We start from the raw sequence: 133,453 nt of genomic DNA, 5'->3' as shown, positions 1-133,453 counted from the left end.
AAATCCATTTTTTTGGGTCACTTCTGTAAAAGGTTTTGGCAGCTTTGTGGCTTTCAAAAGGGGGCTTTCTTTAGAAGCTGCCTCTCTGTGACTTTCTTTATAAACTACCATACTTTGTATACGGTGCCTCTCTCACAGAAGTTCATGATGTTGAGGTAAGTCGCAATGTGGGGATTATTGTGAGAATTTGTCAAAAACTTCTTGTGAAAATGTGGGAGGGTGAAATTTCTAAGCTAAGCACAAAATGATGATGAATTTTTTTATTTGAGATGATGTCTTAGCTCAAGGTAATGATCCTTTTGATATGAGTTTGTGTGTTTCACTAGGTTCTCTGAAAAGAAGCACGATATGCTATCTTTTGTGATTCTACTCTTGGTTCAAATGTATGATTAGGTGACCCGGAGTTATACCTAATGTGCAATGACCTCTGCCTTGATTCTCTTAATAAGCAGTATGTAATCACTTCCAATGATCGTAACGAGATGGTGGTCACATTCTTAGCATATATTGTCACTACCTCCTTTGCAATCTTGTTCTCGACTTGCTCTCTGCAGTTCATACAAAACAATATTGACTTCAATACTCACGATATAAAAGTAAATATGGAAAAAAATGTTTACCTATCATTGTTTTTTCGCCTATTTAGGAACAAGGGATGAGTAGCACCCTAGAGCACAAAAATGTCAAGGATATCATTGTATGTGAGAGTGCTTGGAAATGCATATCCAAAGGGCATTGATATGTTGTCATTCCATGCCACGTTCTTGGTGTGGCGTGATCCAAAAGGATGGCGATGGATAGTACTTACAGCCCTTAACCATGCAATACATTGTTCCAAGAAATTCATGCCCAATAGGGTGATGCAAGCTATACTTCCAATACATAAGTGCCTTATCAAATACATTTATGTGCGTCAAGGAGACTCTGTTCTTCAAGTCATCTGCATCGTGCAATGTATAAAGCTTGATGCCCTTATGAATGTCATCGGGAGAAATATTGTGGCCAACATTTTGGAAATGGTCCTTGCTATGTCTTTTGGGCCTTACTCAATCATACCCTCGAATGTATACATATACCTTTGCTTTAATGCTCTACAAAGTATGGTAGCACCTACAAGAGATTCTCTATGCCATTCTAGGTATATCTTTATCTTTTTGTTAACCGCTATTATGGACTTCGACATGATTCGCATTATTATTTGGAAGTGCAAGTGGAACATTGTTTCTCAACGCTCAAGGGAACACATTCCAACAATAGTTTGTTTCTCTAGGAAGTCCTTCAGAATGGGGAGGAGGCTAGCATCTACATTCGCGTTCTAGCAATAGTCTCTTTCTCCTCTAGGAAGTCCTTCAATATGGGGAGAAGGCTAGTGTCTACATTCGCACTACCATTTGGAAGTGCAAGTGGAACATTGTTTCTCAATGCTCACGAGAATAGATTCCAGCAATAGTCTCTTTCTCTAGGAAGTCCTTTAGAATGGGGAGGAGGCTAGCTCTACATTTTCTCCACCAAGAGAGATGGTGATGCTTAACTCAAACAACCTCTTCCAGAAACTATTTATAGCCTTCAAAATCTCCTCATTACTCTTCCTAAAAATGCACTACATCTTAAGATTCCCTACTCCCTCCTTTTGGATATCTTCTCTCTCTCTCTCTCTCTCTCTCTCTCTCTCTCTCTCTCTCTCTCTCTCTCTCTCTGTGTGTGTGTGTGTGTGTGTGTGTGTGTGTGTGTGTGTGTGCGCGAATGTGCAAAATTTTGCATATATGTACCAGGGCGTGGTGACTCAAGCTAGCAATTTGTGGTCTTCTACGAGCTCTGATACTATTAAGGAAAAAATTCTTATTGCAGTTGCCACTATCAGACCCCACACCAAGGATAGCACATCTTGTGTTGCCTAGCCTGCCTTCAAGGGAAGAGAACAAATGTTCTGCCAAGTAGGACATATTTCTTAAGCAACCCGACTAGAGATCTAGTAGGGAATTCTCGCACATATGTCAATGTCTACGCCCCACCCAACTATTACACACATAGGCGATTTCATCCAAATTTGGCCTTCACTTGCATCTGGTGAGAACAGTGCTTGGGGTGCCCAATATTTGAGAGAGAGAGAGAGAGAGAGAGAGAGAGAGAGAGAGAGAGAGAGAGAGAGAGAGGCTTGCATGCATAAGTGAGCACGTGGCTACGTTCCTCTACTGCCTACTCTTCAATTAACGAGAGGACCCCTAGGTCATCTAATTTTTGTACGTGATTAAGGACATCTTTCTTGATTCACTCTAATTTTGCATTAAAAGTGATTGGTACCTCCTAGTATGTTTATTTAAATATTACTTTTCTTTCATTTGTTCATGAGTCTCCTTTTCTTTGTTGTGGGGTGTCAGGCCAAGGGCAAGGACTCACATGCGGTTAAGGGGTCTATATATAGCAGACGAATGATCTATACATAGGAAGGTTGGGTGGAGAAGTGCATGTTGTAGGCCCCATTCTCTCACACTATTATCAAAGCTTAGGGTTCTCTCTCTCTCTCTCTCTCTCTCTCTCTCTCTCTCTCTCTCTCTCTCTCTCTCTCTCTCTCTCTCTCTCTCTCTCTCTCTCTCTCTCTCTCTCTCGTCCCCCTCCCTCCCGTGTCTGCAGGAAGGAGGAAGGATGAAGGAGATGAGGGGAAGCGGCTACAACTTAGGGTATGCATAAAACATGCAAGCCGGTCTTGCAACTGTGGAGGAAGATGGTTTTTGGACAGCTTCAAGGCACAGTTGCGTGAAGCTTCCCTTGCAAAAGTGATAGTCAAGAAGTGGAGTGCGCAGGAAAGTCCTCTTGGATGGAGGAAGGTGCCATGGTTGGCAACTTTGATTGTCGCAAATCTGGTTCCAAAGGGAAGCGTCCCCTTGCTCTCTACCTTTTTTGTTTCTGTAGCTATGACTGACGGGACCTGAGTAAGCGAGTGTGAGTTCTTTTCTCTCTCTAGGTGTTGCTAAAACGCCATCGCCGGCCCACAGTGCTTGGCAAGAGGAGGTTCCCACCAAAGGGTTCCCAAGAGTAGCCTACCAAGTAGCATCCCACCACGCGACTACCGAGCTCATGGTAGAAGTACTAGACCTTGCATTCATTGGTGGGATTCTCTCCCCTTGCATGCAAGGTATCTATTGAGGATTCTTTGACATATTGGGAGGTATATTGGTGCATTTGACAAGATTCTAGGTACTCCTTTCTAGTTTCAGTTTTAATTTGAATTGGTTATACAATCATCTGCATTTCATGAATATGAATTCAAACTTGTGCAATGATTACTGCCCAAGGGATATGTGTGAGCTTATCAAGCATGGCTTGATTGTCATTACAACAGACTCTGCATGGATTTGCAAGCATGAATGATCGTTCATTTCAAAAAAAGGGCACACGCATATGAATTATCCATCTATAGTATGCTTGAAATTTGCAAAACATCTACGGCAAGCATGGCTTGCATTCAGTCAGCAAAGTTGTGAGTACATTGAGATGTTCCTAATTTGTTTTTCTTTGCATGAAAATTGCTACACAACTGTTGAAGTATCTCTAAATAAGGTGATAAATTTGATACGTTTCATATGTATTTTCTCACCTATTTGAAGCACGACTTGCATTTGTAATAGCAAGGCTATGAAATTGCTTAAGAAGCATATTCTCCACATGGAGGAGGAGCCAGACATAGTGTTTGACTTTGAGGGTTCTAGCAAGTAATACGACATATTTTCAGTGGTTCAGGATATGATAAGCCGAATTGAGTTGGACAAGCTGTAGGATCATTTCAGGCAATTAGCAATCAGGTACCATATTCTTGAGCAAAGAAGTAGATGGCCAAAAGTTGGTCGTCCACTCGTGGGTCATGAGGGAGTAGGGTTACCAAGGGGCAATTCCTAGTGACACGCCAATTGTAGAGGGCGACAATGTTCAATTTTCACCATAGTGGTGGGGAAGTGTGAGCAAGATAAATTTCAAGATGGAATTCAAACAAATTTTTTGAAACAAACTTTTCAGAGGCAAAGTGCCAAAAATTTTGCTTCAATTGCTTGGGAAAGCAACTAATTTATAGGATGACATGAATCTCCTAAGGGAGCCTCAAAGTAGGTAATCTCTTGTTTAAAAAAACCAAAGAAAGTATAGTATGAATTTTTTCATAGGAAATATGATTGTTTTTAGATCCAATTGTGAATATGATTCTGCCTTGAAAGGATCTGTTGCTTAGTTTGATCCAGTTGTGAATAAGATTCCAAATTGAGAGGATCTCATGTTTAGTCTATAGCATTGTTTGTGGCTATAGGAGTGGTATTACCAGGGGTATGACCCATCCAATGCCAGCTCACTCCATGAGTGTTGATGGTCATTTATTGACCTCTTCACACTTGTACTTTCACAAAAAGAAGTTGTCAATTGCCAAGGGGTATGGATAAGTCCACTTTCCCAACTGCTTACATTCATTATTGGTAGCATGGTAGACTATTCTGGTCTTCATTATCTGATAGTTTAAGTAGTTTCTTTGTAAAATCTAACGATGGGGTTTAAGTTTGCAGTATCTAACCAAGGGGTTTGGATTGTCAAGAAAACACCCGGGGTTATCAGTTAAATATTGGTTTCTTTTCACTAATCTCTCATTTAGTGTTTAATAGGTCAAACGAATATTGGGCCTTTTGAGAATGAATTTTTGGAATGAGTCTTTCAGGTTTTGGAAAGTGCTCTTGACCTCCAGGTAAGTGTAAGATATTGTCCACTTCCTAGTAAGCATATGATTTGGGTAAGTTTCATTTCTGAATATGCTTTGATTCAAGTGGGATGAATATGCTTGATTGCTTTCATCCATTTAACTGTTCAGACACATGATAAGATCATGTAGGAGCAATGCATTTTGGGAAAGTAATATCCAAGTTCATTTATGCACCTTGCAAATATAGATCTATATGGTAGGGTTTTGTTTGGCACATGTTGTTAGTCACAAGGTGTGCAACATGGTCTAGGAACTCATGGAGTTTGGTTAGCTAGTCTGGAGCAAGGTTTATGAGGGTCCACCACACACAAGTACATCACGTAGACACACAAGTACATCTTGTACTTGATGGATGTCATTCTTTCTGACATCATTATATGAGACATATCCCACATGTGGAGAATATGAGTCCCTGTGACTGACGTCGGTGCCTGTTTTCCTATCATGTGTCGCGACAAAGTCCCTTGGCGCTCGTTAAATCCATTAATTGGAACAATTTTAGCACGTTGTATCAATAACAATTTGTATCAGGAACAATTTCACTAGCTAGAAATTGTCGAATATTGAGTACAACTTGTTACGGTTATAAGTATTGTTAAACAATATTAACGGATAGTTGTTTACACATATAGCAGGCTATGTTCTGTTAATAAAAATGTTTCATTGTTGGTACCTGGATGTGATTAATTTTCACATTCTATTATGGTCCAATAGTTTTAGCAATGCTTTCAAGTGATTGCAGTGGAAAGTATTTAGTTTCTTTTTATAGAGCTCTTTACTCTCCTCTTCCATGGGTGCTATGAGCATACAACCGCCATAAGGATTGGCAACTTTAGTCATGAAAATGCAGGTCTGAATCAACTTTTTCTAAATGCATGCACACTAGATGTTGTGGGCCCTAGTGTTTAGCAAACGCGGGTTTGGAGCCACATGCAAATTCATGAAATTGATCACTTATTGTGGGTCTGCCAACCACAATACGAGGTGATGGCTCACTATGGGTGCTTGTAGAGAAGGTGCCTAGACTTTGTACAATTTATTCAATTCACTCTTCAATCTCTAAAGTTAACCAAGATGGTTGTTTATATTACTCAGAACTATTGGGACTAATTGTGACCCACATTTACTAGCCATTTTTTGAGAATTGTCTGTAAATGGTTAGGGAGAAACAACCCAATATCAGTATTGTCAGCCATCCAAAGACGTATAGACAAATTACAAGTGTTAATCTTGTTCTTGTGCTTGTGCTAGAGGATATGCTAAGAGTGTACGCTAGCAAGAAGCAATCCAATTGGAAAGGTAGTATCTCTAGTTTGGAGTTTGCTTACCATGATGCAAAGCATGTTGCGACTAGATTTAGTCAAGCGGTGGGGTTGCCTACTGATAAGGATGCTAGCAAGTCAAGAACTTAATTTTTTGCTAATAAGTTATGTTAGCATGTCACTTTCATGGAAAGTTGAGAAGAGTTTTTTTTTGTTGAAGGAGGTAGAACTTTGAATTAATTATAGAAAAAAGAAGAGGTATTCTTGTAGATTATAGTGCCTTTCAGTAAGTCTAAAACTTGGTTATTCATTTAGACACCTCTTAGTTGTGGTAACTCTCATAATAAATACTCAAGTGAGTTATAAATAGAGTACACACTATTTTGCATACAACCTGGTTACACAAACGGTTGCAAATGGACAACAATGTGGAAAATCTAGATATGTTTCTTGGTTTCATTGAACCTCCTACTGAACTATATATTGGTCAAATGGATAGTCGAACCTATGAGAAGTGCCACTGTAGAAAACATTAGTATTCTTACAAAGATATCATCCCTTTTGTTTTCAAGGATGAAAACTTTTTTCCAAAGGAGGAGTAATGTCGAGCCAAGTGCTAGGCCAAGGGCCAGGACTCGCATGAGGTGAAGGGGTCTATATATAGCATGCCAAGGGTCTATATATAGGAAAGTTGGGTGGAGAAGTGCATGTGCTAGTCCCCAGTCTCTCACACGGGGGGGGGGGGGGGGGGGGGGAGAGAGAGAGAGAGAGAGAGAGAGAGAGAGAGGAGTGGGGGGAATTAATGTGGCCCACCTTTTACTTAAGAAAGAAAAAAGAAATAAATTATAATATAAAAAAATATATAAACATGATATCAAAGCAATTAAATAAGAGGCATTGACTTAACAGTATCTAAGTGCTTCAATGTGAGGTGTTCTTAAAAGGGAGAAGTAAAAAAAGTGACCTTCAAAAAAAGGGACTAAGGAAGTTATCACACAAAGCACATTTATCAGCCACTTTAAAGGAAAATTGCACCTCGTGCATGGTCACACGTGTATTAGTTATTTTATTTAACTATGCAGGTCTTTTGCAACAATAGCGATATTGCATAGTTGCACTAGTTACATGTAAAAAATAAGTATGCTTTAGGTGACCATATCTGAAGTCATAAATAATGTGTCCCATTGCACATCTTATAACCAAGATTCACATAACTTTTCTTTTGTCAAATAGACTTTAGCACTGCCTTTTATACCATTGGAAAGTTCTTATTCCTTGAAATAAATTTGAACGCACATCTCATTGCTAGAGGGATTGGCACAAACACTTGTTCTGCATGCAGCGTAGCTTCGACAATCCTCTAAATCTGTTTAAAGATTTCTCTTTTGCAATTTTTAAAGATTCTAAAAGGTTCTAGAAGTATCTAAAAGATTTTTAAAAATTCTAGAAAGATCTGAAAGCTTGACAAAGAACCTAGAAGGTTTTAGAAGAACTAGAAGGTAGAACCTAAAAGGTTCTTAATCTCCTTAGGCTTTACTTTAAATAGAGGTCTTGGACTACAAAGCCCTTCGCTTTTTCCAACACCATTGGTGAATCTTTTGTGAGACCAATCCTCTTCTAGCTCTCATCTTGCACTCAATCCTTATCCTTGCTATTCTACTTCTCATCTTATACTGAAGCCTTATCGTTTCATATCAAGTTTTTAACCAAGATCAAGTGATGTAATCAAACACCACGCTCTTGTATTGTGAGTGCCATCTCTCCTGTAGCTCAAGACACGCTCATAACAATTAGAGCATCAAAACCTCACCCCAACAACAAGGGTTAAAATACGAGGTGCGAGGGAGTGGAGCGTCCCAAGATTAGGCATCCTCGTGACATATAAAGTTGAGGACAAAAAGTGCTTCTTGTTTGTGCTCTATGAGACAAGGCTCTAGAGTCTAATCTTTTCAAAAGACCGAGTTCTTAGACAAGGGTCATACGAAGCATAGTTATCAGTTGTTTTGTGGTTGTCACACAGTGAGGTGAGGTAGGCATAGATGTACTATGATTGACCATTTGTAACTATCCCATTTTTGGCATAGTAAGGAAAGCAGTCGATTGTGAGACAATTAATAAAGGTGGTGACGATCCTTTTGTTGTTGCTCGTTCTACCAACGGATGCCTCCCAAGCAATCTTGATATGCTATGTTCTCACCTCCATGTGCTTGTCGTGGATCACACAATCACGAGCTGATAACTAAGCTGCGGGTGACCATGGTCTCAAATGCAGCGTGTAGATCATAGATGTGACAGTGTGACTCGTGAGTGAAATTGGAATCAGGAGTGACGTTTGAAAATTGAGACACGTCACACGACCAAAAAGGTTTCTTTTGGAGGTATATGTATATGCAGCCAGACGCCATCGGCTCATGAGCGCCTGCAAACGAAATGCTGGAAAGTGCACGAATCCATAAAGATTCGAGAAATTGAAAGCACGAGTCAAAATACTGGATAGAGGGAGTTCAGCGGACACAGCTGGACTCTGGAGGCCATACGCGCAATGCCACGCGTAGCGATTCGGAGCCTTATAGTTGCCCATTGCAGGCCACGTAATCATCGCTTTTCCACCAAACATGAAGTCCAAGTTCCGCCTCCAAATGCAAAAGCAAACTCAAAAGCCAAAAAGCCCCAAATCCAATCTGAAGCACACTCCATCCAAACCCCCCTCCCCTGCTCACCTTCTTCTTCATCATCCTTCTCAGCTCTCCCTCCCCCTCTCCCTCTCCCCGGACCGCAATCCTTGCGAAGCCGCCGCTACCGCCGCCTCCTCGCCTGACTCAGATTCCCAGAATTCCTCCCCATTGCTTTCCCCCTCTGACTCTCACCTGCACTCCCCCTCCCTCCCCTCCCCTTCCTCCCCCTCCCCTGCTCGGAGATGCCGTCCCTCTGCCCGCAATCACACCCACTACCACGGCATTCGGCAGCGCAGCTGGGGAAAATGGGTCTCTGAGATTAGAGAACCCCGCAGCAAATCACGAATCTGGCTGGGCTCCTTCTCCACGGCAGAAATGGCAGCTCGAGCCTATGATGTCGCTGCAGCGAGCTTGAAAGGTGCATCTGCACATCTCAATTTTCCGGAATATGCCGCATCATTGCCCAGGCCAGTGACCCTGTCAGCACGGGACATTCAAACAGCCGCGGCTGCGGCGGCAGCAGCGTGGCAGAACAAAGTGCCTGACTCAGTTGCAGCAAGCTCTAATTCGGCAGGGTGTAATCCAGAGGAGGAGGAGGCGGTAGCCCCAATGGAAGAGACTTCACCAAGTCATAGGGTGAAAAAAGAGTTGTATTGTGAGGAGAGGGGGGCCCAATGCGAGGTGCAGGAGGGGCAATGGTGTAGCACGGACAGCAAGGATGAATTTTTTGATGGAGAGATGATGATGATGATGGAGGGGTGCAGTGCGTATACATTTGCTGACATGGCAGAGGCCATGCTCATTCCACCGCCTCCATCGGCGATGCCATCGCCTTCACCATTGCCACACCCGGGAATGCGGGGGCATGGGGATGATGATGATGATGATGATGGCAGCAAGTGGAATTTCTGGCTGTGGGATCATGATTTTGGCGGATTATGAGTTCAGCAGGCTACTATTGGATTGATGAGTACTCTGCTCCACGCTACAAAGAGTTTTTACAACCCTGGGTTCTTTCAGTAATCCCGAGTGGCTGTCCCGCTTGCGGGCCGGCCGGCCGGCCGGTGCAGTCTTTCACCTCACCGATCCGGTGGGGTCAAGGTTGACCATTGACCGGGCGACTGGGCCCCACCACGTCAACTATTCTCAAAGGGGGCACCCTTTCTGATAAATGCACTAATCTCTGTGTAACACTAGCCTAAAAATATGGCTGTATACTCTAAATACACATGTGAAAATCGTTTAACAGCAAAAGCTCTCCTTCTGTTGAATTTGAAATATGGGTAATTGGCTGTGGTGGTTGTTGTGAAAATCATAAGGTCTCATCTTAAACATACTAAATCTGAAATAAAACTAATCATGGAAGGGATGGATCCACCCTTTAAAAAACCCTAAATGACACCAAGGAATTAGTACTGTTTCTACACTAAAACTTGGACACAACATCACAAAGTTAGTCTCTTTGTTAGGTATGATAACATAGAAATCTACCCAACAACTTACAAATCTGTGCGCACACTTGCACGTTGTATCCTCCCTACGTGTAGCATAAGACCACACAAGTAGAGCAAGTAAGAATTGGTCGTGTCATGGGTTACTATGGTGAGTCTTTGCTAAAATACAAGCACGTCTATGTTTTCCTCCACAAATATGAAGACTTAAAGTAACCCTGCTAGCACTTTCAAATAGAAGGAGAATAAGTTATCTTTTATTCAGGTCAAGGCTCTAGATGCTTGTCATCTCCAATCAAATATCTCCCATAATGTCCTTGAAAATAGAGATTCCAATCTTTTCCATTTAGTGTTATGGGTGTGATCGTGTGCAATGCTATAGCCCTCTTGCCTCCACTAGCACATGGTGCAACCGAGCCCTTTAAGCTACCAGTTGAGTGCATATCCTACTCCCCACCGTGGATTACCAAAAGTAAGATGTATAAACACTAGCATGTCTTGGATATAAATCAATGTTTGGTTGGAATATGAAAGGGTACACATAGGTGCTTGAACAATTGTTAAAGTAGTGTTTGTGCAAGAACGAAGAAGCTATCAACAATCCTAAAAATGAAGTGTTTGTGTTATGAGCACATATAGAGCTAGAAGAGAGCAAGAGGGGACGCTCACAATGTACAAGAACTTGGGACTTGATGATAAGCTTAATCTTGATTACAAAACTTAATACTTTATTAAGAGAGCTAGATACAAGACTTGGATTACATGACTTGAGTACAAGACAAGGCTTGATGCAAGGACAAGACTTGAACATAAGACAAGAACTAGAAGAGGGCTTTTCTCATAGGAGCCTCACAACTGGTGTTGGCAAGACTGAGGGGCTTGTGGCCCAAGACCCCTATTTATACTAGTTCTTGAGGAGGTTAGAACTTTCTAGGTTCTTCTTGAGGAGGTTAGAATCTTCTAGAACCTTCTGATCTTTCTAGTTCTTCTAGAACCTTTTAGATCCTTCGTCGACTTTCTAGAGCTTTCCAAAAACTTCTAGATTCTTCTAGAATCCTCTCCAAGCTTCTAGAAACTTCTAGAATCTCCTTGATACTTTAAGAACCTTCAAAATCTTTTAAATCCTTCTAGAGTCTTCTAGTGACGATGCAGGCGATGATGTAGGCGAGGACACAAGCGATGACGTCAAGGATGATGCAAGTGATATCATAAGCGACTGACTCTCAAGTATCCAAACCTTGTCTTGTACTCAAGTCATGTACCAAGTCTTGTATCTAGCTCTCTTAATAAAAAATTAAGTCTTACAACAATCAAGATTAAGCTTATCATCAAGTCCCAAGTTCTTATACATTGTGAACGTCTCCTCTTACTCTCTTCTAGCTCTATAGCGCTCATAACAGTTTGGGAAGACTGAGGGGCTTGTGGGCCAAGACCCCTATTTATACTAGCTTGAGGAGATTACTTGAGGAGATTAGAACTTTCTAGGTTTTTCTTGAAGAAGCTAGAATCTTCTAGAACCTTCTAGATCCTTCTTTAACTTTCTAGAGCTTTTCAGAAACTTCTAGATTCTTCCAAAATCTTCTCCAAACTTATAAAACTTCTAGAATCTCATTGATACTTTTAGAACCTTCTAGAATCTCTAGATCCTTCTAAATTCTTCTAGAGTCTTTTGTGACGATGCAGACGATGACATCAACGATGATGCAAGTGATGTCATAAGCAATTGACTCTCAAGCATCCATAAGTTGTGTGCATAAACAATCCTTAGACGACCTTGGAGGTGCTAAGGTGCAATTATCTCAAGAGGGAGAAAAACAATCTAAGAGCCTTAAGCTAATAGGGTGTACAAGTGGCAAGGGCTAGTTATCACAACCTTGGATGATTTAGCTCATGTCATTGATTGCTCATTGTTGTGGCAATCGGCCAACATCGATCGGGCATACTCTAGTATAGAGTATACACACGATATAGCATCCAGAATAATATTCCAAGGCACATGAATTAGCTCATTACTATCATGCTCACAACAACAACCACTTTGTATGTAAGCTACAATCCCACCAAAGGTATGCGCACTAAATGGTTTCTCTTCACGATGGGGGCCTCACAAATGTGCAACATACAACAAAGTGAGATGCATGCTGAGAGAAGGGCATTGAGTATATATTAACATTTGATGCATAAGAGGCATGTTGAGACCTAAGTGAACAAGTACTAGAAAATCCTTACTTATGGCAACACTTTGCTCTTAACATAGATTAGAGTTAAATACGCCATCCAATTAATGGGTTAATAATCCTATATCTCATGCATAACCATTTGGTAGGCTCCCAGATAGTTTAGAGTTTAGTATGGCACTAATTCATGCCTAAGACTTGGGTCTTACCATACACCTCGCCATGCTTATCGAAAATAATTTACACCTCAAATGTATTATTACGCCCCTCCATCAAAAAGGAGATGACCACTTCAACTCAAGGATTCGAAAAAAATACCAGCAAACAATATGATTATGCATCAAAATAGTATAACAACAAGTCCACATGTAGGAATGGTGGGTCTATTTAACCACAAACATTACTGTGTGAAAGCTATAGTCTAAGTAAATCTCTAAATAAACCATCACTTAGAAAGAGTGTTGCTTCATGAAGAGTAGGCCTCAACAATTCATTGAATAGATATGTCTCCATCTACGTCCACTGCCTATTTTACACTACCCAATAAAGCAAGCTAATGGCTTTTCATATCATCTTCTACCCATTAGACAGTATCTGATCTTTCTCCCACACCTGCCACAAATCAAGGCAAGCAAATAGATCTCATATTGCCCAACCCTACTCAAAAGAACTTAAACATCCATTTTATTTGTCTGATAATGCAATGCCGCAGCTACCTACGGTATTCTCTAAGTCACAAAAATCAGCAAAGGAAGATCTCATATTGCCCAACCCTACCCAAAAGAACTTAAAAATCCATTTTATTTGTCTGATAATGCAATGCCGTAGCTACCTACGGTATTCTCGAAGTCGCAAAAATCAGCAAAGGCAACAGGTGAAAATCCAAGTTAAGTTCTTTGAGATAAAGAAACAACAAAATTCATACACCCTAAGCATGCCCTACAAAAAATTTACTATGAACAATTTATTTAGCCACGCAGCACAAAACCCAAAGCAAGGACACATGTCGCCATTCACCCTCGCACAATCCACACATATACACAAAATTGGATACATCAATACCACCTTCCTTGAAAGAAATAAGAATATATTACAAGAGCTTTCTCCTGCAACTCAGAACTGTTCACAAATGGTACAAGGCTCTCACAATAAGCACCAAGCAGCTCATCCCCACGCCGTATGCCAGACCAAGATCACCTCTTGCTCAAGATGAAAAGAGAGAGCATCATGCTATGGCAAGAAAGTTCTCCATAGCCTTGACTACATTCGGTGGCCATAGCAGCTCCAAACTCACCCACCTGTATGATGAACAACTTCATACATGACCATGTATTTGAAGAACAATAATTGCCTTCTATGTAGTGGAAAGTTTACCTTAAATCACCATAAAGAGGCTCCCTTTTAGTGGCCTCAGAGAACTGCTCCTCGGCCCTCGACCGGTCTCCTTCACTCCACAAAACTGCCGCCAGGGCTGCGTGCGCTTCTGCATAATTTGGATACTTTCGAACAAGTCCTTGCAAAAGCTTTCTTGCCTCTTGAGACCTCTGAAGCTGCAGCAGCATATGCAAACAAAAAGCTTAAACCCTATTCTTCTCCAGATTACAATTTGCTATGCCCAAGTTTCGAAATGACATGTCCTCATGGCATTTCATTAGCTGGAAGAGCTCACGGTTCAGACCTTAGGTGTGTGTGTGTCGAGCATCACTTTCCAAATCAAATTGTGCAATTGAAAGCTGGCCCCATCTTTACAGAATTTCAAAAATGCTCAAGACTTCATACCTGGAAAAGAATCAATGCCTCCTTGAGTCGATAGCCAGCAATGCCCGGTGCCAGCAAGGACGCCCTCTCGTATGCAGTCAAGGCTTCTTCATATTTCTTCACACGTGCGTCCACATTCCCAAGATTGAACCACGCTGCGTACTCCTGAGCCAAATAGTTAATGAGACTGCAAAAAGGAGCTCCTATAAATAAAGCGATCAACCAAAGAATGATCAGCGAGAGTTTAAGCGACGTCATACCTCTGGATCCCTCTCAATAGCAGATTTGCAATCATTAATGGCTTCCTCAAAGCGCCCAAGAGCCTGTGAAGTTCACTGTATAGTTTGATAGGAGTCATCAAAGCCTTATTAAAAGGTGCAAGAAGACCAATATGCCTCGTTGATTACGAGGCAAGTTCAAGTTAGCATAGAAGGTGAACAAGGAGGGGGTATAAGGGCTTGTTTTTCAAATTGAGAAGGTTAAACCGGCTCCCCAGATCCTAGGAGGTCTGGTTGTGAGATCAGATACCAAGCCAGCAGAAGACATTGTTTTAAGCACTGTGTCGCATGTACCCAAGAGCATTGAATATAAGAGCTCATGAACTGGCAGGACATGCCTTTCAAAAGAATGTGCATTCTTTGATAGTTCAAGAGCCAAAATATTTTGGAACAGACTTAAAAGGAAAAACTATACTTACTGCAAACTGAATTTGCAAAAACCCAGATGAATTCTCAACGAAGGCATGTAATCACAAAGAATATAAAAAAGGGGATGATGATATTATGAGAAGAATCCTCTATCATGATAAAATTTCTTATCATGAAAAAAGTCCTCAATCATGATGATTTTTACCCTGGTCATGAACAGGGATGTGGCGATCATCACTTTGAACCTCACATCTTGGTCTTACATTTCACATTAGACTCGTCAAGATGTGTCAACTAGTTATCACATCCTGGTCCGATATTTTATGTTGGACTCATTTACATGCTCAAATGCAATAGTTAGTTTCACACTAGTCTAATCATTCACCATCAAACTCGATGTACAAAGTTAAAATGTTGCAGTCATTCATCTCTCATGGAAGCCCCAGCCCCCCTTGTATTGTCAACCTGGTACCTCGAAACTGCCCCCTAGAAAGGACACTTCTGATATGTCTTTACAGATGGGTGACTACAGCATCAAGGAGTATCCAACGATCCAAAACGAGCATTTTTTATTCGTCACGTAATGGGTGACATAGAGCATTGCTAAGAATTTATTACATAAGCTGGGTGAGTTACAGTCAAGGGTGGGTGATGGAAACACTGAGATGGGATTTTCCCATGGACTAAGTAAATTCCGGATTAAGTGGGTGAAGATGGATGAAGATGGTTTCTAAGAAAGATATTGCTTTCCAAATTCCTAAAAAACAAGTTGCTTTTCGGAAAGCAGGTGCTTTTCCGCTATGGACTATGTGTTAACATTGAAACTGTGCATGAGATTGCATCTGGATAAGCCTGAGAAGTGTGTGTGGTAGCATAAATGTATCTGACACTCATTTGGTGATGTGTAAACACGTTAATATTGATTGTTTGGCGGTGGGCAGCCACTTTTGAAAGGCGAGGCAGCCCCAAATCTAGGCATCCCTACAAAAACCAATGGCCCCGAAATTTAGCCCATCGAGTCTCTCTCTCTCTCTCTCTCTCTCTCTCTCTCTCTCTCTCTCTCTCTCTCTCTCTGCCCTGCACCCCGCTCTGCTCGCTGCTGCCCTGCCCTGCTCGCGAGCTCTGCTCTGCACCCCCCTTGCTCACGTCCTGCCCTGCTCGCTCACTCCTTGCGCGTCCTTTCGCGCGTAACCTGCAACCCACCCCCCGCATAACCTGCAGCGCACACCCCCCCCCCCCAACCCCCACCCGCATTTCCCCCCGTTTTCGCGTGCGTCCCATCATCGCCCAGCATTTCCCCCCGTTTTCACATGCGTCCCACCACCACCCAGCATTTCCCCCCATTTTCGAGTGCGTCCCCCCCCCACACACCAGGTGTAGGTTCCCACACGAGCTTATTTCCAAACGATTTTCAAACGGCTTTCTCAGCCCTGCAGGAAAACAGTAATTGCAAGCAAAATTCAGAAATTTACAGAATTTTCAGAATTTGCAAAACTTACAGAAATTGCAGAATTGGCAGTTGCAGAAAGCAGGAATTTGTTTGATTTGCAGAAATTGCAGGAAAGGCAAAAATGTATGCCATGTATGCTTAAAGTGGGGAGAACATGTATGCACTGTGGTGCATGTAGGGCCGTCTCCTACTACCATCGCAAATTCCCCTCTCGTTTTTTGCGGCGACCAAGCATGCAGAAACAGAATGACAAGCTTGACCCTTTAGAGGATGCAGTTCAAAAGGCCAAAGAAGAATGACTGAAACAATTAACAAGATCAACCGCAACTTATTGGGCACAATAAAAATGCTCGACGAACGCGTGTTGGCCCAAGAAAGCAAGATAGCTACACTGGGAGATCGTGTGACGGCTCAAGAGGGAGCTCACAGAGGCACGATCACGAAATACACTTGAAGAGGGAGAATTGCAACCTTCAGCAATAGAAGAGCTAAACACGATCAAAGAGGAAGTGCGAGCCATCAAAGAGGGAGAAGAGCAGCACAAAGAAATGACGACCTCTTGGGTGGACGTTATTACAAAGACTCGACAGAAGGCACGAGGCCGAGAAATGGGTTGAGGTTGCCAAGAAAGGGAAAAGCAAGGAAACAACTACGTCCACACCCATCATCATTAACCTGACACTTGAGGAGGAGCAAAGAAGGCGTGTGCGCTCTCTACATGTGAGGATTTGCGGTCTTAAAGACAAAGATAATGTGGACGAAGAGGTAAAAGAACTCATATCTTTGATGGAGGTTCATGCAGCGTAACCGCGAAACGTTTCAAGGCCGAAACGTTTCACCATGAAACATGGTGTTTCATCACGAAACGTTTCAGTCCAAAATCAGAGCACAGTGAAACGTGAGACCGAAACGTGCGTTTAGCAACTTTGAAACTAAAACTATGGCAACTTCTTGTTAGTGAAACGGCTTGTGTTTCATTTGTTGAGCGAAACGTTTCAAGGCCCGAAATGTTTCACCTATCCTGACTTGTCGAAACGCGTTTCATGGTGACGCTAGGTTCATGAGCCGATGCACTCAATAGCTTGGAGAGTGGGCAACAAGAAAAATGGGAGCAAGAGGGAAACCTCGAAAGAAAGGGCACTCATCCTTTGTTTTCCTTCCATGAAGGCGAAGGACTTTTTGAAGAGACCAACTCTTAAGAAAACGGGCATCTTCCTTGGGGATGACCTTACGCTCTCATAGATAGCTCATGTGCAGGAGGTAATGCCAGAGATTAGAGCGGCAAGGGAAAAAGGTAAGATTGCTTTTTATCGAGATGGAAGAGTGGTGATATTGGAGCCACGCTCCACATGATGGTGTGAGACCTATGGGACCATACTCAAAGTTGCTACCTAGAATTGTAATGGATCTATACGTCTAGATGTGGGTGCTTTTGAGGAAAGTTTTAGTGGGAGAGATATCATCTTCTACTTTGAGACACATCAGGCCCCTGGGCAGTCTATGCCTCACATTAGTGGATACAGATGGGAGACCGCATGTAGACAGGAGACACGATCAGAGCACAGAGGGCGGGGCTCAGGTGGAGTGGCAGTGTTATCACTGTAACAGGGAACGGGGTAAACACAGCCCAAACATTCCGAAACGGCGTTCCGTACGAGTCCCGTTCCCGAAACGGAGATGGGAACGGAACGCCGTTCCGGAACGGGGTGTAACCGGAACGGTGTTTCGGAATGGGCGGAACATGAGGCGGAACCGTGAAACACGGGGCGGAACGGACAAAAGTAGGCATTTGGGGGAAAAAAAGTGGGCTTTTGGGAGCAGATTTAGGACTGTTCGTGGAACATATTTGGTGCAGTTTAAGAGCAGGTTAGGGGGCAGAATTGGGGGCAGTTTTGGGGTTTGTTTAGGAGTTTATTTGAGACTAAGTTGAATGGAGGTAATTCAATCCTTACTTACGGTGGACCGTTCCAGCCTTGTTTCCGTTCCCGTTCCGCCCCCCCCTCCCCGTTCCGGGTAACTATGAGTGTTATTCAGGGAGGAGTTGCAACCATTGATACATATAGCTCGCAGGGATGAGCAAGCTAGGTATATGTGGGTGAGATTGAGAGTAGAGACAGCAGATATCTTTACATTGCTATTTGCTACTTTCCCCCAAGTACGTCAGTGTATGCACCACCCAGAGGACAATCTCCCTTTTCTATTTTGGATGATGACATCTAGGAGTTCTCTAGAGATGGTGACATCATCATTCTAGGGGATTTCAATGCTAGGACTGCTCATCATCAGACAGTTTTTTATGATACTTCAGAAGAGATGCTGAGAGAGCTGGATGTTGCAGAGACGGGCCTATCCAAACTATCACAGGATGGGAGCATACTGAGTATGGACGACACTTGATAGACATGGGGACTGCACATGGATTGGTCATCTTGAATGGCCTATAGAGATTTCCCGCTACGGGGGGTTTTACATGCTTTCAACACAGACATGGAGCTAGCACAGTGGATTATGTCATGGCACAACCGAGTCTCATCTCTAATATCCAGGACCTCACGGTTGGACCCAGACATGTTGGTGTGGCAGTGGACCATGCTCTTGTGTCGCTTACCATCTCTTTCGAGTATAGTGTAGCACACAGGCCACTGGCAGCAGCTCCTACTCGCCACACCTTCACGTGGGAGACGGACTCTGTATACATAGACGCTTGTGTACAGAAGAGCCAGGGCGACCTTTGGAGGAGCTTACTACTATACTGACACAGACGTTACATGATGCAACAGCAGAGGCATACCCACACACACAGTCTGAGGCAGAGACGCCGTTCTGGGAGCATGCCCCAGAACAGCTGGTATGATGAGGAATGCCGCAAGACCAGAGCTAGACTTCAGAGGGAGGTGCTTTTGGGGGACATCACTCACAGACAGTCACAAATTGACTTCCGACGCCTAGTGCAGCGGAAGAAGAGGGCATTTTTGGCTCGCCTAGAGCAGGATCTATACCAACTATTCTTGAGTCAGGACTCGCGTGAGGCATGGCCGCTCTTTCATGAGCACTCCCCCCCCCCACCCCCACCCCCCCTGCCATTACCTCTACAGAGGCCTGGGGCCGGTACGCGTCATCTCTGTACACAGTTCCTGGACAACCGCCCCTTCCCGACCCCCCTGATCCATGCCCCCACACATGTGCTTTTTTCACTGCTGAGACGGTGAGGAAGGCCATTGACAGGATGAGGACTGGGAGAGCATATGATCATGATGGCTTAGTGGCTGAGCACTTCATGCATGCCAGAGATCTACTAGCAGAGCTCCTAGCAGTTATGTTTAACCGTGCCATGTGTGAGGGCTTGCCTGATACTTGGAGCCTATCTACTATTGTGCCTATCTTCAAATCAGGAGACCCTATGGAGCCTGGGAATTATCGCACTATCATGATCGGACACACATTGGCACGGTTGTACGCATCCATTCTTGAGCAGCAGCTGAGCAGATGGGCAGAGAGGGAAGGGATACGCGCAGCCGGGCAGGCAAGATTCAAGAAAGGTTTTTCTACTCTTGACCATATCTTGACACTCAGAGCCATCATTGAGGAGGGCAGATCACATGGGAGACAGATCTATTGCAGCTTTGTGGACTTCCGCATAGCATTTGACACAGTACCCAGAGCTAGATTGATGCGCAGATCACAGGAGATGGGAGTACCCACAGAGCTCATTTGGGGGGTTGTGGCACTGTACAGGTCAGTAGTGGGGCATGTACGCACCTCAGAGGGCCTATCTACAGCGGTTCATTCCACTATTGGGGTGAAGCAGGGTTGCCCGCTCTCTCCTACTCTGTTTGGTATGTATGTGGATGAGGTTTCTGACTACATTGAGAGAGACGGTGATAGAGGTGCACAACTGGCAAGAACTTGGATCCCACTATTGTTATATGCTGATGATATGATGTTGATCTCCGACTCTCCAGAGGGGATGCAACGTCACTTGGATGCTTTGCATAGCTTTGCCCATGAAAGTGGTTTGTCTGTCAACCTTGGTAAAACCAAGGTCATGGTATTTAATACCACCCCACAGTGGATCAAGAGGTCAGCGCCCGCATTCACATACGGCCAGGAGGCAGTGGAGTATACAGATGCTTACACCTACCTTGGAGTGGTTTTTAGTGGACCAGCATTTTCATTGAGAAGAGCAGCAGAGACTAGATTGACCAGAGCCCATGCAGCATTGGGTAGATTGGAGAGGATGTGTTCACATGTTCAGTTTCAAGAGCCTCGAACGAAGCTCTGGCTCTTTGACACCCTGGTGGCTTCTACGTTGCTCTATGGAGCTAAGATTTGGGGACCTTCATTGGCCCATCATGGGAGGACAGGTCGCACTCATGGATGGGGGGACATGGAGAAGCCACTAGTCTCTATGATCTCACGGCTCATTAGAGCCAAGGCTTCAGTACCACGTGCCATTATCCGAGAAGAGCTAGCTGCCCCCCCACTAGTGGTTGAGGCGCTCACCACATCTGTCTCCATACACCGCATGTGGGAACTTCCCAGAAACAGATATGCCCGCCTGCACTTGAGTCCTCTCGACAGTTAGCCATGTAAGGAGATACAGCATGCTGGTATGGGGAGATGACATCATGGTTTCAGGCGCATGGGTTCAGCATAGACAGACTGTCCCCCTTCCAGTACTCACTGGATACACCCTCTCTAACTCTCACACAGTCCGAGATCACCAGGCTCATCCGCCATGACTTGACTCAGCTAGACACCACGAGGACATGGATACAGCCAACACAGAAGCTAGGCACGAAGATGGCTTTCTACAGAGAGCATCTTCTCCAGCTTACGGAGGACGGTTTTGTGACGAGACCCAGATACATGGACACCCGCTTGTCTCATGGGATACGATGTGCTATTGGCCAGATACGCACATCTTCACACTAGCTGCGGATCAAGACTAGGAGATACAACAGAGTACTGACAGAGGCCGGGACATGCCTCCTATGTGACCTGGAGCCTGAGACAGAGTTGCACTACACATGTCATTGCCCCGTCTACTACGAGATACACGGCCGCTTCCACTGCTTGTTAAAAGAGGGCTTCGGACCACTCTCCAGAGTCATGCGGTACGAGGATCAGAGATGCTTGGGTCTGTTTTTGCTCGAGCTACGCAGACACAGAGAGAGCCTGATGAGGGGAGAGGCTAGCCAGTCTCAAAGACGGATCACAGACTTCTTTAGAGCAGACACTCGACACCCGGAGGAGCTATTACCACATGAGAGCTCGCCGCCTCACACCAGAGGCACACTGATCGACCGAGCAACCCAGCGGCCGAGCTAGGGAGATCCAGACGCCCACGACTGCGGAGGACTACACAGCATCGTTGGAGGCTGCATCAGAGGATTCAGATCACTTTGGCCCGGCATGCACGACGCCCGGTCAGGCTATTGACCATGGAGGAGATTGATGAGATCCGCCAGTGACCGATGTTGGATCTTTTGTGATCTGTGATTTAGCTATCCCACCTAGCTGCTTCGATCACACCTAGCTGTTTCGGATTCCATAGCATTTTATTCTGTCATTTTTGTTACTCTAACTTTGTATCAGATCCACCACATTGTAACTTTCTGGTCTCATAGGCCATTCTAGCCTTCTGAAGACGTTGGTATAACATTTCATTTCATCTCTCTCTCTCTCTCTCTCTCTCTCTCTCTCTCTCTCTCTCTCTCTCTCTCTCTCTCTCTCTCTCTCTCTCTCTCTCTCTCTCTCACATCCACCGGGACTTAATTCAGATGGACACCTGGAGGACTTGGATAGAGCCTACTCAGAAGCTGGGCACGAAGACGGCTTTTTACAGAGAACATTTTCTCCAACTCGCGGCATAGGGCTATGTAGTCAGGCCCAGCTATATGGATACACATTTATCATATGGGGTGCGTGTGCTATTGGCCAGATACACGCATCCTCACACCAGCTTGAGATTGAGACTGGCAGATATAGAGGAGTTCCGACTGAGGCCACGGTATGTCATGTATGCCATAGGGAGCCAAAGACATAGCCGCATTACATATGTCATTGCTCCACATACTATGAGATAGGCGGGCGATTCCATAGCTTATTTAGGGAGGGTTTTGGACCACTTTCCAGAGTTATGGGATACTAGGATCAGAGATGCTTGGATCTGTTCTTGCTTGAGTTGAGGAGACATAGAGATTGCTTGTTGAGGCGACCAAAGAGACGGACTCAGCGGCAGGTTACGGACTATTTCAGGCCAACCATTACCACTAGACAGCTAGACAGACAAGTTTTGCAGTAGAGTTCGCATCCCACCTCCATTAGAGGCACAGTAATTGACCGTGCGATGGACCTAGGGAGATCCCACAATTATAGAGGAGGGTCGTCCACGATTACAGAGGAGGGCATCCCGACATAGACGGAGATTACAGAGGAGGATTCGAATTGTTTTGGCGTGCCTCGCACGATGCCCAGTCAGGTTTTTGACCATGGGGGACATCGAGGAGATCTGACACCGACCGAATGCTGGATTTACTATGAGCTGGAGGATTATCCCCTTCTTAGTAGCTTAAGTTTCTTGCATTATTTTGCACCTTTGTATTGACTAGAGAGTCTCTAGTCTTTCCCCCACTTTCACTTTCACTACAACATTTTGTTTAGGATGTTAGTCTTTCTTCACAGACTTTGTATTAGATTCACAAATTTGATACTTGTTGGTCTCATAGGTCATTTTGGCCTTTTGTAGACGTTATTATATCATTTCATCTCTCTCTCTCTCTCTCTCTCTCTCTCTCTCTCTCTCTCTCTCTCTCTCTCTCTCTCTCTCTCTCTCTCTCTCTCTCTCTCTCTCTCTCTCTCTCCTTGCAGCTCGCGTCACCACCCCCTACTCGCGCCATGGCCTTTTGCTGCTCGCGCGTCACTTGCTGAGCTGCTCTCTCGCCATGCCTGCCCGTCACCGTCCTCGCCAGCCCTGCCACACTACACAGCCCCTATACCCCCTGTAGTTGCGTGGACTCCCGCCACTGCTATGGTTCACCCGAGTGCGCACAATTGTAGCAATTGTCCACACCCATATGAATGAGTGAACCGGTTAACTTGCGGGTATCGAGAAGTGGGCTGTCCGTGCGATCGTCACCGACAAGAAACATGATGAATGCAAAGGATAAACAAACACCCCCATCCAAGATGGATATAGGTACAGGTACAAATACAGGGACATGTAAAGACACAGGTGCAGGAACCGAGAAATCTATGGTATGCTCTATGCAAGACATTTGGGGCTTTATCTCATCCTTACAGGAAATAGTGATGAGGCAGGGTGAGGACATTAAAAACCTTGCACTAAAGAATCAGGAGTTGGAGCATACAATCCAAATACAGAATATGAAAATGCAACATCAAGATGAGAAAATTCAGGCACTGCAAGATGCACTAAGCAAACAAGTCTCCAATGTGCAAGACACTCTAGCTACACACGATGAGAAGCTTGCACACATGAGTGATAATGCAACAGGAAATATGACCTCTTGGGCACATGTAGTAAGAAGTACTCCAAATGCTATGTCGCAGACACATGAGACGTATGCAAATGTAGATGACACAGAGTATAATGAGCGAGAGAAACGTAGTATGAATATTGTGATTCGAGGCATACCCAAATCTGACAATGAGAAAGTACTCATGTTGAATACGGAGGTCACGGACCTCCTTGCAAACAGATTTGGCATGCATGATGTAGTGGTGTATGGGGCACACCGTGTGGGTAAGCACAGGCCTGAGAACAATCGCGCAATTGTATGCACAATGTTGGATGCACGTAAAAGAGCCATCATACTCGAAAATGCTCGCATTTATCTAAGGGACAGCCCAATTTACATCAGTGAAGACAGGACACCCGCGAAACAAAAAGAAAGAAGACAGGCATATGAAGAACGAACGAAAAAGAACACCACCCCCACAGGGGCAACATCATCAGAAGCATGACAGGGGGAAACCCATGGGACCACGAACATACACGTCACAAGTTGGAATTGCCGAGGTTTCCCTTGACACAAAGGGGAAGGATTGACAGAGGTTCTACCACAAGCAGACATACTTTTTCTACTTGAAACGTGGGAACAGGACACATGTAGACTGCCAAGTATTCAAGGATATATTACACACTCGGTTTGGTGGCCTGGTACCAAGATGCGCGGGCAAGGGGGTGTTGCTATAATGTACAAGGAGGAAATGCAAAATCGGATTAAGATATGCAAGATAGATGAACACAAACGATACATATGGACTGAGATATGTACATCAGGGAGGTCGATGTTCATTGCGGGATGCTATATCCCACATCGGGAATCCCCGTTCTATGGTCTGCATAATCTCTCCAAGAATGACCCTTTTACCGACTTATATGCAAATATTGCAACCTACACACGAAAGGGGACAGTGATGATACTCCGGGATCTTAATGCTCGCATAGCCAACGTACAGGTTCAATTGGTTGACTACTCAATCCATCCCGCAGACAAAGATGGCGATCTTGTATTAGATGCAATGTGGGATAGATGCTCATGCGATCACCTCATGTATGAACAAGGTTCGGCTTTGATATCTTTGATAAATTCTATGCAACTTGTAGTCATGAATGGCACCAAGAAATTTGCAAGCTCCGGAGCATACACATGCTATACATCAAACCATGGAAGAAGCACTAATGATTATGCGTTAGTTAGCCACAATGCATTGGATTTAATTGGACACTTTAAAATTGGTGCTCGGTCACCGAACTCGGACCATACTCCAATATACTCCAATTCATGTATGTCTAGACCTCCCACACATGCCTACACAACGCCTCCAAGAGGTGACAAGTTGGGCATATCGAATGCAAGTTACAAAGAAATTTGATTATGCCACTTTTCTGGACAGCCTATTGAGTAGACAATGCATATCCCATAACATTTCAGAAAATTGGGCTACCTTTCGTCAAGCAATAGAAGAGGCAGCAGAGGTCACTATGGGGCGATCTAAAAGAGACCAACAACAAGTGAAGGGTCTCCCTCATAACCCATGGTTTGATGAAGAGTGTAAAGCAGCCAAACGCAAGCTAAAGTGCTTCAATAAGTCCACGAAGGAGTGGGAAAATGCAGCCAAGGAATATAGAATGCTGAAAAGGAAAAAGAGAAGGATGCATGAACTTTTGAAGGAAGAGCAAGAGGTGATTCGATTTAAGAAAGAACCCAAGAAAGCATGGCGCAACATGAAAGGTAAAAAGGAGGATATACTGGGAAATTTCAGCATGGACGAAATGTATGTATATGCACAAACACTCTATGCTCCCACCGATGCTCAAATAATGATGAATGCTGAAATTCAAGTTGACACCAAGGAACCTATAACTTTTGCAGCGGCTATGAGAGGTTTGAAAAAACTAGCCACTCGGAAAGCCTCAGACATTTTGCACTTCAACTCCGAAATGTTGAAATGGTCGGATAATGAAGCTAAGAAATGGATACACTGCATGATGAATCAAGCTATTCACCAAGGTATGCCTGAAGATTGGCAAGAGAATTGGGTCAAAGCTTTGTTTGAAGGAGGAGACCGTAACCTACTCACAAACTACCGCACCATCATGGTGGGTTCTTGCATGGCAAAACTTTTTGGGAGTCTGATAGAAAAAGATATTAGCACATGGGCTGAAAACAGTGGAAAGAGGGCTATCGGTCAAGCAAATTTTAGAGCAAAACATAGTACTTGATTACAATCCGGATTATGATGGAAGAGGCGCGACTCAAAGGGGAAACAATGTACTACTGTTTTGTGGACTTTAAGAAAGCGTTTGATACGGTATCTCATCATGGGTTATGGTCCCGCATCGAGACCATTGGGGTTCCCATGCATTTGAGGGTTGCGGTGGCACGCCTATACCATGCGGTTCGATGTAAACTGAAAACACAAACAAGCTTCTCCAAAGAGTTTTTTAGCACAATGGGCGTCAAACAAGGGTGTCCTTTGTCTCCAACATTATTTGGGCTATGCATAGATGAGCTTGAGGACTTTATATGCCAAACAACGCAAGATAATGAAGATGCACCAAACATAGGCCTCATTACTTTGCTACTCCTCATTTATGCTGATGATGTGGTTCTTTTAGCGCATAGCACATCTCTTTTGCAAAAACTTTTGGATGCGGTACATGCTTTTTGCGAAGCTACAGGACTCTCAGTGAATGTCACAAAAACAAAATGTATGGCGACTTGTACACACAAATCAAAGGATCAGCCCGCCCTTATGTATAATGGGCAAGAGATTCAAGTGGTTGACAACTTTAAATACCTGGGCATCATTATACCTTCAAATCATAGATGGGGGCAACGTGCAAAAACAAGAATTGAGGCAGGACAAGCAAGGTATTACGAGTTTGAAAACATGCGCAAACAAAGCGTCACTAGAAGGTGGGAAATAAAGTCCATGGCTTTCAATGCGTGTGGTCCAAACGCTATCGTATGGGGTAGAGGTATGGGGACCAAGTATTCCAGCCAGCACATGGAATGACATTGAGAAAATTCAGAAAAAGTTCTTATGTAGACATATGGGGATAAAAACCACAACACCATACTCAATGATGCTATTGGAGACTAGACAAAGACCATTGGAAATGCTTGCTTTGCAAAGAATGCATAGATATCTCTTGAAGGTGAAGTTGATGCCTAATAACCGTTTGCCTCACATAGAATGGGAGGTAGGATGTAAGCCGCAAAAGAACCACAAAAGCAAGTTTCTCACCTCTAGCCTTGTTGAGGACATCAGGAAATGGTTCTCTAACTGAAATGTGGGAGCATATGTGGACATGCATGTAGAGGAAGGTACCGAGCATGAGCACGAGCAGAATTTTGAACTACAATTACTTGAGGCCCTTCATAGCAAATGGAAGAATGCAATGCACAGGTCCAAGTTTGAATACTATTGCAAGCACATAAACATACGATACTGGGAAGAATACAAAACCGGGGAAACCCAAATACATATCAGGACACCCATGTCCTACCGTGCGAGACAGGCCAACATCTTGATGCAGACAAGATCACACATGCTCAAAAGTGAAACGGGAGGATGGCTGAATATTGATGCAAACATGAGGAGATGCACTCAATGCAACTTGAATTCATTGGAAAATGAGGCTCATGTAACCCTTGAATGTCCAGCATATGCGCACATTCGGGTCGACTTTCCTCAACTTATTCAAGGATGTACTACATTTGAGGAGCGTCTCTCAAGAACACATCCCTCTCCAATAGCACTAGGCATCTATCTCGCCAAAGTGCTAGAACATCACACCACACTCACAAACAAGATCACCACAGAATCATGACACGCTCCCTCCTTCACATGGGAAGGGGGGAGTCTCATATATGAGATTTTGGGTCCCGTGAGTCATTCTGGCCCCCCGAGGACATAAATACATCATCATCATCATCATCTCTCTCTCTCTCTCTCTCTCTCTCTCTCTCTCTCTCTCTCTCTCTCTCTCTCTCTCTCTCTCTCTCTCTCTCTCTCTCTCTCTGTGGTTATGCCATTTTTCTCTTGAATAATAGGTCTTGTGTTCAACTCTCATCGGATAGATCTTTGAGGTCTCTTGGGATAGTTTCCTACGACGTTAAAATAATAATAATAATCTTCTTCTTCTTCTTCTTCTTCTTCTCCTTCTCCTTCTCCTTCTCCTTCTTCTGCTTCTTCTTCTTCTTCTCCTTCTCCTTCTTCTGCTTCTTCTTCTTCTTCTCCTTCTCCTTCTCCTTCTCCTTCTTCTTCTTCTGCTTCTTCTTCTTCTTCTTCTCCTTCTTCTCCTTCTTCTGCTTCTTCTCCTTCTTCTTCTGCTTCTTCTCCTTCTTCTTCTTCTTCTGCTTCTTCTTCTTCTCCTTCTCCTTCTCCTTCTCCTTCTCCTTCTCCTTCTTCTTCTTCTGCTTCTTCTTCTCCTTCTTCTTCTTCTTCTTCTTCTCCTTCTCCTTCTCCTCCTCTCTCTCAGGCCTGCGTTTCGAAACCCTAAGGAAGCCTCAGGCGAGTCTCCCCCTGGGCGAGGGCGGCCCTGTGGGGGGGCGTCACTGCTCCTGCGCCGCCCAAGAACCGAGGTAATAGCCCACTGTTGCTCCCGCCGACTTGCCCTAGGCCCGAGCTCCACTGAAGCTATCGCTGCTACTGGCGCTACTGCCGACATCGACACCAACCCCTACCACACCTGCTCGAGCTCCACTGAAGCTATCGCTGCTACTGGCGCTCCTGCCGACATCGACACAACCCCTGTCGCACCTGCCCGAGCTCCACTGAAGCTATCGACACACACCTGCTCTGCCAACCCGACCACTCCTACCGCCGACCCGACTACACAGAGCCCCTGCCGCCAACCCACTACACAGAGAGCCTTTCACTGCCATCCACTTAATTGAAACCAAACCTAAGCCTTACTTTAAAATAAAATAACCCTTGTTCTCTTGGCCGAGTACCCACCATGGACACTCGGGCCACATCTCGAGGGAAGCCCACGTTTGCCAACATCGTGGCAACACCCCCAAAGGTGGACAGTATGGCCCAGCTGCAAAACGAAGTCGACAGACTTTGCAAGGAAAATAGAGCTTTGAAGGAAAGACTCGCAGCCATCGAGTCCCGACTCACCACAATGGAGAACTCTAATGAGGGAGAGATGGAAGAGAAGGAAATCAAGCCCAATACGGAGGTAGACATCACCTTCATAGAGAAGGTCAAGACTCAAGTGCAGGATGCCATCTTCCGCAAAGTTGAAGTTCGTGTGGCGTCCACGCTACGCGAACGACAGCGACAAGATGCTCTTGCTCTCAATGTTCGCATCGGCGGGCTCCCGAGTGATTGGCAAGGAAAGGAGGACCCCAAGTTCCATGAGTCCTTCGATCGCATCCGAACAACAACCCCCATGATACAATGGGATCCAGCAACAATCACCACCCTTGCTCACGAGCATCACACCAACCATGCAATTCTTACCTTCAAGACCAAAGCAGATCAAGTCAAGCTCCTTGAGCAATCAAAGCTTCTCAAGGACACAAAAATTTGGTTTGCTGAAGATCTTACACCCACCCAACTCAAACAGAAGAAGGTTGAACTCCAAAAGATGCGAGAAGCGCGCATAGCAGGGAAATGGGCAGTGTATCCAGGAGGTAAAGCCATCATCCAAGAGTTCCGAACTCCCAAATCTGCTCCCTCCTCCTCACCTACCTCATCTTAGGTTTTGTTTTGTTCATCCCACCTTATCTTTTTCACTCTCCACCCTTCAATGGACCCTCAGTCCTTAACTGATATGTATCAGATGGAATCCTTTGTACCGTTTTGCTTCTGGTCCCATAGGTCATATATGACCTCCGTGGACGATAATTCAATCTCTCTCTCTCTCTCTCTCTCTCTCTCTCTCTCTCTCTCTCTCTCTCTCTCTCTCTCTCTCACACACACACACACACACACACACACACACTGCTGATGTGTCAAGCCACTGAAGACCTAATGGGTTAGGACTCCCCAAGCCTACCCCTAGCCAACCTGCAGATCCCGGCCGAGGGGCCTAAACCCTAGTAGAAGCAGAAGAAGAAGAAGAAGTCTTACCAACTTACAGATCCTCGCGGACTGGCCCAATTATTAAATGGGTTAGGATTTAAAATCCTAACCCCCAACAACTTGAAGAACCTTTGCCGATGGGGCCTAAAAATAAAGCACCCACACACACACACACACAGGACATAGCGTAGCCAGTTTGATGGCGAGGCTGCTATACGGATGCTCCAAAAATTGCACTGACTCATGACGTGGTAAGACTGTACAGATGCACGCATAATGCATTGACATGCTGATGGGGCAGGTGTACGGAATTTCCGCGAAACACGCCGGTTGCCTAAATCGCTAGCTTTTGAACCAGATGCTTTTGGGACTTGAAGCTCTTCATGTAAACTACTTTTCATGGCCAAGGGGCCTTTAAATATGTGCCAAGGGCTCACTCTCTGACATCCTACCGTGTGGAGGTGCAGAGGAGTGTTGTCGGCATTGTAACGTGTTGAAGCAATATAAAGAAATATCGAAAGAGGTTCAAGGCCAATGCTCTCTTGAGGTGGAACTTCGCCACTATGTGCCTCGTGTGTCATGCATCTCTTTCAGTTCAATTATTTTGAAGCGTCTAAAGTCTATTAAGCCTGTTCTTTTCCGTTGGCAAATGTTGCCTTCCCATTATAGTGGTGTCAGACCTCCAATCATGTCCTTTTTAGAAAGTATACCGGTCCGTCCAAAGAACACAGAGCAAGATGGTACTTTCAGATTTCACAAGAAATTTTGTTCCCTTTTCAGATAGAAAGATCCAAGGAAAGTTTTACAGTTTCTGTTGCAGTTTGACAACATCTATGCCATGGGGACCTACTCTGAAGAATCAAAGATCTTTTGAGCCATGTAGTGGTGGATATCTATAGCTACCAAGCCGCACACTCCAAGGACTTGGCAAGCTTTCAAGAAAATTTTTGCCCAAAGTTACCTGCCATTTGACATCTTCCTTCCAAGTGCAGCTTCTGGCAGAGTGGGGTATCCTAAAATGCTTGCCACGAAAACCCTAGCAAATTACAACTTGAAATTTCTTGACATCTATCATCACGTGTCTCTCCTCGAGTTGATAACCTTGGAAGCCCAATGTGATTGCTATATCATTGGACTGCCATCACCGCTACGGAAACACTGTCTATCCAAACCAATTTTGACCATTTGAGAGCTTATGGACCATGCTGTGGTCAGCTACAACCTTATTGAAGGAACCTAACCCTAACTTTGGTGCAGCTCTCAGGATGGAAAGCCAGTCGTCTTTTTAGGCTAGACTGACCAAGATACACTGAAAATGCTTTTTAAGTTTGATTTAGACACTTTTTGAACTTTGTTTGAGAATCTGTATGAGAATTGATTGAAAATATTGGTTGAAATTTGTATGAAATGGATATTATCTGTTTTGAACCTGTCTTGGTGCCGATTGGAGATTGTTTGACTCTGGTTTTGATATTGATTTCAATGATTTGTGATTTACTTCCGGGAGGAGTACTAAAGAATGAATTAGTGCTTGATAATGTCTGAATATCTTCATCTCGGGCTTTCCTAAGAGGAGTGTTCATGTTTGTTGTGAGCCTCTGAATGCCGCAAAACTAAGCGTCTGGGGAGCGTTTGGTTGTATGCTTGGAAGCTCTGAACATTTGAGTCAGTAGAGTCTACACTTGAGGTATTGCACGTGTGTACATTCCATTTACACAATCAAAAGCAAAAACCACATCCACAATGGTGTGGGGCGTTGTCACAAACTGTTGACATGTCAAGCCATTGAAGAACGGAGCCAACCTGCATATCCCGGTCGAGGGGCCTAAACCCTAGAGCCTATAGAAGAGGCAAAAGCAGCAGAAAAATTTTTACCAACTTGAAGAGTCTTGCCAAGTGGCCTATTTCTAAAGAAGAGTTCCAACCAACTTATAGGGCCCAAGTGACCTATAGAGATTAGATAAAGCAGGACCAGCACACACATACTCCAACTCACTTGCGTAGAAGATGATGACGTTGCAACTGTACGGACCCTTGTGATTTGCGCTGACAGTGCCACGTGGTAGCTTGTACGGAAGTCCGCATTTCAAGCCGACTGTCCTGACGTGGCAGCTTGTACAGATTTTCGTGATTTACGTTGGGCAGCTTTTAGCGCCAGTTTTTGAGGCCAGATGCTTTTGAGTTTGAAGCTTTTCATGTAACTGCTTTTCATAGGCCAAGGGGCTCTAAATATGTGCAGAGGGCTCAGTCTCTGGCACGCTTCAGGGTGAAGGTGCAGAGCGCGAGTACCGACATTGTACTGAGTTCAAGCAATATAAAGAAACACTGAAAGGGGCACCAAGGTTTGCGACTAGTGCTCTCTCGGGGTAGAACTCCACCACTCCCTGTCTCGTGTGTCGTCTATCTAATTCAGTTCAGTTGTTATTTGTGTCACAAACTGCTGACGTGTCAAGCCACTGAAGAATGGACTTGCAGATCCCGGCGTAGGGGTATAAACCCTAAGTGAAGATGCAGAAGCAACAGATGTACAGAATCCCGCAATTCATGCCACCTGATGACGTGGCATCCTGTACGGAATTTGCGGGTTTTGCGTTGTCATGCTGATGTGGCAGACTGTACGGATCTTCGCAATTTGCGCTGACATGAGGTGGCAGACAGTACGGATTTCCACGTTTTGCACTAATTACTGACGTGGCACTTGTACTGATTTTCGTGATTTACGCTGGCAGCTTTTGAGCTCCTGGTTTTGGACCCGTTGCTTTTGAGTTTGAAGTTTTTCATGTAAATTGCTTTTGGGCCTAGGGCCTTTAAATATGAGGCCATGGGCTCATTCTTTGGCATGCTTTTGGAAGAAGGTGCAAAGGATGGAGTACTGGCCTGTACTCAATTGTTGAAATATAAAGAAATATTGAAAGGGGCGCCAAGGTTTGGGGCCAATACTCTCTAGGGTGGAATTCTCCCACTCCGTGTTGCGTGTGCTCTCTCTCTTTCAGTTCAGTTGTTATTGAAGTGCTAAAAAGTCTGTTCAGTCTGTTCTTTTCTATCGGCACGTGGTGCCCGTCTTGTGACAATTTGAAGTGCTTAAAGTTGTTCAATCTCTTCTTTTCTGTTGGCAAATGGTGCCCGTCCCCGTGACAGTGGTATCAGAGCTTTAGGCATGTGGTAAAAGCATACCGGTCCCACCAAAGAGCACATAGAGCAAGTTGGCGCTTACACGAAATTTGATTAAAGAATCGTCGTGCCCCGAACCCTAACTTATTAGTAACTCCCACCCTTCCTTCATCGCGCATCGGGCGCCCTCCCATCATAATTGCTTTGTCCTACAGGGCATGCCACTAGGAACCCAAGACATGGCGTTCATGGATTCGGCAAAATACTTACAGTTTCTCCTCGACGAGCTTCGTGGCATTCTTTCGCGGCATCCTCACATAATCTCCCGATGCTGCAAAGTTTTCAATAGTTTCTGAAATACATGTTACCCCCTCTGATGCCCCAAGTGATACCTCCTCCTCTGGCACTAGAAAGTACACGAGCTTCCTATCGGAAACCGTCCTAGCTATATGTTCCGATCAGGGGAGTCTTCAAGAATATGGTACAACCATCTTACCCTGATCCAATGCAACCACCTTTTCCACCGCCGTTGCCCCCACCACCACGGCCACCAAGTTACAATGGTTGGAGCCCGTATGGATACCCTTATTATCCATACTCGGGACGTGCGCCTAACCAACCGAAAGATTTCAAGGATGGCGGCTCGACAATCAAATTTTTCACCTTTTCCAGGATGAAAGATCGAAAGAAAGCATTGCAGTTCCTACAGCAATTCAACAATACAGTAGAATACAAGATTTCTCGATCAATACAAAAGAATCCAAGATTTCTCGATCAACTGGATTTCTTAAAACATAATGTCATGCAGTTCAATCACAAATCAACCAATGCTCCAAGGACCTGGCAAGCTTTTAAGACAATATTTGCACGCAGTTATATGACTTCTCTCTTTGAAGTCCGAACCTTGGCAGAATGGGGCAACTTGAAAATGCTTGCCACAGAGACCATGGACGATTATAACCAAAGTTTCTCGATGTCTACCTTCCGGTGTCCTTCTTTAAGTTCATTTCCTTGGAGGACCAATGCGAGCGATACACCATTGTGTTAGGGTCAGCCCAACTTGGGTGGGCACACCCTCATGTGAACATTATGTAATTGCCTATAAAGGCTGAGAAAACTTAAATGATAATCCTCTTCTACTTTCATTTCAGTTCGTGCAACTCTCTTCTCTGCAACTCTATCACTCCCTCTTCTCACCATGAGCATACGAGACGCTGTTGGCTTCCGCTCCGTACTCATCAAGTGGTATCAGAGCAGAGGACGCTTCTTTGGGAGATTTTACAGAAGATGGTCGAGAAGGAGATTGGTGAGAAGCCTGCAACAAATCCGAGCCTAGCAAGAAGAAGAGCTCAGCTGAGAGCTCAACCGGCCAAGAAACGCCAAGAAGGGCGAGTACTAGCCAGCCAAAGGCGGCCTACATCAACCAACGGCCAGCCAGCAAAGCCAGTAGCGCAGAGCACCGAACAAAGAAATGATCTCGTAGCCAAGCAATTGCAAGCAAAAGTCGGCAACAGCAGCAAATCGGGCAAGCTCAGAAAATCAAGCAATCGTAAACAGTTGAGCATTTGGGAAACTTGCAACAGCAAGTAACGCTGGACACAATTGGAGGTAGCGAGTGCAAGCAGAATAGAGCCAACCAGAGCTAGAGAACCGGGCAGTACCGGGCTATGCAGTACATTGGCAAGCTCACCCACACACACGCTGTCGTCATCGCCACAGGCGGCACAGTTCGTAAGCAATGACGTCCAAAGGTTTTATACAAATATATATATATATATATATATATATATATATATATATATATATATATATATATATATATATATATATATATATATATATATATATACACACACATATATATATATATACATATACATACATATATATATATATATGTATACATACACATATATATATATATATATATATATATATATATATATATATATATATATATATATATATATATATATATATATATATATATATATATATATATATATATATATATATATATATATATGTATACATATACATATATATACATACATATACGTGTATATATATATATATATATATATATATATATCAAAGCTTCATTTTTTGATATTTTCTTTAAATGGCTTTTTCAACCAAGTAGTTGTTCACACTAGTAGCGATAGACAAAACTTATTCGACGAAAAATGTTTGCATGACATATATATTTGCCCGCACCCCACAAATGCCCCACATCTTTTCATCTTGATAATAATAATATGTACGTTTGAATGACACTTGGGCGACATGTTTGTATCCGCCTCCATGTGTATCGATCAATACATCATTCTTTTATGTCAAGTCCATGTTGTACTGGGATTAGACACTGCCTCGACGATTATGATGATGCCCGCTCACTGATTCTAAAAAGCCCCAATTCGTTTTGTAAATCCCAATCTCATGAAGTTAACGGGTAAACCTAACCCAAGGTTAACTAGAGTATACCAAAAACTCTAGGGTTTGGGCGTAAACCAAAAACCCTGAATGATGGTAGCTCGGTAGTAGCACCAGGTTGTGAGAAAACCTAAAACTCACGGTTTATGAGTATACCAAAAAACTCGTGGTTGGGAGTAAACCTAAAACTCTGTGTCATGGGAGTGTGAGTTTAGTTCTAGGGGAGTGTCATGACAAAGATTATGCCAAGTTTGGCTGAAGGGGGCGATTGTTGGGGTCAACCCAACTTGGGCGGACACTGAACATTATGTAATTGCCTATAAAGGCTGAGAAAACCTAAATGATAAATGATAATCCTCTTCTACTTTCATTTCAATTCGTGCAACTCTCTTCTCTGCAACTCTATGACTCCCTTTCCTCACCATGAGCATACGAGACGTCGTTGGCTTACGCTCCGTACTCATCACATTGGACTACCATCACCGTTGCACGGATATTGTCTATCCAAGCAAGTCTCAACCATGCAAGAACTTATGGACCATGCCACGGTCGGCTACAAACTCATGAAGGAAAAGTTGGAGTTTACCACACAACCAACTCCGGCCACCAACCAAAACTCTCGGCAACAACGAACAAATTCTCAAGAGTCTCCTGAAACCCAACCTCAAAGGCCTCGTCTGACACGGCGTCAACGAGAAACCCCTTTACAAGAAGGCCGATGCTTCGAATGTTTTCAAATAGGGTATACATTCACTACATGTCCTGAGCGAGCCTCGACGTTGATAGACTGCTTTTGGCATGTACAAAGTAGCGTTTATATGCATGGTCATATGTACAAAAAGATGTAAATACATGCATTTGGGAGCTTTGCAAAGTGGTTTCAAGTTCAAAAAAAGATGCAACGTGTACACATTGTGAATAGTCAGGTTCGTGCGCTAGCAGTCGAACACATGTACATGCTCATATAGGGTATCAGGGCCTTGGATATGGTTTTAGGTGGCTTATTTTGGTTCTAGATAATGTGTTTGAGCTTTCTAGAATGTAAAATAATGCAAGTGACAAGTGTGGGTACTCTCATCCCGCTCGAGAAGTTTGACACATGCGGTAACTGTCTATTTGCGGCGCCTGATCTGCGGTGATACGTGCATCGCCCTAGAAGTGGTCAAAAATGGAATGTGGGGATGTGGAAATGTGCTTTGGGTATCGAGGATCAAGCGTGCGAAATTTGGTGAATTTTGGAGTCCGTTTGGGGGTTTTCCTGCGAAAAATGCCCGCCAAGGGTCAAAACTGGCCAAAACTGGGCCAAAAAAGGTCAAAAAATGGTCAAAAAAGGTGTGAGATGGCTTAAATTGCCACATCACTCACGGTGCCGTGATGGTTCAAGTTGAGGGAGTACTTTTGAAGAGCAATATCAACACTTTCACCCCTCGGTGTGTGGGAGGAAGCAGGGTTCCTACAGGTGGTCTAGTGCGCAGTCCCGTTGCGTTTCCGTCCTGTTTTCGAGTGTGTGGAGGAGTGAATGAGAGCTTTCTCTCTTCAATTTTGCACTTGGGAGAGTCTATGGAAGTTCTGAGGTTTCCATGGATGTGTGTTTGCAAGGAATTGAGGGAAGAAGGTGCGGCTTTCTGCAAGACTATGTGACCCTGTATCGGTGCCATTAGGGTTGGCGCTACTCCAAAGAGTCCAACAGAGTGGAGTTTGGTGAAACTTTTGCAATGGTTTGAGAGTGGCCTTTTGTGGCTGGAGTTTTTGGTTTTTTAATGGTTTTTCTTGTATATTTTGGTAACCATCAAGCGTGATTTCAAGTGTTGATCACCTCGACTCACCTTGTAGTGTCTGCGGGCAGGCAAGGGCTTGTAGGTCGAAGCGTTTGGAGTTTGAATTGAGCTTGTGGGTAGAGTTTTTAGGGAGCTTTTTGAGTGGTAGTGAGTGAGGTGAGGAATTCAAGTAAATTCCTTGTGTTGTGTTGAGTTGTCTGGGCGTGTGAGTGTGCGCACAACATCTTTTGCTCCATCATCCTTTGGCGACCCTGCTGGGGAGCGGAAATTTGCCGGTTGTGCACCCAGGTGAAGCGGTTTTGTTGTGAAGTTAGAGCTTCATTGAAGAAAAGTGGTGGTTTGGTTGAGGTGAAAGACTTCAAATCTTGTGGAATTACTCACGCAAGGGAAAAGCAACTTCAAAGGGATGGCGTATAGTCGGCCAGTGTTTACAGGGAAGGAGGATGTGAAGGACTGGATTGCGGACTTCGAATGGTATACGCTTGGTATGCACATTGTGAATGATGAAGCAAAGCTTCATGTATTTCCTCTTGCGCTCAAAGGAGAAGCTCGCGAGTGGTTTGAAGGTTTAGAGGAAGACAAAAAGCAAACATGGGAGCAGGTGAAGCTGGCAATTTTTGACAGGTTTGGGAAGAAACTAACCGCAACAGAAGCGACGACAAAATTGAGAGGTTTGCAGCAAGATGTTCATGCTAACTTTAAAGAGTTTTTGCAACACTTCAAAGGAATTTGGGTTCAATTAGAGGCGGCATCCCAAGTACCTCCAGGGGATTTCTTTAAAGTGCGTCAGTTTATGGATTGTCTCCATCCAAGTGTAAGGGAGAAGGTCGATCAAGAGGAGCCTACTACATTTGAAAGAGCTGTGGAAATTGCCGAGGCCAAGAGCAAGAAGATCAAGAGAAGGTGGGAGCAAGGCCTGACACATATTGAGCCAGTTATGGTGCAACCAATGGTCCCTGTGACAACAGATGATAGAGTGGAGCGAGTGGTTCAAGGTCCATATCCTGATACGGCCCGGGCTTTCCATGATCTTGCTGGTCAGTTGCAAGAATTAAGAATTAACATAATGAATGGGAACCAAAGAGAGGAGCGGCCAGCTGGGAGAGGCAGGGGACGAAGGCTACAAGGAAGATGCTACAATTGTGATGAAGAGGGTCATTACGCCCCTGATTTTCCTGAACCACCAAGAGAGAGAGGAGGGATATACCCCCTATATGGACGTGGTCGAGGAAGAATAGAAGAGAATCATCAAGAGCGGGCACTAGAAGCACCGCCGCCACAACAACCACCGCAATTGTTGCCTGCAAATGGAGAAGGTAGAGCTATTCAAATCATTACCCTTGAGCATCAAGATGTGGATGTTTTGGCCAATAAGAGAGCTAGGCATGATAGGGAGAAAGAGACAGAAGAAGAGAGGGAAACAAGAGCAAGGAAAGGAAAGGCTAAGGTAGAAGACAAACCAGAAAGTAGTAAGAGGCGGCGAAGAAGGAAAATTGGTCCAAAGGACTACCTCCTTGGCCAAGGTGTTGAAGACTATGATATTGTCGACGACATACGAAATCAAAAGGCAAATATATCTTTTGGTCAGTTGGTGGCTTTGAATGCTAAATTGAGGAGGCACTGGACCAAGTGTGCGAGTACGCGGCTCCCTTCCAAGAAGGAAAAGCGTCAAAGCATGGTGTCATCTTTGAGGGTTGTCACCCAGTGGATATGGTGCCAATAGTTGAAGCTATGTTGGGAAAGAAGACGGAAGTGCAAGCATATGTGGATGGTGGTGCCCAGGTGTGTGTCATGACCGAGGCTATCATGAAAGAAGCAGGCGTTAAGATGTCAGTGAATGCTTCGATCCGTATGAGAATGGCCAACCACAAAAAGGCAAAGTGTCTTGGAATAGCTGAAGATGTGAAGATAAAAGTCTTGGGGATTGAGTGCTTAGTTGATTGCTACGTGATGCAAGCAAGTGAGAATGCGTATCCAATCATTTTAGGGAGGCCATGGCTTATAACCCTTGGTGCTAAGCAGGATTGGGGCACGAGCTTGATCACCATCCCCGACAAAGAGAAAGGAAGGACCATTGTCTACAACATGAAGACACATGAGAGACATACACAACCCCTAGTGGAGATGCAAGATACGGATTCGACGGAAACCACATCATACGATAGTGATGCTTCGTCTACATCATCAGAAGAAAGTGTAGAGGAAGGCTTGATGCAATTATGTCATGATCTTTTTGGGATAAGTGTTGAAAAGGAAGCATCGATGCACGATGTGAAGGTCAAGGAGGAGAAGGATAGTCCAAAAGAAATTGTAGAGCCTGCCAAAGTGAATGTAAGGAGCATGCTAGGAGAGGACTTGACAGAAAAAGAAAAAAAGGAGTATGAAGACATGTTTATAGAGTTTCCAAAGCTATTCGCCACTGAATATACAGAGTTGCAAGGAGCTAAAGGAGTCGAGCATAGAATCAATCTAAAAGAAGGTGCCAAGCCAAAGGTTCAAAAGCTTAGGAGGTTGGGGGTCATTCATGAGAAGGCACTTCATGAAGAGGTGACGAAGCTTTTGGAAGCAGATTTCATCTTTCGAGTGGAGGAGTCTGAATGGGTCTCTCCAGTTGTTGTTGTGCCCAAGAAGAACGGAAGATTTAGGATATGTGTTGATTTCAAACCTTTGAATGCTGCCACAAAAAGGAATCATTATCCACTACCCTTTTTAGATGAAATCCTCAATCAGGTTGCAGGTCATGAACGTTACTCAATCATGGATGGATTTTCTAGCTACTTTCAGATCTTGATAGCGATTGAAGATCGATTGAAGACGACCTTCATTACTCCTTGGGATTGTTTTGCATACAAAAGAATGCCTTTTGGGCTGGTTAATGCATATGCTACCTTCCAAGGATGGATGAATAGAGTGTTTTGTCCCTACTTGGTTAAGTTCATTCCTGTTTTCATGGATGACATTGGGTGTTATAACTCAAGGGTCACACATTTGGAGAAGCTGAGGTTGAGTTTTGAAAGGCTTCAACAAGAGGGTGGGCAACTCAACCCAAAGAAGTGTAAGTTTGCTCATGCCAGAGTCCCTTTGCTAGGACATGTGGTTTCCCAAAATGGAATAGAAGCTGACCCAGAGAAAGTTAAGGCTTTATTGCTTATGGATCCGCCCAGCAACACAAAGGATTTGGCATCATTTGTGCATAAGCTCAGGTACTTGCCACGTTTTTTTCTGGATGCTATGTCAGTATGTGTATCCTCTCCAGAAATTGAGTCAAAAAGTTCAAGGGTTTGAATGGAATGAAGACATGCAACGGGCTTTTGATGGCATCAAGGAGGTATTGTGTGCTTTACCAACAGTGAGTCCTCCCGACTTGCAGTCGATTTTCTATGTATCTATTAGTGTGGGGTCAGTAGCTTTTGGGTCGGTTCTCTTACAAAAGCAAGGAAGGAACTTCAAGCCAGTTTATTTTGACAGCAAGATGAAGAATGTAAGCGAGTTCTCCTATACGGAAATGGAACAGTGGGTATTTGCCTTGGTTCTTGCATGTCGAAGGTTTAAAACCTATTTGTTGCCCCAAAAGTTCTATGTGCTCACCACATCGAATCTTTTGCCGGATGCAGTACAACATTTGAAGCCTAGCAAGCGCATCTTAAAGTGGACTTTGGAGCTTCAAGAGTATAAGTTTGAGTTTAAAGTGGATCATTCTGTTAAAGCTCACTTGGCAGACATAGTGGTACATAAGGGGGGCGAGCTTCCATCTTACCCAAGGGTTGACAAGGATGATCATGAAGAGGAAGTAGATATTACAGATACGTATACATTGATGTTTGATGGTGCATACAGGAAAGTTCTTCAAAAGGCAAGTGGTGGGGTAGTCATTAAGAACCCAAAAGGCGATGTAATCTTTTCTAGAGCTTACGATCTTGATGAAGCTGAAAGTAACAATGAGGCCGAGTACCTCACGCTTTTCCTTGGGTTGAAGCAGTGTGTTGAGTTTGGACTGAAGAGGGTCATTGCAAAAGGGGATGCATTACTAGTCATGAATCAGTTGCTTGGTTTGTGGAATGTTAAGAAAGACAATTTAAAGAAGTGGTTTTATAGCATCAAGAAGCTTTTGCATGAGTTTGAGAAGATACAGTTTAAGCATGTTCCTCGTGAGCAGAATAAAGAAGCTGATGAGTTGGCTAGGGACAAGTTGGATGCCTTGGTAGCTCCTTTAAAGGTCAAGGAAGCCTTGTATGCAGGAAGGGAATCATTGCAAGATGTAGAAGTATTTCTTGGTAAAGGGCAATGTCCAGAGGGCATGTCAAAGGTTCGGCGTAAGAGAATAGTTGCAAAAGCAAGAAACTACACATTGGTAGGTGAGGATCTCATGCTTTATGGCAAGGATAGCATTTTGAGAAAAGTGCCGTACAAAGAAGAGATAGGCTTGCTTTTGGAGCACTGCCATGAAGAAACAGGCCATCAAGGCAAGGATCACGTTGTCTTTCGTGTTTTGAGAGCAGGTTACTGTTGGCCCTCTATGATGAGAGATGCTTATTTTTGGTGCAAGTCATGCCATGAATGCCAAGTGTTTGCAAATCGGAAGCTTTTGGCTGAGCCTCAGAAAGCTATAATGTCTTTTGATGCATTTGCAAAATGGGGAGTAGATGCTGTAGGTCCAATGCCAAGGACCAACAATGGTAAAAGGTATATCCTTGTGGCTGTGGACTATTTGACAAAATGGGTGGAGGCAAGAGCAGTAAAAGATGTAACAGCAGGAAGAGTGGCCCCTTTTTTATATGAACAGGTGTGTTGCAGGTTTGGAGCTCCTATGGTTATTATTTCTGATCGTGGACCAGGGTTTAGGGGAAAACTTGTTGCTGCTCTCATGGATAAATTGAAAATTCAGCATAGGCATTCTTCTCCTTACTACCCACAATGCAATGGGTTGGTTGAGAACTGCAATGGTCAAATTGTAAGGATGCTATCAAAGTATGCTAGAGAGCATCCTAAAGAGTGGGACTTGGACTTGGAAAAGTGTTTGTGGGCTTATAGAACTGCGTATAGAGTGTCCACACAGTTTACTCCATATGAGCTTGTTTATGGAAAAGAAGCTCTTATGCCCATACAAGTGCAGTTGGATGCCTTAAAGTTGTTGTGCAGAATGCAAGGGGAGCATAATGACAAGCTGCAAGAAAGAATTATTTCTCTAGAGTTGCTGCGAATGAATAGAGAGAAAGCCAGTGATTATTATCTTCAACAAGCAGAGACAAGGATGGAGAAAATGAATAAGAGGCTACTGTAACCGGCCTGTTCAATCCAAAAAGGGCGGTAGACTTTACTTTAAACCTTGATTTAGCTTTCACCCATTATTAGTCGTCTATTTTACCTATACTTTCAAGACACAACAAAGGGGAGAGGGATACAGGCTGCTAGATTGCACCTGTATGAGTAGACGGACACCAGATTGGCCCCTAACTTAGGCGCCCCTTTCGGTATTTCTTTATTGTTCAAAAGAGGGAATAAACGCTGTGGTTCCCTACAAGCTGCCCCGCACAAACTCGGCTGAATTTCCACTGTTCCAGCCTGATTTCGGCAGCATAACTGTACTAGAACCCTTCACAGTTAGTATTCCCACGCATTGGATGACTTTCCCGACGCATACGGGCACTTTGCCAAACCTGGCGAGAATCTGCAGCACGCTGAATTCTCTGTTTTCAGCCCTGAAAATGCGCCAGATCGCCTGTACAGCGGTCCCCTTGCGTCCCCGAACCTCCTGGGGGTATTAGGGTCCGTTTAGGGCCAAAACCCTAAACCTGCAAAAATACACAGCAGGCTGTAATTCGCTGTTTTGGGCTCCGTTTCGCGTGCCGGTCGCATCCGTAGCAAGTCCTCGAGCTCCCGCACCTGTAGGGCTACTTGCCCTTTGAATCGGACGAGATTTCTGGCGTGAAACCTCTCCGAATTCACCTGTACCTGCGGGGGGGATTAGCCGCTAGCTAATCCAGTACCTGTGCAAGAGGCTCTTGCCTCGGCAATCGCGCATGAACCCACACAACTGTACATTGGTCAAATGAAAAGCCCACTAGAGGGGCATAACATACTGCAAAAGGGGAGAGAGAGGGCAGTGCGTAGCGTGCAGGGCATCACTCCTGGCACCGCACTGTGCATAAGAGGGAAAGCAAGCACTCCATAGCTCTTAACCTGTGACAAAACTGAAAATGAGGCTCTCCCCCTCCTAAATTCAGCGCCACTTCTTGTTGCATGAGGCAAGTGCACCAGAAGGTGCCAGGAGAGAGAGAGAGAGAGAGAGAGAGAGAGAGAGAGAGAGAGAGAGAGAGAGCATGGTGCAAAAGTGCAATAGAGAAACATGGGTAGGCTTTCTTGAAAGATAATTGTCCAAAAATCACTAAAAAGACCACTTGGCTAACCATAGTCCTTGTCCAACCTTAGTGCTCTCTTGCCCTCAGGCCTGGACTCCCTCTGGACAGTTCCACACTAGCTATGCAATGCAGGGCAGTTAGATTTCCCGAGGGGTGTTTCCAAAAAGTGAAAGTAAATAGATAATAAGAAAGAAATCAACAAAAAGGATAGATAGTAGTCACACGCTGGTGACAGCTGCCAGAGAAAGAGATCAAAGAAGGAGATTTGGTGATGAAGTATGATTCTCGCTTGGATTTTACTTTTCAGAAGAAATTGAGGGACAAATGGTTGGGTCCATACAGAGTGAAGCATATATTTCCTAATGGCACCTATGAGTTGAAAAAATTGTATGGTGAACGTTTGCGCTACAGAATAAATGGGTATTGATTGAAGAAAAATTTTGCAAGGGATGTGGTTCCAGATGCAAATAGTCTCTTGGTTGAGCATAAATGCTCTACCTAGAGGGTGGGCAATGATGATAGACCGCTTTTGGCGTGTACAAAGTAGCGTTTATATGCATGGTCATATGTACAAAAAGATGTAAATACATGCATTTGGGAGCTTTGCAAAGTGGTTTCAAGTTCAAAAAAAGATGCAACGTGTACACATTGTGAATAGTCAGGTTCGTGCGCTAACAGTCGAACACATGTACATGCTCATATAGGGTATCAGGGCCTTGGATATGGTTTTAGGTGGCTTATTTTGGTTCTAGATAATGTGTTTGAGCTTTCTAGAATGTAAAATAATGCAAGTGACAAGTGTGGGTACTCTCATCCCGCTCGAGAAGTTTGACACATGGGGTAACTGTCTATTTGCGGCGCCTGATCTGCGGTGATACGTGCATCGCCCTAGAAGTGGTCAAAAATGGAATGTGGGGATGTGGAAATGTGCTTTGGGTATCGAGGATCAAGCGTGCGAAATTTGGTGAATTTTGGAGTCTGTTTGGGGGTTTTCCTGCGAAAAATGCCCGCCGGGGGTCAAAACTGGGTCAAAAAAGGTCAAAAAATCGTCAAAAAAGGTGTGAAATGGCTTCAAATTGCCACATCACTCACGGTGCCGTGATGGTTCCAGCTAAGGGAGTACTTTTGAAGAGCAATATCAACACTTTCACCCCTCGGTGTGTGGGAGGAAGCAGGGTTCCTACAGGTGGTCTAGTGCAGTCCCGTTGCGTTTCCGTCCTGTTTTCGAGTGTGTGGAGGAGTGAATGAGAGCTTTTTCTCTTCAATTTTGCACTTGGGAGAGTCTATGGAAGTTCTGAGGTTTCCATGGATGTGTGTTTGCAAGGAATTGAGGGAAGAAGGTGCGGCTTTCTGCAAGACTATGTGACCCTGTATCGGTGCCATTAGGGTTGGCGCTACTCCAAAGAGTCCGACAGAGTGGAGTTTGGTGAAACTTTTGCAATGGTTTGAGAGTGGCCTTTTGTGGCTGGAGTTTTTGGTTTTTTAATGGTTTTTCTTGTATATTTTGGTCACCATCAAGCGTGATTTCAAGTGTTGATCACCTCGACTCACCTTGTAGTGTCTGCGGGCAGGCAAGGGCTTGTAGGTCGAGGCGTTTGGAGTTTGAATTGAGCTTGTGGGTAGAGTTTTTAGGGAGCTTTTTGAGTGGTAGTGAGTGAGGTGAGGAATTCAAGTAAATTCCTTGTGTTGTGTTGAGTTGTCTGGGTGTGTGAGTGTGCGCACGACATCTTTTGCTCCATCAACGTCTTTAAAGCAACCTTCTGCTCCCACGACAGAAAGATCCCCAAGGCCACCTCTAGCTAAGAGAGCTAGAACCTCTATTGGACTAGTCCCTGATATCTATGGCATAGCCTTGAAAGTACAAATGAATTGTGTCGAGCATATGGCAAAGTCAACGGCTTGACATCCTTTTTTTCTTTGACGCCGGAGCTACAGAGAACTTCATCCATCCAGAATTCTAAAGCAAATGCACTTTGATTATGATGCAGAGGGTGGAGAAATTGAAGTCGAGCTAGCCACGCGGCAAACTCAAAAAGTGGTACCGCTCATTGGTACTCTTCCGGTGACTATCCAAGATTATCATGGAAAAGCCGATTTCCACATTATGAAGTTGGGCAACTGCGAAGTTCTCTTGGGCATGCCTTGGAAGTTCGCACGACAAGGATGATGCGGCTCTCCACATCCGAAACCGAACAATTACCCTCATGCAGAAGGACAAGCCAGTCCTCCTCAAAGTTCGACTGTCCGAACAAAAACCTGAATGAATTTTCTAGTTGTTTTGTAGTTAAATACTTTTGAACTCTGTTTGAGGAAGTACTGTTTGAAATGGATGGTATCTGTTTTAAACCTATCTTGGTGCCGATTTGAATTGTTTGACTTTGGTTTTAATACTAGTTTCATTGATTGGTGATCCACTCCCAAGTGGAGTAATGAGAAATACTATTTTGGTATTGTCTGAACCTCGGAACGACGCAGACAGCGGGATGTCTGGGGAGCGTTTCGTTGTATGCTTGAAAATCTCGGAACGACGCAGACGGGATGTCTGAGGAGCGTTTCGTTATATGCTGGAATGGAAAACCTCCGAACAACGCAGACGGGATGTCTGGGGAACATTTAGTTGTATACAACCTCCAAGCGACGCAGGCTGGGTCTACGGAGAGTTTAGTTGTACCAGTCTTCTGAGCTCATGGCACGGCCCTTTTTAGGTTATTTGCAGGGGGAGTGACGAGGTAGTCGTTGAGTAGCTTCATACCGCAGACAATCTGTCTTGGGGGAGTGCTCAGCGGCGCTGTTCGTTCTGTCTTGTAACATGCATATGTGAGCATTTGTGTTGCATCGTGATGTGCCAACCACTGAAAATATTCCTTATTGGATGAGATTTTTATGGAAAACCAACGACCCAGGATATCAAGAGCTCCAATCTAGAATGAGATTCCTTATTGGATGAGATTTTTTTGGGAAGCCAACGACCCAGGATATCAAGAGCTCCAATCTGGAATGAGAAAACTGATTGTTCCTCGGAATTTTTTTAGCTAACTTGAGTTTTTTTGCAAATATATTGTACAAAATTCTACATTTCACATTGACTGTGTTGACATGGCAACCTGTACGGATTTCCGTGATTTACGTTGGGCAACATTTAGCGCCAGTGTTTGAGGCCAGATGCTTTTGAGTTTGAAGCTTTTCATGTAACTGCTTTTCATAGGCCAAGGGCCTTTAATATGTGCCCCTCTTGAGAGGGTTGGTTGGGACCCCATCGGCTGTCATTCTCCTCTCTCCCTCTACACATCTCGACCTCTCTCTCTCTCATTCCCTCTCTTCATGGAAGTAAAAGGAATTGTCATTCAAGCAAAAAAACAATCATTAGTGCAATGAAAGAAGTAAGGATTTGTGAAAGTGTAAAACCTAGATCTTCACCATTTCAATTCTGTTGCACGTGACACTGACGTGGCAGGTGTACGGAATTTCCGCAAAGCGCATTGGTTGCCTAAATTGTTAGCTTTTGGACCTGATGCTTTTTGGACTCGAAGCTTTTCATGTAAACTACTTTTCATGGCCAAGGAGCCTTTAAATATGTGTCAAGGGCTCACTCTCCGACATCCTACCGTGTAGAGGTGCAAAGGAGTGCTGCCGGCATTGTAACGTATTGAAGCAATATAAAGAAATACCGAAAGGGGCGCTAGGGTTTGGGGCCAATGCTCTCTTGGGCCACTCCGTGCCTCATGCGTTGTGCATCTCTTTCAATTCAGTTGTTTTGAAGCGTCTATATAACTCTATTCAATCTGTTCTATCATGTTGGCACGTGGTGCCCTCCCGTTACACTCTCAATGTCATTTGGAGCGATAAGAGGATTAGAAACCTTCTTGTTAGTAGCAGATGCCGGTTTGTGCCACCTCTTGTAAAACTTCAGCCATTGACCGAGTCCATATATGCTTGGCATAAAGAGGATCCTATTAGACTTGCACTTCCAACAGTCGCATGTAGTTTGCATCAACAGGGTTCAATTCTAGAGCAGGGTCCACTATAGAAACACCCTCCCCTGCAGGTTTCTTAGGCTGAGCTTTAGGCTCAACCTCCTCGGCCAAAGAGTCAAATACCTTGCTCCTACCAAGTTAAAGAATTTCAAAGAAGAGGGGAGACGTTTTCTATGTAGCAAAGGGAGCATATGAAGGCCGATTGTCACGAAGACAAAAGGACCAAAGTTTGCAACATACGGGAATCATATGCATACAGGTATAAAAGTATGTTTTAGGTATGGTTCAACGGGGTTGCCTGAAACATGTGACCCTAAATTTTAGTCAATTTTGTAAGTAATATGATATCTAGTTTTAGAATCCAAACACTGCATGGTCAATTGGTTGATTACAACAAAATGAGACAAAGGCTGGCTGCCAAAGCTGAATATTAAATTCTAATGCTTCAAGGCTAAAGCCGGAGTCCTAACATCAAAAACTACAAAAAAAGAGCACATGCGAGTGAGCATTCAATGCTAGCTTTCATTGCTAATGGTAAAGCTCCAAATACTGCATGGTAAACTTGTTGATTACAACAAAATAAGTCCCTTAAGGTTTTTAGACTTTTTTAAAAAGCCAAGAATGGTTGACCCAAACATTCTCTTGAAATAACACATGTTTGCAAACGTCTATTTGGCCAAACATATGCGAATGTTTCAAACTATAAAAAGGACTCCGCTCCACCGAGTTCTAAACCTATACCAAATGTTGGAGAAAACACAATTCGAGAGAAAGGAATAGATAACTCCTCCAAGGATTAGGGAGTTTGAACGATGAGAGAGTGTATGATCTTGGATCGACGAACAATTTGATCTTGGAGCGCCAAACAAGCTGAATCACATTTGGATTTGCTTTTGAGGGTTTGACAACCAATTATCTCCAATTCAAGGGCATCTCAATCTATGGATTGGTGATTACAAGGACAAGGCAGTTAAGAGTTTTGACGGTCATCTCCTAAGTTTTCTCATCTAGATCTTGTGAGTGAGGCTTCTTTGTGGCTACACCCAGCCTTGTGAGGCCTTTCTAGGGTCTAAGCATCATGGGGTATTTTTTACAAATTTTGTTCAGTGTGCCAATTGTGGCCTTTTTGTTGGGCGTCCTATTTTTAGGTGTTGACCCTTCATATTATCTTTTATGGGTCGGGCATTATTTATTATTGTTACTTCCCTTTATTTTGGAGGGGGGGGCGGGGAGGGGGGGCAGCCTCACAGATTGTAGAGTTCTGAGCCTTTTAGTCTCTCTTGTGATAGCAAAGGTTGCCCCACGAGGCTTGAGCACACATTCTCTCTCTCTCTCTCTCTCTCTCTCTCTCTCTCTCTCTCTCTCTCTCTCTCTCTCTCTCTCTCTCTCTCTCGCGCGCGCGCGCGCGTTCCCTTGTCACCACGCCTTACGCTGCACTTTGACATGGTATCAAAGCCTAGGCTTGACAATGCCTAGTGGATCCAAACTCCAGAGCACGAGGAGGGGCTGATCTAGGCTGCGTTTTCACCCCGCATGAGGGCGAGTTCTGGCTGCGTTTTCATCGCAATGAGCACTCTTGGACCAGCGTTTTTGCATCAACAGGGGGCGGAAATGTGCTTAAATGGAGTAGTTGGATTGATGATACTGGATGGGAGGTATTGTGACTACCTCGTGTCCGGTGTTTTATAGCCAAAGAGGGTTGGTACCTCTTGCACAAAAAACATGTCTGGGTACAAAAGCAGAAGCAAAAGGCATAGAAGGATAATACTTCTGATTTACTTCTGGTACTGATGAGAGATCCAAAAAGAAGGTCATGTCTTAAGTGTGGAGAACAGGGGCATATTCGGAGGAATTGCCCGAAGAAGTCAAATTCGGATTGGCAATCTCGCGACGCAAAGCGGTTTCTGCTACACCTGTTCCAGCTTTTACACACTTCGTTCACCTACCTTCATCCATCATCAAGGGCCGGTGTACCAGGGAACCGGCAGAACGCAGCCGGAACGTTCCGAAATGGCGTTCCAGACAGGTCTAGCTCTCAAAACGGGCTGTAACCCAAACGGTGGCCCGGAATGGCGGAATGGGGGTGGAATGGGCAAATGGGGCTGTTTGGGGCAAGTTTGGAGGCAGAGTTGAAGGCAGTTTTGGGGTTGTTTGGGAGCAAATTTGGGGCTAAGCTATTCGAGCATTTCTTTAGTCGACCATTTCGGTCCCCCCTTTGTTAGAAATAGGACGTAGCTAAGTAGATAATTGAGTAATTACTTAATGGAGAGATAATTTTCACACACGAGAGATTATAGTGTAGAGAGAGAGAGAGAGAGAGAGAGAGAGAGAGAGAGAGAGATCACACACGATATACGTGGTTCACCCAATGTGGGCTACGTCCACGCCACTCAATGGCTTTAGTACTTCAAACAAGAAGTAAGTTACAAAGGGATTATTACCTTTTGGAGCTCCCACCTTGCTTCACTCTCACTACCTCACATCAACTTCACAATGCACCACAATGCTTCACAATACATTTTTGTGTGTAGAGGAGCCCTCATTTTATAGGCCAAAAGGGCTGCCCTCTCTCATGAGAGGCAGCCGTGTGTAGCCGCCCTTGAGTTGACAAGTCCAAATTGGACCCTCCAATCCGCCCATGTGTGGCCGCCCTTGAGAAGACAAGTCCACCTTTGAAATCGGCCAACTGGCCAAACGACCAACCGTTTTTCGACCACTTTTCGGCGACGTCCGGCCATACTCTTCCGGCAAAAAAAGGAATATTCCTGCTGGCCGTGAAAATTTTGGTTTCCAACGAGTGATTTTTCTTCACGTACACAGGCTTCTCCTCATAACGGGGGCCTTACAAATGTGCATTTTTAATACAAAAAATTACAAGGGGTAAATCATGCTCCATACTTAACACCCTCCTCCCCCTGTTCCCGTTCTGGGTAAAATTGTTGAGGACTCACAAAGACTTGCAGATGGATAGCATGTAACAGACTTGGACACTCCAAGTCAAGAATCTACCGCCACACGACAGGAATTCACTTCAAAACAGCTCACAATTTGATTCGCCAGCGGAGTTCCGTGCCAAGAGGTATTGGCCCCAAAGACTGGCGCCCCTTTTGGTATTTCTTTTTATATTAATCTTTAAACAAAGTACAACTCCTGTGGGTGCTCTCTCTCAGACTCTGCGTCCAGATGCTCTGCGAGGAAGCCCCCTTGTTTTCTTTATAAAGATTACAAGGGATGCTAAAAGCAGAGCCCCAAAAGCTTCAAAAATCAAAAGCTTCATAAAGCAATGCCTCTAAACTAGGCTTAAAATAAAGCAAGTTTCCCCCAAAAGCTCCTCAACAATTGTGTAGGCTTTTTAGATGCTTTTCCCCAGTGTGAAACGCGGAATTCCGTACAGCATGCCACGTCAGTCAGCTTCCGCAAATTACGCCGCAATTTTCGAAAATAGCCGTATTGCCACGTCAGCATTTTCAGCGTGAAATCCAAGACTGTTGCCATGTCAGCCGATGTGTGTGAGTGTGGTTTCTCTTGCCCAAATGACTATGCCACGTCACCGGTTTGTGACATACCCCCCTCTTGAAAGTATTGTAATCGCCCTCGATTACGCCTGCAAAACAGACAGAAGCCATAAACTGTCTTAGCAGACATTGACTGTTAGTACCGACGCACTAGGAACACACATCTAACACATGTACCAATCGACAGTCACATCACACGACATCACAGGACATCACTTGACATCACAGGACATCACATGACAAATCACACTCAAAATTCATTCGGATCTCAGACCATGATTTATCGGCAACGTATTTAGCAATCGCATCTAGATCCACTCGGGACCTCATAGATGCCCAATTGACTAATCCTTATTGCAACCATGTCTATTGAGATCGCTCAGACCGAAATACTGCAGTCGTTTCGTCTATCAGTTCCTGCACTTAAACAAGTCAAGAACAAGTCAGTATCATGTTCGGGAATTCCAGTTCATAAAGTCATACAACAAAAAGCTGTCATCTCACAGTATCACTGAAACTCAAAGAGACATCAATGACTTTAGTATCAAAATCGAGGCAATCTATTGACAAAGGAGCGGAGCGACTCTCCTCTTGTACATACCCGCTGCACCAAATTCCACCCAAGCTCAGTTCGGGATTCCATTTAGAATAGATTATGCTAAACCAAATGCTTCGAGGTAAAGATTCACAATCCGAGGAGTATCTGTCAGGTCCTCCTCCTCCATTCACTTCGCATCCAATGTGGAGTAGGTCTTGAATTGAACCAAGAACCGTCTTATCGCTTTACCTTTTATCTTTCTATCATTCTGTGCCAATATCTGTTCTGGAACGAGTATCTGCTTGTTTTTCTCCAATTCGGGTTGCTCATCTAACTCCCCATCATCGGGCACATCGCCTTCAAAAGGCTTCAAGAGACACATTAAAAACATTGTGAACTCTCCAAGTATCGGGCAGCTTCAGTCTAAAGGAGACATCATTTACCTTTTTGGAAAATCTGGAAAGGTCCATAGTATCTCATGCTAAGCTTTCGAGAAAGCTGCTCCTTCCCTTTTTTTCCTTTCTCAAGCGTGCCTTCCCAAAATGTAAGAGCACTCAATCGTTCTCCTTCAATTTCAAATCGCGACGATATCGATCTACTGCCTATTTCTGAGATTACTATAAAACCTTCCGGACCAAGTCCAAGCCCCTCGTGAACTGGTCGGCTTCAAAGAGAGATCTTACCTTTCGTGCTAAGGAAGGGTGGAACCTTCGTAGCAAATTCAATAATTCAAATGGCACCTTCCCCCATCAAAGAGTTAATCGTGTTTCTGTAGGCATATTCCACCAAAGGTAAAAACCCTTTTTCCATGAAGTCTTCAGATTCAAAGAAGAAGACGTCAACAAATCCAGTACCACCAAATTAGCAATCTCTAATTGCCCGTCAGTCTGCGGGTGGAACGATGACGAGAACTACAACCGTGTGCCAATGTTCTCCCACATAGCCTTCCAAAACAAACTTGTGAATCTGGGGTCTCTGTCGAGACAATGTCTCAAGCATGCCATGTAATCTGAAGATCTGGGCCACAAACAGTCTCGCTAAGTGATGTGGCTTGACTGTTTTCTTCACTGGAATGAAATGAGCTTGCTTGCTAAATCTGTCAATAACAGTCCAGATACCATCGTGCCCACTCTGTGTTTCGGGAGATCAAAAATGAAATCCATTGCAATACTTTCCTAGGGGCGGGTGGGTATGGGTAAAGGCTGTAACAATCCCTGTGCTTTATGCCTATCAAACTTGACCTTCTGGCATATCAAGCAACTCCGTACAAAATCGTCCACGACCTTCTTGAGTCTCGGCCAAACAAAAGTATCTCTCCACACCTTTCAAGGTGGTAACAATGCCGCGGTGACCCGTAAAAGGTGGACAGTGACATTCGGTTAGAACCTTTTCCTTCAACGGCTGTGTAACACACAACATTGTTTTCTTCATCAAGTAGCCATCCCGAATGGAATAATCCGCTACTACCTCCCCATTATGTATTCAACTGAATACATCTGCGAAAATCTGCATCTGTAGCGTACTGACCGACCATATCCTCGAAGCTTCTATGATGAATCGCGAAAATAGCCAAAACCAACGGCTTCCGAGACAAAGCATCTGCCACCAAGTTCTTTTGTCCCTACACATGGACAATCTGGAAGTGAAACTGTGACAAGATGTTTGCCCACCGCATCTGCTTTTCCGATAGTTGTTTCTATGACAAGTAGTAGCATAAACTCTGACGGTCTATGAAGACAGTAAAGTCCGCTCTGAGTAGGTAATGTCGCCACTGAGTAAGAGCATGGATAACCGCCAAAAGCTCTTTCTCATAAACCTGTGCTGTCAATTCCAGCCCTGAAAACAATCGGCTTTCGTAGGCAATGACATGGCCTTCTTGCATTAAGACTGCACCCAGACTACGACCACAAGCATCACAATATACTTCAAATGACTTCTGCAAATCCGGCAAAGTCAAAACAGATCCTATAGTCAATTTCTCTTTCAATGTCTGAAAGGCAGTCACCTTTGTGGGTCCCCATGAGAAAGGGACTCCTTTCTGCGTCAACATATGCAAAGGGGGAAGCAACCTCTGCAAACTTTCTAATTGAACCGCCTGTAGTATGAACACAAGCCCAAGAAGCTTCTAACTTCATGGACATTCTTCAAGTCAGTCCAATCACGAATAGTCTCTATCTTAGCCGGGTCCATCTGCACACCTGCTGCTAAGACAATGTGTCCCAAAAAGTGTATCTCGAGTAGGAAAAATTCACTTTTCTTCGCATTAATCACCAACTTGTGATCTCGTAATGCCTGAAAGACTTGTAGCAGATGTTCTCTATGTTCTGCCTCATCCTTGGAGAAAACAATGATGTTGTCAAAGAAAGTGCCAACAAATAATCTGTACTCTCATGTCCATCATCCGGTTAAATGTCGTTAGAGCATTGGTTAGGCCAAAAGGCATCACCAAAAACTCAAATAACCCAAAAGTCGTCCGAAACGCTGTCTTATAGACATCTCCAGACGCGATTCGGATCTGATGATATCCGCTCTTCAAATCGATCCTGCTAAAACATGAGGATCCCTGTAGTCGGTCAAGAATATCATCGATCCTAGGAATCAAAAATTTGTTCTTGATGGTGATTTTCTAGAGAGCTCTATAATCGATGCACATTCTCCAAGATCCGTCTTTCTTCAAAACCAACAACACTGGAGAGCAGTACGGTGAAGTACTGGGTTGGACAAGACCCTTTTCCAAGAGGTCTTTCACTTGGTTCATAAGTGCCCTACATTTGTCAAAGTCCCTTTCTCGGCCCGGTAGTCAACCACGGCATTGTTCTTGTGGTACCAAGGGATTTCGAGTAGGACGTCACAACCTCCCAAGGGAATTACGTAGAAATCCTCATGCCCTAAACACCCCTATCATTGCAAACGAAGTTTGCCAATGATCGGTGTAATGGCAAAATCCCGTCCGGGTGCCGCTAGAACTACTTCCGCCTGTGGCCTTAGCTTGTGTCAGGCGTAATTCAAAATCGAGCCGCCAATTCAAATGAAAAGAAGTTGACCTTGCCTCCTTCATTTAAGAAAAAGAGGGCTTCCTGATCTTTCACTTTGCCTTAAAAGCGGCAAAGTTTTGTACTTTCATTCATTTGATTCAGTTCAGGCCCCACGCAATGTGGTACCAGTTCTTCTTTCATCTGCCTTTTCTGCCACGTTCCTCAACTGCTTTCGAACTCTCTTGCCTTTCTTCATCCTGTTCTTTCGATGCCTTTTTAGGGCACTTCGCGGAGATATGCCCAGTTTCCCCGCAGTAAAAACACTTCCCTTCTTTGATGTAGCTGATCCTCTCTCGAAAAGTGAGCTGGGGTCGTGCATCCTTTTCTTTCTTTTGTGGGTTGCTCTTCTTCTTTCTACTTTCATTGTTCGAAGTCTGTTCGGTCCTTTGCGTCATTATTTCATCTGTGGCGTAGGTCAAACTGTCTGAATGAATGGCAAAACCCCATTTCGCATGACTCATCCGTTCCTGAATGAAATCTGACTTTTGCTCTAAGCTGTGATCTCGGATCTTTGTAGGAAGTCCCAAGGTAAACCGCTCAATCTATTCTTTGAACGAGATCTTCTTAAATGAAGAGGCTGGTAGAAGAGGCTGGTAGAAAAGAGCTCCAGAATCTCTCGCAATATGCGTCCAATGAATCTTTCTTGGTCATCCGAAGATGGTTCCAAGTAATTGGTATGTCACGTTCATACTCCCGAGTCAAACAGGAAGAAATAAAAAGCCTTTTGAATTTCAACCATTTAACTGGCGCTTTCTTGTTCAATAGAAGTGTGGACCACCAAGTTCGAGCATTTCCCTTTAAGTAAGAGGTAGCCCTCCGAATCTTGGAGTGCTCTGAGTAGTGAAAGCTATGTCAAACTGTTGTATGAAGGCCAAAGCCTTCGATGCATCTCGAAATCTAGAAAACGTGTCAAATTTAATTGATTGTCCACCTTCTTTAAACTCTCTGACTTTCTTACTTTTATCCTCCAGAAAGTCATACTGGTTGGCTTTATAGAAATTCTTCTTCTTTGCATAGAATCTGTGATCATTGGAGTCCGAGCTGTTTGAAGACGAGTCCTCTGTAGAACTGTCAGAAACTGGGCGAAATCTAGGCTTCTTGCCCTTTCCAAAGCTTTGCTTTTTGTTTCGCTTTTTCCCTTTTCTGTCTTCTTCGCTCGAGTCAGAAGAGCTAGAAGAAATGTCAGAAGAAGAAGAAGAAGAACTGGATACTCCTTCAAATCTGACATGCTTTTTCTGCTTTCTTGCCAAGGCAAAAGCAGATTGACGACCCAAATAACCCGGGAAGTCGGTTCCTTTCTTCTACTTTTTGTCGTGCTTTTCAGTTTTGTTCTGCGCGTCAAGAAGCTGAGAAATCCGTGTATCAACCACCTCTTCTAATTCTTGCTCTGTAAACATCTTTGGAGTAGGAGGTTTCTTGAGTGCAGATTTGAGGGGTGGTTCTGTGGTTTGCCGCCATTGTGGGTGCACCTCGTCGAAGGATGTCCGGGACATAAATTTTGTAAATTTCGGGTCCTTCGCAAAATTTATCATCATCTTTGTTGCATCGTCAATCAATTGTCGACGCTCCATCTCTTCAATCTTCGCCTGAGTAGGCCGAGGTGGGCCATACTCCTCGTGAGAATCTTCTTCGTGATCTCTTCCCGCATCTCCAGCTGCACTAGAAGTCGACTGATCTCTGTTTGAATCCATAAGTGTCACTAGAAAAAGGATTGGATTTCCCGGTAGAAGAGAAATCGGCCGCGCTCTGATACCACTGTAACAGACTTGGACACTCCAAGTCAAGAATCTACCGCGACACGACAGGAATTCACTTCAAAACAATTCACAATTTGATTCCACACCGGCCGGCGGAGTAGTGTGCCAAGAGGTATTGGCCCCAAAGACTGGCGCCCCTTTCGGTATTTCTTTTTATATTAATCTTTGTACAACTCCCGTGGGTGCTCTCTCTCAGACTCTGCGTCCAGATGCTCCGCAGAGGGAGCCCCCTTGGGTTCTTTATAAAGGTTACAAGGGATGCTAAAAGCAGAGCCCCAAAAGCTTCAAAAATCAAAAGCTTCATAAAGCAATGCCTCTAAACTAAGCTTAAAATAAAGCAAGTTTCCCCCAAAAGCTCCTCAGCAATTGCATAGGCTTTTTAGCTGCTTTTCCCCAACGCAAAACGCAGAATTCCGTACAGCATGCCACGTCAGCCAGCTTCCGCAAATTACTCCGTGATTATCGAAAATAACCGTACTGCCACGTCAGCATTTTCAGCGTGAAATTCGGGACTGTTGCCACGTCAGCCGGTGTGTGTGTGTGTGTGTGTGGTTTCTCCTGCCCAAATGGCTATGCCACGTCACCGGTTTGTGACATAGCACTCTTGTCAGATTTCTTTCTCAATGTGAGGCTCAGTCAACGGCTCCTACATCCTTGGCAGAGCCTAGAAGACCTATTCAGTCTTTAAAGGATGGTGTAGCAAGCGAGTCAAAAGGTTGTTCATCTTTGTGGTACTCAAGCACGGGGCATGTGTACGTAGGCTTCTCGCATTGTGAGCGAGACTTTGGAGCACGATGGGCTTGACTAGTTCCCAGAGGCGATGCAACCAATCTCCGACTTTTCCTTTAACCTATAGCTATTAATGACATGCCCACACGAGATGGTGTACAAGCGGAGGATGCAAAAACATTCTTTCTCCTTGTGTGTGCATGCCTTCTTGATGGCTCCCACATAAGGATGCAACGTCATCTTGGGAATGCTATAGCACTATCGAATTCATCAAATCCTTAGTTTTATTGAGAAGATCCTCACTTTTGACTTTAAGGGCAAGCGCAAGTAATATCTCGTGTATGCTGATGCCGATGATTGGGACATTCTCGTTGCAAGCCATATCAATGTTGAACAATAAATAAATTTTCTGTTTACCTCATGTTTGCAACAGAGAGGGATGTTCTGAAGAGAGTTCACTCTCAAGTCTTGATTAGATTCAAGCTGGGTTTATTGAAAACTGTAACGATTGTTTTACTGACTATCTTGCACATGAGTTTCCGCTTGAGCATCCAAAAGAGATCAAAGGATTGATCTGGTACTCAGCAGTTCTCCATTGAATCAACCACCCTATTGCATGAGTTCACGTCAAGAGGAGTTGTCTGGCCTGGACTACAAATTCCTAAACAAGGTCACAATCAAGAACAGCTTTCCAATCCCACATGTCAAAGATATCCTAGAAAAGTTGCAAGGTGCTCATATATTTAACCACATAGATCTAAAGAGTACCAATCATCAGATACAGATGGCACCTGAGGATGTGCATAAGACGGCTTTTTGCACAACCTTTGGACTCTTGAGTTTTTCTAGTGCCATTTGGCTTAACCAATGGACCTGCGACATTTAATCAAATGATGTATTGCATATTTAAATCACAAAAACACTTTACAAGAGGACTCTTTGATGATGTCTTGGTCAGAGTTGAGGAAGCATGAGCTTTGGATGAATGCCAAGAAAAGAAAGTTTTTCTTGACTAAGGTACATTTTCTGGACCATACAGTGTGAAAATCGATCCAGCAAAGATTGAGGTAGTAAAGGACTGGACCACTTCAACCACAGCGCATGATGTACGTAGTTTTCTTAGCTTCTGTTCCTATTATCGACTATTCATCAAAGGAATTGCTAATGAAGCTGCTCTGCATGATCTCATTTAGAAGATCCCTTTCACATGGGTAAAAGACAAAAGGAAGATTTTGACAAGCTGAAATACCTTTCAAGTCAACAACCTAGACTGATAAATCCAAATCTGAGAAAATCCCTTTTCAAGGTCACTGCAATGCTTCCTTTTCTTCGTTGGGGCAGTGCTTAACCAAGACGGACATGCAGTAGCCTTTGAGAGAAGATGCCTCAAAGATGCAGAGTTGCATGTATCCATCCATGAGAAGGAAATTACAGCATTAGTTCTCGTTCTTTCTGTCTGAAAGTATTACCTTATAGGAGCTGACTTTAACATTAAGATGCACCATCCGAGTTTGATATACCTTCTCACCCAACTAGATATCATCAAAAATGAACAGCCAGAGCCCAAAGGCTAAACTTAAGAAAAACTCCAGGAAAGCCTCTTCTAGAGAGCGTAAAACAATGTCTTGGCAACCTAACAAGGGAAGAGAGGAAACTACTCCAAGCAGCTTTTGAAACCATCAATGTAGAGAGATGACAGATGGTAAAAACAGTATCATAAATGCAACTTTCTGCCGACAAGTCAATTTTCCTCAAAACAATTCCTAACAATAAGGATCTCGCTATTAGCTTTACTGATTTTCTCCAAAATTTAATTGCGTTACTATTTCAGATATACAACGTCATTGGGTACCTCTAATGCAATGGCTCGGTTGAGGAGGGGCACAGGGGCTTCTGGTGCAAGCTCAATTGCTTGAGTAAGGTCTGCACGTGCATCCTCAAAGAGGCGAAGCGAGATGCGAACACTACCTCGGTTGGACCAAGCGCTAGCGCTTTGGGGCTCTTCTTGGATAAGTTCAGAAAAGAGCTTTTCTGCAGTTTCTAGGTCACCGGAGACAGCTGCACGCAGAGCCTCTTGCATTTTGGGGTTCTCCACATCTTTGAGTTTCACCCTTCTGGATACAGCTGCCATGGCTGCATGCGGGGCTGCGATGGCAGCTCCGAAACTTGCAAAGAGAGTCCTTCTCTGCAGGCTTGAGCTGCCCACCTGGGCAGACGCGACATTATTGGGCTGCTTGCGTACTGTGCAGGATGCCCAACACCTTGCTACGCTTGCTCCTTCGTACCATCCTACTGAAGCTGCCATATCCAAATTCCTATTCAATATTTGCATTTGGTATTGGGTTTTGCAGCTCGGTAAAGTGGTGATCCGGCCTATTGGGATGTTTATTAGAGGCACTAGTAAGGCCGGCCCGCCTCTCTCTCTTTCTCTCTCTCTCTTTGCGTCGTTGTGCTCCGGGAGCCGCAGCCGCACCCGTCGCTTGAAGGAGCTTCTGACATGTGGCAGTGGGAGGGAACCGGAATTCCCTCCCCCATTATCCTTAGTATAGAAGTATAGATGAATGTGTTGAATGTGCTATGGGTAAGAGAGCCCGCTACGCATTTGATAACATGTGTAATGAGGGGGATGTCAAATGTTGAGTTGACACATTGGTGACACCGATTGCAGTTTCGGTGGGGCTGGAGCATTTCAAAGTCTACTTGGAAAGAGTTTTAGAATGTTCAAAAGAGCTTTCTTATGAATTTTCTCCAAGTTAAGACACAAACACCATACATGCTCCCACTTCTTGAGTCGAGCTCTCTTCCGATTGAGGTTATGGACATGGAAAGGGTTGTGCAGTAATGATAAAGATACGTCAAAACTCCCTGCCTATGAAGCAAGCAAAAAACTTCAAATGAGGCCTAAAAGCAAGGTCTTCAGCATGGGATGGATGCGAGACATAAAGAAGTGTCTTGGAACATGGGATGCATTACTATTGCTACATGATGCTTCAATAGACCCCCAAGTGAATGAAGCTTTTCTACAATGCTAATGTATGAAAATTCGATGGGTCACGCTTCATATATTACTCTACCCATATTTCCCCCAGCTACATAACCATGTTCTTTGCACAAAGAGGAAATTGTACTCACCCTTATATACTTGAGCCTATACACTTGTTGGTGATACGTGCTTTCGTAGTCATTCGGCTTAGCTCCCACTCCCTTTGATATGAGATGGGGCATTGGGGCAAATGGAGAAGAATCCCATCAACCATGCACATTATGCTCACTCCAAGTTTGAGAGTCTAAGTACCGGGAGGAAAGTATGTAGGTCTAGTTCATGTGACTGAAAACGTGTTGGAAGCAACAATATAGGCTCTCCATTGGAATGCTTATCACCAGGATCCTTGCGTTTTGAGAGTCAATTGTCATCCCCACACATAGTATGTGACATGTATCTTTGGTGTCGTAGGTCATATTTGACATCCGAAAATAATAATAAATCTCTCTCTCTCTCTCTCTCTCTCTCTCTCTCTCTCTCTCTCTCTCTCTCTCTCTCTCTCTCTCTCTCTCTCTCTCTCTCTCTCTCTCTCTCTCTCTCTCTCTCTCTCTCTCTCTCTCTCTCTCTCCGCACACACACACACCGCATTCGTGCACCCTTCAACTGGTATCAGAGTGCATGGTGATCGCACGTAGCATGGCGGCATCGAGAGCTCCAAGGCAATAGCTTGCTCACTCTTGGCAGTGTCGTGCAGCTCCGCTTCCATGTTAAGGAAAAAGACTAAAGGGATGCAAGTTAAGCTTCTTTGAAGCCTGTTTATTGACCAATGATCAAGGCTTGATAACAAGCTAGCTCAATGCTAAATGTATGCCAAATGTGGCTCTAAAGGGCCAAAACCTCTCTTGATAATGCTAAAAGATGAGATATTTGAATCTGTCATAATAATTGGAAGTTTATGATGTAATAACTGTAATACTTGAAGTGCTCTATGATCCTGTCTTTACAACTCGTCAATTGGAGCTACGGTGAGGAAGTTATGACAGTTTGAAATTGAGTGGATTGCAGATTCGTACTAGATTGGATAGCTACATATGAAGGGTTAGGACTGACGTGAATGCATGAGCATGAAGTGCTCCTCTTGTGAAGCGCATCGATCGTTTCAGATCGACATTTGGAGTTCTAGTTGCCAAGATATTGCTCGTTTAAGTTACATCGGGGACCAGTTTCGTACCAGTTTGTTTGACTTGGTCAGTGTGCCATTTGGGAGTTTTAGAGATTTAACTAGGTTCTAGAATACGGTGCACTTAATAGGGCAATAAGTGTTCAATGAGCATCTTGTACAGAATGTCATCTCTTGCAATGCATTGATAATTGGGTATGCTGGATTTGTGATCGGCACTACCGTGGTCGAGATTTATGTATAAAGCGGTGCTTTGGCAATGCTCGGTTGATGATAATTGAGCTTGGTACAAAGTTGGTCAATAGCATATTAAATATGGTGCAGTCAAAAGATCAATAAGTGCCTGACAAGCTTTTAGTAAAAATGGGTTGACTCTTGGAGAGCATTGAATGCGGGGAATTCCCAACATGGCAATGGAAAGTCGGTTGCTTAGCAATGTCTTGATCGATGTGTTTGCCAAATGTGGTGCCTTTACGAAAGCACATTGAGTTCTTCATGATCCTTGTGTCTCGTATGTTTTGCATGGCGGTGCTTTGGGCGATACATATGCCAAATGTGATACCTTCTTTTGTAAAGTGATGCTTTGGTTGATGTGTGTGCCAAATATGGGGTATTATGTAGGCTAAAGGGCCGCCCAAGGGGCTGTGGTTGCTCAAATTAAATCCTAAAGGGCCGCCCAAGGGGCTTAGTGTGTGTGAAGAGGAGGAAAAGAAAAAGATGGGCAATGGGCGCAACCAGCGAGCAGAGAGAGAAGGAGAGCAAGACGAGCTCGCGCTGGGCAGTAGAAAGCATGATAGAGCTTGGTGATGAAGTGAATAGTGCTCAAGCGGCTCTTGGGCAGAGATTTCGAGCCACCGTTGATGAATTTAGTGCAGGTCCTTGTCAACATGCCACATCATCAAGGGCTCGATTCCATGGTCCCTAGCAATGACGGCGCCGTCGTTGCTTAGGGAGGGGCTAAATTTAGAAGGTTTTTTTTAGCAAAAAGTGAGGGTATCACGCTCCCTCTCTGAACAAAGGCTCATAAATACTCTCTCTCTCCCAAAAAAGCATGCAAAGAAGGGGGATGAAGCCTGTGGAAAAGGGCATGAACGAGAGGAAGAAGAGGAGGATACAAGTTGAAGGAGGAGAGGGTGAGGTTCGTGGCTTGGTGGAGCTCTCAAATGAGGAGATGGGAATTGAAAGGAGAAAGAGAGAGGAGAATCATGGCTTGCAAGGCATGAGGAGTAAGACTTCAAGCTCGAGGTTGGATCAAGCATGAGGATGTTGGAGAATATCTCTCTCTCTCTCTCTCTCTCTCTCTCTCTCTCTCTCTCTCTCTCTCTCTCTCTCTCTCTCTCTCTCTCTCTCTCTCTCTCTCTCTCTCTCTCTCTCGGCATGAGGGAGCTCAATCTCTTTCTCTATATTGGGGCTTTAAGGCTCTTTCTCTCGACCTTGATGAGCAAGAAAGGAAAGCAATAAAGAGCAGCATAGGGGGTTTGAAGCAAGGCAAAGTGAGGGATCTCTCTATCTCTCTTGACTAAGCAAAGCTTCAAGCATATGATCTTCCTCTCTCGATCTTAGAGAGAGGAGGCACGAACGAGAAGTCCAAGCAAAAGTGATGACCTTAAACCCAAGGTCAGCAAAGCACGAAGAAAAAGGGTGCAAACCACATAAGTTTTGAAAGCGAACAGAGGACAGAGCTTTGAGAGCTTTGGATGGCAATTGAAGAAAGGAGAGCAACACCATCGTTATCAAGTGCATTCAAATTTTTTTTATAATTAATCACATTGATAAGTTGGATTAACCCATTGTAAGGAGCTTAAAATACTTAAACCTGATGTAAGCCAGGTTATGGTGCCGTTAACGGCCACTTTAATTATTGATTAAACTTTACTTGAGGTCTATTTGTGTGCTCATGGAGTTTGTTGAATCTATCAGCATCTGCTACTCTCTCTTTGTTACACCTCTCAAAGCCAGAGGCCCTGCACCTTCCCTGCTCATGTTTTGAACCCAATATCCCCCGACAACAGTGGAGAGATCAAGAAATCTTGAAATCTTTGTGAGATGCAATGGGAGCTTGTGAGGTCAGCTGAGAGTGATGCATGCTCTTGTGAAAGCTTAGATGGCAGTGTGGAAAAGAATGCGTAAGTGAAGTGTTGTCCCAAAAACTGTGTGCGTAGCAACACAGTTTTGCAAATCGTTTTTCTCCCTGTAGAATGCAAATCTTTTTTTTTTTTTGCTCAAGCCCCTTTGTTTTGATGTGGTCTACAACTTTGCAAAAGAAACCTTTTGCAAATTCCTCATCTTTTTACTAATATTCAATTGAAATTGACCGTATACAACAAATTGTAGGTTTTCTATTTTGCGCAGTGTGCAACACACTACGCAGTGTGCAAGTACGATGCACTTTTGAAAGCACGACAAGTGCTCAAAGTTGAGTGCATAAATTTTGAGTTGAAGATGAAATTTCAACTTGTGCATTGAGATTTGAGGTTTTTTGGTAGATTTGGATAAAGAAGAAGTGAGTTGATTTGGCCGACAGATACCCATTTTTGGCCAAGGCAAAGTTGTTGGCATTGGCACTATAGGTGGAGCTTCTTTTACATGTTTTCAAAGGACACTTTGGCAATAATCTTGTGCTTTCGTTCATGGTCTTTGAAGAAAATTTTGCATATGGTTATGGCGCATGTTGATGCCCATTGTACTTGCATTTCGACGAGCACTTTTGAGTGCCAATCTCTCTTGAGAGCATTATTTCCGCATTGATTAATTTTCTAGATTGCACCTCTTTCAGTACTTGTTATGCGCGCGATCACTCCGTTTGTGTACGTTGAGTGCGGCTTTCCATTGAATGTACATTGTGGAGCCATTTTGGCATTACTCTTTGGCATTGAGTAGTGGTTTTGGTTTATGGTCTTTTGAGTCCTTTTTTGACATGACTATAGTGGTCGAGGTTTATTCCCGCTTTGCCATACTTTTGATTGATAGATTTTTTGGTCAGCTTGTAGTGTTCGAGATCATCTCCCACTTTGGCATCTTGGATGTCGTTTATGGTTTGAGAGTTTGCATTGAGATTTCGCTCGTTTTGTAGAGGAGACTGTCCGATTTTCCCTAGATTTCTTGTCATAGTTTTGGCTTGATTGCCATACACTTTTTTATATATATTTGCAATCATTGGATTGAGACGGTGATTCCCTCTTCTTGTGGTCGAGTTTGCTTCCACATTGGCAGGCATGTGATTGTTTAGGACACATTGGTGTTCTTGTATCCACTCTTGTAAGAGTGAGGTTTATGGTATGCTCTCAATGGTCACAGGTAGACTTATGGTATGCACTATTTTTTATCGATAGACCTTCTAATTGTGAGTCTACTACATACAGTTTCTAGGCAGTCACACTGGTTACAGGTAGCTAGATTTGAGCTTTGGCAGTGGTTGAGTCATTCTTCCACTTGCTCTATAGGTTCTAGACACACGTTCGAGGTACATTTGGCAGTTGAGACTTGCATCAATGTGACGATTGCAGAGAACAATGTGGTTACACTACTGCGAGAGATTTTATGCGTTGATGTGCTTGAGTACCATGAGTACTAGTGAGCTCTTTTGAGAGGATCTTCTCCCATAGGATATCCTTTCATTCTAGGTTGGTGCACTTCTGCATTGGTTTATGCACATTGCCCTTGTACATGTTGTAGAGCCATAGATTCACTTGTGGTAGTTGATATGTGTGACAATTCTGAGTCCACGACAACAACTCATATGAGAAAGTGGGCTCATTTGTGTCAACAATTGAGATGTTGGAATTGTAGTCACACAGGGCACATTAGATGATGTTGCTTCAGATGCATGAGGCAAGACTTTCCACGGTACGTACGTGAAAGACTTGCAACAAAAGTTGGGTCATAATAGAATGTGAAAATTTAATCACATCTAAATACCAACAATGAAACATTTTCATTAAACAAAACATAGCTATGCTATAGCTGTAAACAACCATATGTTAATCTTGTTTACAATACTTGTAACCTCAACAAGTATGTACTTAGTACCCAATAATTTTTTGCCACTAAAATTGCTCTTGATACTATGTGCTTAAAATGGTCTAATAAACGGATGTGACCAGCACCTAGGGACTCTGGGTCGTGACACATCACTAAGAAACAAGCGCCAATGCCAGCCCCAGAGACATGAGTGGAGAGGGACCCTCATGAACCTCACTCCACACTGGCTAAAGCGATCTCTATGAGTTCATGAACCATGTTGCACACCTTGTGACTAACAACATGTGCAAAAAAACCGTACCATATAGACCTGTAACTGCAAAAGTGTAGAAATTGCCTGGTACAATACTTTCCCAAAGTGTTTTGCTCCAACATGACCTTATCATGTGTCTATCGAGCAATATGGAAACATCATATACATCCCATTCTGGGAACACTTAATCAAAGCATATACAAACAGGAAAAAAAAAAACCAAAGTACATACTGAGATTAAGTTAGAAACATATCTTGCAGTACCAAATCCCTGCTTCAAGGGGCTAAGTATTGACCCAACCTGTCAACTAAACACTAAAGAGAAACTAATGAATAGACACAGATAGTTACCTGATGATTATTTCCCTCATCTTGCCAATTTGAAACCCTTGGCAGATTCCAAATGATACCATGATTATCCCGTTGTAGAGGAGAAGACCTTTCCTTGAAAGTACAAGCGTGAAGGTTCAAAAATTGACCATCACACTTAGTGAGTGATTTAGTAATTGTGATTTGGGTCTTACCCCAAAATTGTGCTCCTATAGACACTCTCAGTGCTATAGACAAAGCAAGAGATCCACTGAAGTTGGAATTGTATTCACAACTAGATCTTTGATAGACTTGAAAGTCCATAATCTTGGGTTTTTTTATGGATAGCAGTGCTATATGAAATGTTACTTCATTTATACACCTTGGTATAGATAAGCCTTTACGAAGTTAAGACTTTCAAAAACTCAACTTGATCTTTGCACTAGAAGTATGTAGTGCTAAAGTGGCACCCAAAAAATCATTAATGGCAAGACTCTTGCTTGTCCATTAGAATCATTGGGTACTTAACTAGGTAGATAGGTTTGATCTTGAGAACAATCACTCATGAAGTAAAACACGGTTTTCTCTTAGCCCATTGAAAATAGATGGCTCTAAGCCTTTGTGGCTCTTAGCCCTTATGCCAATTTTAAATTAGTATCCAATCTACTAATCGATGAATATTTATTTGTGTGGCGGCATTGCCCCTTTCTTGTTGAGAGTCAGAGCACCCTAGCTCATGACTATACATAATCAAAACATGTATAAAAATCCTACTTAGAAGGTTATCATTAGTCTTTGAGAGAAATAGGAAAGATAAGAGAATGTTGGGATGAGGAAAATTCCTTAAGTCACTGTAGCGTGTACCCTTTGCGTATGCTATTGTGCATCCAACAGTTTTCTTGTATGACACTCTCGTAGAAAGAGGTAACATAAGTCACACCTTGACCCACCTACCTTGTATGTGGTTGTGACTGTTGTATGCTTATCCTATAAGCATACAACAGCCTGCTTGTATGACGCTCTCCCAGAGAGAGGTAGCATAAGTCACACCTTGACCCACCCACCTTGTATGTGGTTGTGCTTGTACTAGGGTGGCTTAAGTATGGTACTTTGCCTGTGAATTAAGTCCTTGATTTACGTTTCTTTTAAGGTTGTTGTGCATTGACATCAACAGAAGAAACATAAATAATTTTTTTTTTAATCCATCAATAACTTACCTCATCCTTGATAGAGTAGCTGGTGTTATAACGGAAGCGTAAACAATAATGAGGTGAAATTATGTCTACCTCACTTTGCCGCGGTCGTGCCCTCCTAGTCCTACCCTTGACATGCCATTACTTCCCCCTTGGAGAAGTCCCTTTTGAAAACAAAAGTGGTAAGATCTTCTCAAGAACATTAATGTTTTCCACAATGTATAATAAATAACATCGTCTTGACAGAGTAGCCGTTGTTGTAGTGGAAGCATAAACAATAACGAGGTGAAATTATGTCTACCTCATTGGCATGCAGTGCACGCAGAGGTGTAAGCCCTTGGCGACAATGATGGCCCCTAGAGATTGAGCCAATATTGTAATTGCCGTGTACAATCTATACTGGTATGTATTGCCAATTCCCCAAACTTGTGTGTCAATGTCCTTGAGTCCAAATCAATGGACACTACTTTGGCACTGTGATGAAGCCTTGCTTCATGTTAGGTGTGTCAAAGCCTTGTGCTTTGCATAAGAGGAAATTATGTCCAAATTAAAGGTTGAAGTATAGAAAAACAAAAAGTTGTCTAACCTTGTCACCTTGATATCATCCATTGTCTCGAACTCCATAAACATTTGCTCGCTTGAGGGTGGATTTTTGTTGGAGTTCAATGTTTGACAATGAATATGTCTCATAGCCAAGGATTTTGAAGAATGTAAAGCTTTCATAAACCCTCCAGTGTGGTTCATACCAACACTCAAGGAAATAACGTGCAGACATATTGCAAAGTCCCCCAAGTTTGTATGCTGATTGCATATTCCAAACATTGGAATCCTCAATGCAAGATGCACAAATTGAGGCCTTGCTTCACATGAGTGCTTCTATGCTCGTAGCCAACATATGCTCTTGCTAGGTTTTATTATTGTTGTCCTTGACAAGTTTTTGATGTGCCTTCGTATCTGCCAAGACTTGAAGCACCACCCGTAGAACAAGCTTCATATGATGCGCAAACGGAGGCCTTGCTTCACATGAGTGCATCTATGCTCGTAGCCAATAGATGCTCTTGCTAGGTTTTATTGTTGTTGTCCTTGGCAAGTTTTTGATGTGTCTTCGTATCTGCCAAGACTTGAAGCACCACCCTTAGCACAAGCTTTGTATCACCACATGGTGTGTTTGACGATGTATAGATATAGAAGCCATGCTTCACCATTTAGGATTGTCTTGATTGACTAACGTTCAAAAACAGTTTGCATAGGAGCCATGCCCCAACAAAATTGCAAATCCAGAATGCGACATAGAGAGACTCCTGTTGGCTTACCCATTTGTAATTAGTGGTCGGCCTGCCGAGCATCTTTACCGCCTTCTTCAAGCAAAGGTAGGTGAGAAGAAATGTACATGACAAGTAATGTGTCGTGCCTTAACTTGCTTTTACATAATATTTTTCCTGTCTCAAGTGCGGCTCCTAGCCATTGCACATCTTACGCAATTGATGGAAACTCCACAATGCACCTTGCTTTTGGAGTAGCTCCCTCTTGCGATAGCATACCGCCCTTACTTGCAAGACCATACATAATGCCATAACAATCGAATACATTCTCAATTAAAATAAAAATCAATTGCGTACCTTATGAGGTACTCGTGCCGACATGCCCGGCCGACCGCCTGTTTTGTGTGTGTGGAAAAATCCCGTCTTTGCCCTTGCAAGATCTATGCATCATGATTTTCCACTAGTACCATGCCCTGCATCAGCATGGGTTTGGCAATTACTTGATGTGTCCCTCCTTGATAGACGGTGGGATTCCGAGTTGTTCCCTTTACATGCCATGCATGACCAATGCATGTTGCCTTCCCTCGAGCCTTGACATTTGCCGATTGTGAGTCATGTTGAGACGGCCTTGCCAAGGTTCTTTGCCAAGATTTCCTAGCAGAATGGTTCTTTGTTGGGATCGTCCTTGCCAAGACTCTTTGCCTTGGCTTTACCTATAGATGCCGATGATCCACACCTGAGATTTTTGCAAGCTCGCAAATTTCTTTGTAATGTTTTGAGTGTGCAGGGATTCACCTCGCCTTGCCTACTGCATGTACCGTTCCTTGGCGGCAACTCATCGCCTCGACTTGCCTGCTGCATGTATAGTCCCTTGGTGGCTCATGATTTTCTTGCAAGAGGAAGGAAGATGAGAGGGGATGTGCCCCATGTGGGCATGCTTCCTATGTAAATTCCTAACCTAATTACCTTTCACTTGGGCAGTCGCATGTGAAAAAGAGCTTTTGGAGTGATGGTAGTGACACAGGTTGTGCTGCAGAGAGATTAAAAATACAACGCAGCGTGCTTCACCATTAGGAAAAATATGAAGCCCAAAAGGGCCTTGTAAGGATGACTAATTTTAAGGGATTAAGACTAAAAATGTGTGTGATTTAGGAGACAAATCCATTGAATGAGGGTATTCTCATAGGCTTTTTTCTAGGCTGCCATAGGCTTTTTGTAGGCTGAAAGAGAGGCTATGGAGGGAGGATAGGTACATTCTCTCTCTATCCATAAGTGTGGTGGCCCTTATGACAATAACTACCCTCTCCCCCTTTCTTTTTCCACATCATCAAGGGCGTCCATAAACCCAATCTACAAAAGCACTTTTTCAAATTTTTTTGAAATAGACCTCATTTTTACTCAAAGCTTCTCCCCAACCTATATGTATACCCAAAAATAAAATTCTCCCTTAAAATCTCACTGCTAGACTTGCAAAATGTCAAACTTCTCTCCTTTTTTAATTTTCCTCCAAAATCACTCTCCTCTCTCTCACTCCTCTCTCTCTCTCCTACTTTTTAGTACACACTCTTCCTCCTTCCCTCTCCTTGTTGCGGGTCCACTCCATATCTCTCCACTCCATAGCTTTGTCGCAGCTCTCCCCCCGTAGCTCTCCACTCCATAGTTCTCCTCTCCACTCTGTAGTTCTATTGCAGCTCTCCATCCCATAGCTCTCCACTCCATAGCTATGCTGCAACTCTCCATTCCATAGCTCTCCATTCCATAGTTCTCTTGCTTGAGGCAAGCTTTATTCCCCTTGTCATGGAGCTAAATGAAATTACAAACCTCTCATACACAACAAGATCGCCAAGTTCGAAAATGATGTCTTTACATGTTCAACTACCAAAGGACTTCACACCCTCAAAGCATCATTACTTGCAAACTGCACAACAACGCCGTGGCATTAGGAAAAGTTTGGACTTAAAAATGGGCCTTGTAAGAATTGTTGATGTGGCATAGCTTTCAAAAAGTGGGGATTGGTAATTTTTTTGCAAATAAAATCCAAACTTGTTGGAGGTTGGATATTTAGAATCTACTCTTCAAATGCTATCTATTGATATATAGCATGCATGTATCGGACATTGCCTTCATGTAGATCTAGAAAAAGGTGATTTTAACTTTTTAGTACACACTCTTCCTCCTTCCCTCTCCTTGTTGCGGGTCCACTCCATATCTCTCCACTCCATAGCTTTGTCGCAGCTCTCCCCCCCGTAGCTCTCCACTCCATAGTTCTCCTCTCCACTCTGTAGTTCTGTTGCAGCTCTCCATCCCATAGCTCTCCACTCCATAGCTATGCTGCAACTCTCCATTCCATAGTTCTCTTGCTTGAGGCAAGCTTTATTCCCCTTGTCATGGAGCTAAATGAAATTACAAACCTCTCATCCACAACAAGATCGCCAAGTTCAAAAATGATGTCTTTACATGTTCGACTACCAAAGGACTTCACACCCTCAAAGCATCATTACTTGCAAACTACACAACAACGCCGTGGCATTAGGAAAAGTTTGGAGTCAAAAATGGGCCTTGTAAGAATTATTGATGTGGCATAGCTTTCAAAAAGTGGGGATTGGTAATTTTTTTGCAAATAAGATCCAAACTTGTCAGAGGTTGGATATTTAGAATCTACTCTTCAAATGCTATCTATTGATATATAGCATGCATGTATCGGACATTGCCTTCATGTAGATCTAGAAAAAGGTGATTTTAGATTACCGTAACGGTAACAAAACCTGGCTGATTGAAAAAAAATGGCATAACTTTCATAGAAGTCATCCAAACTTTTCAGACCTTGGCTCTTTAGAATCCATTTTTCAAGAACTTTCCAATGATAGGTCATATCATGGGGCCCAAAAATGAATTCAAAATTTTTCTAATGGTGCAAGTAACACCAATGTGGACCTTTGGGTGCACGGTTGCCTCTACCCTAATGATCCAACCATCAATGTGTATTCAACATTCAATAGCCTTGCTTCATTCTTACAACATGTAGGTAGAGGGGAGCAAGGTCTTCTTGAATACTACAAGCGATTGTTGACTATTGGAGCTGATATCGCACAATGGTCTTTGCATCAATGCCAACTTCTTTCCCATACCACTAATGGATTGCATGAAAGGATCATTCATACATAGGAGGAAGTGGAAACTTTTAAACTTTAGGTGGAAGAGAAGGATGCTAAGATTGTGAAGCTTGAAGATAAGATCCCGCTCTTAAAAAGATGCCCTTAGGTGCAAGGGAATGTAAGAGGATTTTCTCACCATAGAGACTTTAGTCCCCAAAGGCGGTGCTAAAAAAAGAAGGGTTACAACTACAAGGACATTTTGCTATGCTTCAATCTGTGGTTTAAGGTGCTTTTGTGGTAATGATTTTGTTTCTTCTTGTAGGAATTTTATCCAAGGGTTGTGTGGTGGCCACAACCAGGAGGATCACATCCATTTGTTGAGTTTGTGCCTGAAGAAATCAAATGTCATAGCTCTTCTATGAGCACCAAATGCAGAATATTTGAATAATGTTGTTACAAAGAGGTGATGCAAAAGTTTTCAAATCTTGTGAGCGATGTTGATGTGCAAAAGGCATGTGATGAAGTGGGAATTAGTACTAAGGGATACATTGCGTTATATGGTCTCCTTAAGGATGCTTTAAGGGAAAGAGGAATAATTGAGAATGTTTTTCCTATACCACTTAAGATCAATCTTGCTAAGAAGGCTTCAAACAAGAATGTGTACTTTCAAATAGGGGGCTATTTGCACATAGAGGAGGCTATGCCTTCATCCATCTTTACCAAGTTGTCAAAAAGAGTAAGGAAACGTACCAATGCAAGCGTAGGTGCAGACAGAGTCGACAAGGGATTTCCTTAATGTCAAATAATATTTTTTCTAATTCGAGAAAGATTCAAATGGGAATGGTACATTTTTATGGTCTACCACCTAATGGCTATAGTAATGCATAGCCTCTTTTCTTTCAAATCATGTTTTTTCATATGTTATTTTGCACATGTTGTAGTGCTAGGATCAAAGTTGGTGTTTGTGCTCAAGCTAGACGAGTGTCAAATTGTGAAGAAACAAACACTAGAAAGGATGAGTATTACTCTCATGAATGAGGCATTATTTCATGCAAAACGTACAGCTATGAACGAGGATTTTGTACCATTTCAGTGTCCAGCTGAAGAAAGAATTTTGGTGGCTTGGTGCTATTGAGGTTCTCAAGGAGACGCATGAAGTGCTTGCTTGGATTTTTGAACGCATTATGTGGATAATAGATGTCATAAAGGCATAGCTAGCTGGGGGAAAACTCCCAAGTAGATGACATAGGGGAGTTTGAAGTTGATTGGCACTTAGGTGGCGATTTAAATAGTCAAGTGCATTCTAGGGTGAAAACAAGGGGCTTGAGCTATGTATCCTTGTTCATTCTGCATTAAGGTCTATAAGGGGAATGCACGCAAAAACGCAATAGTTGAGGAAGTAGAGAAAGAGGACGATTCACAAATTACACATGTGTGGGAGCATTAAGTGCTATGATGTCCTATGCAAGAGGCCAATCGTGCCACAAAAGACAGTGAATGGAACCCTATAGTTAACTTTCCTCTCAAAAATGTGCATTTTTGCACACTTCATGCTTTTATGCGCGTTTTTGATCGTTTATGGAAGCTACATATAGATTATGCCTTACAATGAAGCCTACGAAGAGGTTGCTTGATGCTATCTCAAAAGTGGAAGGGCTTCTAAATTCAATAGGTTGTCATGGGATCAACACCTCCATTGTTGCACAGAAGAACAATGCAAGCGCTCAAGAAGTGGCCCAACCAGTGTTCATGAGTGGACTAAAGGCAAGGCACTTTTTGAAGAGGGTTCAACCCAAGGAAAGTAGTGCACATGCCGGATTATGAACATCTGAAGGTGGATGGGAGTTGTGGAAGGATCTTTGTAAGTATACCACGAACAATGATAGGAATGCAAGTGTTGTGCTTAGCCGACAACAAGTTTGGGTGGTATTCAACAAGATGATAAAGATAGTACGGCTTGCAAGCAAAATTAATGAGCAATGACAACAATTCCAAAATTTGGTGGTGGAGTTCACAAAGCCGATCGTCACATCATGAGGTGAAACAAACATTACACACTATATGGTGAGTTCTTGCTATTCCACCTTGGTCTGTTCTATGCTCTAGTTTTGATCATGGATGTGTTGTGGCTTTATGGGCAACATATCCTCTATTCACATGGTGCATACTTTATGAACATGTATGGTTCATTGGATATTTGGAGCACAGAAGGTATGGAGAAGTCACACTATCATGCCAGGGGTGTCTACTTCAAGAATACAAGACATGGAGGGGGTTTAGTGCGCTCATGCTATCTTCAAGAAATGTTCAACTCGTTTTCCTGTACCACTTTTGGTTGCAAAAGTGTCGATTGAACATGCAAGGTCATCACGCTTGGCAAAAGAAGCCCGACTGGCCCATGCTTGTTCCTTAGAGCGTTGGAGATTCTCACAAGGTCCAACACGACATGCAATAGCAGTAGCAATATCAAGGACTAGGGTGGGAAAAGTCTGGGCCAGGCATGGTAGTAGATGTACTTGGAATCTCATGATAATGAAAAAGCCATTGGCCAAACGCACTTGGATGCACTTGTAATCCATGTATTTGAGTATTATAGCATAAATTTTTGTGTCACAAGCCTCTTGTTTTTTGGATCAAGTATTTTCATTGTTTGATTGTTTACGCAATTGTTCAAGTAGACGGCTATCTTTGTGTGTTTGAGTACTTCTCTACTTTGTTGTGGTTTTGTACTTCAAAAAATTATTTTCTCGTCCTTTTAGCGGCTCTTTTCCACCGTGTGAACCCACCCTTATATGGCCACCCTATATAAAAAGGGCAAAACCCCCCATCACAAACACAAACCACTCCCTCCCTCATCTAAAACCACAAGCTCTAAGGACGTACCCAAACACACTTTCTAGATGGCAAGGACCAAACACACAGTAAAGAATAATGAAAGACCAATGAGGCACGCAGGAGGCAGAAGGTGCGTGCTAATCAGAAACCAAAAGTGTAAATGAGTAGCCACCATGGGAAAGGGAGGAGATCCGAGTGAATCATAGGGTGGGCAGGAAGACGCTGCCATGAGGGATGGGTGCGAGGCCATCCGGCCCAGGTCACCAAAAGGTGGCCTACAAGTTACTGCTCAGGGGGATGGGTGCCATGCCTTTTGATCCACCCATCAATGATGAAGATTACAATCCTAATGAAGATGTCCCTCGAGCCACCACCCAAGCATCACTGCAAGTCAAAATTCGACAAGAAGCCGCAAAGATCACGCCCACAAGGATCTCAAAGGTCACCACAGTGACGACCTCAAAGAGAACGATGGTACTGTAGAGCGTTCGCTGAAATCCGACAGTACCAAAAGACAATGAATCTTCTTATCGAGAAGCCCCCATTTGCACGTATGTGTAGAGAGGTGCTCCAAAGATACAACACAGAGCTTTGGATGTTTGTTGCTGCCTTAGAATCAATCCAAGAGGCTGCAGAACTTATTTGGTCACTCTCTTTGAGGACATGTTCCTATGTGTTGTCCATGCTAAGCGTATAACAATCATGGCCAAGGACATGCAACTAGCACATTGCCTTAGGCATGAGTGATATTTTTGGTTGAATCTTAGATGCTAATTACTTGCCCAATAGGTAATCCAGGAGACTTGCACAAGCTAGATCATGGCAAAATAGGATTAAAAAGCCCTATCCACAAGGGCACGAGAAAGTGCCAGATACAAGTCATGTAGGGCATTTTTGCCATGGTCTAGTATGTGCAAGCCACATGGAATACCAAATGAATATTTTCCTGCCAATCACAGTTTATCAATATAAAAATTAACTTTCAAGTAGCTAATACAGATCACTACAAGTGAAGGTTTTACAAATTGCATCCAATGACATGGTCACTGAACATGATCAAAACAGTAACGTGAAGTTGCAATAGATCATGGACAAGAAGAAGTTGAAACAATTTTCATTAAAATGCTTCAATAAACAGGCTTAACAATCTTTTGATAGGAGGTGCTTTGCGATCTCCCTACGACGTTCTTCAGCATTGGGTAGGATGGATGTAAGTACAGAGGCAGCTATGCCTTGGGCACTGTCAACCCCCAATGCTTGACTAAGTGCTATGTGTTCCATGACCTTGCCCCACCAAAAAAAAACCAAAAGTGAAAATTGCAAGGGATTTTTTAACCAATTACATGGGTTGTTTGAGGGATGGTGGCTAAGCATAGGATTTGCTAGCAGCCTTAAGGACCCACAAAACAAAATGGTCCTTGGGGGAGAAATCCTTGTGTATGATGCACACATCTTGCATTGGTAGTTTGCCGATGTAGTGTGCAAGGGTTGTTTGAGGCCCAACCCAACCCCCCACCCCCCCCCCCCCCCGCCCCCCCCATTCTGGCTAGCCCACAGGTCCATGTCCAAAACATCCTGCAAAAATGGAATTAACTAAATGCAAACAAGAAAGGTAGAATTCTCAACATACAAGACGCTTAGAATACCTCTTGTTTCTTATCCTCATCATCCATAGTTTCCGTGGCTTCAAGGTTGATAGAGTATTTTTTCTCATCAAGTTTGCGAGGGTTGTGCAAATCAGGTGAGTCATGGCAGATATGAGTTTGGTTGGCAACAACCCCGGCCTTTGTTGCAATAAACTCCTCATCTGCGACATGACTCTACTCTGCATTGAGAATTTCTGTTGTATGAGCACAATTGTGTCAGCAACAGAGTTCCCTAGTGAAAGCAGCTTGTCTTCTACAGGTTCTGGTGAAGAATCAAGAGGGAACTCCATCTTGTTGCATACGAGGCTTAGGCACTCATCTAGTCGGATGCCAAAAGCCTTTTCTAGATCATGCAAAAATAAATACTCTTCATCTTCAATAATTATGTTGCTGAGGCGATCGATCTCCACCTTGAGTATTACAGCAGGGCCATGGTTGTCGGGGTCAGGCACCTGGAGGTGCTGACAATCTACTCTCTCACTACAATTGCCCCTTCCAATATGTGGGGATATTTGGCGGCTTGCAATATTTGCTCACTCTGGACATCTATAGGGGTGGTCTTGGGATCTTTATGATATGGTAGCACCCCACCCACTGCCAGATGCAGGATCTCCATCTCCTCCAAGGAGGGCTCCTCATTGACAAGGAAGTAGAGAATGGAAATATTGGATAAGAAAGATTGTCCTGATTTTGATGCTTCTTGAAGGAGTCTGCAACTTTCTTTGTCACTTGGTGGAAGTGGTGCACCTCTTTTGCAATCGCCTCAAAACAGGGTTGTCTCTTTGAAAATGCAATGTCGCCCTTGTGGATGTAGTGAAGTAGGTCACATGGCAACCACAACATGGTGTTGTCTTCAAAATTCATTACATATTTGAGTATATGCACATGCATATACTCTATGATGTCTTGAAAAGTGTCATTGTGGACTTGCATGGTTTTCTCTAAATCCATTGTGCGAGTGAAGAAGTCGTGAAGATCATTGCATCCAACATATTTGGTGTCCTCTAGGAAAAGAAGGAACTGTGAAAGGGGTGTGTGTGGCTCTTCCGATGCTGTTGTTGAGTGGGAGGAGGATGCGCTATCATGTGTTGCCATGGTGATCTCTCTCTCTCTCTCTCTCTCTCTCTCTCTCTCTCATATGTGCTGATATTGAAGATCGACAAAATAGAAAGCTCCCTCCCCTTTATATACCCACCCCCTCACCCACTGCACAAAAAAAGACCAACCCAAATCTCTCTTGAGATACACACAAACACACATGGGTGTGCACACAAACACCCAAACAAAAATTAAAAAACTTAATCAATGATAATGATACTATAACGATAAAAAAAATTGTATTTCCATTAAACAAAATGCTTTACAACGTGGCATTAGAGCCGGTTACATTGATCTATTAGATCAACTTAAAGGCAATGTGCTGCCAACCCTCCACTCCTCTTGAACTTTTATGGCTGCCTCCATCCGCCTACCAATCTGAAACAACAAAAAAGCTTAGCAAGACTAACATTGGGACACATGTAGACAACACAAAAATTTAACCAACCTTGTGGCGATTGAGACAAAAGTAGGCATCTTTGATATCTTTGTATCCCAAGATAATAAAGTGTTCTTGTATGTTGGAGAGAGTCCAATGGTCACAGACTTGCACAATCTCACAAAGTGGATATCCCTGCAATCCAGTGTTGCTAATTTCGTGACAATTGACATGCCCACTACTGTGTTTCCACTCTTGCACATCCAACGCTCATAGTGGAAGCGTAGGTACAAAGTAGTACACACTTTAAGATACCGTATCCCAATAGTTGAAGCCTCCATCTTACACTTGTATTTATCTCCTTGGTGCACTCCCTTGACCATTCCGCAATTATCTCCAAATACAAGTTTTAGTACTTCATACATAACATTCTTGCTAGAAAACATAGTAGGTGTGACACTGAATGGCAATGTCTTTAAAAAGTGTACAAAAATATGCACGGGGTAGCACCAACTTAGCCCTACTAATCTGGAAGCCTTCCCAAATTTTAATGAGAAAATATTGGAAAGCATCTTCTCCTTCACAAAGAAGAGTGACCAAACATTGGGTTGTGGCCATTCCATGCTAATTAATGAAGGTTTGTCAATAAAAATGATCTTACCATATCCATCCTCTGAGGCCGGCACTACATACATGTGTGAGCACAAGAAGATTCTCCATTGTTGTAGCATTGAAGGTGGTGAGTTGGGAAGAATCATAGCATTAATGTTGGCGTGAAGAGCATTGAAGGTTCTTGTGAGACTCTTGATTGGTTGTTCCTCGACAAAGTCAGATTGGAATATATCTATGACAACACCAAAAATTATCAAGTCAAAAACAAATAACAAGCATTTAGAATTTGCAACCAACAATGTTTTACAACTTACAATTTAATGGAAAATCTCTTGAGCTTCCATTCCTCAAGCACATGGAATGCCAAGATGACCACTGTGACATTGACTCTATGGTTCTTGAAACCAAGAAGTCTCCCCTTCCAATGTTCATCGAGGCTGCCACGATTTCAAACTTGATGAGGCTCGATAGCTGGAGGTTGCATGAGGACCCAAGATCCTTTAGAAAACACTTGCGACATGCATTCCCTATCAAAATCTCTATTATTATGCAAGCAAACCGCTTCTATCTCATCCTTTGGCTTCCTTGAAGTGGAGGGGGTAAACATGGTAGCATCGAAGAAGAAGAGTCATGGTGTTGGAGAGATAGGAATGTTGATTCAACAATGAAGTGAGGAGGAGAAGTGGTTCAATGGGCATCAAGGGGAAAAGAAGTAGTTCAAAGGGATGGTGTGGATGAAAGGGGGAGACAGGTGGTGTAGTTATAAAAAGCTTCCATATGTGTTGCAACTATGGAAAGCTTGGAGGGAGGGGGAGAAGTGGTTCAATGGGGAGAAGAAGTAGTTCAAAGGAATGGTGTGGATGAAAGGGGGAGATAGTTGGTGCAGCTATGGAAAGCTTGGAGGTCGGGCCAGGGGGGCGGGGAGAGAGAGAGAGAGAGAGAGAGAGAGAGAGAGAGAGAGAGAGAGAGAGAGAGAGAGAGAGAGAGAAGAGGTAGAATGGAGGGTACTTGCTGAGAAATGCAGATTTTGGTCGAAGAAAATAGTTTTTCGACCATGTATTTGGTTAGGGGAGCTTTTGGGGAGTGAAAAGTGAGATTTAGAGATTTTCAAAAATAAAATAAAGTTTTAAGGTTACTTTATAATGAGGGGAACAAATAGGCCCCAAGGCCCCCCTACTACCCTACCTTTTAGAGGGTATAGCTGTGGCCACCACCCTCTTTCTATTGGTCCATGCTTAATCACCCCTTAAGCTAAAGGGCCCTTTTGGGGTTCATATTTTCCCTAATGCAAAGCCCTGGATGGATTCGCTCAAGAAACAACTTAGAGAGGGGAGAAGGGGGTGCTTCAATTTTGGAGCCGGAATCACCGCCATCTGCTTTGTTTGACACCCTGAGTTTGCTATGGCAGGACCCATTCTCACATGGCTTTGCTTGTCAAGTTGAACCCACCACCAAGGAAGCCCCAGTTCTTGTGCTCTGTTCTGTCATGGAACTCTAACAAAGGAGACAAGAGAGAAAGAGAGAATCCATGCATTCTTCCCAAGATTACATGCCTCCTTCCTCCTTCTTCCCTCAGAGAGAGAGAGAGAGAGAGAGAGAGAGAGAGAGAGAGAGAGAGAGAGAGAGAGAGAGAGAGAGAGAGAGAGAGAGAGAGAGAGAGAGAGAGAGAGAGAGCATGCATCACCATGCAAAGGACTCGTACCCTTCTCCTTGCCTTCTCCATAGCCTCCCCCTTCCCTGAGCTCTGATACCAATATAAGACTGATGGGAGACAGACCTGCGAATAACCATCCAACCGTCCTATATATAGGCCCCTGGCCCTTTGGCTCTTAGCTATATATAGACCTCCATACTGCAAGGGTGTCTGGCACTTTGCCAGGGTCGTGCCCTCCTAGTGGTACCCTTGGCATGACAAACAACACAATAGATTCATTAGCATTGAATACTTTTTACAGGTGTCAAAAAAACTCACTTGCGCGATCTATGTCGTACTTAAAATTTTATAGATTAGCCATTGTCAGAAAAGTTTGATTTGTGTGAAAAAAAATTAAAATCCTAGGCCAACAAAAGGTCATCATTGCTGTTGTTGGTAAGTAAAGTATTTATGTTTTTTTGTTTAAGAATAAAGTTTTTTTTTGTAACAACAACAAGGTTTTCTTCCTTTTACTAACTTAATAAAATAATCTTTTTTGCTTGTATAGCAAAGTCAATCTGAAGATTATAACAAGAGACTTTAGATTATTTTTGTCTCATTCATCACAACGAGCCTTTATTTCCCAAACCATCCATCAAACAAGTAGCCACCATATGGAATTTCATCTTTTAAAATTTTACCAAGCTTAAAATTAAGGTAAGTGATTGTATGTGTAGAATAAAAGAAGAACATCAAGCTTGGCAAAGAGTTTATGAGATAGCATTTCTAGTTTGTGAAGAGCATGAAAGTAAGGAGAACAGTAAAAACCCTTTTTTTGCAAAATGTCATAGCTTAGTAAGTACAACATGAGCTTTATAGGATAGTATTATGGAAAAGGGAACAATCAATTGAGAATCAAGCTAATGATCATGCAAAGTGGGTATGGAGGTAGCAAAAAATGAACAAAAAACAAAAAAAGGGAAACTTAGCTTATAAAGGCAAAGAGACAGCAGCGGTCAAAATGCCATGCATTTTCTACCATATACATTAGGTGATGATTATAATTTTTTTCTTTCTTTCTTTCCCCCTTTCTTTTTGCAGATTTCAGTAGATTAAATTATAGATCAGCATGGTATTTCAAAGCCAAGCCATTGATCAAAACAAGGACTTCCTTGAACAACGTTCAAAAATTACATAAATCTTTTGGAGAAATAATAGGTTTTTTGTTCCATACCTTTCACAAAAATAAGGTAGGAAGATAATTTTTTTGAGCTATTTCTCTATTAAGGAAATATTTACTCTACCTAGATTTCAATCTTGCATTCGGAACTTGTGAATTAAGGAAAATTGTATGTTTTAAAGCATCAATTATCTATTTTTCAAAAGTAAACAAGATCACCTCAATCTCTAGAACATCCAATTGAGGTTTTTGTTCCTCTGATATTACCTTTATCCTTGACAAAAACCAGTGAGCTCATCATTGAGATATGACAACCAAATGAGCTGCCTGATTTTCATGTAAGGTTCCTTGCACAACAATCTCACCCATCCATGGGTAGTTTTGTAATCAGTATACCTTATGCTTTAGGTATACTGATTACAAGTCCATGTATGTCACACAAATCATCAATGATAATAAATTTTCAAATCAAAGGCCATAAATATGAAGATAATACATGGACTTGTCCTTGCTTAAGGACAAGTCCATGTATGTTACACAAATCATCATGATAATAAATCTCAAATCAAAGGCCATAAATATGAAGATAATTGAATCCCCATTCAAGCACAACATGAGTATTCTATTGAGATAAAAGACAACTTGTGTAATGAACCATGATTTTTCATGTAAAGCATCCATGTGAGCAACACTTTCCTTGGAAAACAGTGTATTTTGAAAAACACCCCAAGAGCTAGTATTAGTGTAGATTCATCAAAGCCATATATTGTAAGCATGCAAGTTAAAGGTTTTGTTGGAATTAGGGTTGCAGGAAAACATACAGACCTTGGAGAAGACGAAGGAAGCTCAAGGCACACAACGGAGAGTGTTTTACTTAGTGTGCAATGGAAAGATAGATAGCCCTAGAATGATGGGCGTATATATAATTCACGGGGGCAAAAACCTCCTAAAGAGGGAAAAAATACCCCGTGGTCCTAAGTGTGTTCACACACATCACTACCACATGTATATGGTAACAAATCCCCCCTAGAGTGATGTGGTGAACGAGATTTGGCACATAGAGTAAATGGAAGTGCCATGCCCTCAGGACATGATCAGTCCACAAAGGTGAGTAAGCCCAAAGCTTTGCGGAAAACTTTGAATGTTTCACGAGATAATGCCTTTGTGAAAAGATCTGCAAGGTTGTCCTGTGTTGGCACATAAGCCAAGCTGATCTCTCATGCTGAGAGCCTCTCCTCGACATAGTGGTAATACACCTCAATGTGCTTTGTGCGAGCATGAAAAATTGGGTTCCTCACAACTGCCAATGCGCTCTGACTGTCAGTGTAAATAGTGTTGGCAGTGTCCTATCCAACACCCAAATCGGCCATAAGGTCTCTGAGCCATACACACTTAACCATAGCTATGAAGAATGCCATGTACCCAGCCTCACAATTAGAAGTGGCCACAGTAGGTTTCTTCTTGCTCAACCATGATACACCTGAACTACCAAGAATGAAGCAAAATCCACTTGTGGACACTCGTGTGTCAGTATAACCAGCCCAATTTGAGTCCGAAAAAGCACGTAAGTCTGGCGGCAATGATCCCCCCTTGGGATAAAACAAGCCAAGATGTAAAGTGCCACTCAAGTAACAAAAAATCCTCTTGACAACCTGCCAATGCTTAGACCCTGGGCTATGCATAAATGTGTTGATCTGTGAGATTGCAAACTGAATATCCGGCCTCATGTTGCATACATAAATGAGGCATCCATTGGTAAAGAGTGACATCTGCATGATCACCAACATCATGAAGACTCAATTTCAAACCTGTTTCCATGGGAGTGGCAATAGGTTTGCAATCCTCAAGTCCAAACTTACATAGCAATGTCTCTATTATGTAACTTTTCTGACACAAGGCAATACCACCATCACACTGTTGAAACTATATACCCAAGTAATGATGCAACAACCCCAAATATTTCATCTTGAAAGTAGCATTCAAATCAGCCTTAAACTCAGCAATATGTCTCTTATTTGGTCCAGTGATCAACAGATCAGCTACATAAAGAACCACAATGAGAAGTACATCACCCTCATGCTTTACATACAATGTGCTTTCTGTTGGATTGTTACGAGAGCCTTGTTTGACCAAATGAGTGTCAGCCTTCTCATACCAAGCATAAGGATATCGCTTCAACCCATACAAAGATGTTTTTATATTTTCACACCTTATCCTCTTGTCCTTTCTTGAGAAAATCGTGAGGCTGTGTTATATAAACTTCCTCAAACTTGTCACCATTCAAGAAAGTAGTAACAATGTTTGACTGATGTACATTCCAACCAAAATGAGCTGCCAATGCACATAGAAAATGCACTATAGTCATAGGACAAGTGGGGAAAAAAGTATCTTCATAATCTATCCCTTTTTGTTGTGCATAACCCTTTGCAACAAGTCGAGCCTTATAGCGATCAATCTCACCATCCGGTTTGCGTTTCAACTTGTAAACCCACTTTGTACTAATGGCCTTTTTGCAAGGAGGCAAATCACATAAGATCCATATGTCATTTTCTATAAGTGCACCATATTTTGATTGCATGGTAGCCATCCAATTTTTTGAATTCTGTGCTTCATCAAAATACAGAGGTTCCTCAACATCATGTAACCTAGACACAGTCAAGACATAACAATCTGATGCATAAGATGCATGGCGAGAACTTGAACGAGGACGACTAGACAAAGGTGTATCCAATTTATTGTCACAGAAAGTATGCACCAGCCATTTAGGCATACCTCTAGCCTGCTCATTCTCAGCCCTTTCCTCATCAAGTACATCATGTACATCTGCATCAATAATAGGTTGATCTGCAACATTTTCAGAAACCCCCATAGGCTGTACATTTGCCTCATTGGAATTTACATTTGAACTTCCAACACTGAAAAGAGGCAACAAAGTGTCATAAATGTCGTGTGAGCTGACATTAGTGTCTCTAGTACATGACAGCAAAGGCTGAACAAAGTTTTCAACAAACACAACATCCCGTGAGACCAAGGTACGCTTTGTTTGCGGATGATAGAACCTGTAACCTTTGCATTCAGCACATAACCAACAAAAATACATTTGACAGCCGCTATCATCCAATTTTTTGCACTGTGTTTGTAGCACCAAAGCATATGCCAAACAACCAAATACACCCATGTGCTCAATAGAGGCTTTCTATCATGCCATGCTTCATACAGAGTAATTCATTGCAAAGCTTTTGTAGGACACCTGTTTAATACATAAGTGGCACACATGATGGCCTCAAGCCAAAACGAATGCAGTAAAGCTTGACTTTTCACCATACATCGTGCCATTTCCGTAAGTAACCCATTTTTTCTCTCAGCAACACCATTTTGCTGAGTCATATAAGGCAATGTACATTGGTGTTTTATCCCACGACTAGCCAGAAATGCATTAAATTCATGAGACATATACTCCCCCCCTCGATCAAAACGGAGGGTGCTCCATAATACATTTCGAGACATTTTCAGCCATAGCTAGAAATTGTTTGAGCACCTAAATACTTTGGACTTTGCATTAAGTGGATATACCCATGCATGCCTGGAGTAATCATCAATGAAAGTCACGAAGTAAAGGTAATAGCCCAAGGATAGAGTTTGCATGGGCCCACAAACATCACTATGCAATGGTTGCAACCTGCATGTGTGAACCATCCTTTGGAAACTTAGAATGTTGCATTTTACCCAAAATATAGCCTTCACAAACGTGTTTGACATGTGCTTCAAGAGGTGGAAAAGAAGCAACCATATCAGATTTTTGCAAATGCAACAAACTGGCAAAATTCAGATGACCAAAACATGCATGCCAGAGTTTTAAATACGAAATAGCCTTTGAATCCACAACTGCATTTGCAAAATTTTGCCTACACTTGTCATACAAAGTGGGCTTATACAACCTAGGGGATAAAATTCCAGATGCAACAATTTCATCACCAAAATTGAGATCATGTACTGTACATCTCCCATCCAACAATTTGACTACAAGACCAAGTCTAGCAAGTGCAGATACAGACAAAATATTCTTCTTGATCCCACGTACATAAAGTGCATTAACAAGTGTGAAAGAACTACCATTTGCAGCAATAAGCATAATCTTACCAACTCCCTGAACCGTATAAGAGGCATTGTTGGCAAAGTAACTAAATTACCATGAGGGACAGAATCAAGAGAGGTGAAAAAATCACGATGTGAGGTAATGTGCTTTGTAGCACCACTGTCAAAATACCACACATGTGATTTGCAGCAAGTGACATGCATGCATCATGGACATCAAGATTATAGGTACACTCTACATTGAAAGCCCATTCTGCATCAACATCATCATCACAATCTCCTTTCATAGAAGCTGCATTTGTAGTGGAACCAGCATTTGCAATGGAACACCCTCTTTCTTCTTAGCCTCTTTGGCCTTCAACTTAGAACACTGTTTGATCAAGTGATCATTAGATTTACAATAATGGCAACACATCTTCTTTTTGCCCTTATCACCAGAATTTCCAAACGAATTGTTGCCAGTAGAAGCATTAGGAATAGGTGATTTTCCGCTCGTAGAAGAACCATAAGCAGTGGCTGCATTGCTGTTACCACCCTTTCTTTGAGCAGCAATAAAAGCCTGTTCAACTGCACGTTGTCTAGTTTTATTTTTTTTGGAAAGTGACTCTTGCAACAACAATGTGCATAATGCATCAAACTCGACAACTTCAGGATTTCCTTGGGTCATAAGTCTCCAAGTACTACAAAAAGTTTGGTAAGAGTCTGGCAAGGCATCAAGAACAGTTTGCAGAAGGGAACAATCTAAAATGACTTCACCTGCAGAAATAAGTTGCGCATTGATATCCTTGACACCAGCAAGGAAAGTGTCCATATCATCTTCCTCATGCATACTCTTTGACTCCAGCTCTTTACGCAACAATACAATTTATGCCTCATTGCAGCTTGCATAAAGACCAACCATAATATCCCAAGTGTGTTTGGCAGATTTCATTGAACAAATGTGGGGAGTAATAGTGCACTTCATAGACAACACAATCAATGCATGAGCTTGCACATCTTTTACATCCCAATGAGCTTGCTCAGCTGTAGGCAAAACAACTCTAACAACATCAATCCTTGCAGCAAGACCTGCAACATCCTCAACATCGCCTGTATTCTTAGAACTAAGACGTACATCAATGCCCTGCACAATGTTCCAAATGCCCTTCGTCACAAGAACATGTTGCATCATATAAGCCCACATAGGTAATTGTCCCCATCCAATGTGTCCTCATCAGCAAACATCTTGAACGCATCTGTGTTGTTGTCAACCATGGTAAATGTTGCACCTAATGTGAAAATTGCCCGAAAAGATGAGGAGGAGAGCAGAAACAACACCTGCTATATAGCATAAACCGTAGAAGACCGTAAAGATATGTTTTTTTCAAAAAACGACACTGATAAAAATTTTGCACAAAATGACACAATAGCATGTGCAGTGCTTCTTGTAGTGGAAACGGAGGCCGAAATGAGCACAAATCAGAAAGTGAGCAGGCACGTGCTAGAGCAGCTGGCGACTAAGCCCGAGAGGATGCAACCTACTCTGATACCAATTGTTGGAATTATGGTATGGAAAACACACACAACTTGGAGAAGACAAAGGAAGCTCAAGGCACACAACAAAGAGTGTTTTACTTAGTGTGCAATGGAAAGATAGATAGACCAAGAATGATGGGTGTATATACAATGCACATGGGAAAAAACCTCCTAAAGAGGGAAAAAATCCCCCGATAGTCCTAAATGTGTTCACACACATCACTACCACATGTATATGGTAACAGGTTCAAGATGTAAGTTCATAAGAGTGCAAGCCAAGGTATGTTAGGATAGTAATATTTCCAATGTTTAGAACCATCCGAAGAAAAAGAAGGCCTTATGAAACCTGAATAATATTGTAGGACTCATAAGCATCGATATACATAAATTTGATCGGGGTACAAATTCAGCAAGGTAGTTGTGCATATCCAACCAAAAACCCCAGCAAGTAATCAATACGACAACCAAGTATGTACAAGGAAGAAATAACAATATCATGATTCCTTGGTCAAATGCAAGGTGGAGGATAATTCTAGCCAGGAGACCCATCTCCAGCTCTACAACCGGTATGGCACAAAGGGATCCAAAACCTAGTATTGCCAAAGAGTTACAAAAGCTATCAGATTACGATGAGTAGAGTGGGAAAGTAAGTGAAAACAAAAATTTTTAAGAGGCGGTATCAAATCCAAACAAGTTTTAAAGCGCACATGCCACATAAATTTCTCATGGTCAGTATCCATTAATTCTCAATAAGAAAAAATAAAATACAAAGCCACTATGAGGCAGCAAAGCATCCTTAAAAATGAGATCAACAAACCCTCACAATTCAAGACCACGTGGTGATATGAATTTTGATGCCAAGGGAAGTGATTCAAGCAAGTCGGTAAGAAAGTTTGATTTACGCTTTACAATTTTAAACTTATTAAATATTGTAGCTTTTTCTACAAAGCCAACTTGGCAAGCAAAATTGCTTCCGTCAAGAAAGGTTTTGCAGTCAGAAGAAGTTTGATGGCTAAGTTTCTTGAGCTATCTCCTTCAATTTTGGGAAATCTAAGGTACTTTTATGATTCTCAACACGTTGTCAGGAGTTTTTTGGAGCAAGGGATTGCGCATATGTACATATACATGCATGGTGCATCAAATAAAGAATTGCCCATTTTTCAGAGCTAGGTGGTTACGTGGGGCCCACATGTGTACAGGTAGGACAGGGTGTACATAGTGCATCGATTTTCACTATTACCAGTACCACTGTGTTTTTTCTACAATAAGGAGGAGTTGGTAGCGCGTAAAACTTCTCGAGGAAGCTATCCGCGGGCCGACGACATGAGGTAAGCAAGTGCGTCAGATGGCATCGAGTGGCGTCAGGAGGTCGAACGGGGTCAATACTTGCACGCGGAGAAGTATGGACACGGCATGGGTGTTTTCTTGTGATACTTATGTAGAAAGGTCATCATGAGGACCACTTTTTTGGGTCACTTCACGTGGTTGCGGGATGCATTATTTGGAAAAACTGAGTGCCAAGTGTGCGGATGATGCAAAAAGGTGACAACTATGCACTGCGAGGTCAGTTTTTGGCCTGTTCGGGGTCTGTTTGAGGTCATCTAAAAGGCCACGGGTGACCAACTAATAAAGCTAAGTGTAGGAACTGAAAAAACTGAGAGAAGACCAGAAAAAAACGTGGAGAAGAGAGGAGGAACAGCCGCAAGTGTGTTTTTGCTGTTTTTGGAGCCATTTTTGGCCCTAAACTGCTCATCCGAAGTCGGATTTGAGCACTGTGACATTGTAGGGTGGGGTTTTTGGGCATTCAGGACGCAATGGCGCTGTCCATTTTGCCAAATTTCTCACAGATTTTTTGTTGTTTTTCTATGTAATCTTCTCCGGTGAGTGAAGCCTGCGCTTAACTTTGTGGTTGTATCTGGTGTATTTCCTCAATACTGTGTAAACTATTTGCCTCATTGGTGTTGGGCTGAGCTTCATTGAGTCTAAACAATAGCAATTTGCCTCCTTTGAGCTGAATTGAGAGTGTGTGTGTGTGAGTGTGTATGTGTGAGTGTTGAGTGGGCAAGTGGGAAATCTCTCTCTTCTCACTCCGTCTGTGTGTTTCCTGTCTCGGCCAGGCTGGTTGTGTAATCCGAGTGGTGCCCCATAATGTGTGTTTGTATCATCCCAAGAGTGTGTGTCGGGTCATTATAGAGGCGTTGTGTGTGTTTCCATCCCGCTCACAACGCCATCATACAATTCAACAAGGTTGATTATGTGTATATGCTCAACAAGTTTGCCATGATATCTGTATATGAGTAGGAGCACCCATTGGCTATGAGCGCAGAGACTCCATCATGTTTTATCCTTCCGATGTAATTATGCAAAGCAAGGCTTCAATCTAGGCATATTGCAAAGAGGCTTCCAACATTTGGAATATACTATCAATATACGAACTTGGGGGGAACTTTGCAACGTGTCTAAATGTTATTTCACTGGGTGTCAGTATGAACCAAGCCAAGAGGGCATGCATGGTACATACGATAGCTCTCAATCTTAGTATTCATGGCTATGAGCCAAATTCAAGCAAGAACAACAAAATTAGACTACAATTTACTCTCAAGAAAACCTTTACTTTTGAATTTCAAGTCTATTGGCTAGAAAGGGGTAACAATGTTAGACAATTTCAAGTTATTCTTGTTTTTTTGTGCTTTAAGCTTTACTTGGGAAATATCTTCTATTGTGCAAAGCAACTTGCTTTGAAGGATATAACAAAAAGCAATTCTTCTACCCCATGCCAAGGTATTGCTCATTGATTTAAGATCAAGAACATTGTACGCAAGTTTGGGGAATTGGCAATATTGGGATATAAGATCACATTTTACATATGGCAACATCAAATTGTGATGTATCCATACCACTATAAATGGTGCAAGGCACTTATGGTATCGGCTCAAACTATTGAGGCTGTCATTGAAGCCAAGGGCTTACCACTTTAATTTTTTTAATTTGCATGCATGGCGTGTCGGAAAGGTGGAATTAATTCCACTCCATCGTTGTTTACACTTTTGCTATAACACCAACTACTTTGCCAAGGACATCCTTATCTGCCTATTGATCACGGTGGATTCAACTCGACGTGGTCTCTAGATGCACTGTAATCACACGATTCTTTAAGACAAGGTAAGATCTTGTTTGTTTTCAATGATTTATTTGTATGCTTCTCTTGTTGATGTTGTTGCAAGCATTACCTATAGCTGTAACCTTATACTCAATAACAATTGAGGATGGTATATTTGCTTCTATTCATTGCAAATGATTACAAGGGTAGGCACTATAGATCATTGCTTATATGCACAAGGTGCATGAACTTCAAATGATGGTTTTTGTTTGTAGCAAGCAGGCATTGCCTCACTATCAAGTAACTAGTTCATGGGATATCATGAATCTACTAAGAGAGCCTCAAGGCAGGTAATCTCTTGTTTTGCAAATCAAAGAATATCTAGTATGACTATCTTCTGTAGGATTTGGGAAATTTTTCTCTTCTTTCCCTGAAGAGAGATGATTTAGTTGTGAATAAGATTCCAACTTGAGAGGATCTCATGGTCAGTCTATAGCACTGATTGTGTCTATAGGATTGGTATTTGTAGGGGTATGACATAATTATTAATGACAATCATTCCATTAGTGTTGATAGTCAATGATTGGCCTTTTCACTCTTGTACTTCCAAGGAAATAAGTTCTCAACTACCAAGGGGTAGTAACCAAATTTTATTTCATTAAGTTCCTTACAATCACTAATGGTAGCATGATACCCTATGCTGTTCTCAGTTAACTAATAGTTTTAAAAAGTTTCTTTGCAAATCTAACCAAGGGGTTTGAATTGCCAAGGCAACACCCAAGGTTATCAGTGAAATATTTTTTTCAATTCAATAACTTCTACTTTTAGTATTTAACAGGTCAAAGAAATACTGGACCTTTTGAGGTTGGATTTCTGGTAATGTATCTTTGAGGTTTGAAAATTTACACTTGACCTCTGGGTAAGTATAATATATGTTCCACCTCATAGTAAGCATATGATTTTGTGTAATTTTATTTTTTGAATATGCTTTGATTGGTTTTTCCAAGTAAGATGCATATGCTAGAATGGTTTCACCCACCTTGCTCTTCAGACACATGACAAGTCAAGTAAAAGCAACAAATCTTGGGAAAATAGTGTACGACATACCATTTTTGCAGCATGTTACTTTCTCTATTAACTATTCATTCTAATCGATAAGGTTTTACTCCATAATGAAACAATAATAGGCCTACATGGTAGGGTTCCATTTGGTGCATGTTGTTAGTCAGAAGGTGTGCAACATGGTCGAGGAACTCATGGAATTTGTGTTGGAATTAGGGTTGCAAAAAAACACACACAGCTTGGAGAAGATGAAGGAAGCTCAAGACACACAACAAAGAGTATATTACTTAGTGTGCAATGGAAATATAGATAGCCCCAGAATGATGGGCGTATATACAATGCACGAGAGAAAAAACCCCCTAAAGAGGGGAAAAGTGCCCCGATGGTCCTAAGTGTGTTCACACACATCACTACCACATTCTATGGTAACAAATCCCCCTTGGAGTGATGCGGTGAACGAGAGCTGGCACATGAGTAAAGGGAAGTGCCATGCCCTAAGGACATAATTAGTCCACAAAGGGGAGTAAGCCCAAAGCTTTGGGGAAAGCTTCAAACTTCTCACGAGACAATGCCATTGTGAAAAGATCTGCAAGGTTGTCCTGTGTTGGCACATAAGCCAAGCTGGTTTCTCTTGCTGAGAGCCTCTCCCAGACATAGTGGTAATACACCTCAATGTGCTTTGTGCGAGCATGAAAATTTGGGTTCCTCGCAACTGCCAATGCGCTCTGACTGTCAGTGTAGATAGTGTTGGCAGTTTCCTGTCCAACACCCAAATGAGCCATAAGGCGTGTGAGCCATACACACTCAATCGTAGCTGTGAAAACTGCCATGTACTCAGCCTCACAATTAGAAGTGGCCACAATAGGTTGCTTCTTGCTCAACCATGATATACCTGAACTGCCAAGCATGAAACAAAAGCCACTTGTGGACACTTGCGTGTCAAAATAACCAACCCCATCTGAGTCCAAAAAAACATGTAAGTCTGGCGGCAATGATCCCCCCTTGGGATAAAACAAGCCAAGATGTAAAGTGCCACTCAAGTAGCGGAAAATCCTCTTGACAGCCTGCCAATGCTTAGACCCTCAACTATGCATAAATCTGCTGACCTGTGAGATTGCAAACTGAATATCCGGCCTCGTGTTGCATACATAAATGAGGCATCCATTAGTAAAGAGTGACATCTGCATGATCACCACCATCATGAAGACTCAATTTCAAACTTGTTTCCATGGGAGTGGCAATAGGTTTGCAATCCTCAAGTCCAAACTTACATAGCAATGTCTTTATGTAACTTTTCTCACACAAGGCAATACCACCATCACACTGCTTAAACTGTATACCCAAGTAATGATGCAACAGTCCCAAATCTTTCATCTTGAAAGTAGCACTCAATCAGCCTTAAATTCAACAATATGTCTCTCATTTGGTCCAACGACATCAAATCATCCACCTAAAGAACCACAATGAGAAGTAAATCACCCTCACGCTTTACATACAATGTGCTTTCTATTGGACTGTTATGAGCGTCTCGTTTGACCAAATGAGTGTCAGACTTCTCATACCAAGCATGAGGAGATTGCTTCAACCCATACAAAGCTTTGTTACATTTGCACACCTTGTCCTCTTATCCTTTCTTGAGAAAATCGTGAGGCTGTGTTACATAAACTTCCTCAAATATGTCACCATTCAAGAAAGCAGTAACAATGTCTGATTGATGTACATTCCACCAAAATGAGCTGCCAATGCATATCAAAGCATAACAATCTGATGCATAAGATGCATGGCAAGAGCTTGAACGTGTGCGACTAGAAAAAGGTGCATCCAATTTACTGTCACGCAATGTATGCACCATCCATTTTGGCATACCTCTAGCCTGCTCATTTTCAATCCTTTCCTCATCAAGTACATCGGGTACATTTGCATCAGTAATAGGCTAATCAGTAACTTTTTTAGAAACCCCCATAGGCTCTACATTTGCCTCATTGGAAATTTACATTCGAACTTCCACTACTGCAAAGAGGCAACAAAGTTTTATAAATGTCTTGTGAGCTTACATTACTGTCTCTAGTACATCATAGCAAGGGCTGAAGAGAATCTTCCACAAACACTACATCCCGTGAAACTAGAATACACTTTGTTTGCGGATGATACAACCTATAACCTTTGCTTTTAGCACTATAACCAACAAAAATACATATGACAGCCTGATCATCCAATTTTCCACGTTGTGTTTGTGGCACCAAAGCATATGCCAAGCAGTCAAAAACACGCATGTGCTCAATAGAAGCCTTTCTATCATGCCATGCTTCATATGGAGTAATAGACTGCAAAGCTTTCGTAGGAAACTTGTTTAGTACATAAGTGGCACACATGATGGCCTCAAGCCAAAACAAATGCGGAAAAAGCTTGACTTTTGACCATACATCATGCCATTTTCGTAAGTAACCTATTTTTTCTCTCAGTAACACCATTTTGTAGATGTGTATAAGGCACTGTACATTGGTGTTTTATCCCAAGACTAGCCAGAAATGCATTAAATTCTTGAGACATATACCCCCCCCCCCACCATCGCAACGGAGGGTGCCCATAGTACATTTTGAGACATTTTCAGCCATAGCCAGAAATTGTTTAAAGCACATAAACACTTCAAACTTTGCTTTAAGTGGATATACACATGCATGCCTAAAGTAATCATCAATGAAAGTCACGAAGTAAAGGTAATTGCCCAAGGACAGAGTTTGCATGGGCCCATAAACATCACTATGCAAAGGCTGCAACCTGCATGTGTGAACCATCCTTTGGAAACTTAGAACCCTACATTTTACCCAAAATACAGCCTTCACAAACGTGTTTGACAGGTGCTTCAAGAGGTGGCAAAGAAGCAACCATATCAAATTTCTACAAACGCAACAAACTGGCAAAATTCAGATGACCGAAACGTGCATGCCAAAGTTTTGCATCTGAAATAGCCTTTGAATCCATAACTGCATTTGCAAAATTTTACCCACACTTGTCACATAAAGTGAGGTTACACAACCCACGGGATAAAATTCCAGATGCAACAATTTCATCACCAAAACTGAGATCATGTACTGTACATCTGCCATCCACAAATTTGACTACAAGTCTAGCAAGTGCAGATACAGACAAAATATTCTTCTTGATCCCAGGTATATAAAGTGCATCAACAAGTGTTAAAGAACTGCCATTTGCAGCAGGAAGCACAATCTTTCCAACTCCTTGAACCGGATAAGAGGCATTGTTGGCAAAGTAGCTGAATTACCATGAGGGACAAAATCAAGAGTGGTAAACAAATCACGAAGTGAGGTAATGTGCTCTGTGGCACCACTGTCAAGATACCACACATGTGAATTTGTAGCAAGTGACATGCATGCATCATGGACAACAAGATTATAGATACACTGCACTAAAAGCCCATTCTGCATCAACATCAGCATCACAGTCTCCTTTCACAAAAGACTCAACAATAGCTGCATTTGTAGTGGAACCAGCATTTGCAGTGGAACCACCCTCTTTCTTCCTAGCCTCTTTGGCCTTCAACTTAGGACACTGCTTTAGATTTATAATAATGGCAACGCATCTTCTTTTTTGCCCTTATCACCAAAATTTCCAAACGAATTGTTGCCAGCAGAAGCATTAGGAATAGGTGATTTTCCACTCGTAGAAGAACCATAAGAAGTGGCCGCATTGCTGTTACCACCCTTTCTTTGAGCAGCAATAAAAGCTTGTTCAACTGCACATTGTCTAGTTCTATTTTTTTTGGAAAGTGTCTCTTGCAACAGCAATGTGCATAATGCATCAAACTCAAAAACTTCAGGATTTCCTTGGATCATAAGTCTCCAAGTACTAGCAAAAGTCTAGTAAGACTCTAGCAAGGCATCAAGAACAGTCTGCACAAGGGAACTGTCTGAAATGACTTCACCTGCAGAAATAAGTTGCTCATTGATATCCTTGACACAAGCAAGGAAAGTGTCCATGTCATCTTCCTCAGGCATAATCTTTGATTTGAGCTCTTTATGTAGCAATGCAAATTTAGCCTCATTGCGGCTTGCATAAAGACCAACCAGAATATCCCAAGCTTGTTTTGCAGATTTCACTGAACGAATGTGGGGACTAATAGTGCACTTCACAGACAACCCAATCAATGCATGAGCCTACGCATATTTTACATCCCAGCGAGCTTGCTCAGCTGTAGGCAAAACAACTCTAACAACAGAAATCCTTGCAGCAAGACCTGCAACATTCTCAACAACGCCTACATCTTCAGAACCAGGACGTACATCAATGCCCTGCACAATATTCTAGACGCCCTTCGACAAAAGAACATGTTGCATCATATAAGCCCACATAGGGTAATTGTCCCTATCCAATCTGTCCTCAACAACAAACATCTTAAACACATATGTGTTGTTGTCAACCATTCTACCTGATGTGAAAACTGTCCAAAAAGAGGAGAAACAAAGCGGAAAAAACACGTGCTATATAGAGAAAATGGTAGAAGACTTTAAGGGACTTGTTTTGCAGAAAACTGCACTAATAGAAATTTTGCACAAAATGACAAAATAGCCTGTGCAGTACTGCTTGTAGTGGAACAAGAGGTATTTTAACATGTTCCAGCACCTTCACAGAGTCTAGAAATTGGTCATTCATTTAGTCACCTCTTGGTTGTGGTAACTTATTTAACATACTCAAGTGAGTCTAAATAGAGTCTACTATGTTCAATATAAATCGATTACAGAAATGGTACAAAGGGACAATAATGTGGAAAATCAAGGTGTTCTTCTTGGTTTCATTAACCCTATGATTGAACCGTGTTTCGATCAAATGGGCAATTGGACCCATGAGGGGTGCCACTGTGAAAAACATTTGTGTTCTGATAAAGATATGCCACATCATCACCAGACTCATGCCCTTGATGGTCATCGGACTACCTCCAAATGCAACATGCACCAAATGGCCACCACAAATTCCTCCAGGGCTGCTTGTGCACATTGCCCGCATCGCCCTCTTGGCTCTAAGGGGAGTTCTCACTACATTGTGATGCTCTCTGAAGGCTTCACATTGTAGCTCTTATACCATAGACTCTCCTCTCCAATTTGCAGATATGGGATTGATGCCTTACCACGTGGAAACACTAGGTCGGCACACCCCTTTGGCGTTAAACCCTCCACCATTTTTTTTTCAAAAAACCTTTTTTTTTGCCCTGCTTGAACACTCCCCACTTCTTGCTCAGTTATCGAATCAACTTTTTGTAAAACCTCATTAGTAGCCTGCATATCGGGCTTTGTTCCCCTTAGTCGGCTCCATTTTTTGACACCTCGGTGGCCTCAAACCAAGGGCCCAAAAAAGGCAAAAAACATTAGATTCACCATGGTTGTCATGGGTATCCAACTTCAATTGGCTCTAACTTTGCATCCCTAGACCCGATTGATATTTTGTTTCTTTCAGTTCTTTCCCCATGACACAATATTTTTGCAAACCCTGGTGAGTTCCAAAACACACATGATGGCACGCTCTCCAATGCGACCAATCTGGCTCAGAATCGGCCCCCAACAAACATTCAATTGGCCATATCTCTCACATTTTGGATCCGATCAACGATCCAAAAAGATCAACACGCTCCACAACACAAGCACTTCACATCCATCCATTTAAACCAGCTCCGACCACTTGTCATGACTTGCCTCGTTCATCTAGTCTTCAACCACTCTAGCTTTGAACTTCCATATCTTGCAATCCGTAGCTCCCTTTGATGAGCCGTCTGGACCAGCTTCTAAAGCACTTCAAGAACTATGTTTCAAGGCAAAAAAATAGCACTTTGTACAAAATTCCTTGCCATCCCATTTGGCCCATTTTGGAGCCCTTTAGGTCTGCAAAACCACATCAGACATACATAACCACTACCACCTTCCTGCCCAGGTCTTTTGTACCTGCCTTAGCACTTTAGCTTGCACCTGCTAACGTACACATCACTGCTTGTGCCCTCAGCCATGGTTGACACACTTTGGTTGCACCGTCATCTGTTGAACTACAAAACTATTTTATTCTTCTATAAACTGCTAAAATTGACATACACCATGAGCAAACCGAAAAACCATATGTACAGTCTTATTCCTGCCTACTGTCACCAACTCTCAGGTGGGTCGTCCCACCCCCTACACCAGAGAATGGCCTCCACTTGGGTCAGGTATTTGGTTTTGATCTCGTCCATCCATTTGTAAATGCATCCCATAATGCTGCATCAATGCATACAACCATCCACACACATAAACTGCCCCTGGCATACTTTCACTGCTCCAAGAATGCCTTGTCATACTACCAAATTCAAACCAAGCATCACCAAACACATTATCCTTCTCAGACACAAACACATACCTGACCCACCCTCCCAACCAAAGATATTTTACTTCTTGTGTAAGGAATTCACATTTTGATTCTTTACCATAGAGAGAAATTATCTCTCAAGAATTGGAAATTTTTTCTTAAATGTTCCAAATGCTTTAATTTAATCTTCCATGCAAGGCATTAAAAATAAGTTCTTGATTGTTGTGAGATTATCTAACACTCTATAATCAACACATAGTCGCATAGAGCCATCCTTTTCTTAACACTAGTTTGGTACCAAAAAAGGACACTTTAAGTGTCATTTTTCAACAAATTTAAATTAAATGCTACTTACATTGAACGGTTTATTTAAGAAAACCCTCTTGATATGCTTAAATATGTTAGCTAGAGTGTCTTTTAAAAATATAACCTTGCATTTTAGAATCTATCATGATCAAGAACTATACTCATCAAGTTGACCCTCGTAAGACTGCGATTGACGCTTTGAAGAAATCGCCTTTATAAGCTTAAAAAAAAATGAAGCGACCTTGTAGAAAATTTTAGGTGACTCTTCCACAATTTTGCTATAGCTAATTGAAAGTTTCATGTGCAAAAAAATTGACTATGGAGTATATAAAATAATGGAAAGTTCCATGTGTTTGGTATGGTCATTTCAAGCATATCGTTGTATACAAAGAAAAATATGTTTCTGATGTATTTATGAGTTTTAGAAAGTGATACATTGCTTCCTCTTTCCATTGAGCACTCAAGGTGGCAAGTAGAAGGGCATTGGTATGCAACAATTATTGGATCATTTTACATATGTTACCATATACATGTGGTAGTGATGTGTGTGAACACACTAGGACCGCCGGGGCATTTTTTCCCTCTTTAGGAGGTTTTTTCCCCCGTGCATTGTATATACGCCCATCACTCTAGGGCTATCTATCTTTCCATTGCACACTAAGTAACACACTCTCTATTGTGTGCCTTGAGCTTCCTTCGTCTTCTCCAAGCTGTGTGTGTTTCTCTGCAACCCTAATTCCAACAATTGGTATTAGAGCAGGTCACGTCCTCCCGGGCTTAGTCGCCAGCTGCTCCAGCACACCCCTGCTCACTTTCTCCAATTTCAGTGAGCTTTGGCGAGCGTTCGCAGGTCGACAAAAATTTTGGGACAGATCAAAGAGCTTGGTCTGCTCAGAATTTTGATTTGGGCTCATTTCGGCCTCCGTTTTCACTACAGGCAGTACTGCACAGGCTATTTCGTCATTTTGTGCAGAATTTCTGTCAGTGCCGTTTTCTGCATAACAGGTGCCTTATAGTCTTCTATGGTTTGTGCTATATAGCACAGGTTGTTCCCGCTCCATTTCTCCTATTTTCGGGCAGTTTTCACATCAGGTGCAGCATTTACCATGGCTGACAACAACAACACAGATGTGTTCAAGATGTTTGCTACTGAGGACAGGTTGGATGGGGACAACTACCCTATGTGGGCTTATATGATGCAACATGTTCTTGTGTCAAAGGGTGTCTGGAACATTGTGCAGGGCATTGATGTATGTCCTGGTTTTGAGGATGTAGGCGATGTTGAGGATGTTGCAGGTCTTGCTGCAAGGATTGCATCTGTTAGAGTTGTTTTGCCTACGGCAGAACAAGCTCGTTGGGATGTTAAGGTTGCGCAGGCTCATGCATTGATTGCATTATCTGTGAAGCGCACCATTGTTCCTCACATCCGTTCAGCAAAATCTGCAAAACAGGCTTGGGATATTTTATCAGGTCTTTATGCAAGCCGCAATGAGGCTCAAATTGCTTTGCTGCGTAAAGAGCTTGAGTCGAAGATTATGCATGAGGAAGATGATATGGACACTTTCCTTGCTAGTGTGAAGGATATCAATGAGCAGCTTATTTCTGCAGGTGAAGTCATTTCAGACAGTTCCCTTGTGCAGACTGTTCTTGATGCCTTACTAGATTCCTACCAGACTTTTGCTAGTACTTGGAGACTGATGACCCAAGGAAATCCTGAAGTTGTCAAGTTTGATGCATTATGCACATTGCTGTTGCAAGAGTCACTTTCAAGAAAAAACAGGACTAGGCAGCGTGCAGTTGAACATGCTTTTATTGCTTCTCAAAGAAAGGGTGGTAACAGCAATGCAGCCACTTCTTATGGTTCTGCTGCGAGTGGCAAAAATTATGTTCCTAATGCTTCTGCTGGCAGTACTTCGTCTGGCAATTCTGGTGATAAGGGAAAAAAGAAGATGCGTTGCCATTATTGTAAAGCCAATGATCACGTGATCAAGCCGTGTCCTAAGATGAAGGCCAAAGAGGCTAAGAAGAAAGAGGGTGGTTCCACTGCAAATGCTGGTTCCACTACAAATGCAGCCATTGTTGAGTCTTCTGTGAAAGGAGACTGTGTTGCTGATGTTGATAAAGAATGGGCTTTTAGCGCAGAGTGCACTTACAATCCTGCTGTCCATGATGCATGCTTGTCAGTCGTTGATGTAGATTCACATGTGTGGTATTTCGACAGTGGTGCTGCAAAGCACATTACCTCACATCGTGAATTGTTTACCTCTCTTGAGTCTGTCCCTCATGGGAATTCAGTCACTTGTGCCAACAACGCCTCTTATCCAGTTCAAGGAGTTGGAAAGATTGTGCTCACTGCTGCTAATGGCAGTTCCTTCACACTTGTTGATGCACTTTATGTACCTGGGATCAAGAAGAATCTCTTCTCTGTATCCGCACTTGCTAGACTTGGACTTGTAGTCAAATTTGTGGATGACAGATGTACAGTTCATGATCTCAATTTTGGTGATGAAATTGTTGCATCTGGCCTTTTGTGCCGTGGGCTGTATAAGCTCACTTTGTATGACAAGTGTGGACAAAATTTTGCAAATGCTGTTGTAGATTCAAGGGCTATTTCAGATGCAAAACTTTGGCATGCACGTTTTGGTCATCTGAATTTTGCCAGTTTGCTGCGTTTGCAGAAATCTGATATGGTTGCTTCTTTGCCGCCTCTTGAAGCACCTGTCAAACATGTTTGTGAAGGCTGTATTTTGGGTAAGATGCAGCGTTCTAAGTTTCCAAAGGATGGTTCAGTTCGGGCCACATGCAGGTTGTAGCTTGTGCATAGTGATGTTTGTGGGCCCATGCAAACTCCGTCCTTGGGCAATTACCTGTACTTCTTGACTTTCATTGATGATTACTCCAGGCATGCAAGGGGGTATTTCCGCTTAAAGCGAAGTCCGAAGTTTTTATGTGCTTCAAACAATTTCTGGCTATGGCTGAAAATGTCTCGAAATGTGCTATGGGCACCCTCTGTTCCGATCGAGGGGGGGAGTATATGTCTCATGAATTTAATGCATTTCTGGCTAGTCGTGGGATAAAACACCAATGTACAGTGCCTTATACACCTCAGCAAAATGGTGTTGCAGAGAGGAAAAACAGGTCACTGACGGAAATGGCATGATGTATGGTCAAAAGTCAAGCTTTGCCGCATTTTTTTTTGGCTTGAGGCCATCATGTGTGCCACTTATGTACTTAACAGGTGTCCTACGAAAGCTTTGCAGTCTATTACTCCATATGAAGCATGGCATGATAGAAAGCCTTCTATTGCGCACATGCGTGTTTTTGGCTGTTTGGCATATGCTTTGGTGCCACAAGTGCAGGGCAGAAAATTGGATGATAAGGCTGTCAAATGTATTTTTGTTGGTTATAGTGCTGAAAGCAAAGGTTACAGGTTGTATCATCCGCAAACAAAACGTATTCTGGTTTCTCGGGATGTAGTGTTTGTGGAAGATTCTGTTCAGCCCTTGCTGTCATGTACTAGAGACAATAATGTAAGCTCACAGGACATTCATGACACTTTGTTGCCTCTTTTTTTCTTTTCCTTTCTTCCCCCTCACCCTTCCCTTTTACTTTCTTCGCTCTCTCAAGTAGTTAAATGAAAAGAACGTTTTTACCTTTTAAGTTTAATTTGATATAAAGGAGAACTTTTATTCCAAATCAAACTCCCTTTTCCTTTTCTAGTGCCCAAGGGATCTCTTTAGATTCCATCTAAAGAAATGCTTTGAACATTGGAGGAATAATATGTATTAGTGTAGATTCATCAAAGCTATATTTACTTAGACATAATGTAGCAATTGTTCCTTTAGATAAGTTCTCAAGTGTAACCATACAAGTTAAAGTTTCAAGATGCATGTCATAAGAGTACAAGCCAAGGTAGGTTACGACAATAGGATTTCAATTATTTGGAACCATTGAAAGGTAAAGAAGGAATTATGAAACCTCAAGAATATTGCATGACTCATAATCATCAAGCTATACATAAGTGATCAAGGTACAAAGTCAACAAGGTAGTTGTGCATATCCAGCCATTAACCCTATCATGAAATTAGTACAAAGCAAAAAAAGCAACCATTGTGTACAAGGCTAGCTATAGTTAGTAGTAAAAGGGCCATCTAATAGCCAACAAGAAACAATTGTATAGTAATTTGCTAGTGAAATGCAGGTTAGAGGATAGTTCTAGTAAGGAGATCCATCTCCAACTGTATAACCAATATGACACAAAGAGATCCAAAATGTAGTATTGTCAACGAGTTAAAAAAGCCTACAAAGATTAATGCATAAGTGCATGTCAATAGTGAAGACAAGCAGAGTGAGGAAGTAAGTGAACAAAGAAATAGGTAAGAGGTACCTCTCAAAACCAAATAAGGCCTAGTTCTCACATGCCACATAAATTTCTCGTGGCAAGCTAAATTCTCAGTAAAATCACATAAAAAATACAAAGCCATCCTAAAAATGAGATAAAGCCCCTAGATTCAAGACCCGATCATAAAAACATCAGTATATCCAAATAATATAAGCAATGCTTGCAAAATATACCAAAATTCCAGAGCCTCGAAAAACAATATAGAATGTGGTCAGAACTATGAGTAAGAAGAAATATAAGCCATCCATGTCAAATATTCAAACATAAAACATGTACAAAATGTGAGCGACATTAACAACCACAAATAAACCCTTACAAATATACAAAATGTGAGCAACATTAACAACCACAAGTAAAGCCTTAATAATCCAGTTTTATAATGCATGTTTTTTTGGGTCATGTGAGGAGAAAGCTCCTTGCATTATCTCCTCGAGGGAGAGTAGCCCATAGTTTCTAAAGCTGATCATAAATAGGGCACAATTTCAAAATATTTTTCCTTACTCTTGTATTAGGCAAACCAAAATAGTTTCAACTCAAAAACATCAAATCATAGTCTTTCAAAATTTTCAAATTAAGCTTAGCATAGGAACAACATGATCAGTCTATGAGAGGGAACCACAACAAGGATGTTTTACTCTCAATTGAGCCCCAACATTCAAGCCAAGAAAATTCCCTAATACATTTCAAAGTCATACCGTTTGTAACATTTAATGGCCTAAAAACTTGTGTGTAGCGGAAATTAGCATGAACATAGTGGGCATTTCATTAGAATAGATTCCCAATGAGAATTGCAAGAGTGCTTGGGTGGAGAGAGCAACAAAAAGCATAACACCTAGTTAGATAGCATGAACAATACTTTCAAAAGAGAGAGAAATTAAGCTATTGACAACAGTTGAGGACCGGATTTGCATGGAGCCGGTCCCCCCTCCAAAAGGCTTTGTATTATGGTTTCTCCCATCAAGAGAGACATTGTACAATACAATTCTTTGTGTTCCTTCAAGACTAGCTAGTGCAATGAAGATGAAAGCTTCATGCACTAAGCAAAACACTTAGCAAACACAACATCAATTATCCCCGGTCTCAGACCCAAGACCTCACACACCTTCGAAGATGGTGAGAGCTAGCAGGGTATGAGAGTAGATTGAGAGGAAGAAGGAGTATCTTACGAGAAAGATGTACATCTCCTCACATAATCACTCATACTAGCATATCTTAGCTTAGTAATTAGCATGGTAGAGGAGATGAGCATGCATTGAAGCTTGGCTCTTGGTTGGATTTGCATCACAAAGCCAAGAGTTGTTGGTGTAGGCCTCCCTTCTCACAAGCTTGGAGTAGGTGGTAAGCTTTCCATTAAAGCTTGAGAAGAAGAGAGAGTCTTCTTTTCTTCACACATGAGATTGTGTGTGTGTGTGTGTGTGTGTGTGTGTGTGTGTGTGTGTGTGTGTGTGTGATAATGCCTTGCAAAAATCAGCCCCCTCTCTCTCTTGGGCGAGCCCCCTTGCTATTTGCTCTTGCTGTCCTCCCATTGGACCTCCCTAGAGCTAGCCAATGACAATTAAGCAGTATAAGTGATAGCCTTCTGACATGTGTCCCCCTTTCCCCTTTTGTGAGAGCTTAAGGTAATTTAATAATTCAACTAAACTCTCATTGGACCCCTTTGCCTCCTGGCCAATAGGAATCAGGCAAGCCATTGGGCTACTGAATGCTCATTAGACCACTTGGGAGACCGTCCAATAGTCTTCTAGAGGACTTAATTCTCATTGGTTCTTTTATTAAGTGTTTTTAAATTAATTAAACTAGATTTACTCTAGCCTAATTCTCATTGGTCCACCTCCAAGGCCATCCAATAGGAATTGGGCACACCTTGTGGGCATCTGGGCTAGGGAGCTGACATGTGTCCCTCATTCCCTTTGTGTAAAGGGAGCTTGTGTGTGTGTGTGTGTGTGTGTGTGTGTGTGTGTGACTTTCTCTCTCATCCCCTACTCCCAAGGCTCACCCCCTCCTATGTAGGGATTTGTAAAGACTTTTTGGGTCACACACAGAGCATCCAATTCCCCTAGGGTTGACCTTTGGACACAACCTTTGAATTTTGGAACCTTATCATTTTGGAAGTCTTAATGGGCTGAACCTTAGGGTCTTTTTAGCCCATTGTTGCACATGGCTCTTTTGCAGATGGCCCCCCCTTTGGATCCCTATTTTCCCTCCTTTGGATCCCTACTGTGGCCGGTCTGCTAGCTTAACCAATATTCTAGCTTTTTCTCCCCTGGCACTTCCCCATATTAAAGGATCAGTTTAACATGAGAAAATCATTTAGGAGAATTAGATATTGATTATTATGACACCGTTGAAGCAATTTCTAAGTGCAGTGATAAAACACAAATAAAGAGAATGAGAAATTGAGTAACCTGTGATGAGGAGGAAGCACCCTCAACAAGTTTCATTTGTAGAAGCGGAGTAAAGCCTCCAACTTAAAGCCCATGATAGGTTCTACTTGCAATGCACTCCCCCCCCCCCCCCCCCCCCCCCCCCCCCCCCCCCCCCTCTAAATTGAAGAATATAAGAAGAAAACGCAACGCTAAGTGAGGGATGAAGAATCCCTCACCTTATGTAGATGTAGATGGTAGGAATAAGTAGGAAGACATCACATCCTCCATCCCACCAGTTGAAGCTGTAGTCCATTATCTAGGCCATGTCTGAAGTGCAAGAAGCTACAAGCTAGTGTAATATAAAAACAACATCTAGACAAGGTAGATTCCTACAGATATGAACCAAGCTACTCAATAAAATAAGTAGAATTTGTTGAGAAAGTAAGCTAACATTGGGGGGAAGCCACAACATGCCTACAACTATAGTCTTGATAGGGAGGTGGTATGTAGCTTGGGTAGAATTAGAAGAGCTACAAGCAAGAAACCGTTTGCTATGCATGGCCATCAACCTAGATTCAAGTGTCTTCCATCAATCGACAAGGCATGATCAAAGGCATATTCCAGAACATAAGTTCTTTTGTATGCATAGTCATCAAAGGGGGATGCCAAACATGCTTATGTGGTGACTAAAAATTCAATAACAAGCAAAATCAAATCACAAAGATAGGTGGTGCTACCATACCTTCTTCTACAAGGCACGAGCCCATCAACAACACATGAATGATCCTTGAATATTAATGTTAGCATAGGGAGGGGAGAAGGAAAGAGTGATCTATGTAAGGAAACACATGAAAAATGAAAGGGGAGAAGTTCAGAGTGCGTTTTGAGGAGTGGAAGGTAGAAATAATTAGCTTTCCTCAGTTCCAAGTAAGTAGGTGAGGGAAGACTAAGGGGGATATCCACTAGATGCAAGCATTCCTTGAGAGAGTTGGTGGATCTAACAAGTAAGAGGCCCCTTTTATGGATCATCCCCAAGGGACTTTGAAGAGAGGGTTTCCAATAGATCAAGGGAAAAAGGGGTTTTTTAGGAGGTTGCAACTAGATCAAAGCTTCGACACTCAAATAGTGGAGAACTTTTGTTAAGGTAAGAACCACCTTAAGAGAGCAATATAGGGTATCCTTGAAGGGTAAAGAATTTTCAAATTTTTGAGAGCACTAATAGAAACCCAAAGTGTAGAAATCATAAGATTAAATTAATAACAAATCATGACAAGTAATATTGAAGGACAAAACCACTTTTTTTGAATAGGGAAAAATGTGAAAGGTGGTAGGGTCCTAAGAAAAGGGCTCATCTTGTAGCACCAGTATGCTTGTGTGTGTGCATAAGTAGAGGAAATTTCTATCAACCAAGTCTGGCAGATTGGTTATCCTAGTTTTCATTGGAGTATCAATTCTTGAGTTCGAGACTTGTCAGGTAGATCTTTAAGGTCTCTTGGGATTTTTCCTATGGCATTAAAAAAATATAGTACAAGTAGACCTATAGGGATGCTCATGTGATTTTATCACCGAAAGGAAGCAGAATGCTGTGAGAAAAGCCAATGTGCAAAAACTATATGTACATCATGGTGGAATGTATGAGGAATATAATAACCATTTGGGAGGTGCCTAGTGCCATGTAATGTGTCCCCCAATACATACTGAAGAAACGTGAAGTGCGATCCCCCTCTAGGGATGCTCATGTGAGCCTCACACCCAAAGAAAGAGCAAAGAAAGTACAATGCTATGAGAAAAGCCATTGTGAAATTACTATATGTACATTATGTTGGCGTGTATGAGGAATATTAAATGAACCACTGCTTGAGAAAGATGCTCCTCTTGCTGTAAAAGAGAGAACTATTGTATCTCATTGATTGGGCAAAGTGTGCAATAGCTGTGGCATGAAGGAAGGTGTAGCACACTGGATGTGTGCATCTAGCCTTCCAAATAGGCCACAATGTAATACAACATATCATGACAATGACAATGCCTTGGGGGTGGGTCAAAATCATGCATTGTGGAAGGTAGCATGCCCAATGTGCCCCATTTGTATCCCAAGTCTACATGCAAGAATTGATTGGATTTGTTTCTATCCTGTCATACAACAATTATGACCTATGAAAATGTTGTAGACAATTTACTACCCCATGTTGCACACCATCTTGACATAAAATCATGCAAACTTCCCAACATACAAACAAAATAAGCATACAAGAATTAATTACCCAAAAACAATGTCGCAAGCACACATTTATATGTAAGGTACATCTCTGACTAGTAAAGTCATGGTGAGACTGTGCAACCCAAGTGCCAATAGGGAGTCCCCATGAACTAACATTCACATAGAGAAATAAATGCACTTGTTGATGATCAGATCCCAAGTATGTTTCCATAACCGTGAAAGAAAATTGTTTAAAATCCTTTGATCAACCCAACATTCATACTCCAAGGATGGTAGAGAGCCCTTTCAATACATGATAGGGTGGATTTCTTGATGCAAAAAAAAAACAAGAAAAAGGAGACCAATAGCTCCTAGTATCTCACAAGAAGGCCTCATCCACTCTTTTAGATACCAAGTTAGTCTTGTGAGACCCCAAATACTTAGATTCCAAGTGGGTGCATCCTCATAATGAGCCAACTACATGAATAGCCTGCATAGTGAAATTAAAAAAGTGTGAAGGGTGCTTAGTCCCCTTAAAGCTCAAAATATAGTGACCAACATCCTCCATGGCCGTAAAGACCATGGAACTAAACCGTGCATAGGTAGGGCAAGTAGGAGTAGCAAAGAATCTCCACCAACCATCATGAATGGGCAGGTCCCTCTTCCTAAGAATAACAACATCCCAAGAACTTGGGACTAGTTTCCTCAATCTCAATTATTTATACAACAATCTCTCTGCTCACCCCAAACTCTTAGTCAATAAACTCAGCATCTATCAAGGAGGCCACCAACCGGCGTTCAAGCATAGAATGAGGTAGTCCCTCATCCCATCTGGCACATAATATTTGTCGTGTCTCCCAACCGAGGATCATTTTGATCTCTGACATACTAATTCCAAGTTAGCAACGTTTGGCACTCAATATCCTCCAAACATCTTGACTCTTTATCGGATCATACCACCTTATATATCTTTGAAACAAGCACCAATGATCTCATAAAATAAGAAGATCTAGCTCTAGCAAGAAGTGCATCAATGAATACATATTTGACAGTCTATCTCCAGTGGCTTAATCCTTTGAAAGAACCAAATTAAGGGCACAACACTAACATGGGATGAAGTATTGGGATGATTCCAAGGCAAAGCACAACTTTGGACCTCCATATCAATAATACAAATTTTTCATTTGCCCTTGACATAAAAATAGTGCACCATGTAGTGTGTCCTTGATGTCTCTAGAGCCATTGAAGCATCCCCAAAGAAAGTTGCAAACCAGGCTACATAGCTATGATCAGACACCTAAGTGCAATGAAAAGTTACCATGCAAGAAGGACTTAGCTCACAACCAAAGCTGTGCCTACGAGGTTTACAAATGCATGAAGAACGAATGATAGATCTTTCTTCAAACTGACTGTAGGACTAGCTCAAATTGCTACTATACACAATAATGTTGATACCCACCTGAAAGCCTAAGTAATTATTGCAACTCTGACTAGGAGCTAGCTAAGTAAACCCATTTCAAAGTCCCCAATGGCACTCCTCCCCCACACATATGTAACTTGTGTCAATTGATGGATCTATTGCTAAGCTAGAGAGAAAACCAAAAGTGTTGAATTCAAACTATCAAAAGCATGTGCATGTTAATGCAAGAAAACCAAAATGTTGTTTGCATTCTCTTGATCCAAAAGTTTAGTCCTCTTAAGCCCCTCAATAATTGGCATGCAAAGTGCATAGCCGTAGAGATTTGCTTTGTAGAGAGATCAACATAGCCTCAAAAAAAAAGAGAAAGAGATATCTAGCAAGGGGTATCTCTACCGCACCTATTGGGATAAGCCAAAATGATGATCTATGTATCCATCAATAGTTGTACACTAGAGATGGATCCATAACACAATGATACACCAGAAATGCATTGCGTAAAAAATCCCATCCGTTATAGGTTCTTGCTAAAATGCCCCAATCTACTCGATCATATGCCTTCTTGCAAGCGGTTGGTCATAATGTCTCATCGACTCAACTGCCTTATAAAAAGTGAATAGTTGTATAAGAAGCATCGATCCTGGATAGAACATATCTAAGATGTATGAATGAGATTAAATGCATCAAGGGGTACACCTCAATAGAAATCAACATGAGAAGACATGAGTGCCATTGGCGAAGGATGGAGGAGTCACCTCCTTTTGTTATAATAGAAAACAACCCAAATGACAAACACTTAGGCATCTCATCAATATCAAAGATGTGTTGCAAGCCCTCTTATAGAAACATAGATATCAAATACCAATACTATAAGAAGAATTGAAGATTCCATCCATCCTCTCTTGAACAAGGGATACTATCAATGCCACGAACAGTATCATGCATCTCAGTCAGCATGAAAGGCATCAATAACATGTGATACATCTCTATACCCACCACATAAAAATGCCTAAAAGAAGAAAAACTATCATGTTGCCTATATAGCTTTCCCCTCAAATGCTTTGCAAGAACATGAACACACAAATCTGCACTAAGAAGAGAAAATCATATACCCTTCCTCTCAAGTCCATAAATTGGAATATGGAATAGATAGAATAAAACATAGTTCAACAAAGAGAGTAAAAACTTAGTAAGAGATTATGATATGAAACCTCGGCTATAATGTTTCATATACTCAAAACCACTGAAAGAGATTATAAGATGGTCCTCAACTATAAAACCTCTCCTACAATGATTCACATACTCAAAACCACTAGAAAACTCTAAAAATACACAATTGAAGATACCATTATAAAAAAGCTTTTGTTTACTATTTCACATTGTGCAAAAAAATATACACTCAAAATTTGAGAAATTTGAATACAAGAGTGTGTCTAAAGCATGGCATAACCCAATAAAGACTCATGGGTTGCATAGTTTTGATGGCGGATGAGAAGTCTATGAGAAAAATTGTTGTTTTTGGCTATAAAACTCAGTTTTGACCTCTTCTTTGGCTTCTCTCCTCTCATGCGATCACTAAAACATGGCTCCTCTCTACCGTTTGGCACGTAGCAAGAGACTTTCTTTAGTTACAAACAACTTTCCTTTTATAAAGTGACCACTTGGTCTCTTACTACCCAACCTACACTACATGGCTACCAATACTTCTTACTTACTATGTTTACAATGCATTATCTAATATAGTGTCTCTACCAAGCCTTAAGATTTTCTAAAATGAAATCCATTTCCATCTAAATTCACCTCCTATATGTGCATACATGCTATACTTAGAAAGAACTTGTTCTCTAAAAACGCCAAAAATAGTTTTTCCCACCCCCAATAAGTAGGATATTCATGTCCTCGTAGTGTATGACACCTGCCACATCCTCGTCGATCAAAAGGAGATATTTGTTGACCAACACCTACCACTAGCACATGCATATGTAGAAACTATTGATTGAAGCGGCTAGTGATTCACAACACGCTTTGGGACCATGTTGATACATGTCCACATGGTAATGTCCATTTTCAAGTAGTCGAGAAACATTTCAAAAACTTGTTCATCTATGACATTGATAGCTTCACTTGCCATAATCCAAGCACCTCCTTGGAAGAATTAAGAGCGAAAACTAATCTCCAAAGCCTTGATGACATGAGAGTAGCCCATTGCAAAGTTGATTTTAAGAACATATCCATAAATAGCTTTGAGCACGCCTTAAGTAGCAATGTATTGAATACCAAATTGTTTGCTTGTGCTTCCTAGAATCACTCATTCTTCTTGACTCAAGCTTCCACTCATTTTGCGCCTCAATTGTAACCTACTTGGTGTCCTTAAAAGAGTCCATGTCTTTAATATCACATGTTCTATCAGCTTGCTCAACATGCTCCATATCTACTTTCACACGAAAATCCATTGCATGCAAGCCGATCTTAGTCATTTCTTCTTCTTGTTTTCAACTTCTCTTCCTCTTTTTCCTTCATCACTCTACACCCCTATTGTGAAGAAGCTCCCTTGTTGATGAGGCTACCATTATCTTTTTGCATAGTTGCACAAAAGACACAAGGCAAGTCTTCGTTCTTGACATCTTCATACGATAGAGACTCACTGATTGATGAATCTTTCTTCTTGAATTTAGTAGGCTTCATTTCTTTAATGTCAGTAGCATCTTGAGTACCATTGATAGAAGCACAAATCTTCTCTTCCAGCACTTTGTCTCCTATCTTCATCACCTGTTGAGTTGGTCTTTGTAAGGAAACATAGAGGCCCCTTAACACTAGAATGGTAACCTAACAGGACATAAAAGTGTCCTTTGAGGAAAAAATTCCAAAACCATAGTAGATCCACTCATTTTGAAAAATCCTTTCATGAGCTTATAGTTCAATAACTACTACATATGGAAAAAATGAGAAACTTGTAATTTTTCTCATCCCTTGGTCACTACAAGCCTCCAAAGTTGATGGACCAGTGCATTTTGCCCAAAACAACAATTTCTTACGGTTGATTGCATATAAATAAGAGTGGGGATTTTTGTAGGACATGAGATAAAATGCCCCGTTAACTTCAATGGGTTGGTGACCAAAACATATGGTTGCTTTTACCTCACTAATTTTTTTTTGGGCAAAAAAAATAGGTACAAAAAAGTTGCATTTTTGCCATTCTACGGACCTATCATCAAAGTTTCTATAGTCACGCTCAATACAGATACTATATACAGTTTTTCTTAGTTCCCTTTGGGCCTTTGGATTCAAAAGGAGCCATGGAGCATGTCAAAAGGATAATGGATCTCTTACAATTAACCTTGGGGGCAATGATAAAGTTCTAAATACAACAAACATGAAAAAACTGGGTTTAGCATTATGACCTCTAGAAACCCATAGAAACTACTCAATATCTAGCCAAGTTTGTAGTCTATGATTAGATATGGTTACTACCTACAAAATACACACAATTGGCCTAAGAAACTAGCAATATTGAGAAAGTTATACTTGCTACTCTAAAATGTATCGTATTCTTCAACAATCAAAAAACTCAACCATCATCATATACTATGCTATATAGCATATTAGGTCCCCCAAAACTCAAGGAAGATTAGCTTTATGTTATACATTACACTTACACAATCAAAATTGAATTTAGATATCAAGAAAGCCACCAAAAAAATCATAAAAGTGCTAATTTTGGCCAAAAAACAGGATTATGCAATTCTTGTAAATTGGTCATAACTTTCAATTTTAACACTTAGCTCTCCCTACAAGCATCAAAACATGTTGAGAACTATGAAAGCCTTACCTCTAGCCATCTAAACCTCACAAACATAAAGTTTAAAGTGGTATAGTTGCCAAAAATTGAAAAAAAGCCAAAAAAAGGACCCGTTTTTTTCACACAGTTTAGGTTCAAAAATGTTGTGCAAGAGTAAGGTTAATGGTGAGATCGATACTCCAAAAAAAATGCTAAGTTTTTTTCAGCTCATAAGGCAACTTTGTGGATATATAGCACCTAGAAATTAATTTTCATACTCTTCAAATAATTCAAGCAAAATGGTCACTTAACAGGACACAAAAGTGTCCAAGGACATAAAAGTGTCATGTTACCATTCTAGTGTTAAACACACTGCCTTTAGCTTGTTATGGCTTGCTCGGCACATGCTGAACCCGTCTTGAAATCGAATCTCACCCACCTGCTTGGAGCCAAATTGACATCCAAATGAAGCTAATTACACACCTTCTTGGACATGAATATTCTAGACTCCACTTAATTTTCTTTGGAGCTTCCATTCTCTTTCCCTTGTAATCTTTAGCGTTTCTTCAAAATTCTTGTGCTACTTCAACTTTACCTTTAGATGTGGGCTATTGAGCTCCGTCTCCACTATAAACAACTTTGTGTAAGAAATTGGCTCTTTTGTGTAGAGTTTGTGACAACGTTAAATATAGAAAAAAACAAGAACTTTGTACTTTCCTATTGGTTTGCTATATAGCACACATTTTTACATTTAGTGCAATCACTATCCCAATGAGCTTTTCCACATGTTGTGTGCTAGAACAAAATGGGATGGAGATAGTTATCCACTGCGTCATGATGAGATGCAATAGGTTCTTGTTCTAAGGTATGTGATGTATGATCGACTTCTATGGGCACAAGATCTATTGAGGATGATGTAAGTTCTAGTAGTCACACTACTAGATTTGTCTTGCCAATGCTAAGCAAGCACATTAGGATGGGAGAGATGCACATCCTTATGCATTGATTTGCATTTTCTTTTAAGCGTTCCATTATTCCACACTTTGCTCATGACATGATTCATTGATTTAATTGTTAATTTTAGGAATCACTAGGCCCCACTAGCGCTACAACCTAGAGCACATGTTCACATACCGCTCCCATAAGAGAACCCGCCAACGCGGCCGATACCTCTAATGAAGCCGATTCGAGACTGATTTATCGTGTCTGTCTTTAGACCCAAAAGATGTGCAAAATTGCTCGAGAGCATGAAGCTCCAAATTTTTGTGGTGAGGAAAGAGACCACACTAAGGATAAGTACATACATTTCTCATGAAATGAAGAGATATCCATGGTCTATGTCACACTCCCGATGCATTCAACCAATTGGAACAAATGAGTCTTGCCCTTGAAGGCAAGGCTATAAGTGGTGGATGATGTATAAGTGGCATAATCATACCAAGACATGGAATGCATTTGAGAAAGTATTCCATAAAGAGTTCTATCCTACCAATGAGAAAGACTGGAATTGGTTAGATCCCACATCTCCATTACGATATTGTTTTTAAATCTCTCCCTCCTGCTTTTTATTCCCAAAAATGTGGTACTTATTTTGACATAAATTCGTTCATTTCAAACTAGATATTGTGTCTTGTCCTACTCTTACTTCGTCTCACTCACATCTTCTCCCCCTACCTCCACTCTTACTAACAAAAATTAGCATTGTAAGATTAAATTGCTTGCTATTGTCTCCATCGTGATTTCCATTCTTAACAATGTAGTTTCAATTTACATTTTTGTCTCTAAGCCGCTTGCTAGTGCTTCTATACACTCTCACCTTCTCCTTCTACCCTCCACCCCCTACATTTTAACTCCTTTCAAGTGCATCTAACGAAGCTAATAACCTTGCATCAGAGTCATATAAAGTTTAGCTTTACATAATAATTTTTAGAACGAATTTATATATATATTTGGAGGGGGGACGAAGAAACATAAAATGCGCTTGCATGCATGCATGATTCCTTCCATTAAGACAAACACACGCGCAGGGAGTGTTATCAAGATGGCCTTCCTCGACAGAGACTTCATAGCATGTCTGAAGTGTTCGCAGGATTGCTTCCAATGGCACGCAAGAAACGCCATGGCTCGTCCGCACATCGATCCCAGCTTCTTAGCCTCCCTCCAAGACTCCTCCCTCCTGGTAAGCTCGACCCATCTCCTCGTTAATATCTGTTGAACGAGCTTTGCTTACATGCCGATCAGATACTTGAATGAAACGAATTTTGATATTTTGTTCGCCCTCGAACCCTTCATTGATTGCTCCTCCTTGGGTCCTTCCATCCAAGGAGAAGAATCTCATCTGAACAACGCAAGGGCGGTCATTGGAGAATCTTAGGCATGCATTTTCCCAAGACTGTGATAGACAATAAATGCCTATGCATACATTTAACCCGTGGCACGCAGCAGGATCACGATAGTCAATGGGTAGAGGAGCCAATATAGAGACACCTAACTGAAAAATAGTTCTTCTTCGTGGGGGGAGAGGGGGGGGACCAGGGTTTAGTGTATTGTTAAACGGCTAAAATTGGAAAACTCTGGCTAGATTTTGAGCTTGCCTTCAAGAAAACCGGCAAAAATTTACAAGTTTTAGTGCAAATACTGGAGAATGCTTCAAATTTTGACCCAAAAACCAGACGATTTTTAAGTGTGCCCTTATTTTCTTCCGTTAGGAAAAATGTTTTTGGCAGACCCCCCGTGAGGGGGGGGGTGGTTTGGAATTTGCATATCTAATCATTTTTGCGACCAGTGTGAGGATTGCATCAGATTCACCATGAAAAGACGAATCAACAAATTCAGTCAATTTGGAGACATTCTATCCACATTATTATACACTCATAAATGAGACTTTACTTCACTATAAAAGAGGAGTACAAAGCACTGCTCCTTTATGTGGAGTTTCTGAAGTTTCTTTTGAGGCTTGCCGTGGTTTACCATAAGGTGCTGCTGATAGTTGTAAAAAAATCACAGCTCTGATGCTGATGCTTGCAGTTTTGGGGTTATTGTTAGGGGACCTATACAGGCGAAAAATATTTACTTGGTTTAATTTTGTTGCTCTTAATGACAACCAACAGAGCATTCCAAGGCAGTTCTCAGTCTCTTTTTTGAGCAAATGCTTAGGGCAAGTTCAATTGGAAGGCCCAACTGGGAAGGTATGGTGTGCAGAGATGAAAAGAGAGCAGGATTTCATGTCATTTGCTAACCCTGGCTGGTCTGCCTTTGTTGAAGATCTCAATCTGCAAATTGGGGATGGTATTCTCATCACCTACCTTGGTCGAAACATGTTCAAAGTCCGCATCTTTGATATGGAAGGTCTAGAGAAAGTTTCACAGCACAGATCCATCAGTCCTGTGGTCGACGGATGCCCCTCTGAAGCCTATAACAAAGAATCTCTTCCAGAAAAAGTCGATAGCAATATTCATGTTTATGATGATGTTGGACTCCATGATCAAAACAGAAAACTTAGGATTTCTAACAACTACAATGCTAAACTTGAAGGTTTAGAGAACATTCGTCTATCAGCTTTGAAGGACCTTGATAAAAAAACCCAGGATATATCAAGGAAGAGCTTTGTGGAGGACCCGTGCGATCGAACAGGAGTTTTGAATGACTACAGCCTAGGGATTCATGGCATCAGTGAAAGCTCGAGGAGATGTGAAGGGTATGGAGCATCTATTACTTGTAGCGATCGATCATTTTGTGAACCTGATAGCACGGAGCGAGGCAGTAAAGAAACCATATGTGGTAAGAGTGGGGGTATTACGATAACTAATCAATTTGGTGATAGGAAGGAAGACTTCATGTGCACAGAGCATGAAGCACATCAACGCGGTGACTGTGAACCAGTTTTGATTGGCAAGGTGATAAAATATGAAAGGCCTTTGCCAGAAGACTTGCAAAAGGCGGCCTTGCTTGAAACAGCTGCAGGCTTGTCAAAACACAAAGCTAGCGATTTCTGTGATAAACAAAACATTTTCCAGAGCACATGGTGCAGCTCTCTCTCTCTCTCTCTCTCTCCCCGCCGATACCCACAACACAAACATTTTTCTTTTCCAGAACATTTTTAACTTTTATTTCCTTCTGAAAAAATCAAGGAATTGTGTTTTTGTTGTAGTAGGCCATTAGCAGACAGATGGAATATCTCCGAGATGGCCCGACAGCGTCTGATTATTGAGGCAAATGCATTCATGAGCCCCTTTCCAATTGCAAGAAAGTCTCTCAAGCCTTCTTTTGGTCACAAGATGGTAAGCTTACATCTATTGAGTTGTAACGTTACTTCTTTTGTGCTCGTGTCTTGTGATTGGTTGTTGGACTTTCTTCTTATCCGATGTGAGGGAAAGGTTTTGCCTCAGCCTAGAGCTGGTTGAGAATTTACATCTTCTGATTTAAAATGAGGGCAACCGGTAAAAAATACAAGGAAATAGTTAAAAAATCCTGAAAATTTTCAAAATTCCATTAGTACTTCTGGCTTGCATCTTAATGAGGAGCGAATTAGGTTGACTAGGAAAAATGCCTTTCTTGCACTCTTCTTATCCCATTGTTCAGATGAAGGCTCTATGTGTGTGGCATGCATGGACATTGGTCTAGAGTCCGGAGTGGGTGCCATTGAGTTCACTGAAACTTTGCTCTTTGCCAATTTCAGGTCTTGCCCAAGCTTTTTGTCGAGAAGTTCATGCCCAAAAGGGTTGCGAGTTTGACATTAACAGACCCCCAAGGAGAGAACTGGCCATGTAGGTGGTTGGGAGCTATGAACAGTATGGCACACTTTGTGCCTTGCATTAGTGCAGGATGGTCCCAATTTGCCCGCAACCATCAATTGAAAACTAATGACATTCTTGTTTTTGAGCTCATAGAGCATCAATCCCTCCATTTTAAGGTGCATATCTTCAAGCCACAAGCTCTTGATGTTCTTAGCCACCATCCATTCCTTTCTACAAGCATCTCTAAGACAAAATATCATTAACTCCAATTTTAAATTTCCTGGGTTGTCTCTTCGACAAAATTAAAACCGTAGACCTTCAGAATGTAGTGGTCATCTTGCAATGTAGTGGTCATCTTGCATTATGCATGCCCACATACCTTCCGCACGTCTTGCATGCTTTAATTAAGATGCAAGTGTTGTTGAGCACACTTTGAATGGTTGCTTTCACAAATCGTTTGAGGCGTTTAAGAAAAAAACATCTTGCGGTAGATCGTCCTCTAAGTCCAATTCATACCTCTCAAGTTATTTATGTTATTTATAATATTCACGATAGTTCTATGATGTATGTTGGCCAAACCTTTCGAACAGCTTTTGTCCGTTTTCAAGAACATGTAAGAGAAGCGAGAAAAGTTCAAAGTAAGAGCATTGTACGTGAAAGTGTGAAACCCTTGTATGCGGCAATAGCAAAACATGGGTTTGAGTCTTTCCGTTGTTTTCCCATTGAGCACATAGAAGGTAATTTTAGAAACTCTAAAGATTTCTATAAATCAGCGTGGCCTCGAGAGTTGTTTTGGATGAGAACTTTGCATACTTTTTTCCTTAAAGGTTTCAACTTGGAAGGAAAGTCTACTTTACGTAAAAATAAGACAATTTACCATAAGAAACCTATGCTTTGGTGAAGGCATCCCAAACCCGAGTTAGTTCTCCCTTCAAGTCAGTTTAAAAGAACTTGGATTCGTAAAGGTTCTCGTTTCGATCCGCCTTCTATTCCTCAAATCAATCCAGTTGTTTTGCACAACACTATTTCTAGTAGAGTACAAGGTCTCCCTAGGGCTACAATCTCTAGAATTGAGAGTGATGACCCTTCTAACCATAGAATTTTTGCTTATAGAGATTTCAAATGGAGATTGGTTTACCTATCTAGAACTATGGAATTGGGTTCTTTTTCTTATAAATTATTTGAAAGGTATAATATAAGGATTCTATTTAAGCTCTTGTATACCCTTGAGAACTACTCTTATGAAGATTTGGAGCTAAGAGAGTCTCATAGTACTCAACTTCGAGTACTGTTAGGCAAATTTCTGAAGTCCAAATGTCCTAATCTAAAAAATCCCTTGGTTGGAAAGAAAGATTTGTTGATAACTATCTTTACCTCCCCTGACTTAGACAAGATTGGATTAAGCTCTATTTTGAGATCTCAAGAAGCTTTGGATGCTCTCCCTCCTTGTGTGAGAAAGGTATGGAACCATCCTGTCGTAGCTTTCAAATATGTGAAAACTTTAGGACAAAAAGCTTTCAACTATAGTGACATAGGACGTAACCTTAAAAAGCAAGAGAGGCTAGCAATCTCAAGTATTGATTGCCCTTGTAGTAAAACTGCCTTTTCTTCTTACGTAAATGGAGCTTTGGGTCATGTAGTTACTGCCGATTGTTCTATCCTTCCTTCGGATTCCTTGAAAGACCTTTTCTCAAGAGGTACTAAATATAGGCTCCTTTCCTCAAACGACTCTTGCCTTCTCAAAGCCATAGAAAAAGGAATTTTTAGTTTCGTAGTAAAGTTTCAGGAGTCTTTAGGAGTTCAAGGTATTTTTACCCATTGGAAGTCTGTAATCCTCAAGAAAGCTTCTTTGAAATTAGCATCTTGCTCTCGGAACGTTTCTTCGGGAAGGAATAGCTTATCTTCTTCTGATCGTGATGCTCTTAGGAAATTTCATCGCGATTTTGTAATCTCTTATGTAGATAAGTGCTCTAATAACTTTGTTGTTACGTGCAAAAAGTTCTATTTAGAATGCTTGTTAGGTGAGGTAAACTCTCAGACTTATAACAATGATTGTGATCTTTCTATGCAAGAGGTTATCTTGAAACATCAAGACTTTTGTAAATCTTTTGGTTTCAAGTGCCAGCCTAAATTACCTTTTTTATATACCGTTTGGAAGTTCCCACAAGAACCCTATAAAGCCTAGATTTATAGTTGCTTCTTGTAACATCTCTTTGATCGAGGTTTCCAAATGGCTTAGTTATTGTTTCAAAGCCATTTTACCTAGCGTAAATGAATTGTGGATAAACATGCTAAAGGAAGCAGATGTACCTACCGATTCAAGTTGGATTTTAAATGATTCAGTAGGTGTGATTCCCGTTTTAAAGTTTTTGAACTCTTCAAGAAGCCTCAAGGAGAAATCTTCTCCTTTATGTCTCCAAACTTTTGACTTTACAACGCTATACACGAAGCTAAATTTGGAGGACTTTAGATTTAGAGTCAAGTCTCTTATTTCAAAAGTTTTTGCGTACAAGCTTGAAAAGGATAGGTACAAGGCATTGCTAGTAGAAAAGTCAGCCTTGAACTTTGACTTCTTATGGCTGAAAACTAAGAATGTAGATGTAAACAAAGGAAGAAAGAGATTCACCAGGATTGTAGGATTGTAGATGACATTGACATCATATCTTGGTTAGATTTTCTTTTGGACAATTTATAAATAACCATCTGCGACTCTCTTTTCAAGCAAACAATTGGTATTCCTATGGGTACCAATTGTGCTGTTTTTCTTGCTAATTTCTATCTTTTTACTAATGAGTTTGATTTTATGGATCGTCTTGTCCTTGCTAACACTTGCCCAATATTTTTGCACAAGTTATGCAATGTAAGACGCTTTGTAGATGATCTTTTTGTCCCTGACGTTCCTTCTTTTCAAGATTTTATGTACTTGAATTCGAGTTCTTTAGGCGGAGGAATTTATCCCAAGGAGTTTTGTGAACTTAATTGTACCACAAATAGTGATTGTTGTGCCTTTTTAGACCTTAAGATTTTCCAGACTCCCTTGGGATTAGAAGTAGATATCTATGATAAGCGCCTTGAACCAGAATATGCCAATCTAAAAATCATCCGTATGCCTCACATTTCTTCGAACATTTCTCTTTTAGCTAAGTACGGTGTCATTTGCTCTCAACTATTTAGATTTTCTCGTCTTTGTTCTAGTAAATCTACTTTTGTTGCTCAATCTTGCCATCTTATTTCTTTACTAGTTGAAAAAGGATACTCATTCAAAAGAATCATGAAAAACGTTCGTTCATTTTTGCATTGTAGTAAGTTTATTTTTAATGTTTCTTCCTTTGGAATGTTCAAGATAATCAGTAGTAAATTCAATAGAAGTGGGGAGCTAAAAAGCCCACTTATTGTTTGACTTAATAACACCTTATGTTGTTGTTTTGATCTTTAGCGCTTCTAGTATTTTTAATATAGCTTGACAAATGCTAGCCTTTATCATGGCTGAGTATGCCCATCACCTCCGGAGGGTGATAGAAACTCAGCTCGTTGGTTTTGTAGAGTACGTTCAAAGCATGATTGACCTCTATATAAACCTGCACCTACTCTTGGGCACTGACGACGTGAGTAGGGATGTCATAGCTGTTGTCGAAGCTATGCATGATAAAGGTGATAATCTTATTCTTCTTGTTTGGACAAGCAGCGAAGTTGAGATCACATATTATCAAGTTTGGTTCTTTGCTCTTTGTAGTAGTATTCATTTTTCGATTTCGTATTTAGCTTACCTGAGGACTTAAGAATGTGTTTCGTTAGAAGTTGTTGTGTGAAGTTTGATTTCTAGGATTAAGTTTTTAAGATGTCTTATCCTTTTTTTGCTTAAAGTTGAGTACTTGTTTTAAGCCAAATACGTTGCGTCAACTCATTATACACATACCTTTTTTAAAAACATTTTTAAGTTAATAATGTTTTGTTTTATCTAGTTTTGTTTCGTAGCAAACAAAGTGATTTAGTTTGTTTGTTTTTCTTTTTCTTTTCTTTTCTTGTGTCCCTTGCTTTTATAGTTTTATGAGTGCTTTATTTCCTCTTATAATTTGCGAGTTCAGACTATTCTGAACTTATGAAGGTATATAAATGTTCATGTGTTGTGCGCGCATGAGAGAGAGAGAGAGAGAGAGAGATTAATGAAATGATGTCTCTATTTATGTCTGCAAAAAAGCCTAAAAAACCTATGAGACCATGGAATCACATCATCGACATGTGATCCAAATGTCCATTACAAAAGATGAAGGTTCAAAATGCAAAAAATTAAAACAAGCAAATGAACCAGTAGAGCCAGCTGATATCTTATCTCCCAGAGCTGATACCTTATCTCCCAGAGCCTGATCTGCATAGTAGGTGGCCTTTGTAAGCACCATCACTTAAATTCTCTCATAGGTGGCCTTTGTAAGTACCATCACTTAAACCCTCTCATGGGCCACTACATCATTGTTTAACCTCCTTTGTGAAGAACCTCGTAGAGCTGCACTATTTATGTCTCTCAAAGAATGGTATGGATGTGCCATGGTAAATATATTTGTAACGTAATCTGCGAGAGGGGCGAGGAGAGTCCCATGTTGTGAAGAGTTGCTCCAGAAGAATTTTGTCAATTTCCTCCTAATGGGTCCTTTGCTAGAGTATGTTGGACTATGTTATAAAGCACGTTTGTGCCTACGTAAATCCAACAAGAATAGCTCAAGGCATGTTTGATTAGTGTAATCCATCACCCTGGACAGAGGCCTGAAGTCCTCTATGAAGAGAGAGATTTTCTTCATATCTCACATACTCGGCATTGGCATATGTAATGCTCCATGCTCCATGGTTCTCCGTTTTTGGCTCCCAGTTGCATAGCTGCATATTTGTTGCATTCGAGGCACCCTTTGCCCGAAGTTATATGGTTTTTGATATCTTCCTTTAGAGTGCAACTTCTGGCAGAGAGGGGTATCTTGAAATGCTTACCATGCAAACCCTAACAGATTATAACTTGAAATTTCTCAACATCTCTCAGTAGATGTCTCTTCTCGAGCTGATAACCTTGGAGGTTTGGTGTGATTGCTATGTCTTGGGACTACCATCGCCGCCAGAGGAACACTGTCTGTCCAAGAGCTGATGGACCATGCTGTGGTTGTCTACGACCTTATGGAAGGAACCTAACCCTAATTTTTGATGCAGGTTTCAGGATGGAAAGTCAATCGACTTTTTCGAGCTCAGCTGATGTCGAAATTGCTTCTTAAGTTTGAGTTCTGTTTGAGAACTTGTTTGGTGATCTTGTTTGAAATTTGTTTGAAATGGATGATATCTTTTTTGAACCTGTTTTGGTGCCGATTTGAAATGTTTGACTCCGGTTCTAATACTGGTTTCATTGGTTGGTAATTTTACTCTTGGGTGGAGATGTGAGAAATACTGTTTTGGTATTGTTTGAATCGGATGTCACAAACTGTTGACGTGTCAAGCCACTGAAGAACGGAGCTACCGGGGCCGAGGGGCCTAAACCCTAAAAGAAGCAGAAGCAACAGAAGAAGCCGCAGCAGATTTTCGTAATTCAGGCTAGCTTGCTGACGTGGCAGATTGTACGGATTTTCAGATTTCGCGTTGACATGCTGACGTGGCAGGTTGTACGGATTTCCGCGTTTTGCGTTGATTGTTGACGTGGTAGTTGTATGGATTTTCGTGATTTACATTGGTAGCTTTTGGGCTTTGCTTTTGGACGAGATGCTTTTGAGTTTGAAGCTTTTCACTGTAAATGCTTTTAATGGCCAAGGGCCTTTAAATATGAGGCTAGGGCTCATTCTCTGCCATGCTTCTGGACGAAGGTGCAGAGGATGGAGTATCGGCTTGTACTTTGATGATGCAATATAAAGAATACCGAAAGGGGCGCCAAGGTTTGGGGCCAATACTCTCTGGGGTGGAATTCCGCCACTCCGTTTTGCGTGTTGTTTCTCTCTCAGTTCAGTTGTTATTGAAGTGCTAAAAGTCTTTTTAGTCTGTTCTTTTTTGTTGGCACGTGGTGCTCGTCTTGTGACAATAAACTCTGTGATCAGTGAAGACTGTGAAATCGGCTCCGAGTAGGTAATGTCGCCACTGAGTAAGAGCATGGATCATTGCCAATAGCTCTTTCTTACAAATATGTGCTGTCAATTCTGGCCTTGAAAACAATCGGCTTTCATAGGCAATCACATGGCCTTCTTGCCTTAAGACCGCTCCCAGACTACGACCACAAGTATCACAATATACTTCAAATGACTTTTGTAAGTCCGGCAAAGTGTCTAGTAGTGACTTTGTCTTTAAGTGTCTGAAAGGCAGTCACCTCTCTCGGTCTGCACGAGAAAGGGACTCCTTTTTGAGTCAATATGTGCAAAGGGAAAGCTATCTCTTCAAACTTTCGAATGAACAGCCTGTAGTAAGAACACAAGCCCAAGAAGCTTCCAACTTCATAAACATTCTTTAAATCTGGCCATTCACAAATAGTCTCAATCTTGGTCGGGCCCATCTGTACTCCTGTCGTTGAGACGATGTGTCCCAAAAAGTGTATCTCCTGCAAGAAAAATTCACTCTTTTTGGCATTGATAACTAATTTGTGATCACGCAATGCCTGAAAGACCTGTAGCAAATGGTGTCTGTTCTGCTTCATCTTTGGAGAAGACTATAATGTCATCAAAGAAAGTACCGACAAAAGATCGATACTCTCGAAAAATCCTATCCATCATTTGATTGAAAGTCATTGGAGCATTGGTAAGGCCAAAAGGCATCACTAAGAATTCATACAAACTCAAACTTGTTCGAAAGGCCGTCTTGTACCATCTCCCGGAGCGATTTTGATATGATGATATCCGCTTTTCAAATCAATCCTCCTGAAATAATAGGATCCCTATAGTCGGTCAAGAATATCATCGATCCTTGGAATTGGAAATCTATTTGTGATAGTGATTCTATCGAGAGCTTCGTAATCAATGCACATTCTCCAAGGTCTGTCTTTCTTTAAAACCAACAACATCGGAGAGTAGTAGGGTGAAGTACTCGGCTCGTTGACCCTTTTCAAGGTCTTTCCCTTGGTTTATGATATCTTCATTATGGGCTCGGCGAATCTGGTGATGTGGTTGGTTCGGTTGTGTGCTTCCAGGAATCAGATCAATAGTGTGATCCTCAGGACGAGATGGGGGTAACTCGCCTGTCAGAACAATCAGCATGTGTGTGGAGAAAATCTTGGCGTTCTTTGTTAAGTTCAGACATGTTTGTTCTGTGTTCATCATTCAACTCTTTCAAATAGATCGAGTAAACAAAGAGACTGGATTTCATTTATTTAGAAATGGCCAAAGCCGAGATAATAGGGACGGACTCGTCCTTCAGTTTTACATCAAGTACAATTTTTTGGCGCTTTCATCAGTCAAGGTTGCTTACTTGGTCCAATAGTCGACCATGGTATTGTTCTTATGGTACCAAGGGACTCCTAGGAGGACGTCACACCCTTCCAAAGGCATGATGTAAAAGTCCTTGTGCCCTAAATACCCCTGACAATGCAAACAAAGTTTGCCAATGACATGCGTAATGGCCATGTCCCGTCCGGGCGCCGCTAGAACTGCCTCTGCTGGTGGTCCCATCCTGTTGGGTGTAATCTCGAGCCATGCTACCAATTCAGGTGAAATGAAGTTGGCCTTGGCTCCTCCATCGAAAAAGATAAGGCTTCTTGAACTTTCACTTTTCCCCAAGCTCGACAAAGTTTTGTACTTTCATCTATTTGGCTTGGGTCAGTACCCATGCAATCTGGTACCAGTCCTACTCTAGAACTCTCTGGCCTATCTTCAGTCTGACCTTGTTGTGCCTTTTTGGGGCACTTTGCGGAGATGAACCCTTGTTCCCCACAACCAAAACCCTTTTCCTCTTTGAGATAGTTAGCGCTTTCTTGAAGAGTCAGTCGGGGTCGTGTATCCTTGTTTTCTTGAGAACTCTTTTTCTTTCTACTTTCATTGTTGGAGGTCTGTCTGGTCCTCTGAGTCAAGATCTCATCAGTGGGGTAAGTCAGATTCCCCGAACCCCGTTTCGCATGACCCATTAATTCTTAAATAGAATTTGACTTTTGTTCAAGGTAGTAGTCTCGAATCTCTGTAGGGAGTCCACAGTAAAACCTCTCAATCTGTTCCTTAAAGGTGACCTTCTTAAATAAAGAGGTTGGTAGAAAAGAGTCCCAAAACCTATCGCAATAAGCGTCCAAAGAATCTCCCTTGGTCATCCGAAGATGGTTCCAAGGAGTTCTTACATCTCGTCCGTACTCCCGGGTCAGCCAAGAAGAAATAAAGAGCCTTTTAAATTTCAACCACTCGACTGGAGCGTCTTTCCTCAGAAGAAGAGTGGACCACCATGTTCGAGCATTTCCTTTGAGAAAAGATGCAACCCTCCTAATCATAAAATGCTATGAGTAGTGCCCTTCAGAGAAGGCTATGTCAAACTGTTGGATGAAGGCCAAAGCCCTTGGAGCATCTCGGAATTCAGAAAAGGATTCAAATTTTATCGACTGTCCACCTTTAAATTATTTTGTTTTCTTGCTCTAGTCTTCGAGGAAGTCATATTGGTTGGCTTTGTAAAAGTGCTTCTTTCTTTGCATAAAACATATGGTGATCGGAGTCCGAACTGACAGAGGATGACTTGTAAGGTGCAGCGGAAGGGAATGTTGAGGATGAGTGCCTTGAAGTGTGCTCAAGGGTTCCTTTTACTTACGGAAGGGATAGCCTTTCATTCTTCTTAGAGAGAGAGTGCAAGTGCAATGATCACAAACAAAGTGAATGCTATTGTGAATGAGAGTGCTGAGAGAGAGAGAGAGAGAGAGAGAGAGAGAGAGAGAGAGAGAGAGAGAGAGGACACCAGACGGTTCTCAAACCCTCCTCCAAGGGCCCTCCTCTCTATGGCGAGAGAGGTCTATGCTATAGATTGCACAAATCTGGTACAATGGTCTAGATGTTGTGGTACTTGATGATGACTATGTCGACTACAATGATGACAACGACGAGGACGGGCTGAAAAATGAAAACGCTAGGGCTAAAATACTGAAATCTGAAAAAGGTTGACTTTCTGCTGAACATTGACACTGTGTCGGCGAGGATGGCAATGACGACGACTCAACGACGATGCGCTGAAAAGCAGATGCTGAAATATGAAAGCAGCGGGTTGAAATTGTAAACGTTGGCTGATCCGACGGTACGACGAGGATCTGCTACGGGTAGGTGAGATCTGCGAAGCTAGGGACTGGATCTGCAATGGCTAAGGGCTGAAAACTGAAAACGCTACCTGACGGGGTTGAGCAAGCGACTGGAAACTGTAAACGCCAAGCCTATCTGCAACAGAAAACGCTAGGCTGCTCTTGTTGGCTGAAAATGCTAGGGCTCTCTGCCGGTCTTGTTGAGAAGGTGTACTGCAAGTTGCTGGAACTTCTTTGCTGCCTCTTCTGCTGGGAATGAGCGCCCCCTCCTCTGCTTGTATACCTGACACATACTGGGTCAAGCAAGCTCCCCTATAGCCCCACGACCTTGGAAAATGGTGCCTTTTAATAAATAAAATGCCAAATTGCCTGTAAAATTTTCTGCCCCCAAACTGATCGAAATTTGGACATGCTGCTTGGACAATGCATATTCTGGGTGGTACCAGAGGATATGCAACTAAGTGCCTAGACATGCATGGCCTGCGCACAGGCTCACAAAGGTGCCAGAACACTTCCTAGGCTAACCTGAACCCTAGACTGAGATAGCTTGTCCACATGCACATAGGGTTAGATGTGCACGTGACATGACTCCTCCGAAGAGCTATCATGAACTGGTCGGAATCTTAGTTTCTTTGCCTTTTTCTTGCTCTTTTCGAAGCTTTACTTTTTTGCTTTGCTTTTTGCCCTTTCTGTCCTCCTGGCTCGAGTCGAAAGAGCTAGAAGAACTGTCAGAAGAAGAGGAAGAAGAAGAACAGGGTAGTCCTTCAAAGCGTACACGCTTCTTCTGCTTTCTTGCAGATGCAAAAGAAGATTGACGGCCGAAATAACCAAGGTAGTCAGTCCCCTTCTTGCGCTTTTTCAATTGCTTTTTGGATTGATTCTTTGTGTCCAAATGCTGACTGATCTGAGTCTGAAGCACCTCTTGAAGTTCTTGTTCTGTAAACATCCTCAGAGAAGGAGGTTTCTTGATTGCCGGTTTGATTGGTGATTTGGTGGCTTTCTGCCACTGAGTGTGCACTTCAACGATGGATTGCTGAGACAAAAATTTTGCAAACTGAGGGTCTTTTGCAATTTGAATCATCTGCTTTGTGCACTTGTCAACTTGTTGTTGACGTTGTATGTCTTGAAGTTCATACTGAGTAGGTCGAGGTGGCCTGCACTCTTCTTCTGTTAATTTGTTTAAATCTTTTGCGTGGTCTCCTCCCGCCTCAGCGGTTGCAGAAGAAGTTGACCGATTCTTTTTGGAATCCATAAGTGTTCGAGATAAGGGATCAGATTTCTCGGCAGAAGAGAAATCGACCGTGCTCACATACCACTGTAACAAACTTGGACACCCCTAGTCAAGATTCTACTGCGACACAACAGAGATTCACTTCAAGTTAGTTCACAGATCACAAGAGAGTCGACACGGCCCGGCGTAGTCGTGCCAAGAGATATTGGCCCCAAAGATTGGCGCCCCTATCGGTATTTAGTTTTATATTAATATTAATCTTTGAGCTAACTACAACTGCTTCGTGAGTGCTCGCTCTCAGACTTTGCGTCCATATGCTTTGCAGAGTGAGTCCCTAGGGTCATTTATGAAGAATACAAGGGATGCTAAAAGCAGAGCCCCAAAAGCTTCAAACTTAAAAGCAATTATCTCCAAAAGCAACTCGTCAAATTCTGCCAGTAAAAAACCAGCCAGCGCCAAAAGGAGATTTCTGTACAATTTCCACGTCAGCGTAAAAAGCGGGATTTCCATACAGCCTTCCACGTCAGCAGCTGTGAGCGCTAGACACGGAAATTCGTATTGTTTGCCACGTCAACATGCGAGCGCATTATCCGAGCGTTCGTACTGGCTGTCACATCAACATGCATTTGTGTGTGTGGGGGCACTGCCACATCATCAATTTGTGACACCCGCTTCATATCAAAAGATTCTCCATGGAAAATACAAATGTTGTGAAGCACAAGACAAGCTGCTACAAGATCTGGCACATAGCGTAGATTCATGTCACATCTTTTTAACAAAATGTGAAACCTTGCCTTCAACATTTTAAAAGCTCTCTCAACTGGCATCCTTGGCATCCTTGTACTTGATCGTATGAATTTCGAGTAGTATTTGAGACATGACAACCCTTTTTTGCACCCTTTGAAGGGCACTAGCATGTATGGCCGTGTTGGATAAGCGCAGTCGCCAACCAGACAATAGTTGCCTAGCTCTCCTCTTGCACATCTTTGCCCAAGCTCACTTCTAGTGAAAATTCAAGGAGTCATGCATTGATCCGGCCCATCCAACATCAAAATTCCATGTTGAACAATTAGCCGCTACGGTTAGTCGTAGCAAAATAGAACGGAATCCTTTTCGATTGAAGTAGTCGACATGGTTGTCCCTTGGTGCTATGATGGGGATGTGGGAACCATCTATCGCACCAACAACAAATGGTATTTGCCTTGTCTCGCGCGCCAATGTCGCAAATCGAGAGCTTGAAAGCTATCTGATGTACATATCCCTAAGGCTAGATTTCACAATTCCCTTAGGGATATGTACATCAGATGGCTACTTGTACTTGCAAAAATCAAGTACAATTCCACACAATCTATTCTTGGCACATCCATAAGTGTCACCAAGGCCCAAGAGTCCATCTCCTGTAGCAAGCCTGCTAAGAGGGATGACTACTCTATCTTGAATGGGCACAGCCTTGCGGAAGTTGGTGGATCTCTTCCGCATGAATGGTGCAAGCTTTCCACAAAGGTAATTAAAGGTTTCTTTGTTGACCCTTAGACGTTGCTTGAACATGCTAGCATTATAAGCACTTAGGAGATAGCATGGAACAAAGCCTTGCGGACATGGGCATGCCCACGCTCGTCGTTGTTCGTGACCCTTCTTCGGTTGGCGCTCTTCTTAAGGCTTTCAGACTGTGACATGCACTCGGTAACATGCAACCAAGTTTGCACAATGGACTCATCATTGCAAAGGTTGGGCTTCTTTAGCAATCCATAGATGGCTAAAGAGCACATCCATGCACAATAGAGAGCCATTTCCTTGGATATGGCCATCCAATCCTGCAATGGTTCACAAATCATAATTTAATAACTTAAAACTTTACAATACACTTGGGAAGCATGCTAATAAAATTTGAAATTTTTGGAACATGGAAGCTTTGAAAAATTACAACAAAATTGAAAAAACTAAAACCTTTGAAACATGGAAAGCCTATAGCTATTGGTCACCCCTCCTAGACTCCTTCAAAAAGTCACTCATAGTCATATGCATTGTTGCTAGTATGTTGAGCCGCTCCTTCTCCAAGGCAATATTTTGGCTAGAGGTCTCCTTGTGATGCTCCAAGAGAAGTTTCCAAGTATTGGCCATCTCGGCCAAGGACTACTCGTACTTCGGAGTGGCTTTACTGCTTGAGGATAGGGTGGGTTGGGTCTTCTCTTGATGTGGGGTTGCATTTTCTTTTGCGTTGTCACCAATTGGTTGGGTGACATCCTCCATTGTTGATAAAGAAGCATGACTGACAGGAGTAATAGTGGCTCTAGCGTGGTAGTAGTCATCCATTGTGTCGAACCATTTGCATACGTGCCTCCTGTCATTTCCAGAAATTGAGTTGTGGGCTTTGTCTTGCCTGTATTGTTGTAGCACTGCTTGCCACTTTTTGTGGCCACTTTTTGTTGGTTAACGTTAAGAATTTGGACTGTTGAGAGGGTGGTGAGGGAGGGGTTGCTAGATTAACGTTGGTGTTGAAAATTAAAGGGTGTGACTTGCCAACTCAACGGCTTGTGAGCTTAAGTGGAGGGTGGAAACGATATTCACGGGGGGGTTGTGTTGGGGGCAAACGTGGGTTTTAGTTCCATGCGTTGGCACCTGCAGGTACACGTTGCAGCCGCCCACTGTGAACGCTTGATTTGACGTGGAGATCTTTTACTGGTTGTCAGCGCACAGCATTTTGCTGCCGCCGCCCATTGTGAACCGGGCCTAAGCTAAGTAATGGATTTTATTTTCACCCTTGCCCTTATTTAGTAGTAAATTTAGTATGTCTTTTATTTTCAAGTATTTTTTTTCAAATATACTACATAAAGAAGCTTTCTTTCCTCTATTCCTCATCGATCTGGGTGCCTGTCCACCTCCTTGAAAAAACAAGAAGGTCAAGTACAATGTATAGCTGCTTAAAAAGAGATGATTTTTTTAAAATTGGACTTATAAAGGAGCCAAAATTTTTATGCCAAAAAATATTTATTACCACTTGTTGGAATATCAATCAATATTATTACACCATGAGATGCTCCTTATAGGAGAAAACTTTCTTTTTGATAGGAAGCATGAACAAGGTCTGTGTACCTCATTATTCGAAACATCACTTGGTGTTCATTCCTTTCACATCTGAAGGAAGTCTAGGCCTCGGCCTCCTATGCATGAGGGAGGACAAAGAGGTTCCTCTAGTGGGAAGATTAACTTGCTTTTACCTTGTTACCGTCCTAGAAGTGAGTAAGCCGGTGTGAGCGGGATGAAAACACACACAGAGCCTCTATAACAACCCGACACACACTCTTGGGAAGATACACACACACACTATGGGGCACCACTCGGCTTACACAACACACCTGGCCGAGACAGGGAACACACCTCTGGAGTGAGAGGAGAGAGATTATCCACTTGCCCACTCCACACAGAGACACACACACACACACACACACCCAAAAAACTCAGCTCAAAAGAGGAGAATTTCTGATGTTTAGATACAAATGAGCTTGGGCCAACACCAATGGGGCAAACAACTCACACAATATGGGTAAAAGATACCAGATACAATCACAAATTGGAGAAGAAGCTTCACTCACCGGAGAAGATTACACAGAAAAACAGCAGAAAAAGAGTGAGGAATTTGGCAAAATGGACAGCGCCATCGCGTCCGGAACGGCCCAAAACTCCAGTCTACAATGTCAAAGTGCTCAAATCCGACCTCGGATGAGCAGTTTACGGCCAAAACAGGCTCCAAAATGAGCAAAAACACAGCTGCGGCTGTTCCTCCCTCTTCTCCACGTTTTTTCTGGTCTTCTCTCTGTTTTTTCAGTTCCCACACTTTGCTTTATTACTTGGGCACCCTTGGCCTTTTAGATGACCTCAAACGGACCCCGAACAGGCCAAAAACTGACCTCGCAGTGCATAGTTGTCACCTTTTTGCATCATTCGCACACCTGGCACTCAGCTTTTTTCCAATAATGCATCTCGCCACCACGTGAAGTGGCCCCAAAAAGTGTTCCTAATGATGACCTTTCTGCATAACTCTCACAAGAAAACACCCACGTTGTGTCCGTCCTCATCCGCGTGCAAATATTGACCTCGTTCGCCCTCCTGACGCCACTGGATGCCATCTGACGCACCTGCTGACCTCATGTCGTCGGCCCACAGATAGCTTCCTCGAGAAGTTTTACGCGCTATAAACTCCTCATTATTGTAGAAAAACACAGTGGTACTGGTAATAGTGAAAATCGATGCACTATGTACACCTTGTCCTACTTGTACACATGTGGGCCCCACATAACCACCTGGCTAAGGAAAATGGGCAATCCTTTATTTGATGCACCATGCATGTGTATGTACATATGCGCAATCGCTTGCTCCAAAAAACTCCTGACATAATTTGCCCATCCCCTAGCCTGCTAGATCATTCATGATCAGCAGCAGCAAAGAGAGATATGAGACTCGCCGCATCACAGGTCTCCTCATCCCTCACCAACACTGCTTGATCCACAGACAGCTCATCTTGCTCCACCATCATCAATCTAGCATGATACAATTTAAGACGCAACCCATTTACCCTTGACTTATGTAGAACACCATCCAGGTTAGCCAGCTGATATGTGCCATTTGGAAAACACTCCACTACCTTGAAAGAGCCTTCCCACTTAATTTGAAACTTCTTTTGGAAGGTGTTGTCCAGCTTACTATTGTAGCGCAAAACCAAGTCATGTTTCTTGATACCCTTACTTTTAACCTTTTCATTTATCTTTGCCAAAGCCTTATCTTGCATCTGCCCATAATGCTCCAATGCGCTCATCCTATCCAACTGGACCTCTTGTAACTGCAAGAGCCTCTCTTTGAATGCATCACTAGGCGGTCCAAGCAACTTCTCTAACATCTTGACCGCAGGCAACTCTACCTCCACAGGCAATAGTGCTTCCTTTCCATACACCAAATGAAATGGAGTAAACCCTGTACCTGTCTTCACCGAAGTACGGTAAGCCCATAATGCACTAGGCAATTCCAAATCCCAATTCTTTTCTTGGTGCTGTGTCACTTTAGAAAGAATTTGTACCAACTCACCATTGAATCTTTCATTTAAGCCATTACACTGCGGGTAATAAGGAGTGGTATGCTGGTGCCTAATCTTCATCTTTGTGCATAAGAAGTCTAGCAGTTTAGCCCTAAATCCTGGCCCCTTATCTGAAAGTAGCTCTAATGGCACCCCAAACTTGCAACATATTTCATCATACACAAATTTTGCCACATCCTTTGCAGTGATCTGTTTTACTGCTATAGCCTCTGCCCATCTAGAGAGATAGTCCACTGCCGTCAAGATATAGCTTTTGCCCCTGCTTGTGATAGGTAACGGGCCTATTGCATCAATCCCCCACTTTTCAAACACATCAAACGCCATAATGGTTTTTCGTAGCTCTGGCTCCAACACTCTCTTCCCAAATGCTTGACATCTATTGCAAGACCTACACCAATGGTGAACATCCTTGTGCAAACTAGGCCATACATACCCCTCTTGCAAAATCTTATGCAAGGTGATCTTTAGAGTAAAATGGCCACCACATGCGCCTTCATGATTCTCTTCCAACACTCTGTAAAGCTCCTCCCGCAAAGGTACACGTCTCAACACGAGATCAGCCCCTTTCATGTATAAGACATCACCAATCAATTTGTACCTGTATGCTCTACGCACAAAGCCATACTTCTTAGACTTCTGAATCTCCTTTGGAATGATTCCTATTAGCAAAAACTCCTCTTCTTGAGCCAAACTTTTCCGGCCATGATAAAGAGGTAAATTGGTCCTCAACACGAATAGCTCCCCAATCATGCCTTGAGCTGCTTCATGTGCCTCTCCATTTAGAGCCCGTTCAATGTGTCTGATGCTCCATGCTTCGAACTTTTTTAACAGGCCTTTAATTCTGAAGCACATTTCCTTCAATGAGGTGTTCTTGCTCTTCCACACACCCAGCACTTGCTTCACCACTAACAAGGCATCACCTTTTATGCTCAACCTTCGAACCCCATGCTTCAAAAAAATGTGTGATCCGGCTTCCAATGTAGCATATTCAGCCTCATTGTTACTATGCGCATCCAATTTGAACCCTCTCTTGCATACTAGCTTCCCCTCTGGATCATAAAGTGCTATACCCCCTGAAGCTGCATCATGGCTCTTTTTGTATGAACCATCAAAGAACAACACATGTGCATTGCTGATCTGTGGCACTTCTTCAACTACCTTTCTCACCACCTCTTCCTTAACAATAAGGGGATTCTCCTTGTAGGTCAACAAATCAGCTAGGGTAGCCCTTGTACTATCTTCCACTAGAAAAGAGAACTCAAACTCTTGCAGCTCAATTACCCATTTCTTCACCACATTTGACATGTTAGTACCATTAATTAACTGTGGCAAAAAGGCATAACTCGTCAAGAAAACAAAAGGCCGTGGTAGCAAGTAATGACGAAATCGTCGACAAGCAAATATTACACTGGCCATAACTAGCTCTACTTCCGATAACTTTCTGTCCGCTACCAACTTCACTCGGCTTGCACAATACACTGGCCTCATATAATGGCTGCCCTTCCTCTTTTGCAATAGCATGGCTCCAATGGCATCATCCCCTACTGATGGATTTACATAAAAAACTTTCTCCCAATCAGGAGCCTGCATGGCTGACAACCCCCCTAACACCTCTTTCACCTCTTGAAACACTTCTTCACACTTGTCATCCCATTGCAATGGATCATGCTTTGCCACTTGCTGTAATGGATAAAGAAGCTGCGAAGACAATGGAATAAACCGTGCCATGTACTTCACTTTGTGTATAAAGGTTGCCAATTGCTTCGTACTCATAGGTGATGGAAGAAGAATAATAGACTTCACCTTATCTGGATCAGCTTCAATGCCATTTTCTGACACCATATGGCCCAATAACTTCACCCTTGGCTGTGCTAGATGACATTTCTTTGGATTTAGTTGTCCTCCACATTCATCATATCGAGCCAATACCATCTGCAGCTTCTCATGGTGATCAACCCTACTGCTATAGACACAGAAGTCATCCATAAAAGCTTTAACACAACTACCAATG

The 133,453-nt window shown here is 42.4% G+C and overlaps 3 protein-coding genes across 6 annotated transcripts; 2 read left to right on the top strand and 1 right to left on the bottom strand.

Moving 5' to 3' along the window:
* Positions 1-8,576: 8,576 nt before the first annotated feature.
* On the top strand, positions 8,577-9,926 carry LOC147447462 (dehydration-responsive element-binding protein 1D-like). The gene has a single exon (XM_086523248.1). The coding sequence runs from the start codon at positions 8,613-8,615 to the stop codon at positions 9,612-9,614; it is 1,002 nt and encodes a 333-aa protein (XP_086379374.1). The 5' UTR covers positions 8,577-8,612; the 3' UTR covers positions 9,615-9,926.
* Positions 9,927-13,351: 3,425 nt separating this feature from the next.
* Positions 13,352-59,319, bottom strand: LOC147447461 (uncharacterized). The gene is made up of 5 exons (XM_086523246.1): positions 58,809-59,319; positions 14,319-14,381; positions 14,080-14,223; positions 13,675-13,850; positions 13,352-13,598 (listed from the first exon to the last, which is right to left on the bottom strand). The coding sequence occupies exons 1-5, from the start codon at positions 59,286-59,288 to the stop codon at positions 13,526-13,528; spliced, it is 936 nt and encodes a 311-aa protein (XP_086379372.1). The 5' UTR covers positions 59,289-59,319; the 3' UTR covers positions 13,352-13,525.
* Positions 59,320-113,194: 53,875 nt separating this feature from the next.
* On the top strand, positions 113,195-116,392 carry LOC147447460 (B3 domain-containing protein Os11g0197600-like). Of its 4 annotated transcripts, none has more exons than XM_086524326.1 (5): positions 113,195-113,357; positions 114,289-114,366; positions 114,443-115,202; positions 115,329-115,458; positions 115,857-116,391. In XM_086524326.1, the coding sequence occupies exons 1-5, from the start codon at positions 113,249-113,251 to the stop codon at positions 116,175-116,177; spliced, it is 1,398 nt and encodes a 465-aa protein (XP_086380452.1). In that variant the 5' UTR covers positions 113,195-113,248; the 3' UTR covers positions 116,178-116,391. The 4 variants fall into 4 exon arrangements, with proteins under 4 accessions (XP_086380452.1, XP_086380453.1, XP_086380450.1 ...); XM_086524327.1 differs by having other exon boundaries at positions 115,332-115,458; positions 115,857-116,388; XM_086524324.1 differs by having other exon boundaries at positions 113,293-113,357; positions 114,289-115,202; positions 115,857-116,392.
* Positions 116,393-133,453: the final 17,061 nt, after the last annotated feature.

The sequence above is a fragment of the Adiantum capillus-veneris genome, chromosome 11 (genome assembly GCF_014529385.1).
Source record: "Adiantum capillus-veneris isolate H3 chromosome 11, ASM1452938v2, whole genome shotgun sequence".
Classification (NCBI taxonomy): Eukaryota; Viridiplantae; Streptophyta; class Polypodiopsida; order Polypodiales; family Pteridaceae; genus Adiantum; species Adiantum capillus-veneris.
Note: the sequence above shows the minus strand (reverse complement) of the source record. Positions and strands in the feature narration are given on the sequence as shown.

Bases quoted from the DNA above. Each gene is read 5' to 3' on its own strand.
- LOC147447460 (XM_086524324.1), top strand. From the start codon at position 113,298: ATGGCTCGTCCGCACATCGATCCCAGCTTCTTAGCCTCCCTCCAAGAC. The intron at 115,203-115,328 runs GTGCAGCTCTCT...TTTTTGTTGTAG, and splicing joins AACATTTTCCAGAGCACATG to TAGGCCATTAGCAGACAGAT. The intron at 115,459-115,856 runs GTAAGCTTACAT...TGCCAATTTCAG, and splicing joins CTTCTTTTGGTCACAAGATG to GTCTTGCCCAAGCTTTTTGT.
- LOC147447462 (XM_086523248.1), top strand. From the start codon at position 8,613: ATGAAGTCCAAGTTCCGCCTCCAAATGCAAAAGCAAACTCAAAAGCCA.
- LOC147447461 (XM_086523246.1), bottom strand. From the start codon at position 59,288: ATGCAAATATTGAATAGGAATTTGGATATGGCAGCTTCAGTAGGATGG. The intron at 14,224-14,318 runs GTATGACGTCGC...TATTTGGCTCAG, and splicing joins CTATTGAGAGGGATCCAGAG to GAGTACGCAGCGTGGTTCAA. The intron at 13,851-14,079 runs GTATGAAGTCTT...ATGCTGCTGCAG, and splicing joins AGGCATTGATTCTTTTCCAG to CTTCAGAGGTCTCAAGAGGC.